This window comes from Hoplias malabaricus, chromosome 8 (genome assembly GCF_029633855.1).
Source record: "Hoplias malabaricus isolate fHopMal1 chromosome 8, fHopMal1.hap1, whole genome shotgun sequence".
In the NCBI taxonomy this organism is placed as follows: domain Eukaryota; kingdom Metazoa; phylum Chordata; class Actinopteri; order Characiformes; family Erythrinidae; genus Hoplias; species Hoplias malabaricus.
Window position 1 is genome coordinate 23,357,687 of NC_089807.1, and position 134,089 is coordinate 23,491,775.

At 37.8% G+C, this 134,089-nt stretch overlaps 3 protein-coding genes and 1 long non-coding RNA gene across 7 annotated transcripts; all 4 read right to left on the bottom strand.

Annotated features, from left to right (window-relative positions):
* Positions 1 to 5,272: 5,272 nt before the first annotated feature.
* disc1 (DISC1 scaffold protein) lies at positions 5,273 to 73,758 on the bottom strand. Of its 2 annotated transcripts, XM_066679710.1 has the most exons (14): positions 73,210 to 73,758; positions 63,306 to 64,234; positions 63,150 to 63,219; positions 58,061 to 58,214; positions 56,806 to 56,884; positions 56,329 to 56,561; positions 54,367 to 54,421; positions 52,464 to 52,566; positions 52,004 to 52,192; positions 22,561 to 22,621; positions 16,420 to 16,660; positions 13,607 to 13,651; positions 11,617 to 11,731; positions 5,273 to 7,405 (listed from the first exon to the last, which is right to left on the bottom strand). In XM_066679710.1, exons 1-14 carry the CDS (start codon positions 73,283 to 73,285, stop codon positions 7,287 to 7,289), a joined length of 2,469 nt encoding a protein of 822 aa, XP_066535807.1. In that variant the 5' UTR covers positions 73,286 to 73,758; the 3' UTR covers positions 5,273 to 7,286. The 2 variants fall into 2 exon arrangements, with proteins under 2 accessions (XP_066535807.1, XP_066535808.1); XM_066679711.1 differs by lacking the exons at positions 5,273 to 7,405; positions 11,617 to 11,731; positions 13,607 to 13,651 and adding an exon at positions 14,004 to 14,053.
* Positions 73,759 to 85,009: 11,251 nt separating this feature from the next.
* On the bottom strand, positions 85,010 to 86,317 carry LOC136705043 (uncharacterized protein F54H12.2-like). The gene has a single exon (XM_066678262.1). It carries the CDS (start codon positions 86,315 to 86,317, stop codon positions 85,010 to 85,012), a length of 1,308 nt encoding a protein of 435 aa, XP_066534359.1.
* A 12,253-nt stretch (positions 86,318 to 98,570) lies between these two features.
* LOC136705141 (uncharacterized) lies at positions 98,571 to 101,241 on the bottom strand. Its single transcript, XR_010804016.1, has 3 exons — positions 101,110 to 101,241; positions 100,451 to 100,493; positions 98,571 to 98,831 (listed from the first exon to the last, which is right to left on the bottom strand). It is a non-coding gene; the product is annotated as an uncharacterized lncRNA (long non-coding RNA).
* A 14,467-nt stretch (positions 101,242 to 115,708) lies between these two features.
* Positions 115,709 to 129,566, bottom strand: tsnax (translin-associated factor X). Of its 3 annotated transcripts, XM_066678210.1 has the most exons (7): positions 127,395 to 127,517; positions 127,170 to 127,276; positions 126,924 to 127,016; positions 125,953 to 126,067; positions 123,832 to 123,962; positions 122,188 to 122,309; positions 115,709 to 116,421 (listed from the first exon to the last, which is right to left on the bottom strand). In XM_066678210.1, exons 2-7 carry the CDS (start codon positions 127,183 to 127,185, stop codon positions 116,044 to 116,046), a joined length of 855 nt encoding a protein of 284 aa, XP_066534307.1. In that variant the 5' UTR covers positions 127,186 to 127,276; positions 127,395 to 127,517; the 3' UTR covers positions 115,709 to 116,043. The 3 variants fall into 3 exon arrangements, with proteins under 3 accessions (XP_066534307.1, XP_066534306.1, XP_066534305.1); XM_066678209.1 differs by lacking the exons at positions 127,170 to 127,276; positions 127,395 to 127,517 and adding an exon at positions 129,527 to 129,566; XM_066678208.1 differs by lacking the exon at positions 127,170 to 127,276 and having other exon boundaries at positions 127,395 to 127,514.
* Positions 129,567 to 134,089: the final 4,523 nt, after the last annotated feature.

Consider the following 134,089-nt stretch of genomic DNA (forward strand, 5'->3'; position numbering starts at 1 on the left):
GCACTGAATTGCAAGTTGAGTAGCAAAGGATGACTGCATAAATAATTCCATAATGCCTGAACTTCTTGTGTAAAACGTAATGGTGGTTCTTGGCATAATCTGTATAGAACTGTGTACCAGCCATAACTCTACAACACAACTGATGGAGTCAAACACATTAAGAGGCCAGCAGTTCTACAAATGAACTCTGGAGAAGAAACACATTGTTGTTTTGAAGCCCATTCCCAGTGAACACCTCATGAAGCTGATTGAGAGAATGCCAGGTATAGGCAAAGCGGTCATCAGAAAAAGCAAAAGGTTCTACTTTGAAATCCAAGACTTTGAAGGTATAAAACGTTTTTCTGGATTGTTTAATCCTTTAGGTTCACTACATAATTCCATATGTGAGGTGGTGTGTTACTGTTCTGTATGTATAAAAAAAACTCTTGGGGAGCTCATCCTTTTTCCATGGCCAGCAAAATTTTTATATTTTAGCAAGCTGAGTAGTCACTTTTGGGAGCCTGTAATAATCCCAAGAAGTCTGCGTCTTGATCCAGTCCATTATTTTTAAGATTGAGTATTTGTGAGAGAATTGCCACATGTTTGCGCAAGTGTGTTTTAATCTGAGGTGTTCTGGACTGTGAGCACCACACAGAACTGAATAGAGCCGCACACAGTCCTGCCCTCTGTAATGGCTTTGACAGCTGGGTCTGGCAAACAAGAAGCAGTTTGCATCTAGAAACCCACATAACTTCTATGTATTAACCAAAAGGGTCAGAGCATTAACAATGTCTGGTGTGAGAAGAACAGGGAATTTTGACCCCCTTTTTCCTTTGATCTCAGCTCTGCTAAAATGATTTCCGAGTTTCTGTTTAAAATCTGAAAGACCAACTGCAACATCTTCATGCAGAAGAGTTTTATCTCTTTCTTGAAAGCTATCAATATTAATTTTTGACACATCTCCAGCATGTCTTCAGTTAAAAACAATTATTCTTTCAAGTGTCATTTTGGCAAGCTCAGCATAGCTTTGTGGTGAGGGTGTCTTCTTCAAGTTTTCAGATGCTGCCTCTGCATCTCCAGGTGCTTGTAAAGAAACTTAACTTCATGAGTGAAAGGCAGTGTTAATGGATTGTTGAACTTTGCCTTTAGTGTGCTTAAAGCTGTGTGTGAGATTAGCTCCGACCATTTGGTGGTATAAAGCTTTTTGAAAATCTCTCTTAACTTGATTAAATCTTCATCTTCTGTCATAAGGGCCCTACAGTGAATGATCTCCCAAACCTTCTGCAATGTGTGCCCCAATTTCAGTGCTAGGCTTGGTGTTTGGTAGCAGTTCCTTTCTTCATCATAGCCTGAGACATGCTTAACATTATCAGCTTGAATAACATTAGAAAAGTCTGCAGGTTTTACAGCTTTTTCTAGCAAAAAAAAAAAAAAAACTATTTCATGGAGCTTTTGACGTATATACTCAAATTTGGTAGAGTCATTCCCATGTTTGTTAAAGAAACACTGTGCTAGTTGAAGAATGCAGAAGTCATTGCATACTACTGAGGCAACCTCATCTTGCTTCATTGCACTCAAGAGCTTCTAAACTCCTTGGGATATATGTTGTGAAAATGTGATTTGCCAGAGTTGCCAAACCCAAAATCTTGGTTTTTCCTTCCTGTTTGTTTAGTATTCCTGGCTTTGAGGAACATCTTCTTGCATGCCTCCACAGGTCTTTATGCACAAGCACCCCCTTAAGGAATCCACTTCCTTTCTGTAAAAATATCCTAATTATGCCGATAGTTACCCTTGTTCCTAATTTTTTCCATCAAACGTTTACATTCTTTAGAGCATTTTGGAAAAAACAATGCTTCTGCAACTTCCACTCCTGTCATGTGGTTTCTCAGAAATATAACAGAACAAGAAATTACAGATGACAAAATACATATTTCAGCAGCAGCCATAGCACCCTCCTGTCCTGTCACTGTGCATCTTGATCTTCATGCAAATCACTCTCACCAGCTACACCACTTACATCCAATAGCTTTACCCCTATAGGTGTTACAGTTACTGAGCTGGATAAACCCAAGTCATTTGTTACACTACTTAAAGCTGTAGCTATGCTGTACATAACAGCATAGTAACTAATACAACTACAGGAATGTCACCTCGCCAAATTAATAATATACTTTTAAGTTGTGATACAGGCTAATAATTTAGTAATTTTTGATAGAGGCTACACATAATCAACGAAGAAAATTGTTATGTCATTAAATACAGTACAGTAAATAATTAAATTAAATCCAGTAAATGGAAATCTCAGTCTATTTTAATAGCACAGGAAGAGCACAGAAATATCAGCAAAACAACATTTAAAGGAATACAATGAAAGAATTGGCTTTTTTGTCTCCTTAGCACCCACTACCTGCTGGTGAGTGTAATTCATGTTTGCAGTAGTGTCATGAAATCAAGTCTCATTCAGAAGATGCTTAGTGCAGTAAACTAGAAGAGGACCCAGCATAGCTGCAACAGAGGCTCTATTCTATCTGTTACATCTCCATAGAACATTACAATAATTCAGAAGCTGTAATTTTAAGGTAGAAATACTACATAGTGTTCCTTTAACACAGTGGTCGCCAACCAGTCTATCGCTGGTTGGTAAATCATGGCTGCTATATATATTTTTGGATATACTAAAAAAATCTGAATCCATAACCAATAAATGTAATTTTATAATTGAGAAAATTCTCATTAATATTGAGAGTTATAAAACAGGTTGGTAAATAGAATATTCATCATCATCATCATCTTCTTTTCCACTAGTCCATTTCAGGGTCGCGTTTAAATAGAATATTTCTGTATTTAATAGACTATTTTGAGTTTAATATTCTTGAAGAATCCATTTTTATTTTCATTCCGCCTTTTCTCAGTTGCGCTTCTCTTAGTCTTGCTTTCACCTACAGAAGTTTCTCGCTTTTGAATTTTGATGAGGGGGCGGGACCCCGGGACCCCGCCCAAAAATCAAAAGCGAGAAACTTCTGGAGGTGAAAGCGAGACTGAGAGAAGCGCAAGTGAGAAAAGGCGGAATGAAAATAAAAATGGATTTGTGATGATGTACAGTACCTGTGACACATCACCAAGAGAAACCATTATGTATACTTACCTGTACTTACTCACCTGCATACGGGTCATGTGAGAGGGAAAAGAGTACTATCTCTTGATGCTGAGTTTTACTTACCTGGTTGAATCCATTCTCCACAGAGGGAAGGGGGAACTAGCATCTAGAAGAGGGAAAATATATTATCTAATAAATATTGATATTATGAATGAACGTTAAACATGCCATGGCTGTAACTGAATCTTGGTACAGTTGTTAGTTCATTGTTAATTTTTATTGTGTATGAAACTTGTGTCCAAGATACTTTAACTTATACCTCTTAAGGGAATGGTATATTCTAAGGGGCGGGGCTACCTATATATATACCACACAAGGGTAAAAGAAAAAGACTCGGCTAGACCGTAGCGAGAGGAGCATAACCTAAGGGCATAATAAGACTCAATTGATTTAGTTGTCTTTATCCTTTTTGTCTCTGCTTATAGAGAATTTTGTTTTGTTAATTTTTTTGTTCACAAGGAGCGCGCGTGTATGTATATTGTAAATAGTAATTTAAAGTCTGGTGTGTAAATAAAGGTGGAAGGGAACCAAAAATCGAACCTCTCGGTGTCATTTCAAGTCGACCTTATAACATCTCAGGCCTCTCGCCCGACTCTACCCATAGAGAACACCTCCCACCATTTCACTTTGCGATGGTGTAGGGGTGAGCTTTATCACAGGATTCTTTAAGAATATTAAACTCCAATTAGACAATTATTTACAGAAATATTCTCGTACAAACCTGTTTTTATAACTTTCAATATTAATGAGAGTTTTCTCAATTACAAAATGTAATTCATTGGTTGTGAATTCAGTTTTTTGGTTCTCAGAACTTTAGAACCTATTTTGACGCCATTTTTGAAATATTTTGCTCCCAACAGAAATATGCACAGCCTAAATCATTTAATCCATTTATCATTTTTGAACTTTTGTTTCATTATGTACAGCTTTGGAAAACTGAAACAAACAACAGTAAGACTGTATAATGCACTCGAGGAAAACATTTCCCATGAAAAACACAAAAACATTCAAAATTGTGGGTCTGAGCATGCGCAGAGCTGCTGTAGGAGTTATTTTTAGCACTACATCACCTGTTTAGTTCTTAGTCAGCCTCATGCATTAAGTACCCTTCCAGCTAACACTCAACTGTACTTGGAATTAAACTGTTAGATTTTATGTTATTGGAGGCGATGGGGATGTACACAGCTTTGTTTTTAAGTAGCCTAAACTTGGCATTTACGCTGGTAGGTCTTTCATTTTTTTCAGATTTCAAAAGTTGATCTTGTATGTAAAAAGGATGGTGACCACTGATTTAGTGTGTCTGCCATTTTGTAGCATTGTCCAAATTCTCAGTGAGCGATCTGATTCCCTATATAGTACACTAGATTCAGATCCAGTGAACAACTGAGGTACGCTACGGACTAATATCCCTCAGTACATAGCGGTTTAATAAAATAAAATGAAATGATTTCCAGTTTGTCTGTCTTTCTGGTGGTACAGTGATATGAGGTTTGTTTCTAAAAGTTACAGTATGTCTACTGTTTTAGTAATAGCAAATGAGATTAAATCAGTTTGAGTATAAAACATTAGTTAATCATTTTTGCTTACTGTAAAATAAGTAATAAAAATGTTTTCAAGTTGTAGGGTTTTATAATAATTGAATCTAGTAGAGGTGGGCTGATCGATCCAAATATCGATAATATCGATACCAACGCTGGTATTGATATTCAGCAATACTCATGTAAAAAGATCGATACTCAAGCTTTTTTTCTCTTCTGCACTCAGTGACTGCTGTGCAAACAGATTCATGAAAGCCTACTCTCTGTCTGTATGTGACGTGCAGAGTACCACATCCCCCCTCTGTAATGACAAGCCCTGAGTAAGTCTCTGAATAAGAGCGTAGCCTTGTGGCCACAGCAGTAAGTTACAGCTCATCTCAGATCCCTAGTTTCTGTCAAAGCACATCTACATCGCTGTCTTAGGGCTAAAATCTTTACTAAAACCAACAGGACTGCAAGTATGATGGACATTTTGATTAATACTGAATACAAAAGTATGCGCGTGAAGATTATTGAGTAAATGGAGCTTGAATGCCGAAATAAGACATGTAAATTGTTTTTATTTATTACATATGTATTACATGTAAAAAAACCTACTAAAATACAAAATTAAATATTTTTAAAATGATTACAGAAAACATTAATAAAAACATTACCAAACTACATTTCTCTTGTGTCTCGTGATGAAAGGTCAAGAAAATTTCCTTAATAATTGTTGTCTGAATTCCCACTTATTTGTTGCTCACTGCTTCCCTATATAATGTTGTACAAAGTACAGTCAGTGATCAGTGACTGAAGAACAAGTGGATAATTTCAGACACAGCCAAGGTTTTGGCAGGGTTGCTGTTAGAATTATTTTTTTCTTTGCATTTGCTAAGGCTGTGAGATTAATAAAACAAAGCTTGTTCCTTTTAAAACTAATGTCTCTTATTTCTTTACACTTCAGTTTTTTCTGCTTGGTGCTCAAAAAATGGTCAATTGGAGTGAATGGTGTTGATGCAACTTTCTCTCTCTCTACAGGGCTCTGTTTCCAGTGTACTCTGGCTTTAAGTTCACCTCCTTGCCTTTCACGGATTAGAGGATTATAAACCCACATACCACAGGGCTGTTAAGCAGTGGAAATGACTGCTGTTAGTCACTGATACACACACAAAAAAAAAAAAACCCTGAAACAGCTAAAATAAGGGCATTATAATCATTTGTTACATTTACATTTAGGGATGAATTTCATCCCTTTAAGTGACTTTGTACATGATCTCATATATTTTTTGATCCTTCACAGAAAGATCTTGACATTGCAAACATATTCCATATTTTACATGAGCATTCTCCTGTGTGTGACATTGATAACTCTTATATAGTGGAAGGTTGAAGCCAAACCATGGACACAGATTCATGGAACAGTCAGGAACCCAAGACTGGATCTTAGAATAAATAGACAAGATAGAGACACAACAGAGGAACATAGCAGAATAGAGACACAACATTGAGAAACTTTCATGCCCATAACACCCCCTCCCACATCAGTGAACCAAGTAGCAATTAGTTTGCAATGAAAACACAAAAAAACAATAAATGAAAAAAAACCAAAACCTACTAACACCTAGACAGAGCATCCCAGTTAACAAGGAACGTCCCTGGACGTTCAAAATAGGTCTAAAAGTAGTCTGTCCGTCAAGAACATATTTTAAACGTCAATGGACGTCCAAAATCCATCTTTATATGTTAGTTAAGTGGTGCCCAATCGATAACGTCAGTGGACGTCCAAATTGCGTTTTCCATCCATCCATTATCTGTAACCGCTTATCCAATTTAGGGTCGTGGGGGGTCCAGAGCCTACCTGGAATCATTGGGCGCAAGGCGGGAATACACCCTGGAGGGGACGCCAGTCCTTCACAGGGCAACACAGACACACACACATTCACTCACACACTCACACCTACGGACACTTTCGAGTCACCAATCCACCTGCAACGTGTGTTTTTGGACTGTGGGAGGAAACCGGAGCCAAATTGCGTTTTATACAAGTAATTTATTTCGGGACCAATTAATAACGTCAATGGACGTCCAAAATACATCTAATAGTCGTCTTTTTATTCTCTGTGTTTGGACGTCTTTTGAATTTTCATTTTCAACCTTAAGAGAATGTTGATTAGACGGCAGTCATTACGTAATTTCAACGTTGAATCAACGGCTAAATGTTTACTGGGATTGGCCACAATATTTTCAAAACCCTTTTTGTGAATAATGTTGAGGATGAAGCCTTAACTGATTAGAGACCAGCACATTAAATGTTGGTTAGCGTTACACATGTGGTGCAAAAAAAGAAGGGGGTTATGATCGGTGTATACAGTGATGGGGTCAAAACTGCTACTGAGGTACACCTTGAAGTGCTGCAAGATGAGAAGGAGAGTCAGGGCTTTCTTTTCAATGGTACTGTAAGTTAACATGCTTGACAAACTTTTTTGAAACATTGACGTTCAACATTATTTATGTAATAATAACTGGTCTTATGTTGCTTTCATTTAGTATTAGCAAAATAAGCATAAATAATTTTTTTTAAAACCAGCGTTAAATATCCCAGTTGTCACTGAAATAATGATCTTCCTCTGCTATCTTCTGCCGTCATTTATATTTTGAATCTGTTCCTCAGCACTCTTCTTCAGCTGGGCCAACATGTCTTGAAGAGTAGCCTTCAATTCTTGGACCTCCTTCTCCAATGACAGTGCACGTAAGAAGTTAAGGAAGTTAAAAGTGCAACACAAATGTAAACAGGCTCACGTTGAACAATATCAGAAAAGCATTATTATGACTTAAGAGTAATCACCAGATTATTCAAGAAATGCCCAGCTTCTACTATTGTTTTGCTCAGTTATCAAATATCTACCCTCTAATAATATCATTAAGTTCAAACACCAATTTGCTTCTCATCAGGTCCAATTTAGATAGAAATTAAAATGTGTCCTAAATAACTCAGTGTCTTTCAGGATTTGCAATGGACTTTTCTCATTAATTTCAGACTGTTTAACTTGCTTAGAGATCCAAATTAATGGAAAGAGTTTCAAGCTTAAGTAGCAAATTAAAGGTACACCTCTCATGGCAGATGGAGCTTGATGCAGCCCATTTCCAAATGTACCCAGATTGTCCTCATTCATAATTAACCAGGCGTTAAAGAGTGCATCATGAATTATGGAGAGGGATCAGTGAGATCCCCCCTCTGGCTGAATGGACAAACGTAATGAAGTTCCTTTGGCAGAAATCCCTGTTATCTGCCTGCCTACTTAAGCTTTGCACAGAAGGAGTTTCTACTTCCGCTAGCTTCCAAGCAGCATTGGCTTTCCATTTTCTTGAAATCAGAGTGAATTTAATAAGGAACCATGGCTTTCTTAAAATCAGTTTCACCAAGCACTGCTCTAAATGACCTAATTTAAAAGAGTAGCATTCTAAGAATGCTTCACAACAAAGTGGCTATTACAGGAGTTTCCTCATATGGCATAAGCAATCTCTTCAAGCGTCACAGCACTTACCAGCCACTGCAAGGTTAATATATCAGCTCTTGTTCTGGACTGGAGCACCATTCTGGTCATAGTCATACTAAATGTAATATTAATGTTAAATCTAAATATTATGCTATGTGACATATACAAAAAAATCACATATTACACACAGTAAACAGTAGTGCCTTTATAGTTATATTATTTGCTTTGAATAAAAGAATTCTCTGAAATTAAACTGTAAATTAGGGTCATAGCAGTTATACCAAGATATGCTCTGTCTGAAACGGTGTCCTCTTTCTTATACAGTGCAAAAATTAGTGTTCAACCCACATGCACTAACAGATAGCACATTACCCATAATCCACCGTGTTGTTTAGTAAATACCTGCAAGAGGTAATGCCTGAAAATAAATAAAGTAATATTTATTTATTTATTTTTTACTAATAAAAGGGTAAATAGGGAGCCATTTCAGACACAGGGACAGATTGTTTACTGCCAGGTAAAGACTGAGAGGTGGGAAAAGAAAAAGGCTTTTACAAATACATTGCCAACATATCATCTACCATTAGCTGGTTGTGTCCTAAATCTTTAATAATAATAATTGTAGTGGAGTATGGATCGAATAAAGAAATGAAAAGTTCTGAATGAAAGACTCTCCACTCTGAATAAAGATTTCCTGGGACAGAACCCCACATTCCACAAAATTGTGTGTGTGCGTACAGACTCTGCACCCCCCCCCAAACACACACACACACACAAACTCACACACATCAAAGGCTAAGCAAGACACTTCCGTCGTCTTCAGAAATGGAAAGATAACAGACCCAGTTTATGACGCTTTTAGGCCGAAGGAGATCAAACAATGTTTTGGAGACCAGAATTAACGAACCTAGTTTATGGCCCTCGGCGTCAAGATGGCGACTCCTTATCGTATGCAAAATCACACAGATGGCCCACAGAGTTGACCTTGCGGTGAACTCCCATAGCCCGGCTCAAACCAAACAAATAGCATGGACTAACAGTGTCCCCAAGTGGACGTTTGCGAAATCATGTTTCGCCCTGCTGCCTTCTAAATGCATAACGAACGCAACGAGTGTTTATGAACATGTTTTATGCAAATATGTATTAATGTCACCCTCTGTTATTCTCAAGTGAATGTCTACTAACTAATGAAGTGATGTGTATTACTGTTTCAATCATGAAGGAAAATTTCTGTCTCTGATTAGGAAAACGAATTAGTTTCTAACATCTAGCATAATATTGTAATGGATGTAATTGTAACGTACTCAAGATATATAGATACATGGATATTTGATAAAAATAATCCAGGACACTCATTATGCTATACCCCAAGTATGTATAAGTATTTTACCCTAGTCATTATTCTATATTATTCAGTATATGTGACTCTTTTCTCTCTCTGAAACGTGAAACAAGTCACGTGAGCCTCAGACCCCGGATCCAATCAATTGACCTCCCAAATGGGCGTGACCGCGCCACATCTGAAAAGAGAGTGCCCAACTCTGTTCAGTTTTTCTGCTACTCTGTCTCAGCTCTCTTTCAAGCTTACACTCTTACGCTCCTCACGTCGCTCTTCACTTCGCTTGCGACGCTCTTCCTTCCTCTTTACGCCGACAAGACACTTCTTCAAAAGACTCTAACGAAGGACCTCACTCAACTTCCAAGGGACGCCTTGTGCTAGTTAGCAGTGTGATACAGAAACTACAGAGTAACGTCGAGCAATTTTCAGTAATCTTTTCTTTGTTTATTTGTGTTCATGTTTGTCGCCCAATCAAAGTTTTAATCTTAAGACTGATCAAAGCAGATGAAACTTATTCGTGGCCAGAGTAAGAAACACCACCGAGATAGAGAAAAATCCTAAAATAAGTATAAGCTTATTAATTAGATTTTTAGTTCTGGAGACTGCAAGGACAAGCAAATTTCTGTTCCAAAGCTTCCATATGGATGGAACTTCCCACTCAGGACAGTGAGCCAGAGGAAATCCTTTCATCTGCATCACCACGCTCTGAGTACGCCCGAGGCGGCCTGACTCGCGAGTGACCAAATCCACGCTGACCCAGCCTGAAAGCTCCCACGGAAGAACTGCGGGAACCAAGCGGGACTCCTCTCTCCCATAACCGCAAAGCGACTCTGTACCCATCGAGTGGTTAAAATCAACAGAAAAGTAAGCTAAAATTATGCACTTCCAGAGCTGAAAATTGAATTAAATCTCTTGGTAACATAATCTCTTAATCAGACCATAGCAACATATCTTTTCCAAGTCATATTGCCTAGCCTATCTCTAAATTCGAACTGGTTTGACCTGCGTTGATCCCGTGAGAATTTTTATGATTGTGCTATGTTTATTAAATATTCTTTTTTCTCTTAATAAAATATTCCCATTATTTGAATTAACAGTGTGTGGAGTTTGTTCATTAAGAGTCTGAAAATCCTGAAGAACATTACTTGTTAATGTTTTTGTCATTTAAGTCAATCATAACAATAACAATTATTATCATTAGTCAAAACGTCATTAATCAGAACGAGTTCAAATAAGGTCAAAACGCTACATAATAATAATAATAATAATAATAATAATCCATTTGTCTCTAAGCACCTTTCTGTTTTCTTCTGTTCCTTAATAGAATTCTTTATTTTTGTCACAGATTTATTGTAGCCTGTAAAGTGAAACTTCTCCAGATTAATCTGAATGCATATAAAACCCATATTAAATTGAGCTCTTACTACTATATATGACAATTTATACAATGCTGCTCCTGACTAATTAAGCACAGACATATTACAACAGCCTTAAATGCCTATGTCAGACTGTGAAAAAAATCTGCCATGTTTTATGATTGAAACTCTGATGTAGCTGTAGTCTGATCATTTCTTGTTTCCAGCCTTGTCCCAAATGTTTCTGGGTAAGCTCCAGGCTTGCAATTAATTTCATTCCTGGAGAACCTATTGTGAAATATTTAGTAAAGCTCAGTGAAGCTGAATTGATATTCTGCAATTAACAGTAGCTGTGTTTCTGTCTGTATAGTTTTATGAATATTTGTTATATTAAATGGAATATATAAATCAGTATGGATCAGTATTTAGAAGGTAAAAAGAAATGTTATAATTTGTAATTAATAAGTCATTTAACCAGTCATAGTCACATGATTAATCAGGTGTTAATATTTTTGCCCATTTGTTAATTTGTGAAACATTTCAAATAAATTAAATTTGAAAGTTTACAATAGTAAATGTTTTGTACAATTTAGAAGATACTTCATATTTTAATTATTGGATTAATATTTAGACAACCATGACCAGGAGGCTTTAATTCTGCAACACTGCTTTTGACAATGCTTTTGAATTCCACTGGATGCAAATGCAGCAAATATATTATGATCACAATTCCATACACACATAAAGTAACAGTGCACTGTGAGGATATTAGTGAAATCCTTGTCATTGTTCTGCATTGCAGTCTGTAGCTGCTCTTCCAAAGACTGCAGTCTTTCACTGATACGCTCACACTGTTCCAGTTTCACAGAACCACTCGAGAGGTCCTAGAAAGAACATGAATACAAATAACTGTTTATAAATGTTATGTAGATAGTTTAATGCTGTCACAAGTTAGAGTGGAAAATGTTGTCATCCTTTTCTGTGTTTGTATTTTAAGTGATATTTTATTGTTTGTGAGGGCAGCATGGACATGGCTGAGTTAAGATTAACCACACAGACAAGCTCTTTCTTAGTACTTTAACCACAGATCTGGTGTAATTTGGGTGGTGGATAATTCTCAGCTCTGCATTGACACTAACATGCCAGTGATGTGTTACTGTGTGTTGTGCTGGTATGTGTCACTTATTCTCACTGCTGGACTGAGAATAGACAGTGTTTTGAAACTCCAGCAGCACCAATATGTCTGTGGGGGTCCTGACCATTATACAGAGTAATATAAAGAGCAACAAGTGCTCCTTTATGGTCATTGGAATGGACAGTGAGGGTAGAAACAAGGAGGTTTTATATATATATATATATATATATATATATATATATATATATATATATATATATAGAGAGAGAGAGAGAGAGAGAGAGAGAGAGAGAAAGTAGGAGAGCGCAGTTCTACTGGAGCATTTCCCCTGATTTAAAATCGTTCATTTATGCTATTGCTTCAGGTCTATACTGATGTCTAAGCGCTGTTGTTAGACCATCACCATGCCTCCGAGTGCATTTTTTCATAGGCAGTCATATTGCAGTGTGAGCACAGCACTAAATGACACTGCTGTCCCCTAGAACATTCTTGAGAATACTCAGCCTGTTTTACTATTTAAAACAATGCACTGCCAAACATGAATGTACCAAGACAAAATTAGTGGCTTAGTTTTCTTAAGACAATAAAATGGAGCCCTTCGCAAACAAGCCTACTCTCAAGTTTCTCAGGAAAGAGGAAAATACTACACATTTATTTGTAGCTAACATTTGCTACAGAAAAGGCATATAGAAAATTACATACCCCTCTGCATTACAGTGGACATGTCCTTATTCCACTAATGCTGAATGCTGCGCAGAAGTACAATTAATTGAAATACACATGGAAAAGACAGGGGGAGTGTTGAATGGGGAGGGAAGGCATACACAGATTTCTTTTGTGTGAGTATGGCAGGCAGGTGGGCAGCAGAAGTGTGGAAATCTTTCGATTAAAGTCGAGAGAGAGAGAGAGAGAGAGAGAGACAGAGAGAGAGAGACAGAGTCCCTTCTTGTTTGTTGCTTGGTTATACCGAATTCATCTTCTCTTTATTCAGTTATTGCATTTGGAATTATCTTTCTTATCCATGTAGGGATGATTCTATCTAATATCTTTATCTAAAATCATAACCTTATGATGACAACTTAGTTGAAAATCAATATTTATTTTGTCAATATTTTTTATCTTTATTTTAGAAAATTCACTGGTGATAGTGCAATTTTCCTTTCCCTTCTGTTTAATACCATTTTATTTATTTTTAGTTCAGACGCAATATTGCCCCCCAGTGGATAAAATAAAAAAACATTTATGAGCCCATCTGCCTGGGTACATTATTCAAGTCTCAGTTGAAACCCAACCAAACCCTCTTTAACACTCTATTGTCAATACTGACAAGGATACAAGGATTTATGAGTTATTATTCAAACACAGTTTGAAATAAAAGTAAAATGATATCAGTTGATTGTTTACACTATCAGACCTTGGAGTTCATTATTGATTTTATTGGTCATAATCACTACAAGCTACAATGACCACTGACTCTACTACTACAGACAAGCTCCAATCATCAATCTTTCACACAGGTCTAAAACAGCAAGACCCTCTAAATATACATTAATCCAGCCAATTAACAACTCTACTAAATGACAATAAAGTGACAGTCTTTGTACAAAATGGCAAAGACAGATACCTCAGGATGGCAATCCTCCAAACAGAATAGAACCTCTTCTAATTCCTAGGAAAGAAGAGAGAATTTTTTTTTCAAACTGAATTAAAATTATACGTAATATAATAATAATAATAATAACAATAATAATAATAATAATAATAATAATAATAAGAAGAAGAAGAAGAAGAAGAAGAAGAAGAAGAACCATAGGACAGTTTATTTGCAAGGGGCACGCATTACAGGAAACATTTATTTTTTTGTTTCCTCTGCATTTAAATATAAATTACACAATTATGTTATTTCCCCAAGGATATAGTAAGGTTGTGATGCTCACACCACAGATATATAAAATATGAAATTGTACTAGAACTCTACTGAGTGTGAATGGGAGATGAAAAAAACAACAACACACTTCTCACCTTCTCTATTCTGTGTAGGAGTGGAGGAGGGTTAGTGGGAGTGGCCAGTCTTCAAGGAACAAAGCGAAAGAGAAGAAAGAAGGTGCATGTGTAAAGGAACAAAGAAGCTAATTAATCGATCAGGGTTAGAAAATAATAATCAGAATAGGACACAGGGTCAACGTGAGAGAGAAAATATTAGAGGGAGAAAGGACAGAGGCAAAAAGGAGTGAATTATATAAAAACACATTTGAAAGAAGTTGACTAATAAAATGTGAAACATCGTAAAAAATCCCTGAATAACAACAGGTCCTGATGTTTAAAAGAATACGTAAGATATTTACTTAGTCAAAAAATGTCCAGAGTGTGTTCATAGGTTAAGGAAACAGGCTAAGCTTAAGCATGGCATCCCTGATAGCACTACTGAAGCATTTACTGGACCCAAAAAGCCTGAGTTGTAAAAATCTCCCTGACCACAGACGGTGTAAAACGAGGGGAAATACTGGCCATGTCTTTGATAGAGCAACTTTAGAAACAGCAAAACTACCAAGACCTATCCAGAGTCTACCAAGAGTTTTCTATAATATATAAGTAATAACAAGTAATTTCTGAAAATATAGAAGTATAAACGCCTATAGAATAAAGAAGTCAATATAATAATTTGTGTGTTTTATATAAAAAGAGTGAGTGATAATGAGGAGTTAGAAAATAATAATCAAAATTAGAGACAGGGTCAAAGTGAGAGAGAAAATATTAGAGGGAAAAAGGACATAGGCAAAAAGGAGTGAATCAAATAAAAAACTGTTACATTTTGTTAAAACTGTTAACTGAAGTTGACTATTAGCCCTTAGCAGTCAAGGCTTATCTTGGCCGGTTTTGTATACTTTTGATTTTCCCTTAATACCAAAAAAAAATAAAAAATAAAAAAACATCAAATAATGTTTTCATGCCCATTTTTGGTATCTTTATTTTCGGAACAACCTGAACTTTATGATCTGAAAGTTATTCTTTCTCTTTGGCCCACTTTTTCAGCATATTTGACCCTAAAAACTGACAAAACATAAAATCGAAATTTTTAAAAATAATGAGGATTGAAATATCTAAGGACTGTGTTTTGTGTGTTTTATACAAATATGATACTAAGTTTTTTGTTTTAAAAATATCAGGCAGATTAATGTGTGTTTCTCCATTGTGTGTAATTTAAACAAATGAAGGAGTATGAGTTGTGTTTGAAAAGCATCGAATATTTGCCTATTTAAGGTAGAACGGAGATCTCGAGCTTGGAAATACATCGCAAATATAAGCATTTTAGGAAGATGTTTTAGTGACATGTCATGTTCTGCTCCTGCCCTGTGTGTGTTGTAACACCTTGTCTTATTTTGCTATTGTTTATCTTCCCTGTTTTGCTGTTGTCTCTCTTTTTCTTGCTGAACTTCCCACGTGTTCCTGACATTGACTTATTTTGCTCCTCCTTTGCTCCACCCTGGTCATGTGTTTCCCCTGGGAGTGGTCAGTAACTATGGTTATATATTATTCCCAGGTGTTATTCCCAGCATTTGCATCCTACCTTTTTGCCTGCTCCATCATTACAGAGAAAATCAGCAACAAACTCTTAAACAGCCATTTAAGGTGGATCTAAGCTCGAATAAGAAAATTGTGAATAAGAATCAAGGATTCAAGGACCAACCTTGTCTAGTCTAAACATTTAACATGGATTTAGACAACAAAGGCAAATAAATTTAGCTCTTTAAATTTTGCCTTTTACTTAAATAGGTAAATGTTTAGTGACATGTATAACTGATCTGTGTATTTTAAAGAGATAAATTGGAGTAACAGTTGCTACAAAAGTATCAAAAGTTAGCACTATATCTTCAGCTGTTAAGGTGGAACAGAGAATTCAAGAATCTTGTGAATAATGGCAATAAGACTCGTAAACTGACACATCTAATGTGGAATGAAATGTTTGAATACTGTGATTCAGCAAAAATCACTTATGCTGTTGTCGATAAGAAAATCGATAAGAAACCTTGTGTAGTCAAAATATTTAATGTGGTTTTGGACAATAAAAGCTTGAAAATTCTGGTGAAATGGCGGCTGCTCATTCACTCGTTTTGGGTTTTCTAGCATAGGTAGATGTTATAATAGAACAATAAACACTTTATGTGTAAATAGGTTGATTATGGCACATACGTTTTTAACCTTAAACTTGTCTCTTGCTTGTTTGTCTATGGCCGGTTTTCCTCAAACTGGAAACCTGATTGAGCTTTGCATCTGAGAAGGAGAGGGAGGAGGCAGACAGCATATCTCCACTATTTCGATTACCTATTGTAGTTCTCATTTTAAATTCTATGGTGTCAATATAGCAGATTGCTCCTTTACGTAATATAAAACCAAAGTCAATAAGCATCAGAAACTTATTGGAGGTAGTAAATTCACCTTAGTAAATTCAGAGTTTTGCAGGTTGGCCTCAGGACCCCAGCATCCCCCAAGTGCAGTGAGCATGGCACAGTCTGCTTCTGTCTTCGAAAATGGCTGAACATGTGGACATGGCTTCGGGGAAGGTGGGAGATCCTCTGGCTCAGAGTAAGTGGAATCATGGAGCTGGAAACTGCTTAGGAAAAGGTAACATGCCTCCAAATCAGCCTCCCATATGCGTTCCAGTACGGGGTTCCCACATCTGCATTAAATCAGATACAGTGACCAACATAACTGATGCAAACCAGTGAATAAAGTAATGAATATCGCCACTGTCCAATGAAAATGTAGAATCCCAAATCATGTATCTCCCAAAATAGTAACTTTACAGGAGAAAGATAAAACCTTCTGAGCTGTCAATGGATGTCAGTGTAAAAAAGGTTTTATTCAAGAAATTTGGAGTTTTTCTGTTGGTCCATTCATTATGACATTTGTGAACGACAGCTGATGTGCTCAAATGATGCAGTAAATTAAATTCCACAAAAATAGAGATACATGTTTTTATTGGACAGCGACCATCTATAAAGATTATTACACCAATTTAAGCTCAGTTTTATGAGGGTCTGAATTCAGGCCTGACTTAGACAGTTTAGTTTCTCTGTTATGGTACTAAACAGTACTTATACCCATAATTTAAACTTTAGTTTCAATTTTATGTAACAAATTAATATAGAAGTTAATTATTCCGGGTCTATTAAACTTTGATCCTGGTGCGCTGCAGTCCAACACAGACACATACAATAGCCAAGCCAACAAAAGTTGATTCATGAATGTTTTGAGCACTGACAGCATCAAACTGTGCTGGACACTGGTCTTCAGGATAAGAGTTAAATACCACACTTCTATGTTTCTATCATTCTTAGTGCTGCAGTGACACTGACATGATGGTGTTGGCTCCATTTATCAAAACTCTAAACACAAATTCAGAAGAGTTTATTACTTTGACAAATCTCTGGCAAAATGAAACACAACACTCAAAACCACGTTCTCTCTCCTCAAAACTGAGAAAAGATCACAGGGGTGACCATGCATAAAGCAGAGCACCCTGTTGCTTTCTCAGAGAGACTCATGGATGCTTTTGTAACCTATAGTGGTATTAGTGACATTACGACACAGGATCAGAGATTTAAGCCCGCTCTGATTGGCCAGAGCGACAGTTTTACCCGTGCTGCCCTAGCAATGCATGTAACACATACATCTACATATGATGAAATCATTACTAAAATGGTTCAACTTTACAATAGCAATGCTGATACCAGGAACTGCACTTCCATAGCAGCTATTAATCATAAAGCTTCCAATCAGAATACAGCTTGAAAAAACATTTTCCAGATTAATGAATGGCAGGTAGCTAGAATGACTCAGAAGAGACTACCACTCTACAATCCTAATGTGACCAAGGTGTGCTATTCATGTGATAAAGAGGGACATATTGCTAGAGAATGCAAATCTACTTTGAGGCATGGATCTCCAGAAATGTTCCCAAACTCCAAGGTGCATAAAAAGCTCAGGGAATTGCAAAAAGCAATGAAGACATTGAGCACAGAGAACAGTGAATTACGGGCTGCTCTAGGTGAATTGCAAGCAGTAATAGAGAAACTGAGCATAGACAACTGTGGAAGAGCAGACTATAAATCTGTGCACAGTTCTGCATAGGAATCACAGGACTCTGTGATACCTGTATCACTTATGCCATGAGACAGTATTGTAAGCCAATTTTAAATGTTGTTGGAGGTCAGTGCAATGATTGGCTATTGAAGATATTAAACACATAAAATAAAAATGATGCATTTGGGAAATCCGTAATAACCATTCATTAGTGGTTCTTGTGTTTACCATCTTTGCCAATGCAAGATGAAACAGTTTGGCCCATTGTTAGGTATTCACACCACAATCTGAATATTGGTGTTTGTGCTGCCATTTGGCACAAACCCCCCACTGACAGGTCTGACACTCAGCAGTTACAGCTGTGTGATAATGAGGGGAGGGACAAGGTATGCAGGCAGGTTTCATACAAAAATATAAACACTTATGCTTCACATCATTATTTAGTGCTACAACTAATATTAGGGAAAACATGAGTGACTCTAAAGAAGGGCTTTGAGCAGAACCACAATATTTAGAATGTGGGGATCAAACTCAAAGTGAAGACTCCCTATTCCCCCACAAAGCAGTTAGCGCTTTCATGGTTAGGGACAGTAGTAGCACTATTTAATATGTGAAAGTCCACAGTTATTTTAATAACAGATACCAACAAAACAGGATACTGCTGTTGCTTTGTTTATGCATTTCAGGAAATGTCAAGTGAGTGTTGGAGGATTTTCTGAAGCTATGGTGGATAAAGAGGTGCCAGCTGATAAGAACTTACTCTACTCAGCAACCTGAAACCAACAGAAATACAGATGACGACGGAAGATGCAACACTTAAAGAACTCATCTCTCCTACTGTCTTAAATGAAATGAACTCAAATGAAAACAAAAAGTGCTTTCTAAAAGGGAGAAATTTTAGGACTTCTATTATTATTTTTTTTAGATTTCTTTTATATACTTTCATTTCACATTCCCAATTTACAACCTTTCGTGAACTGATCAAGCTGACAAAGCTGAGGTTGGTGTCCAGTTGGATGTGATGGTTGGTGAGTGAGACTCCAAGAAGCCTCGATAATGATCATTAGTATTATTTTACTTTATTATTATTTTTATTTTTTTTCCCCTTCCTTTAGATGAACAGCTATGATCCTGCTGCTAGTTGAGAGAGTGGGTACTGGTGTGTTTTGAGACACTTCTCCAATGACGGGTAAGACTCCTCAGGGCCAGTGAGGGGCAACCTAAGGCAGGAAGGTGTCGGCCACTAGGTACCACTCTGTGAATGTATGTGTAGTTGAAATGATGCTTAAGGGCCAAAAGCATCAAAAGGGGGGACTGTAAGAAATTACATTGTGGACCCAGGAAATTGACTGATTTACCATGCTACACTCAACAGCATTATGGCAAATGGTTCAAACCAGCTTCCTTTTCGAGATGGGAAAGCCCTTTTTGTATTTTAGATTCCTTTCACTAAAACACTACACACAGCTATTATATGCTTATCCCTTACAGAGCAACAAATATAAACCTATATGACAAATTCAATACATTACCATCAAACGTGTATATTTATGCTTTTGCTTAATGAAGCCATGTTACATATTCAAATGCACGAGTGTGTGAAAAATCAAATTTTCTCATTTTGGTGAAGTGTAGGATTCTTTTCCCAAAACAGCATTTACAATACTACATGAATTTGAAGACAAATGTGACCCATTTGTAAGAAATTACAGTGTGGACAGTGTGAATAAACAGGAAGGGCCACGACAGCTCATTGTGACCAAAGGAGGTGACCAACATTTGGTGGACAATCAGGGGCCATCACAGCCAAAGGGACATAGTCTAGACATGAAGATGATAGAACTCAATACACATTAAGTTCCTCACAGATGACAGGGTTCCATGTGTATTGTGTTCCTTAGGAGAAGCTGAGATGGAAGGCGGTATTGTAAAACTATATACGCTGTATTTTTCTATTACTCAATGTTCAGTCCAGCTCCGCTGAACCCATGGTACATGTTTGAATCTTGCAACTGCTTGCTGTAATAAAGGTTTTCCATTTTTCATCAATTTTTGAGAGACGTCCCATTTTTTTTCAACAATTTTATGCAGTATGTTGCAATAAAATGAGAAATACTACAAGGGGAAAAAGGGCAGATACAAAAAGATCATCAAATGCATGAAACAGATTTCTTTATCCGGAATCCGGAAGATGAATTTTGAAGGCCAGTGTTTCCAGGTGACCAAAGTTTCCTAAATGATGCAGTGTGTGTTTAAAGATTTGTAAAATTGTGATTTGGTATGATATTTCAGGTAAAACAAATGGAATTGTGCTTGGAGCTTAGCAGTTTAGAGTCATGTGGTTGATACGTGAACTTAAAGTTTTCAGAATAGTTCAATTTATTTGTTTATGCAATGGAGAAAACCTGTAACACAATTTTAACACATTCAGGACATGGCATTTTAGACCATTCTAGACTCATTCTAACTCAATCTCTGTTTATAAACTGCCAAAATGTCACAGAAAGCATGGCCACCCACGGGTGCTTAAATAGATTTTCTTTCTTCTGTGCAGACAGAGCTGTGTTTTGTATTTGTTTGTGTAGTGTGTGGTGATTGCTGTGATATATTTATGCACTGACTAGATTTGTGTGTTGCAGTGGGTAGTATTGCAGTCACACAGCTCCAGGGACCTGGAGAATGTGGGATCAAGTCCTGTGTCGGGTGACTGTGAGGAGTTTGGTGTGTTCTCCCTGTGTCTGCATGGGTTTCCGGCGGATGCTCCGGTTGCTTCACACGGTCCAAAAAACACACACTGGTAGGTGGATAAGTGACTCAAAAAGTGTGTGTGTGTCTCACCCTGTCCAGGATGTGTTCCTACCTTGCGCCCAATGATTCCGGGTAGGCTCCGAACCCACTGCAACCCTGAACTGGATAAGCGGTTACAGACAATGAATCAGGACCGTCACTAGAGATTAATGATAAGGGGGGATAAGCTTTAACCGGGGGGGTCTGGGGTATTTGCCTCATAGTAGCAAATTTCTTTGATGACGTACAGATTAAACAAAGCCACAAGGAGCTAAGATAACATTAGTTCTATCTAAAGCAGAGCTGTAGTTCCACTGTTTCAGCTCTGGACTGCTGCTTTCAGTGCCACCACAAAACAAACCAGTGTAGGAGGTACTGTGAATTCCATTGGCTAAGATAAAAAAATTGACAAAGATAAAATATTTTTGAGTGTATTGTTTAATTTTGCAAAACCAGTCAAAGGTTTTGAGAATGAAGCTTGATATTTAGGTTTTGTGTTTTCTGTTTTGAGAAAAGGGAAGTAGATTTCAGGACAAGTGTTGCAGCAATTCTGAAAAAGTATAAATGCCTGGAATGCTCCATTCATCTGGCACCCATTATCATGCCTTGTTTGAACTCCAACAATTTACACTAATTTGGCATGAGCACATAGGTTATAACTCACAAGTTATACAGGTGTGGACATTCGCAAACCCTCCCCTGATATAACGCATCTACATACTGCTATCCCATGATTTTTACATGCCAGTGTATACTGTAAACTGTTTAAGTAAACCACTTTCCTGAGGGAAATACAATAAAGCATCCTGTGTTACAACGGCTTGCCTCGATTTTGACTCATCTTAGCTGTTTCCATGGCAAGTAACAATAAGAACAACAGCGGTGGCTGAAACTGAAATGGAGTAGGCAGAGAATAAGAAAGTATGTGTTCTTCAGATGGAACCATGGAGCACCCACCTTCGTCACATTATACAGTGATTGCCTTGGCAACATACAGAGCTTCAGGCTTAAAACTGTTGCAAGTGAACAAAGTGAACAGGGCTCCATATGAAAATGCCTCCCTCCAGACAGCAGCCTATGGTGCATCACTGAAACATAATGAATGCTGCATTTCCATTGCACTGCACTGCAATCACATCATATGAAATTACACCAATACCCTAACAATACTACCCACCAATACTTCTGACATTCAGAGAGATTCACCCTAACAACTGGTTAATATTACTGGACCTTGAAATAACACGGCAGTGCAGAGAAAATTGCTATATACCCCTAAGTCAGGGGTCGGCAACCTATAATAAAAATATTTTAGATGTTACAAGATCGCCATAATCTTCATAGAATTACATTTTGAAAATGAACGAACCAAAATAAAATACATTTTAATTAAATACTCGTTAATTATTTTCAAAGGCTGAGCCGCATCAAAGGGATCAAAGAGCCGCATGCGGCTCTGGAGCAGCGGGTTGCCGACCCATGCCCTAAGTGAATAAAATTAATTGGTTGATTCATTGCAAGGCTGATGACAAAAGATGGGACTAGTTTTGTAAAACTGCTCTGCAAAAACATTGGTTGTAAAAAAAACACTATATAAATAAATTCTGATTATTTGACAGAGTATAAATGCCTAATTGTCAAATGTCAAATTACCAAAGTCATAAAAATGTACAATAGTTGAAAAATATTTTATTGTAAACTTCTTACCTGTGAAGTCTGTTCTCCAGAAATTCAGTGTACTTAACAATGTTCTCTTTCAGATCCTGCTCTGATAGATAAAAAAGAAAATCTCTGTCAAAATACAGATGCCAGTATTTCCCTCTTATTATAAAACTCCCTAATTTTGTGTTTTGAATCCATCATCATTTTAGCAAGCAATTCAAGTGAGACCCTATAACAAAGCAAAGAGAAGTGACATTTGTTTTAAACTGAGTTGATACACAGGCAGATGTTCTGAACCACCTGGCTATGACTTTGTGTTGCTTTGTACCTCTCCACAACCACTGATAGATATCAAAGCATATTACCATTAATATATTTAAACTGTATTTTGCTAGCATGGACCACAACCATAAAGGCTGAAATGGGGAGGTGAACTCAGAAGTATTTGTGGTTCGGTTGCTAGAGGAGAGCTATGGATGAAGATCCTCAGTGGTACAAGCAGTTAGAAGTTAGAAGCTGGGAGTAGTATGGCTACTGAAAGGAGAAGATGGGAGGAAAATCCACAGCAATGGGACAGAGTTAGAGCTAAATAATTATAGGTTGGGAGTGGTGTAGCCAGAAATGACAGAGGTTGGGCCAAAGTTCAGTGGGAGGAGAATGTGTGAGATGCAAAGCTAGGATTGGGAGCAGTGTAGTTGTGAGCAGGGAGGCAAGATTTAAGATCCAGCAGGAGAGAGTGTGAGTCGTACAGTGGATGCAGGTAAACAGCAGATTCTGAGAGAGCACAAGCTGCAAAGTTGGAGGCTGGTGGTGGTGCAGCTGCAAAGCAAGGGGTCTGGATGAAGGTCCATTGCATGACATGAGGATAAGCTGTAAAGGAAGAGGCGGGTATAGAGAAACCACAAGGGAAAGGGGTTTAGGATGAAGATCAACATTAGGAGAGAGGGTGGGCTGTAAAGGAAGAGGTTGGATGTGGGACAGCCTCAAAGGGAAGGAGATTAGGACAAAGGTGCATGGTACCACCTGAAAAGAGGATGGGCTGGAAAGTTAGAGACTGTAAGTAGTGCAGCAGCAGCGCAAAAAAAAAAAAAAAGTGGGAGTGGGTACAGTTAGAGGCTGGGACGAATTTCTACAAAGCACACAAGATGTTGAGTTAGAGGCTGGAAGGATGCGGGTAGAGTGGGACGATGACGACGAGGAAGCTGTGCAGTAAGGAGACTGTGTGGAGTGCCCAGAGTGCTGGGCGAGAGGCAGGACCGCAGCAGCACCTGTGGAGGGTTGCAAGCTAGAAAGTTTGAGGCATGGAGCGGAGGCTGCCACAGGGGTGAAGGGTGGATGAGGAAGGGAGGGGATGGGATGAGGAGTAGTGGCGGAGCTAGACTTTTATCCTTGGGGTGGCCAAAGCAGTTTTAGGGGGTCCACAGACTATGACAATGAACATTCAAGTTGCAATCAAGGTGTGATAGATGTGAATTGTTTATTAATTGATAATTTTGTTTGCTTATTATTCTTATATTAATTATTAAAATATTCTAAAAATATAAATAGAGATCTAGGGAACATGACAATAATGCTGCCAATATTTTTGTGAAAGTAGTGAGTAAATAAATGGATGTCAGCTTTAGGTTGAATGTTGGATTGGATTTGCCATGGGGCTCATGGTGTATCACTAGTATGTTAGTGTCATTCCAGTGGCAATGGCAGTTCCTGGCCAATGATTAATTTTAACCTTATAACGAATGTAAATAAAACGCACCTAGTTAATATGACTAAAGAAAAAAAATTAACAGATAAAGCCAGCATCCAGAAGTGTTTACTGGATGATATAAAAAAAACTACCTTCCAGTGCAAATCACTGTGGGGTAATTCCAAGTACAATATTTATAATTGCTAGTTGCATGCCAATAAAAAAGGTATAAGAGTAAAAAGAAAATTTGTCCAAAATAAGTCGTTCTGGAAATGTATACATTTCTGACTAAAAGCATCCATCATTAAACAATTTCTGCAGATTTTTAATTTAGATTTTTAATATAAATTTTTAATATAATCTAGTATAAAAAAATTAAAACATTTAAAAATAAGGTGTACTACTTTTATTTAAATACAAAATGTGGTATAAATTATAGTTTCAAAATGTGTTAAATAAATTAGGTTATAGAATTGGCTAACGTAGTTAAGAATCAATAGGCATGTTTAAAATGAAAAACGAAAACACGAAAAACACATGAAAGCATAAAAGATTTTGGTCTGAGCATATGCAGAGCTGCTAAGTAGCACATTTTGACTTGGCGCAGCAAAAAAGGTGTTTTCTTGTTAGATGAGTGGGAAAATGGGATTCTGCAGTTCCAAAAGGCCTTCTGGAAGCCAGCCACGGTCCGTTCCATGAGTGTGAGCAGTGGGAGATGTTACTTTTTTCATAACCATATTTATTACTTTGAACAACTCCAACACCAACAGTGCTTAGCGCAGCTTAAAGCTCCACATTTTTCTCCTCTGTACCTGGTTAGTGCCTGCCTACAGCATCGAAGGACTTTGCCAGAGACTAAGGTGAGACAAAGCTGCAATAGCTCCACACATAACTCCTTTTGTGCTCTGCCATTTTGTCTGTCTACACATCTTGAGCCTCTTGAAATGGTGAAGTAATATGGAATCAAGCCCCAGGCTTGCAAGTATTTCAATTGGTTTTAATTATGCTAAATATTTATGTTCATATCTTATGATCTCTTGAACTGTGCAGATGCATATTCAATCAAACCTAATATGAATAAAAGAACTAATAATAAAAACAACTAATAATAAAAGGGCGGCACGGTGGCGCAGCAGGTAGTGTCGCAGTCACACAGCTCCAGGGGCCTGGAGGTTGTGGGTTCGATTCCCGCTCCGGGTGACTGTCTGTGAGGAGTTGGTGTGTTCTCCCCGTGTCCGCGTGGGTTTCCTCCGGGTGCTCCGGTTTCCTCCCACAGTCCAAAAACACACGTTGCAGGTGGATTGGCGACTCGAAAGTGTCCGTAGGTGTGAATGTGTCTGTGTTGCCCTGTGAGGGACTGGCGTCCCCTCCAGGGTGCATTCCCGCCTTGTGCCCAATGATTCCAGGTAGACTCTGGACCCCCCGCGACCCTAAACTGGATAAGCGGTTACAGATAATGGATGGACTAATAATAAAATAACTATTCCTGTAGTGCCATCTGGCTGGTAAGGAATGTATAATTTTCCCATTTAATTATTCATCCATGGCGCTTCGTTCATGGCGCTACAGCATAGATTATTATTTCATTCACTGGAACATTTCAAACAACTAGCCAATGAGAAAACACAATGCATTTTTGAAAAAACTTGCAATTACAAAGCTGGAATGCCCTATGCAGAATATACAGAGAATCAAATTGCATGTCGATACACTTAATTTACGCTGAGCTATACCATATTTTCTTGTTATTGTGCCCCCTAATGGCTATTGTTATGAAATGTTTTATCTATTTAGGAATTGCCCCCAGGTACATACTATTCAAATCTCATGATAATTAGACCTTGTTAAGGCTATCAAACAGCTGCTGACATTTAATTGGCCAATGACAGTCTCAAATTTGCCCATATTGTGTACTCCTTAATTTTCCAATTATTGCCTTGCCAAGAGAAAGCAGCATGCTAAACGTCAGTCTGATCCACCTTGCAGATGCTGAGATATAAACTTTTAGCATTTACCCTATATGAATTTTCATGCCATATTTGACATGCTACCTCAAAATCATGTCAGTAAGTAGAATCTGAAATTTGAACACATTTGAGTAAAGTATGAAACTATTACAGATTTTTAAATAAATCATGTAATAGGCAGAAGTGGTTCATTTGCATATGGCTGCCATCTTGAATCGAAATTTCAATATTTTTTGATAATTAAGCTACAGACTCCTGCAAATGTTTTGACAGCAAGCTCAAGAAAATTGTGGTCAGAGCTTAGTGGTTGTATTGACTTTTTTGGTTTAGCAGGACACAAGAAATCAGGGGAAAAACATTTCATCTCTACGACTCATGCGGTAGATTCTTTGTACCTTAATAGTGGGACCGGGTTCTCGCCTAAATATGCCTGTTTTGGAAGCAACAGACCTAATGCACATGCTTTCACACAGGCAAATTCTAAACCATTAATGTACCTAGAACAATGTTTACACCATAAGCATGAAGGTATTTATTTTCTTCTAACCATGTAGCAATCCATGCCATTTTTTTTTTTCATTTTCTGCCTGAAATTACATATGCAAATCTGAACCATTCCTGCTTAGGCAGTGAATAAACAGGACGCAGTACCATGACGTAATGTTATAGAAAACTCTTCAAAATTGTAAAAGATACCATTTAGAGATATTGGTCAAAATCTGATGAAAACCACAAAATCTAGATGGTTTTCTGATTTTTATATAATCTAAATGTGATTGATTCATGATTTTTTCTCTCCAGGGGTCTACTTTCACCATACAAAATTTGGATTTGAATACTTCTACTGATTGTAGTTATTCAAGCTGGAGTACACAGTGAGCAGGTGGCGTCTCTAACTGTCTCTTTGGAGTCTCTAAAGACGCCTAGCTCTCCATAAGGAAAATGGTTACATTTACTGCAGAAATACAGTGTATATATCTTGTTCAAATCTAATGCCAACATCTTAGTGTTTTTATGTACTTTCCTTGAGAAACTATTCTCATGCACTTCTCCAAGTGGCTTTTGTATCCTCAACAAACAAAAAAGCTTTTGTTATTCAGTATTTTATTTTGATTTACCTATTTCTAATATTTTTATACTTGTTTCTAATCCGGTACAGTGTCACTTTAAATTCCAGATGTGTTGGGAAGTGGGAGCTTCACCCTGAGTGAGGCAAGCTTCCCCACACCACCTTCTGTATTTAAATAGCTGCAGTAGGGAAAAGGCAGGTATTAAAAGAAATAAGCTCTGAAAACATGAGTATTGTTTGTGAAAACTTGTGGCTGCCAAATAAATTCATCTGAGACATCTCTTGCCATGTCAGGGTCTGTTAGTCACTGAAAATGAATGCGTTATTTTGAAGCATGTGTCTGTTTGTCCCTCCTCCTTGGACACACATCGCAATAACTTGGCTCCTGGTTGGTCTACAGACTGGATTGACTTAGAGCCTGAAAAGCTACATAAACTGAGAGCCTAATCTACTTAGTGGTCTCGATGTTCCCGAAGTTCCCATGAGAAGGTGAGAAGACCTAGAAGAATGTAGTGTCTTGTGTTAGTCCTAGGAAGAAGATGAAGTTTGAACCTCTCAATATACTGAGAATTGTGTCATTCGAGGCTACATTCATTGTGTAGCCCAGTGAAAATTTCAGCGAAAAATACGAAATATTTTCATTTCATACTTCAGACTGACAGAGACGAGTATCACCATGGCGTTACATTTGCACCCGAGAAAAAGGCAATGTTTACTGCAATATTCCAGAGGTCTCAAGGAACGGAACTGTGTAATGTGAGAAGTAAGTAAGTAGGGTGACCAGATCTGAAAAAGAGGACACGTCTCAGGCGGGGAGTTGGGGGGTGATGAGCTCTCGCCCCTCGCTACCGTAAGTATGCTTAGCTGAACCTATGTGTGCTTTTAAGTCCTTTACACCGTTATTTGCTACACATGGGAAAACATGGGAATTTCTTTTTTAATTCAACCAAGAACTTACATTTATGTTTTGGCATAGCTGCTCCAGATGAGGGTAGGTACACGAGCTTTGTCGTAAACAAGTACTAATGACGTGCAGACTGACCAATTACATGTTTACAGAGAAGGTTATTGACCGTAGCTCTACAGTCAGACCGTGCAATCCGAAGATTTTAGGCTACTTCACCACTCCCCCTTCTCACTCAAGCGAACCAAACAGAGTAGGGTAGGGCGGGACTAGTTTGTGAATGAAACGCTTCTCAAAATTCTATGTAAGCTATAGAAAAACAAAATCCCGGACGTTTGTGAAATTCCGCCCGGACATTTTTTTTAAGTCTAAAAAACAGGACATGTCCAGGTAAAAGACGACGTCTGGTCACCCTAGTTTCAGCATAGCTGCTTGAGATGAGGGTAGCTTTGCCTGACGATTACAAGGACTACTGACGTGCAGACTGACCAATTAAATGTTTACAGAGAAGGTTTCAGACCGTGCAATCAGAAGATTTTAGGCTACTTCACCACTCCCCCTTCTCACACAAGCGAACCAAACGGAGTAGGGGAGGGCGGGACTAGTTTGTGGACGAAACGCTTCTCGAAATTCTATGTAAGCTCTAGAAAAACAAAATCCTGGACGTTTGTGAAATTCAGCCCGGATATTTTTTCAAGCCTAAAAAAGAGGACATGTCCAGGTAAAAGAGGACGTCAGCTAAGATGTAATTGTTATGTATTTTAGGTTGATAAATGATGGCAAAAATGAACAAAATGCCTACCTTAGTTGCTGTTTTTGTGAAGGTGAATATTGAAGCTGATAAGTAATGAACTAATAGTTGTATTTTGTGTAAGAAGATGTTGTGGGGTTTTAATCTTGGTTTTGACAAGGCTGAAGTTAGCTTTTTGTTTGAATTTTGTGGCTCCACCTTAAATGGTCCAAAAGGCCTCTGACACCATATTGTATAACTTTTAAGGTGGAGTTAGTGTGTAAACGGAAACCCCAGCAGGAGCTGTAGTGGCTCCTGTGCCAGAGTTCACACAGAACAGCGGCTCTTGTGCTCTTAGGACGAGTTGTGCTTGTCAAAATGTGCTACTTTTTTACATTATATATATATATATATATAATTTTTTTGTTAACTTATTGATTTAAATGTTGCATGAAGTGGGTTATGTAATTTTCATTCAAATGTTATTAGGCTTAAATTTTATTAGGCTGTCTAAATTGAGAAATCCTTTTTTTTTAATACCACCATACTGCTGTTAAAAGTATATTGTTAGTTAGTAATCCCCCATCCAGAGCTAAAAGTTGAGCAGAGCAGGAAAACTCAAGGATGAAGTGCAGAATGTCATCTGCATGGTAGTGTTAAAATCTGCTTATTATAAATGTTGCTGTAAACGTCACCATAGCCAACTTATTTACATTGGATAAAAAATAAATTCTGTTCTGTTGGGTGTAACAACACAAGCCGCTGTTCTGTTGTGTGGACCGCTGTGTTGACATACTTCCGGTATTAGTGTGACAGGACAAAATGTGACAGCACAGTAACATCTCGGCTACAGCTGGCTCTCCAGAAACATGACCGTCCGTAGGTGTCAGTACATTTTTATGCCAGGTTGTGTCGTATATGTTTTAAAGAATTTTTGAGCTATTTGATATTGCTTTATATTCATTCATTCATTATCTGTAATTGCTTATCCAGTTCAGGGTCGTGGTGGGTCCAGAGCCTACAGGAAATCACTGGGTACAAGGCAGGAATACACCCTGGAGAGGGCCCCATTCCTTCACATGGCAACACACCCTCACATATTCACTCTCACACACACACACACACACAGTCATACCTACGGACACTTCTGAGTAGGCAATCCACGTACCAACGTGTCTGATTGGATTGTGGGAGAAAACTGGAGCACTCGGAGGAAACCCATGCAGACATGGGAGAACACACCAAAATCCTCACAGTTACCCAGAGTAGGACTTCCATGTCTACCCACAACTTCCATGTCTCTGGAGCTGTGTGACTGAAAAACTACCTGCTGTGCCACCATGCAGCAATTTGCCTTATACTTCACATTGTATTACAAATATATTTATACAATTCTAGTTAAAATGTTGATCAGTGTATTTTGTGATTGAAGATTGCTTAATACTAGGACATGGTATGGTAATAAGATTGTCCAAATTTAAGAATTAATGAACTAATAATAACAATTAGAGTTAGAGATGTCTCAATTGTTCAGTATGTTAATATTGTAAACAAATTGGCAACATTCCTATTTATTGGCATAACTTGCACATTTGCTGAAACATTGTATATATTATTTGCTCTTTTGCAAGTTGGAAGCGTTAAGGTAAAGGTGATGAAAATGAATTGCACTCCAGATGTTATCATGTAAGAAGTAATGTTGAAGTTCAAGAGTGTGCTGTGGCTGATGAAAGTGGGAAGAGTAAACTGGTTCTGTGGGACAGGCAAATTTCTCAAGTTTTGGAGAGTTGCTGCTACATATTTACTGAGCTTTCTACACGACAACGTAAAAGCCTGTATTTAACAACAACACGGAGTACACAGATTGGAGCAGTACAGGACTTTGATGTCCTAGTTACAGCAGCTGCAGATGATCCAAGGAGAAAATAGTGGTATTCAGGTGGTGGAGAAAAAGCGTTGTCGCTGCTGTCACAAAAACCAGGAGGATATTTTAATAGAGAAGGGCGTTGTGACTGATGCACCTTAAGTGGCACTGTGGTAGTGTCTTCACAGTCTGGGGAAACAAGATTGATTCTAACATCTTCTGTGTTGCTGAAATATTTGCATCAGAGCAAACTTGAACATTTGGCAAAAGATTCTTCTGCATTGGAGGAGCACCTATTAGGCCTTTTAATTTAAGTTATACTGAAGGCATGGTGGTGAGCTCCATAAACGTTTTTAAGCCAGAATGTGAGCCATCAATGTGGAGCAATAAGCAAGAGGATTCATCAGGAGAGGGATTCCAGCTAGCCTTCGAAAGTGAACCTTTTACTCTGAGCAACACAGAAGGAATGGTGGATGATTCAGTAAATGTTTGAGCCAAAATGTGAGCCATTATTTACACCTTCCTGCTCAGTACTCAGTCAACAATTTCTTTGGTAATGTATTATCACTAGCTTCTGATGAGAACATTGAAGTAGATGTCGATTAGAAATGTAATGTTTGAGTTAATATTGTTATGGTGTTCTTTGTGTAGTTTTTATTTTTGTACATGCTATGGACTTTTATTTTCTTTTAACCATGTAGCAATCCAGGCCTTTTTCCATTTTCTGCCTGAAATTACATATGAATAAATTTCAATGAATAAAAGTCAATAAAAAGTGAATAAACTACATGCAGTACCATGATGTAATGTTAGAGAAAACCTTCAAATTTGTAAAAGAAACTACTTAGTGATATTGAAATGTATCTGAAGTGGTCAAAATCTGATGAAAACCAAAAACTCTAGTTGATATTCAGAATGTATTTATTTATTTATTAATTATTTTTTGGCTCCTAAAAGGCTCTTTGTTTTACCACTTATTTCCACTGGTACAGAACAATATTACCTACATTTTACATGACTATATGGACAAAATATTATTGTTCAATATTAAAAATAATAAATAGTGTTGCAATGGCCAATTGTTTTATGGCTGTCTTGTAATAACTCACTGATTGCACTCACACATTCAATTGTATAAATAACTGGATTTTTATTTAAATACCTTAATAAAAAATCACTTGTAATCTCTGAAGTATAGCCAGTGGAACCCAAAAGGTAGGTATTAAAAAATAGCTTATTAAATTAAATAATCATCCATTTCTGGGTAATAAAATAAACAAATACTCTGCAAAGTGCAAAACAGCAGCATTCAACGGTAGTGATTAAAACAACCACAACTGTCAACAAACATTTAGCTTATTTAACATTTTCTTCAACTATTTTTGGAAGGCAGATTGGCATTCAGGAAAACCAAGTGTCTCAGCTTGGAGTGTTGGAGGGTTGGAGCTTGCTTGTTGTTCTCTGATTGGTTGAATGACAAGCCTTAGAAAAAATTGGCTCGGTCTTAGACGGGAACCGGCTCTCATCGTTCACTTACAAGAGACGGCTCTTTGAACCGGTTCGTTCGCGACCGACACAAATTTGTCCATTTCTGCTCATCCTGCGTGCAAGTGAGTCATGCAATTTGAGCAGACGGATATTTAGACTGAGTATCCGGTGTATTTTCATATCATTCAGCGAATTCAAAGTAAATATAGTAGGAGTTTGATTTGTGTGTTTCGAGGATGAACTTAGTTGGTATGTACATCGTTTTTAAGTGTTCTGAGCTGGTATGTGGTTTACAGCTACAGAGCACAAGGTAGCTCAAAATGGCGGTGCGTGATGTGGAGAATATAACACGTTTTCCATATTAAACCGATACAGGACACCTTTCGTTTCGTAATTTTGAGGTCAGACTGTTAAAACGGATGATTTTTGTGACAAATACGCCCTTCTCCCTAGTCGGAGGAAGTAGTATTTTTTAGTCATTACACCCCTGGTTATTGATATCCACAAAATGCAAAATGTCAGCTGGATACAAAATCGGGTAAAAGCTTAGTAGATTACTATGGTTACATACAAGTCTGTCCTAAACCACATAAGCAGACTAAGTTGACTAATGACAGTTACATTCAGAAGAACAGCAGTTTGAATTTACTGTTACTGGCAGTTAGCAGTTAGTGGTGGGGTGGTGGTTCTAAATGACAAAACATGTTGCAGGATGCCTGTGAAAGAAACAAGTCTGTTCCTGAAGTTTCAAAGATAAAAAATGTAAAAAATATGGGTGGAACAGATTTTAAAAAAGATTTAAACTTGCCATTTAACTACCTGTCTTCCATATAATGAATCTGTAAAAGGTAAATGCAAAAAGTTAAACCGTGAATATGAACTTAATACTAATAAACAAACTAAATATATAAATGCTATGCTATGATTTCTACTAGCGTACACGGAAATTTATCTGAAGCACTGCAATCAGTCCCATTATGAAGTGATTATATGTATTAAAATAAGTGACAGTGTTTGTTCTGGTCTGTGTTTTGCCCACTGTGAAAACATGCACTTGGAAGCTGCATCAAGTTGACGCAAAACAAAACAACAATACAGAGAGGAAAAAATTGAGAACATTATGAAAAGGTACCCTGATGACAAGTATTTAAAAAAAAATGTGACAAAAAGAGCTGCTGAAAATTCATTGAATGAGCAGTATAAACAGTACAGAAAGATTCAGTGTGTACTTAAATCCTGTAAAAATGCAGTTACGTCAAAGTAACTTAGACAGAACAAGACTACAGAGAATATAATATTTCAAGTGTGGCCAAATACAAAATAGATCAGAAACACAGAAAATTTTAAAATGGCGTATCAGATAAAGTATAAGATGGAGTATAAATACAGAGAAAAAGAAGAAACTTACAAGTGTATTCATATATAAGACAAACAACAAGCACAGAGAAAATTTTAAAATGCCAAGTCAGATTAAATATAAGACAGGATGAACACAGAGAAAGGGAGAAGTTTACAAGTGTATTGAAATATAAGACAAACCACAATCACCAAGAAAAACTGAAAAAAATTACTTGTGGAGAAGTATCAAACAGATCAAAATGCATAAAATATTTAAAACAAATTGGTATTTATAAACTCCCCGTGTCCGCGTGGGTTTCCTCCGGGTGCTCCGGTTTCCTCCCACAGTCCAAAAACACACGTTGCAGGTGGATTGGCGACTCAAAAGTGTCCGTAGGTGTGAGTGTGTGAGTGAATGTGTGTGTGTCTGTGTTGCCCTGTGAAGGACTGGCGTCCCCTCCTGGGTGTATTCCCGCCTTGCGCCCGATGATTCCAGGTAGGCTCTGGACCCCCCGCGACCCTAAAATTGGATAAGCGGTTACAGATAATGGATAATGGATGGTATTTATAAACAAAAAACTGACAAATCTTATGCTCAAGCAATTAAAACCAGAAATAGAGAAAGACGAATCTTAGAAAAAGAGAAAAGGTAGGAGATTGACTACATAATTGAATAGTTCAAACATCTAATAAAGACAGGTCCATTTGTGTGCTGTAGTTGCCATCGAACTCTATTTAAACACCAAGTAATAAAATGCAGAAAAAATTAATATTTCAAAATAGCTGTTGAAATAGTCTGTATAGCAGAAAAGTGTATGACCAACAATTATTTATATTCATGCAATCAGAGTTGTGTGGCAAACTGTTCCATTAAAGCTGGTTCTGCTGATCCTCTGTGGATTTGCTATGTGTGTCACAGAGAGAGAATTAATGGGAAAATGCCAGAACAGAGTGTTGCTAATAATTTTTCACTGGATCCAGTTCCTCGTGAATTGCAAACTTTAAATTCACTGGAAAACAATTTAATTGTGATGCATATACCCTTTATAAGGACTGCGCCTTTACCAAAATGAGGACAAAATGGTGTTCATGGACCAGTCACTTGAGTTCCATCTAACATAACAGAAGTAGAAGTTTACCAAGATCAGAAAATGCTCATCTGATGATTCATGTAAAATTGAAGAGAAAATTGACATACAAGGGGCATTATAAATATGAATTTGTCTACCGAGAGAAAATAAAAAATGCACTGACCTACCTTAAAGAGCACAACAAATTTTAATGTGATGTTAAGTTTAACAATGATTGGGTTAATCCACTGAGTAAAACAGAAGAGTCAGAGGAAGATGATGATCAATGTGAGCAATCAGTGGATAAGGAGAAAAGTGACAATAATTATGAAGATAACAACATTGATGAAACTCTTCATGACGGACAACAGCGTGGTATGTTTTTAAACAGCTGTTTCGTACCGGTAGACATTGCTCAGGAAGTGTTTGATCAGTATTTTAATGGGATAATGTCTGTTGCACCTGCTGAAGGAAACAATCCAGTCAGATTGTTAACTGCTAAATCAAATGAAGCCAAATGCTTTTCAGTTCTTTTTACTAAAGGCACAGGCACAGGCACTGTTCATGAAAATAGACCTCAAAGTCTGAAATTATGTCGATATCTGAATTTACGAATACTCAGTGCAGATGGAAGATTTGCAAAAAACTTGGGTTATATATTTTATGGACGACACTTCTGAATTAATTAATTAATTAATTACTTCTCAATAATCTGAACTAAACCAGATTGTATCAGACGTGTCTATAGCTGAGCAAAGGACATGGCAGCCAAAAAACATGTATTACTTCTGAGATGTTTGCAAATAAAGAGTCTTTACAAAAGATTTTTAATTACGATGAATGCCATACATTCCTGAAACCCATAAGAGGTACTCTTGTATTCTGGCAGTCTGTTTATAAAGATTTGTTTGCTATGGTTAGACAGCTGGGTATTCCCACGTGGTTTTGTTTATTTTATTCTGCTGATCTCCGTTGGTCAGTAATAATGCAAACAATCCTAAAACAAGAGGGGAAACATGTATTAGCTGAGGAGCTGGACTGGTCAAAAAGATATGCTCTGTTGAACATCAACCCTGTGACTGCTGCTAGAATGTTTGACAATCGATTCCACTGTTTTCTGAAGAATATCATAATGTCTGAAGCAAAACCAATTGGAGAAATAAGGGATTTTTTCATGAGAGTTGAGTTTCAAAACTGTGGCATACCTCACACTCACTGTTTGTTTTGGATAAAAGTTGCTCCTCAGATCGACAAAAATGATGATGAAGTTGTACAACTTATTGATTGCTATGTCGCATGTAAAATGCCATCAAGTGACGACAAAGTGATGCATGAAATTGTGTCACATGTTCAGCGACATAGCCAAAGACACTCTAAGACATGCAAGACAAAGGGTACAACCTGCAGATTCAACTTTCCATGTCCTCCAAGTAATAGGACATTTATAATAAAAATTAGTAACTTGCATAATTGATGAATTAAGGAATGTTTTATCGAATGCTGAAAACAACTTTGAATGTGCTGAGTTATTTGCATCACTTGATATATATGAAGAAATTTTTGAGGCTGCTTACCATTCATTCATTCATTCCAGGTAGGCTCTGGACTGTTCATAAATTCATTCATTATCTGTAACCGCTTATCCAGTTCAGGGTCGCAGTGGGTCCAGAGCCTACCTGGAATCATTGGGCGCAAGGTGGGAATACACCCTGGATGGGGGCGCCAGTCCTTCACAGGGCAACACATTCACACACACACACATTCACTTACACACTCACACCTACGGACACTTTTGAGTCGCCAATCCACCTACCAACGTGTGTTATTGGACTGTGGGAGGAAACCGGAGCACCCGGAGGAAACCCACGCAGACACGGGGAAAACAGGCTGCTTACCAAACAATGACAAAAAAACTGGTGTTATTTGGAAGAGGAAACCTTGTAATGTGTGGGTCCATCAGTATAACATACATCATCTTAATGCGTGGAATGCAAATATGCACATACAGTTTGTGGTTGATGCATATTCTTGTATTGTTTATATAATTTCATACATAGCCAAAGCAAAAAAAGAGACGGGGTTGCTGTTGTTACATGCTAAAAAGGAGGCTTCAGAGCAAGGCAATCTTGATGCAAAACGAACTGAAAGAGCCATCTCGTAATATGCAATTTGTTCCCATGGGTGATGCAGTCAGAATGAGTCTTCCACTAAATGCTATACAGAGGAAAGCTGAATGGGTAAATGAAGACAGTGAAACTATTTGAATGTACAGTATTAATGACAGATATATGCACAGACCTAGAAGCAAGGAACTTGAAAATAATGTGTTTGGCAAGATTTCCATCAGTACAGAGTATTGTCAAAATCTGAGAACTCATCAAGTGGCAGTGTCAAGCTACAAAAGGATTAGGATTAGTAAAGAAAAGGCCCTGAACAGAGGCTACCATTGTTCGATATCCTTGTTTTCACCAACAAACAGAAAAATAGAAAATATTAACAGAAAAATGGTATGAAATATAAACAGCTTTTTGGAGCTATTTTCCATTTGTGTTTTACTTCAAAACACAAATGAAACCATCCACTTTCCAAACATCTCAGGAGTTTTATGAAAAAAGGTTTGTGAAATATTCTGATAATGAACTTGTTTCAGTGAAAATCACATTGGACAAAAACATGGCAATGTTTGAAAAAAAGGATGATTCCATATGCAAAGCTCAAGAAGACTTGATGGAAGATGGTCCAATGGAAGATGCATGGGCACAAATATGTCCCAAGACTGAATCTGTACATTTAGAATGCCTTGACAACAAATGTAATGAAATCCTAGAAATAAGTGAAACAAGTGATGTCATACCAGACCTACTATCCAAGGAAATCTGTTCATTACAATCTAATTGTCATAACATGCCAAAGGAAAAAGCAATGGCTTTACTTCGTTCACTGAATGAAAAACAGTTAAGGATATTTTATAAAATTCGTCAGTGGTGTATATAAAAGGCATGTGGTAAAAATCCTGAACCATTTCGTTTGTTTGTGTCAGGCCCTGGGGGAGTAGGAAAATCTGTTGCTGATCAAGGCAATACATTATGAGGCACAAAGACTCCTTTGTCGCTTGTCAGATAACCCTGATGAGACACGCATGTTACTAACATCTCCAACTGGTGTTAGTGCTCATAACATTGATGTTGCAACAATACACATATCTTTGTCCATTAGTACAGATGTTAAGCTGCCATATCAGCCATTGGGATATTGGGAGAAAATAAAGTTGGAAAGCCTGGATATATTAATTATTGATGAAATTTCAATGGTTGATCATAAACTTTTTGTATATGTTAATGGCAGACTGAGTAGAGCACATCAGAGGATGGCCCCTGTGGCTATGGGTTAGAGCTAATGCTGCTTTTCTACTGAACAAAACCTACATAACTTGCTCTACATAAAGCTATTTTGCTTTTCCACAAGCCAAATCTGGTACCTGGAACCTGGGTACTTTTGTAGTCAGTGCTAGCACCTGGTATGAAAACAGCTGTGTAGGTACTAAATGTGATATGTAAACTTTGCAGAGCATTGATTAGCCAGTGAGATTTGTCAATCACCACAAAATGCAAACCCCAGCACAAACTCGCCGCTTGTAAAATCTCCCTCAAGTTAAAGCAGAAGTTACGCTTGATTTATCCGACTCAAAACTGCAGCCTGTAACATTATTCTGTCTTTTTTTTTTTTTTTTTAAGGGGTTGAAATACTCTTCAGCAAAAGCCAAAATCTCCAGCAAAAGCCAACTGTTCCACAAGGAAAACTGTGAATCCACAGCTCCCTTTAGAGATAGGGTTTTACAACATCACCAGCTCCATTCAGGTGGGCTCTGCTCTGGAAAATCAACCAGCTAAAAGCATGTCAAGCTGTGCTGAACCAAGTTGACTCGAGTCGAGCTCGAACTCACACCTACGGACACTTTTGAGTTACCAATCCACATACCAACGTGTGTTTTTGGACTGTGGGAGGACACTGAAGCACCTGGAGGAAACCCACGGGGAGAACACACCAACTCCTCACAGACAGTCACCTTAAGCAGGACTCAATCCCACCACCTCCAGGTCCCTGGAGCTGTGTGACTGTGACACGGTCACAGTCTGCTGCACCACCATGCAGCCTCAACTTTAAACTAACAGTTTATCAGATATGATTCACATTATAAGAGAAATGTACATTATTATAATTGTTGAATCAATAAAAGTTTCTTTTACACATATTCAGAATGTCTCTAAACAAACATTTAAAACAGCTATGTGCATGATATAGTCAGTGTTTAGCAAAAATATGCATTTCTTAAAGGAGCAATAGATAAGATTAGTTTTGGTTGCGCCCTGGGCTCAACCTAGTGTAATGCATTTTTATAGTACTGTACTGAAATCCATAAGGGTGTGGTTCCCTTCCCTCCTTCAAAAGTTAAATAGTGCAGTTTCTTTGGTGCTGAATCTCGAGTAGCTCTGTTCTTGATTTTACAGGTCAGTGAAGCATCACAATGATGTTGTAGTTGTAATTTTAAGACAAAAATATTAGTGTTCCTTTAATTGTGTGTTAAAAATCTATTTGTAAACATGTACGTGTATTTGTTACATATGTGTTAAAAAATCCCGCAAGATAGATTCTAATGCAACAAAGCAAGGCAGTAGCAAAAACAAAGCCATCCACTGACTCTATATATTAAAGATGTCATCTATGTACCTAATTATTCACAAAAGGTAATTAAAACAGTATATACACAATCCTTTTTTTCATAGAAAGATTTTTCATTTCACCTGGGTAGCAATTTCGATATTAGGGGCCTTGCTCAAGTGCACTACAGCCTTGGATGAAATTTCCCTGCTGAGAAATATATTTACCAGCTTACACTCTTTAAAGACTTAAAACGACCATCCAGGAGGCTAAAGAAGTTCTGTTATTGCACCATCCAAATAATCTGTATGGAAAGCATTACAGCCTGTTTTGGTAACAGTAGGGTCCAAAGGGTGGAGAGATCAACTATCAGCATCATCTGTCCCAACCTTACTGACGTACAGTACATCAACAGCAAGCAACATTGGACACAAGCCAGGAAGACGACAGACATCAGCCATCCACTGACTCTATATAACAAAGATGGCTGAATTATTCACAACAAGGTAATTAATGCTATAAACACTCTTTTTCATAGAAAGATTTTTCTTTTAATTTCACTGCATTTCATACTTCTGTATTTTTCTTTTGTCTTCTTATCCTCAGAGATGACAGCTTCAATTTGTGGAATAGAAACAAAGCCATGAAGATGCCACCATCAACACATACACACAGAGTAATGGGCTGCCAACTACCTTGGTACCAGAGAAGCAGTTTCGCTGTTAGGGGCCTTGCTCAAGTGCACTACAGCCATGGATGTAATTTCCCTACTGGGAAATATATTAACCACCTTGCACTCTTTAAAGACTTTAATGTACCATCCAGGAGGCAAAAGAATCAAGAGATCAACTGTCTGCATCCTATGTCCCAACCTACAGTACACTGACAGCAAGCAGTGCTGGACACAAGCCAGGAAAGTGACAGACCTAAGCCATCCACTGACTATGTACCAAAGATGTCATCTGTGTAACCGCTGAATTATTCACACAAGGTAATTAAAACTATATACACTCTTTTTTACTGTTCTCTCCGTTGTGATCTGGAAAATGTTTTAGCTCCCTGAAGGACAAGATATAAAGAGGAGAAGCTTATTTTGCAGGCCATAAACCAAGACAAACATTATGAATTCAGTACCTTAGAACTGGACTGACCATTGAAAACCAGACCGGAATACAGACATTTTTATATTCTGTTAATCTAGTGTCATAAAGAACTGAGAATGGGTATGCTGCCCCGATTAGCATTTCCTTCATTTTGGATTTTCAGTCTGTGCATGCCCATCCTCCTTGCTATTGGTTGATGTGCCTCCACGTCAGAGTCCATTGCAGCAAAATTTGAAATTTTTTGAGATTTTTTGATGCTTGATGGACTGTCAACAGCATTCCAGCACATTTGTAGTCCATCAGAGCCGACACAGTGTCCTAACTGAAATACATTTGAGGACTGTGTTTCTGACGCTCCATCAGACTCTAGTGTGTAGGCACATTATTGGGTAAGCCTTCATGTGAACAGAAAATACAGCTTTGGAGAAGAAGCAGAGGGGAGACAAAGAGGGGGAAAGGGGGATTCTTTCAGAACAGATTGTGTGCTTTGAATGTATTGGGGAGATATGTACATACTTCTTACATTTGCAAATATGAGGCCTAATACTTAACTGCAGTATTGGGTGTGTGTGCGTGTGTGTGTGTTTGGATATACACCGATCAGGCATAACATTATGACCACCTTTTTTCTATCACTTTCCATTCACTGAGTTCCACTAACCATACCAGAGCACTTTGTAGTTTTGTAATTAAAGAATCCAGACAATTTGTTGCTATGCGGTCTCAAATGGTCTGGAGGATCCCTTGTTGCAGTGAATAATGAACTTAAACACAAGGCAGGTGAACTAACTTTGATAGATTTTTTGCCACTTTATTATGCAAAAAGATTATATATATATATATATATATATATATATATATAAAACACAGCCAGGTGGAGTGCCTTTACACACTAGCAGTTTGTGAACAGAATGCAAGCTCATAGCAGCTCATTTGTTATCCCTCTGGGTCTAGTCTCACTCAAAGTTCCCTATACATTCCCCCCACAGAGCAAGTATGATTTGAGTGGTGGATCATTCTCAGCATAGCACTGCCATCTGGTGATAGTAGTGTGTGTGCGTGTGCGTGTATAATGTGCTGATACAGGTGGATCACATGCAGCAGTGCTGGTAACAGATATGTGGGCAACAAGTGAACCTTTGCAGTAGTGCCCTCTTGAGGCCAGTCGGACTGGGCTTGAGCGTCTGAGTAGCCCGAGTAGCCGGGGGAATACTACTTATTGACAAAGTATCAAGTCTCTATGTCGGTTTGGGTCGTGCGATTCTTTCTCACCACAAAACAGCTTATACGCAAGCACAAGGCCTAATATGCAAACTTTCAGGTGAAAAGAAAATACATCATGAGCCATGAGCTCATTTATTATTGCAAACTATTTATAAAAATTTACGATAGAAAATGCAATAAAATGTAGTAGATCACTAAAACAATAATTATTCTTGAAGTGACATATGTCGGTAAAAGTAATGTTTACGTTTATATTTATTTATTCAAAGTTGGTCTTGAATTAAGTCTGAAGCATTACATATTTCATAAACTAGCGAACATTTGGAACCATCTAGTTTAAAAATGCGCAATGCTTCCTTGGGCCACAAGATGAAGCCAAGAGCTTAATTATTAATGTTGATCATTAATAAATATACATGGTGGAAATGCATTGTGTAGTATCTCATTTGGCCAAAAGATGGTGACATATGCTTAAATATTTTGGCTGAACTATCAAACATTCAGGTTAAAAATGCCGGTACACATATATTTGTGCATGACCTTGTCCTTGAATATTCACCAAATATGGTATCAGTGGAATCCTAAGAACCAAACTTAGGCACACAGCTCCAGTCCCGGTGACTGTTTGTGAGGTGTTTGGTGTGTTCTCCCCGTGTCTGTGTGGGTTTCCTCTGGGTGCTCCGGTTCCCTCCCAACAACACACGTTGGTAGGTGGAGTGTCCGTAGGTGTGAGTGAATATGTGAGTGTGTGTGTTGCCCTGTGAAGGACTGGCGCCCCCTCCAGGCTGTATTCCTGCCTTGCGCCCAATGATTCCAGGTAGGCTCTGGACCCACCATGACCCTGAACTGGGTACGTGGTTACAGATAATGAATGAATGGACTTTGATCACAATGTGAAAAATGAACTTCCAGGCCTCTCCCAATATCAGACATCCAGCATGAATTTCACAAATCACAAATGCACCTATAACTCAAAAACGCTTTCCCTAGATATGTCACAACTTCACATGCTTGGTTAATATGAGAATCAGATGGCATGATTTAATTGTGGTGTCACTGCATTCCTAGATGGCACTATAACAAAACAAAACAAAAAAAAACATATACCAATTGTTATCCAATTGTAGCTCCCTCTTTGGTGGATTTTGGTCAAGTTTGACATGCTTCTTCAGAGTAAGGCCTGTCGTGGGAAACAATTTTATTACTTTGTGTTTGTGGACAAATATCCTTAAATGATGATTACTTAAATTAGCCTTTATAAACTACATACTCATTGTGTGAAATCTTGTACCTTATATGCATTTATATGAATGACTAACCAGCATTTACATTACTTACACATGCAGTTAAACATTTTTTAATCCTGCACGACTAAATATATGGCATGATAACTCACGTGATATTTACACATTCTTAATTCTTAACGTCTAACCTTGAACAGATGTGCACTCCATGCTTTTAGCACACTGACATTAATCATAGTGTTAGCCCAGGAGGGCTGAAGTGTAGGGGCATGCTGTTGACCTTGAAGTGCATTTATGACTCCCTAAATTTTGGTCTCTGGGGAGAGGAGTGTTGGGAAGAGAGGCCCATTGTCAGCCTGGTCGATAACAAATGTCTTCGGGGTCACGGAATGCACTTGAATCTTGCACGCGAAGAGCTGAGTACTAACACGTGAAATTATGCATATTAATATACGCTAATCAGCCAGAAAACGCCTCACCGGCAGGGTTTACTTCATATGGGGTATAACTGTCGGAGTCAGAACTTGAGAGGTCAGAGCTTTACTTGGGAGGGGTATTAAACTGTTCTCATGTATTGTTCTCCTGGATCCAGTATTGTTAAATAAATACTTTGATTTGCTTTGAAATTCACTCGACTGGTGTCTGCGACTCTTCCGGAACGAACACGCCTCCCCAAAGAGGGAGGGTGTATTTTGGACCTTTTTGATATTTTCTAAATTTTAATTACTCTGAGAACGGTCCAAAAGAACATTTTTATCTTCAATTGGTGACCCCGACATGCGGGAGGTCCAGACGGCGGACGACTTCGGACTCCGTTCCACTCGCGGCCGCAATATACTGAGGTGGGTGCGCAGACCCTGTTATATTCAAATTCTGCTTATTGAATTGTCTAAATTGGAGTGGTGCAGAGGCCCGATGGTGGTCCGGAGTGGGGTATAGAGCATATCAATTTATTTTATATATATTTTTATAATTGATTATCAGTCTATATATTTGGGGTTGCTTGTTTGAAACGAAAAAAAAAAAAAAAAAATATTGAGGTGGATGCTGTTCCCACCCTGGGACTGGGAGCTGGCGTGCCCCCCTCGGACCTGACAAGGTATCGAGATAACGGCCTGGTCGGAGTGGTCCGTCCGTGGGTTTGGTTCCCCCTAAAGTATAATCTACACGCGGAAGCTGTTCCCGCAATTAGGTGGATGCTGTTCCCACCAGGGTTTTGTTGTGTATTTCATTTACACTATATTGTGTATTTCATGTTTTGTCTGTTCTAAGAGGCTGTGCTATTCTTAGGGGCTGTTTACATGACTGTTGAGTACGTTTCTGCTCACTAGAGGGTGTTAGAGGATTGCATAAACTGGTCCATCTATTTGAACAAGAGTACCTGGTGTTTTATACACACATTTAATGTATTACATACCCAGCCATATTTTATTATATAACATATTCTGTGGTCCTTTGTGAAGCGCATTATACACGTAGATTAAAGCCTCACTTTAATTGTTCCTTTGTTCTTAGGGTTCACTTGGACTTTTGTGGATAAAATATATTTTGTACTTCGCTTATTTCTTACTGTACAAAGAAACTTATTGTTCCGGTTCAGTTTGCATTTTTTGTTGTTGTAGTTTGTGCTAACAATTTATTTTCTGCTTCGGTTTGTACATTTCGTTGATCATAACATATTTTGTAACTTGCTTGCTATTTCCGTAGTTCTCAAAATTTTGTTTTCACTTGCTATAATATATCTTGTAATTTGACTGCTTATTGACGGTGTGCTGATGATGTTTGTCCTGTTCGGTTGGAATTGTTCCTCCACATAATAGGTACTTTTGTGGCTTGCTGACTGTTAAGTGTGTCCGGTAATTAGAGTTTTCATACCTAAAATATAGTCTTTGGCTTCATTCTGTATTGTGAGATAATTGTCCTGCCTTTATAGCTTTTTCCACTTACTACAAATTCTATTTCATCTATTGGTGTGTTATTTGCTTCTGACTAATGAGCTTTCTCGGTCCGTGGGCCGGTTTGATACTTAATGTAAATTAGGCTTAGCTTGCTTCTAATTAAATACTGTGTTTGAAGACACGTACTACGTTTCGTATCAGCCTGTGAAATTCTTCACAGGGCTGAGGTGGTACTGCTTTTCTTGGCTGAGCTTAAACTTGACTCTAAACTTGGACTTTTTCTTTTTCCCGGAGAGCGCTAAGTGCAGCGGCTGCTGCCGTGGGCGCTGTGGGGTGAGACCCTGGGACGCTGTTCTAATAACTCTGAATTGCGATGAAACCTTGCGGTGTTAATTGATTCGCGCTTAGGGGTGAATTAGAACGAAGACCCATTCAGGTGAGATCCATTTTATAATCAGCACCTTACAGACAACATGGCTACTACTAGAGATTTGCATAATGAATTAAACGCCATTTACGGCGTGGGGAATTGGGAATGGAAACCGTTTGTTCAGCAAATTGAAAAGATAGCTGAGGGAGTGAAAGAGGGGGTGATAAATTTGAAAAAGCGGGATATCGTGCACAAAAGTGTGCTCAAGAGATTTGATAAATGGGCTAAAACACACACAGGGGATAGAATATCTCTGATCAACTGTTTTAACCAGATGAAGAGAGACCAGGAGGAAATATTAAGTCAGGCTGAAGCAGAGGTTAGTAGGGCTAGCCTTTTTAAAAGAGCTAAGGCAAAGAAAAGCTTAAATACAGCTAAGACGGACATTGCGGAGCTCACAGCTATTACAACGGCATTTCTTAGTATGATTCCGCAGCTTGTTACACTGAAAACACCAGGTCCGTCACAGCCGATGGCAGTTTCACCTACTGCTGAGAAGACGGAAGTGGAAAGTGAGTATACAAAACACAAGGGGGAGGGGCCTACAGCCCCGCCTCCGCCATACAACCTGGGCCACGTCCCACCAGCAGACACTATCCTGCCTGTCTTTAGCGTAGACTCAGGCAAAGTGAGCATACAGACAGACACAGAAGGGAGGGGCTCTGCTCGTGAGCAGGCAGCCCACAGCTTCACACACACGAACGCACACAAGCCTTATCTGCTGCAGTTGACTTAGCCAGACCTGACTATTCACTACCTTTTTACATGGATGTTTCTGAAACAGACACTGTGATTAATGGTGTACTGTTTTAGAAAAATGGGGAAGGTAGAGCAGTACTAATGTACTTAAGTGTCCCATTGGACCTTATAGAGAGGAGACAACCACAGTGAACAAGACATGTAGCAGGACTGACTAAATTAGTCCAGAAAACAGCACATCTGGTAGCAGGATACCCATTGCGCATTCTAACCACACACGGAGTAGTAGCGTACATAAACTCACAGATGTTCACACTCACTCCATTGCGACAGAGACGCATTCACAAAGCATTGACTGCACCCAACATCACCTACACACATGAAGGAGTTAATATGACAGATGGGATGCTGGAAGGCCCACCACATGAGTGTGAGGAACAGGTAGAAAGGCAAGGAAAAGTAAGACCAGACTTACAAGCCACACCCATTCCAGGGTCATGGAATTTATGGACAGATGGGTGTGGGTACAGGGCAGATACAGGTGAAGTCAGAGCAGGATATGCAGTAGTTCAGGAAGCAAAGGGGGAAACACGTGTTTCAAACAGTCATAGCAGAGGAAGTGAAAATCCATCAGCACAGAAGGCAGAACTACTAGCAGTAATTTCAGCACTAGAAGTGGCAGAAGGAAGGGACGTCACTATTTATAGTGACTCAGCGTACGTAGTGACAGCCGCACATGTAGACATTCCACACTGGAAGCAGGTTGGATATGTCACAAGCACAGGGAAACCAGTCAAACACAAGACAGAACTGATGCGATTAGAAGCAGCTATACATAAACCAAACAAGGTAGCAATTGTGAAGTGTAAAGGACACCAAAAGGGAGACACGATAATAATCAGAGGGAATGAAGCTGCAGATGAGGCAGCAAAAAGAGCAGCAGGATACATGGAACCCAACAACATGCTTGTGTTGGACTCCAGTGTACCCTGGGAACCGATTCCCACAGGACAAGAGCTTAGACACATACAGGATCAGGCAAGTCCAGAAGAAAAGTCAGTATGGCTAGCAAAGGGTGCTAGCCCAAACAGTCAGGTGTGGACGTCACAAGAAGGACAAGTAGTTTTACCAATGTCACTAGCAGAAGCAGTTTTAGAAGAAGCACACACAGTAGCGCACGTAGGAAGACAACAAACACTGGAAAATCTAAAACAATGGTGGCACCCATTCATGTCAGCAATAGTGGTTGATTACATCACTAAATGTCAGATTTGTAACACTCAGAACGTAGCAAAAGCATTTAAACTAGCTCCAGGAAGGTTTCCATTGCCAGATTCACATGGACACGAGATTCAAATGGATTACACAGATATGATTGACCCCATTAGGAGATATAGATATCTCCTGGTCGTTGTAGATCGATTCTCGGGGTGGGTAGAGGCAGTCCCCACTCTGAGGGAAGATGCAAAATCAGTCTGTAATTTTCTGATTAATTGTTGGATTCCGAACCATGAGTTTCCTAGGAAACTTTTCTCAGATAACGGGAGTCATTTCAAAACACTGCAGTGGGTGGAGCAGTCGTTGGGGCTGCGCCACAGCTATGGTTGTGTGTATCATCCTGCCTCACAAGGTCAGGTGGAGAGGATGAATCAAAATTTGAAATCCAAATTAGCTAAGATTACACTGACCACGGGCATGAATTGGCTAGATGCTCTACCAATTGCCCTGATCAGTATTCGGAGCTCTATTAATAGAAGCACAGGCTTCTCCCCATTTGAACTCGTCAGAGGCGTAGCGTTCCCAGGCCCAAAAACGAGTCCTGATGTGTGCTCGCCTGGGACGAACACAGATGAGTATCGTCAACTGTATTTGAAACTAAAATCAGTGTGTGAGGAACTATCTGTGCAGGTACGGAGAAACAGAGGAGGAGACGAGGAGCATGAGATACCTCCCGAGGTGGCCGTGTCTCCATGGGTGTATCTGAGTAAAGTGGTCAGAGCCTCGCTGGACAGGCCCATTCCGGGTGACAGAGAGAACCAGCCACGCGGTACGACTCCAGGGTAAAGGCAGCTCATGGTATCACCTGTCTCAGTGCAAGCCAGCACTGCCACCAGAGGAGCACCAGACGCAGAAGCAAGCATCTAATTAGTAACAAGTGCCAGCTGGACACTCTGCAAACGACCGGAGAGCTGTCTGAAGCTCTTGAAGACCCAGAACACATTATTATTTTCTTTACAGGTTGTCGTGGACTCTTCTTCTTTACAGGTTGCTTGGACTCTTAATTTTTTTTTCCTTTTTCTTTCCTTGCAGGTTGAACTTTCTAAACGAATTTGTAAAAAAAAAAAAAACGCACCCTGTAGCTTTAACACTTACACATATAGAGTATAGATAATACTTTATTAAATAGAAGGAAACTTAGTGGGGAAACACATTGATTGTTTAATAATGGCTTGGTATGGAAAAAGGGGGTGCGACAGGACAAAATACAGACACCATTACTGTTGTAGAACAAGTAGTCTGGGAGATAACAAACAGGGAAATAATGTTACTTCCTCCGGTTGACATGGTTAAAATTTTGGCCACCTGGGGGCAGAAGGGGCAGTGAGAGAATTTTTCCTGTTAAAAAATGGTTGGTTGGCTGCCAGACAGGTTTTCGCTCTCACAGGTTAAACACATGTCAAAAACATGTTTGGAGGACCTAGAGTGTGATGACGTGTCTTGGGGACACGTCATAAGAGGGAACTGTCGTGGGAAACAATTTTATTACTTTGTGTTTGTGGACAAATATCCTTAAATGATGATTACCTAAATTAGCCTTTATAAACTACATACTCATTGTGTGAAATCTTGTACCTTATATGCATTTATATGAATGACTAACCAGCATTTACATTACTTACACATGTAGTTAAACATTTTTTAATCCTGCACGACTATATGGCATGATAACTCACGTGATATTTACACATTCTTAATTCTTAACGTCTAACCTTGAACAGATGTGCACTCCAGGCTTTTAGCACACTGACATTAATCATAGTGTTAGCCCAGGAGGGCTGAAGTGTAGGGGCATGCTGTTGACCTTGAAGTGCATTTATGACTCCCTAAATTTTGGTCTCTGGGGAGAGGAGTGTTGGGAAGAGAGGCCCATTGTCAGCCTGGTCGATAACAAATGTCTTCGGGGTCACGGAATGCACTTGAATCTTGCACGCGGAGAGCTGAGTACTAACACGTGAAATTATGCATATTAATATACGCTAATCAGCCAGAAAACGTCATATGGGGTATAACTGTCGGAGTCAGAACTTGAGAGGTCAGAGCTTTACTTGGGAGGGGTATTAAACTGTTCTCATGTATTGTTCTCCTGAATCCAGTATTGTTAAATAAATAATTTGATTTGCTTTGAACTTCACTCGAATGGTGTCTGCGACTCTTCCGGAACGAACACGCCTCCCCGAAGATGGAGGGTGTATTTTGGACCTTTTTGATATTTTCTAAATTTTAATTACTCTGAGAACGGTCCAAAAGAACATTTTTATCTTCAGGCCCTTCATAAATTTGTAAAGGTTGGTCTCAATTGGGCTTAATTTGTTTGAGTTGAGCTGAAAGTGGTGAGGCCCTATGCTGAGTATACAGACAATCATATTGCTTGTCAATACACTTCATTTTCACTGAGATACACCATATGTTTCTGTTATTCTACCTCAAAATCATGTCAGTAAGTAGAATCTGAAACTTGAACACATCTGAGTAAAGTATGAAATTGTTACAGATTTTTAAGCAAAAATAAGCCAAACAGGTTCACTTGCATATGGTGGCCATCTTGAATGAAAATTTAAACTTTTTTTGATAATTGTTACGCTTCAGACTCAAACTTCAGAAAATCCACAGACTAGTATGCAAAAGTAGGTTTTGCAATTTATGCAAATTAGCAAAAAATCTAAATGGGTGGAGCTTACGGGTTCTTGAGGCTTTTTTGTGTGGTCTGACCCAAGGAATTTTGTCAACCTTTGCTGTAGCACCCCCTTGAGGCCAATCGGACTGAGACCCACAGCAGAGATGGATTCTGACCATGTACCAGCTCAGTTACCACAGCCTGGCCATAAAGAAGGGCAGGTATAAACAGTTGTGCCTGCCCAGAGAGAAAATGTGTGGTTTAAATCCCAAACAGACAGGTTTAAATCCCAAATTATCACACATTCAGAGACCTGGAGAAATTAGAGATAATCCCGGGAAGATGGGCACACAGCCCCCTTCACTGCACAGTGTGTATCAGCCTGTCACCGCCTGAGAGACAGTGGGTATGCTCACAGACACTCACATGATACCCAGTCACAGTCACATGACACTACCCCAGTCTAATTCACCTGAATTCTAATCCCGCACACTGGTTTATTTCCTATAAATTCACAGTCTCGTTCTTCGACCATTCTTCAACCATTGCCAAGGTTCATTCCTGAATACAAAATGTTCTCTCATTGTCTGATTATTGATTCCGTTACAAACCTTTAGCTGGCTTTTCTGATTTTCGTCTATCGTCTTGTCCCTTTGGTATTTATGCTTCTCTGGTTTTGGACTCTGCCTGTTTTTGATTCTCGATTTCTGTACATACCTCTATTTCTGTTTTTGCTCACTGTTACTGACCCCTGCATGTGTTTGACTACTCTTGTGGACTTATGTTTGAATTGACCTCTTAACTGTGATCTGTGTGTGTCTGCTCTCTGTCTGGCCATGACAGGGTGAGTCTCCTGTGAACGTTTTGGCACCAAGCTCAAGAGAATTGGATGGAAATTCATGGACTATTTTACAAAAGAATGTATTGCAAATTAGCTCAAAATATAAGTGGTTGGAGCTAAATTATCCAAACTGCAAATTAGTTTGTCTTGACCCAAGGAATCAGGGGAAACAAATTTTGTCTCTACGCCTCTTGGTGTTGCTCAGCCACTCATGTTAGGAATGCACATACAGAAATTGGTGGATCCCTTTTCTTGGATTTTGGTCATAATTGACATGCTCCTTTCAAGTAAGGCCCTGTGCAGAGAATATCATGAAACAAATTTTATGTCTTTGTGTTATTTTCACAGAGATATTTCATATTTTCCTATATGAATAGTATAGAATAATAGCGCAGATTGTTACAAAACTTGGTAGATACTTAGGAAGTGCCTCCATGGACATGCCAGTCAAGTATCAAGATGATTGACCTTTGTCAAGCTTGTCAAGGAGCTGCTGAGTTCTGATTGGCTGATGACATTACAATTTGTTGTTGGGGTTGTATTTTCTACGTCTCACATGGTAGGAGCCCCGTAAGAAAAAGCGTTGTCTTTCACTGTAGCCCCCCTATGAGGCCAATCAGGCTGATTTTTTGCACCTGATTAGCAGGAGGGTTTACTACCTACTGACCAAGCATGAAGTCTGTAGGCCTTATGGTTTTGTCTGGCCGATCGTTTGTAGTACAGAAAAAGAACCAGAATAATAATAAAAATGTTCAAAAAATCCTGCCAATTATAATTGGGTTTCTAGAACTTTTTTCTCGAACCACTAATATTAATACAAATCTGAGCAATTACAATAAGTTTCCTTGCACTGTAGTGCTCAGAACCCTAATAACAATAATAAGAAGAAAACCTAACAAAAACAATAGGCTTCAAACATTATATGCTTGAAGAAGAAGAAACAGAATAAACAGAACAAAAACAATAGGGCTCCAGCACCTTTAGTGCTTGGGCCCGTAATAAAAATCCTAACAATTATAATAGGGTTTCTAGCACTTTGTGCTCAAACCCTTAATAAAAATAAAAATCCTAATAATTACAAAATGGTTTATAGCACTTCAATAGGGTTCTATGCACTGAGTGCTTGAACCCTATAAATGAAGTGTTTTAAACCTATTTACTGGTATTGAATAAGACAATTACAGGTAAAATTTGCATGTGCTTGAGATAGATGAGAAAATCGATTGAATGATAAGGGGATTTATTTTTTCAGCATGACTACACAATTGTAAACTGCCCAGTCTGCAGACATTGAATGTACCTGTACCTGCTCCACCCCTGATTATGTATAGTCAGGCCTTATCATCAAGTCCATTATTGCTGGGTAACTTTGACTTACCATACTGGGCCTCTTTCATCTGTAATTCCTTTTTTAGCTGCCTGTGCTGCTCCTTCTTTCGTGCCAGTTCTTGTGCGCTTCCTGCACTCAGGATCTGTAGCCTCTTTAAAATACCCTCCAGATGTTCCCTCTCTCCATATACAGACTTCATTTCTGCCTTTATCTCCTTAGCAGCAATGAAATCATTCCCTGCACCACCAAAGACAAATGATGAAGAGTTGGGTAAGGCTAAAGAATACTTGTTGTATTTCTGCTAGAGAAGGGGTAAAAGGAATTGAAGAAATTCTCAGTACAAAGGTTAAAGTCATACGTGATGTCATTATCCAGCACTATCAGAATGAACAGAGTGAAAATTTAGAAAGCGGTGAAGTATCTGTCTGTATGTGAAATTTGTATGTGATTATTAAAATGTAGTGATCCCAAAAGGTACTGCAGCTGAATGTCTCAAATGGAATCATACCTGAAATGGCTGCTAACTTGGCCTCATGCAGGGCTAGCAACTGGGTCTCACTCTCACTAACTTTACGCCTAAGACTGCCACCCAACCTCTGGCTCATTACAACCTGAATAGGTAAGAGAGGGAGAGAGAGAGAGAGAGAGAGAGAGAGAGAGACAGAGAGAGAGAGAGAGGAAAAGAGAGAGAGAGACAGCACATGTTATCACATCTAAACATTTACATGAAAAAAAAACAGAGCTACAGTAAAGTAAGCTCTAGAAATAATAGCAAGGATGTTAACAAGGCATACAATTCTTTGTTTGAAAACTGCCTTACATTGTCATTCTCAGATATATATACAGGCATTGTTACAATGATCCTAGAGGTGATATTTTTCACTCTTTGTCTTTTATGTTCTTAATTTTATCTTTTTACCAGCTTCACTTCAAGCATTTTAAAGCACCTAGCACTCACAAATACCATGCCACACAGGGAACAGCTAAAATGACAAATTTCATTGGTTCTGAGTTGACAGACCATGAGCCACCATGACCTTAGGTGACATTCTACAACCACAAAGTACAGTGATAGAGTCTAGATGTAAAACCCTAGTGTATAATACAAAAATGTATTATAGAGCTTATATATATACCTTCTCTTATGGATTTACTCATTTTTGTTAGAAATTTTACATTACACAAATAAGTAGATAGCAAATTTACAGCTTATTTTTACACGATGTACTTTTAAATAAACCCACCTAGAATAAGTGCCTAATTCCGCTTTATAAACCAATAACGAATTAAGTTTTACAGAATCACACTGTTACACACAACCCTTTGTTTATGTGTACAATGTACATGAACATTATGATATAACACACATTTAAAAGCACTGAATGTCGGAAATGAAACCATAACAGATATTTTTACGTACTTAAATACTCAAAACCCTAAAATTAAGAACATATATAAAAAACACTGCAGGCCTGAGACGATGCTCAGGGATGTACAGGCCCAAAAAAAAGTGGTTGCTTCACTCAAAAGAGCAAAAAGAAACAGTGTACCTTTGTTTAACTACGTAGAAGGATGAGAGAACAATGTCCAGGCAGCAATGCCAAGGTCGAATGTACTTTCATGGTTGGCAGGCGCAGACTTTCTTCTGGAAACTCTTCACAGACTTGGCACAAGCACTCTTCAGTATAAACGTCAGTTTCAATATGATTACTGATTGGGCACTCCGTGTAATGACTGAACGAAAGATAGCTGTGTTTCCTAAGTAGGGAAACTTTTAGCTTATAGCTGTATAAATGTGGATCATGGAGATATTAAACTTTTGTCATTGTGTCATTGTCAGTACTCGTCTGCTTCTCTTTAGAGACCTCATGTTCGTGAGAGACCTGGGAAATTTGCACTTGGAGTGAAAGAAACATCCATCAAAAAAGGAGGTTTTGTGGCACAGCGCTGCACAGTCCATTCCCATTCCTTCATTTCAAAAATGAAAGTGCTTTGTATGAAACAGATGGACATGTCCTTCTGGTCAGCGCCTGAAGCATCATCCTTTGTGCATGTGGGTCAGTTAAGAGCATGATCTGTTCAGATTGATGCCAGATATAGGTGACATTATATAGAAAGTGTGAACAGCAGAACAAAAATATCTTATTTGGTCACGAAATTAGATTTGGGCCACTTTTACCTGCTGTGTGAATGTAACCATACTGACACCGCTGCGACATCTTCTCTGGACCAGCAGATGTCGTTGAGTGTTAGAATTGTTTGTCTCAAGGTTTCCATTTAGAAGCCTTGTAATCAAGTGTATTTGGGGCCTTTCTGGTTTTTGGGAATATTTATCACAGAATTAACACAGGACTTAGACAAAATCTTAGTTTTAGGGGCTCACAATATATGGTAATGTGATGAAAACTTACTTTAGCTGTTGCCTCCTTTATGGATAAAGTCAAGGCTTGCTGTTGGTCCTGAAGTCTACAAGAAAAACAGATGAAAGCTGACAGATATCACTTGTATCTGGTTAAATAATTTCTACTTCAATGCACATAGTTAAACCTTCTATAAGAGCCTTAGAATTCCTTGAAAATGACCATTTTTAATAAGTAACACATAAGTTCAAGGTTTTGGTTGCAGCTTATTAAAACAAAGACCAAAGATTTTATTTGTTTGAGGGATTTTCAATGTGATGAGTTGGGCAGTAGTGATGTGTCGGTCGCGAACGAACCGGTTCAAAGAGCCGGCTCTTGTAAGTGAACGATGAGAGCCGGTTCCCGTCTAAGACTGAGCCATTTTTTTCTAAGGCTTGTCATTCAACCAATCAGAGAACAACAAGCAAGCTCCAACCCTCCAACACTCCACGCTGAGACATTTGGTTTTCCTGAATGCCAATCTGCCTTCCAAAAAATTGTTGAAGAAAATGTTAAATCAGTTAAATGTTTGTTGACAGTTGTGGTAGTTTTAATCACTACCTTTGAATGCTGCTGTTTTGCACTTTGTATTTGTTTATTTTATTACCCAGAAATGGATGATTATTTAATTTAATAAGCTATTTTGTAATACCTACCTTTTGGGTGCCATTGGCTATACTTCAGAGTTTACAAGTGATTTTTTATTAAGGTGTTTAAATAAAAATCCAGTTATTTATACAATTGGATGTGTGAGTGCAATCAGTGAGTTATTACAAGACAGCCATAAAAGCAATTGGCCATTGCAACACTATTTATTATTTTTAATATTGAACATTAATATTTTGTCCATACAGTCATGTAAAATGTAGGTAATATTGTTCTGTACCAGTGGAAATAAGTGGTAAAACAAAGAGCCATTTAGGAGCCGAAAGAGCCAAAAGAGCCGGCTCCCCAAAAAGAGCCGAAATTCCCATCAATATTGGGCAGCAAAAGTGTTATAAGCTAAAGATAAAAACTGCAACAAGTGACGCAAATAAGGTGGGGTCAGACCAATAAACGTTTTGTAAATGAGCATGTACCGGTGGATAGTACAACGTGTGTGTAGCGGTGGCCAATTGACAGAGGAATAAAGTAAAATTCATATCAGTAAACAGAAAGCATTAACAATATTATCTCATGTAAATTCTAAAAACAACACTACGGATTTATTCTTAAAAAAGTAGTACCTTTTCATAGTGTCACTTGTGCAATTCAGGTACAAGATAGAAATGAGGTCAATTTGTTGGCTTTAAAAGTGGAGGCATTTTAATTTTTAATTATGTACTCGGCACATAATGTGTGAATGTGAATTTTGAATGAATACATTTTATTTGTCTGAATTTTGAATTTTTGAATTATATTTATCTGAATGTTGTATTTTTGAACTATATCTGAATAATTAATATTTTAATTATATTTTAATCATCTTTTTATACATTTTTTTCCTTTTCCTTTTTGGTCTAACTAATTTCATACAGCCAAGCTCATCTCAGATGATCCATAAGACACTGAAAATGTGTGCTGTGCTCAGATGAGTCCATGTTTCATCTTGTTTTAGGAAAAAACATACAATTAATGTGCCTAAGAAAGGGACCATCCAGACTGTTATAAGCAAAAGGGTCAATTAATCCAGTGGGCAGGACATTGAGATAGACTACAGATTAGTAAATGTGTGGCTGTACTTAATTTTAATCCTTATTTATTTTTTATAACCCAGTATGTGAAGTCAGAAGGGACTTTTCAGTCATAGACATGTACTTTGTTCACATAAAAAAGACCAACAAAGAAACAAGATCAAATGGTAATCCCAATGATCAGAAAAATATAATCACCTAATCAATTTCTAGCCAAAAAAAAGTGAATGCATATGATCCATCCTAACAGCAAGAATCTGGAAGTGTTAAAACAACACATTTAAGGAATGAATTACCTTACCTGTCAATACATGACAATGGAGACAGAGAAATCTTGACTCTGTGCTTTGAAGTGAGCAGGTCCTCCAGTACTTGGCCAGTCAAGTGCAGCTCACTGGGGCTGCAACCTCGCAACAGTGTTCGTTCCAGCTCCACTGTCTCCAGCCTGAGTTCCTTCTGGTTCAGGTGTGCCTCAAGAGCTAGATTCCATTTCTGTAGTTCCTCCAGCTTATGTTGAAGTGCTGCTATCTCCTTCTAAAAAAAAAATTAAACATTTATTTTACTTTTAAGCCAGCCTAACACAATCAGCTTTCGGGACAAACTGCATGGACAAGAATTTTACATTCAAGTTCATTAATAACACTCATCATACAATAAACGCATGGAGAATTGCTAGCTGGTCCTGTTTACAATGTTAAATTGTATCATAAAATATACATATTGTATATTTGTCTAGTTTCAATAACTATATTTTGCAGACACATGATTTTTGACCCACCTGAATATGCTCTTTCTCCTTTAGCAGCTGCTCTCGTGACTGCTCTGGCCCCATGTGACATTCTGAGGGTTCCTGTTGTCTGTTTGAATAAAATCTTTTTCATCAATATTTCAAATGATAAATATCCAATTTATTTTTAAAAGTAGTTTTCGCCATTTTTTTCAAATGCACAAATATGATGACAAAATTAAATAAAAACATCAAATTAAAAAAACTTTTTACATTTAGTTTTCAAAAGTATGCTGGTGTTTCGTGGTCAAATATAAATTAAAGCTAACACCACTTTGGCTTTGCTTTTACTTCATGAACTGCATAAGTGTCAGAATGAAAATTAAATATGCATTTAGCTTTTTATTTTAAACAGCAGTATGTAACAGATGGGACAAAAAGAAAAGAAAAGAAAAATGTAAACAATAAAAGTCAAAGTAACTGTTTAAGATTCAGTTTCCAGCTCTGTATGTGCTTTCACTGACAAAAAGATTAAAAGGAAACATTGCAGCTACTGGAGATTTCTTTTTCATTTTCCACTTTGCCTTTTCAACTTTTAATTTTCATTTTCTGACTGAATAACATGAAAATATATGTTGATTAGCAGTGGTTGAGGTGAGCGGGGCTGCCCTCCCTGATTCTCATCTCTGGTCATGGCACTAAAAGCCAAAGTCCCTTGCCGAGCTGCGAAGCCTCTGTGATAGTATAGCCTACAGAAAATCTCAGGGTCATAGCAGTCAGCCAGTGCGGTCTCCTTTACCCAGCAAGCCACAGGAATCTTACTCAATAAAATAAATAATTAATAAGTAAAAAATGACAGCTAACTGAGCTTATAGTAAACAATAAATGAAATATAAAATAAAATAAACATCTGAATGGAACTGCTGGGTTTTAGTCTCTTTTAAAAGTGCCTGAATTAATTAATCCTATTAGATCTAAGAAGGTTTATAATGTTTGGGTGCATATTTAAAATAAATAAATAAATAAAAATAAAACAACTTCGACACACACACTGGCCAAACTACAGGCTTTGTGCAAGAAGTGCCATCTAGTGAGCATTATGTGTCAGTATAAGCTTTCCATAATAGGCAGCCAATTGACCACTGAACCTCCTTGGATGTGACAACCTCATGGCGCTTCTAATGTACATTTACACTGTTTGTACCTTTAGTAAAATAATATAACTGTACAGTAAATTTTTTCTGAGAGTGAATAGATATATTATATATATATTTTTTGTAATATATAATGTTAATATTTTACAGACCTGGATTTGGAATCCATCCTCTGGAGGGTTTTCTGAACTGTTGTCCTGAGCTGCTCTAAAAAGCAGCTGATTTTGGGATGTTTGGAGGGTAGGCCAGGCCTCAGAGAAGCCTGCTCCTTCATCAGTTCATCTAACTTCTTGCTAATGCGCTCAGCTGTAAGCAAACACACAGTTTCCTTAATCAAGCTTCTTTGCACATTTGATGTGTGTGTGTGTGTGTGTGTGTGTTTATGTGTGTGAGAGTGAGTCTTCATGGTCAGATGTACAGTACTGTGCATCTTAGGTCTTAGGCACCTAAGATAATTATATATACATTTATATTAATGCCTTCTTAGTAAGGGTGGTGGTTATATAAAGTTATATATACAGTCACAGTAAATGCAAAAAATATAGATGTAAAACTAATGAGACATACAATTTTTTTCTATAAAGTCATAGGTGTGAGTGAGTTTGAAGAAAAATGTTTTGTTCAATGAGTTTCCTTGATTGCATGAATTTGTTTAATCAACAGTACACATGATTTAAAATCATTATTTATTAACCGCTAAACCTAGGCATTGGACGATAGCCTCAAATAATACTCCACAAGGACTCCACAAGGAGAGATTTAGAAAAAGCTAAACCAACACATTCACACACAGAATATCACACTTACTGGAATAATGTTATTTGTTTTTACTCTAATGTTGGGTGTTGTTTGTTTGTTTTTAGCAAACAAACACTTACTGCTTTAAATCTCATACTCTCTGGTGCCTAAAACTTTTGCACAGTACTGTATGTAAATACTTGATCATGACATCCAATGTTTTCCTATGGAAATGCAGGGGGGATATACTTTCATACATGAGCATTTGAGAGTTCAGGTACTGATGTTGAATCAGTGGGCCAGGTTTGACCAGATGTTTTAGAATTTGAACCCCTTATTCTATCCAAGCTTAAAACACAAAGAATCATATGAGAGTTTAGATTAGCGTTTAGAACATTTGGCAGATGCTCTTATGAAAGAAGCTAATGTATTCAGAGTTGGCGGCCAAGGCGAGAGAATACGGTTGGCAGGCACATGTATGGGTTAGGAGATTTGTAGCCAAGTCTGTCACATCCCTGCTTGTGCAGTTTAGCATCACAGGCTGGAAACTAAGGGCAGCTGTAAAGCAGCTATCAGAAACAGCTGAAAGGTCTAGTCGGTGGTTGTGGATGAGGAGAGCACAGATTACTTGGGGAAATGCACTGTAGAGGTGCTGTTGTGATTGTTGGTGATATAGCATGTAAAGTTCACATGGAACCGGTGGCACTGAGCACGTGCATTAATGATGCCAGTGGGGCTGGGTACAGCCTTAGTCATCAGTGGGGCCAGTGTGGATTTACGGTTGTTGATGGTAAATTGTAAGGTAGAACTGTAAAGCTGGCTTGGAATGAGGTGGGTCTGGGATGCCAGACTTCACTGTTGAGCCTTCTGGAGGTGTAGTGGCTTAATTCAGCGAAACACAGGAGATGCCTACCTGATGACCCCTGTGAAGAGCTAGTAATGCATTTAAGACCAGATGTGTAGGAGCATTCCACGATTGGCTCTAGAGTAAGGCCCCTCCCTCACTCCCCCTCTTGTGTTTAAATGATCTCAGCAGGGAAAGGACAGTGAATGGGATCTGAGCTTTTAAAATGTATTTCTTGTTTTGACTGTTGATTATTTGATTGCTATTGCCATATAAAACTGTCTGTATCTTCTCTCGTGGTGCACATCTGTTAAGCGCAGAAGCATGGTTGCTTCCCCTCCTCCTTGGTTGAGCATCTACCGGTCTACAGACTTGACTGACATGTCATTAAAGCTGAGAACCCAAGCTACACAGCCATAATGGAGATCCACGGGGAGCATATTTAAATAATTTTTTATTTGTTGTACTTTATATTGTTGTTTTTATTGCAAGTACTCTTTACACAAACATGAGGACTACTAACAAGTGGATTGACTGAAAGACTCAAATATGGTGTGTTTTGAACGGGACAACCTATGTAAGCACTGCTATGCTTTTGTGTGTGTGTGTGTGTGTGTGTTTGTGTGCGTGTGTGTGTGTGAATCACGTGTGGCCTCTTTAGGCTTTGTGGCGTTTGTGGTGTTTATTTTACTTTTTTTGTGAGGAAGAGATCTAATGTATGGAATAACGAATTATTTTGGTTTTAGTTCCATTCGACTGATGTTTAATATGTTTGCAGTATATAAATAACTTATAGGAACTGAAGCAGACTGAATGTGCATTAGCATGATCCAACGATCTCCCTTTGATGGTGTATACTTATCTCTCACGATCTGATATTGTCATATCGCACACACCCAGCTGCAAGTAGAAAGAGAGTGCGGTGGGTCCTATGTGAAGCTCTAATGGATCGGCAAAGAATATTTCACATCTTAATTATCGAATGATTTTATAATGCACGTTGCAAGACTCACCCATGTACTGGTATACTATGTTCCTACCAAAACTTGGGACTGTATCCTAGTCTGGATTCTGCAAAGCTGTAGTGCTGCTCACAACAAACAGTTACTGTCTAAAGAAAAACATTTATTCATAACTGCTTATCTAGTTCAGGGTCGCGGTGAGACTGGAGCCTACCCGGAATCACAGAGTGCAAGGAGGGAACACAGTCCTTCGCTGTGCGAAATAAACATACACATTCACTGACACACTCACTCAATCCTGAGGACACTTCTGAGTAGCCAATCTACCTACCAACGTGTGTTTTTGGACCGTGGGAAGAAACCAGAGCCCCCGGAGGAAACCAACGCAGACAACATACCAAATTCCACACATCACCCGGAGCAAGACTCAAACCCAGCAATATCACCTACAGCACCACTATGATGCCCCTAAAGAAAAACATGTATTTCCAAACTAGTAATTTTACAAGAGAAGAGGGGCCCTTCATCATTTTCAGTAGAAGTCAATGTAAAAATTTTAATTCCAATTCATTTTGAAGCATTTAAATTGGTCTATTCATCATGTAATTTAATACAAGGTGAAGGACAACTGTTGTTTTCAAATGTTACAGTAAACTAACAACCAATAAATATGAAGACGCATGTTTTTCTTTTGACAGTGACTAAGCACTACAAGCATGTTGCTTATATAAAAAGATAAATATATAAAAATTGAAAACATGTCTTTTTTCACTTCCTAGATAGCACTGGACCAAAAATATAGTATCAACAATTACCAGGTGATCTGTAATTATTTCTTACTACAGAAATCAGCTGACCATGACTGGAGTTTTCATGAAGTCATGAAATCTTAAATATGGTCATACTGGTCATGAGCCACATAGGTAACTTCTTACAAAGACAATGAAAGGAACCAACAGGTCAACATTCTATTCTTGTGTATATTCTGTTACCATTCATAAATAAATGGACAGAAATATTCAATGCATCCATTACCCTAGACGTTACAAAATTCATCATAAGGATAAGGATAAGGATTTAAGTCCAGGAGCAATTATCACTGGAAAACATAAATTGATGTGTTAAGCTTAGGGTACAGTGACGAAAGGACATGGTGGTGGATGCAGGTGCAAGATGGAGTTAAAGGAGATACACAATGTCAAAACATACTAAACAGAGATCAACAAAGAGCTAAACAGAAACAGAGGAGAACCTAGAAACTAATATGGGAATAAAACCTTTTCACACAGAGCGCTTGTTTTTCACACGTAAAAAATTTATGCAATTTTTAACGCAGTAGCAGTTTTACACCTTTTTTTTTGTCTCAGCACTCTGAAATCAGGAGAAGAGGAATAATAAATGGATTTATTGAGTAGGAACAATGATGAATTTATCATTTTAATTTCAACACCGCAAGTATACGACAATGAATTTCCCCCCAGTCTCCCAAAAAAAACCTGGGGAGTTCAGCAAGTGTTTCCAAAGGTTACTGGGATATTGTTTTTAAGCTTTTGTATTCTGCCGCTGTCTTCCTGCTCATTTGTTTATTCTGTAACCATGACAATGGTAAACTGATTGTTCTGCCTAATTTTTAAAGTATCCATCAATGCATAAAATAGAACAGGTTCTAATTCAAAATTTGATGCAGCGTCGCATTCCATTAGTATAGGACTCATTAGTATGAATGACACGATAAATATATGTATGTTTGTTTTCAAAAATTGACTTGCATTTTTTTTCGTGTGTAAAAATCGGCCTCGCTGTGAAAAGGCATTGAAGCAGAGAACAGACCAAGATCAAGATGAGTACATTAAATGACCCATAAATCAGAGACAAAGGAACAGGACTTATTACATTCAAGGAAAGGAGAGACACAACAGTCATGTGACACAAACGAGGGGGCATGGCTAGAGAACTGAAACTTATAAACAACTGTCACATTACACAAAAGGGGGTAGGGCAGGAGATCACATGAAGACTCATAAGCACTTGGTAAAGACATAAACATTGAGCTCATGGTGGGAAAATAACAAGACTGATGGTGCGTTCCGGTTGAACTTAATTTCCGACTTCCAAGTAGGATATTTTGACTAGGGCAATCCCACAATTTAGATGTCCTACTTGAAAAATCGGTGTAGCCTCACCAGCCCAGATTTGGCCTCCAAGATGGCATGTAAAAGCAGTAGTGTCATACAGTTTATTAGCGCTAATGTGTATTTGTGTGTCATTAAATCAGATGTAAACAGAATACTGTCCAACCTCTGTATGTTTCCATGGTGTTTAAATGCATATAAAATATTGCATAATGTGATGTTATCAACTAGCTAACCATGCTAACCAGGAACAAGCTAACTATTAGAACCTGGGTCATATGGTTTTTGAATGTTTAACTGAATCACGGTCATCTTGGATGCTCCCAGCTCTGATATCCGATTTCTGAGGATAAATGGAACAAAGCAAATGCACAGGACCAGGACAGAAAGCAAAGGATAGAGAGACAACATGTGACAGTATGATTATGCCCATGGGTATGACGTGACAACATGTGACAGTATGATTATTGTCCATGATAATCTACATCATCTATTGTTCCCTAGTAAACTACTTCCAGATAAAAGGCTGGGATTTTAATTCATGAACGTTAAAAAATTCTCTCACCTGTGTCATAATCATCGTCTAAAACTGCTTTCTGCTGCATCCTTTGAAGCTTGAACATCCTAGATTCAACCTAGAAAGACAACACATTCCATTGACTATCTTCTTGTTTCCCAGAACCTTTAAAGTCATTGCCTGAAAAAAAAGTGTATTACTAACCCTGGAATTAGTGTGGTTTTCATGCAAACACTCTTGCATGACTTCCTCACACTTATTCATAAAAACATCCCACTTCTGGTCTGAGGAAGGAGTGGTACTCTCGTAACCAGATGTCAATGATGAGGAAGAGTCCAAAGAGTCCAATGAGAGAAAAGAAGTGACTTCGGTGTCCAAGGAACCTCTGTCTTCATCTGGCATATTGTTTCTAGAGTGAGATGTCATGGAGAATGGACTGTCTCTGTTGCTGGTGTGCCAGGGCACATCCATTTCTACCCTTAATATCTCACTATTCTGTAAGAGATTCTCTCGCTTCCCTGACTGATCTGAAGTAAAAAAGATGTGATCGACAGAAAGATTATCAGACCCTACGGCACCAACAGTAAAAGAACCTTTTGATAGCTGCACATTTTCACTTAAACAAAGTACAGATTGTGGCCCTCCAGTGGATTTGAGCTTAGATTGATGAGAAAGAGTTTCTTTATTTATTTCGCTTGCACACAGGCCCCAAAACGAGCGCTCTGAATCCAATGATTCCTGAATAAAACTAAAGCTGGAGTTGAATATGTCTGTTGATGCAGTATCTTCAGAAGACCCCAGAACATTGGGAGATATGGGCTCACAACTGGGTTCCAGCTGATAGTTACCACAACACTGAGAACCAGAGATATTCTTGTATGGTAGACATGGTATACGTCTTACAGAATGTTCACCATGATGACCCTGCCTCTTGGGTAGTTTAACAGAGCTCTCCTTACTTGTATGCCAAGCAGATGGACAGGAGGCTTGATCTTCACAATTGCTGTAAAGCACATTGCCAGCCAAACCCGGAGCATAGTCCAGATGCTTGGCCAGCTTTACCAGCACATACTCTGACCTCCTGAGATTGTTCTTGCAAGAAACATCCACATCTGTTACTTTAAGAAGGCCACCTGTTGAAAAGAAGATTAAAATTAAGCACAAGAATCAGTGACTCATCAGTCAAGAAGGTTTCAAATGTTTATTTGTTTTTCTATATTGGCTTTGTTTTTTTTTAAACCAAGGGAAGTGCTGTGTGATAAAATCATTTGGTATGAGCTGCAAGAATTATCCAGCTGCAGCAACAGGCCTCATTTTATGGACAGAATGCTTTCAGTCGTTGATTATGGAGGGGGCACCAGTCCTTCACAGGGCGACACACACTCACACCTACTGACTCTTTTGAGTCACCAAATACACCAGAGGGTATTTTTGGACCGTGGGAGAAAACTGGAACTCCCGGAGGAAACCCACATGGACACAGGAAGAACACACCAAACTCCTCACAGTGTGACTCGAACCCACAAGCCCAGGATCCTGAAGCTTTGTGACTGCGACACTACCTGCTGCCCCACCATGGCCATAGAATGCATATATATAATAAAATTTATTATAATTTATATAATCTATTTTATATATATATATTTATATATATATAAAATCTATTATATATCAGAACAGAACACTAATTCTCTTTCACCCTCAAAAAACGTGCACATACGTGTACACACACATGTGCACACACACACACACACACACACACACACACACACACACGAGTGGCCATTTACATTCTTTGGCTTATAACACAGTTTGGCCATTCACATTCTTTGGCATCAACACTGAACGACACAGATAAGCAGGCACATGCACAGACAGACTCCTAATGGTGCACCTGCCATTTTTTGCCATGAAAAGTTTCTTTTCTGCTGGAGCCCAATTTTTTTCTTCATTCTTTTATATTTAAAAATAAAAATTACCCTTCATATCAAATTCCCCCCAAAAGTGTTTTGATATCTGATGCTCATTTATTTGAGTTCTTGTGAGAATTTTGCCCCGATCGGATCTGCAGCATGCACAAGCTCCCGCCTTGCCCCTCCCTACTCCTCCGGTTAGCTGAGAGCCAGACTAAACCGCTGCTACACACTTCTGCTCTGACCCGCAGCATCAGACAGACAGCTAATGACAGTGTTTGTGCAGTCCCTGACGTTGCTTGGTGCAAAATTAACTACAACAATTAATATTATAGCACAGCTGAAAACATTACGTGGTTACTGGCCCTACATTTCCTTACAAAAATGTGGGGGTGGCATTTTGGTGACATACCCACTGAAAATGCCTGCCTTTTCATAAAAAGAGCATCCATGCATAACACATAGCCTACACATTTTGCACATGTGATTTCAAAGCCTTGTCCAGTTGTTGAAAATAGATAAAAACGTATGCAGTTTTATAATTACAGTATCCTGTCTAAAACTCTGTATAGGAAAAGTCATCTTTAGTCAAGGAGTTATTTTCATGTCTGCATTTATACTTCAACAGTATAAAAGGGGAATAATGAGGAGTAAGTTTGCCAGGTAATTAATATTACAAACTAATATATGTAGAAGGATAAATATAATGCTCTATGATAGAGAACAGCATACAAAAAAATGATGAATAAATAGGAAAATGTTATTTAGTTGTCTATTTGATTTTATTGGCATAATAATAGGTCCATTGTTAACATTAACTACCCAGTGTTTTTTTTTTTTATAAATAATTTGATAATTGGTGCCTTTTTTTTTGGCTTGAGCACCTGCCCCAAAAATGTCTGTGCACGTGCTTGCAGAGAAGGAACCCGCAAAATTGGACAAGTAGTGTTCAGATATTTTAACACTCAAAACTGCAGGTTAATTGCTGCACTATATCCAGCAGCAAGCTGTGATTATTACTGCTAAGCCATCAGTTCAGACCTTAAATGCAGAAACTTAAAAAACTTTTTAAAAAAAGCTAAAAATTATTTTCATTATTTTTCTTTTGTTTGTTTACATTTAGAAGCTCTGCTTCATATAAAGTGCATCGGTATGTTTGATGAGATTAACAAATGTTGTACATGACTGAAGTCAAACTTTTCTGTTGGTTTTTTTCACTGATTGAATTACCATAAAAATCTCTTTTGTAACTCGAGCAGTTTAGTTTTGTAGCACTTTAGCTCTGTGTTTAGTTTCATGCAGTTTAAATCTCCCGAATTTAGAATTTTCAACATTTAGAGGTCCCTTTGCCATAAGCAGAGAGAGAAAACCTAGCATGTCTGACCTAGACACTTTATTTTTTCACTCATTTACTAACACTAGGGATTTGTAAACACATTTCACCAGTTTCCAGTGCCCAAACAGGCTGAAGAGTAAATGGTGAGGTAACATATGAATTTTATGAAAAGTATTTTTTTGGCTATTGTCGCCTTTAAAGCTTTTTTGGGATATCCAATCAAATATTAATGCTAAGCTACGTTTGGTGTACATAAGCCTTTTGACAGCTCTAAATTAAACCTAAACATTTTACACAATCAACATTTAATTACTATGTTTGTAAGACACATTAATATATATTTTACTGTAGTAACTGTACAATAATTCAATATCCGTTTATATCACAATATGATTTTTTTTTAATATTTAAATGCATCTTAAATATTTCAAAATACTTTATTTACAGTATCTCTCACTGTTATTCTTTAAAGGGTGCTGCTGTCAGTTTAATTCATTCATGGTCTGTAACCGCCTATCCAGGTTAGAGTTGCTGTGGGTCCGGGGCCTACCCAGAATTATTGGGCGCAAGGCAGGAACACACCCTGGAGGGGGTGCCAGTCCTTCACAGGACGATATACACACATATACATTCACTCACACCTATGGACACTTTTGAGTCGCTAATCCACCTACCAATGTGTGTTTTTGCACTGTGGGTCGAAACCGGAAACTCACACAGTGGGGGGACACTGTTATCACTCAGTTTTACTTTAAATATATTAATACTGACAACAGTGGCGGATGCTGGTCTTTCAAGGAGGGAAAGCTCAATTTCGGCCTACATCATAAAATGTGTTGGTTTATTTATACGTAAATTCTACCATCCGTTCCTTTTCAGGAAAATGATCTGTGACCCTGTCGTACCAACAAGGCATCTTTTCCAGTGTCCTCTCAATGGCCAGCAGAGCTAGGCTGCTTAAACGGCCTTGGCCCACGTGAAGTGTGTCCGCCTGTGAGTGCTTTGTGACGGTGGAGGGGCTCAGCAGCACCCGCTGCACAGAAACTGCGATAGAAATCAGAAAGAGAGATAGAAGTCAGTCTCCAAACACAAGCAGCTACAAAAAACCCCACCAGAAACAGAAGCTCGATTTGTCACTAGTCGTTTTTAACAAAGAAAATGCCGCTAAGAGGATTAAGAAAGTCTGGTTCAACTCAGAACAGAATGAAAATGTAATGCTCCCACGGATCTTTACACCAAAGGATCGCTCATTTCGCTGTCAATCAAAAAGGGATTCAACCTCAGACAGATCATCCAATCATCATACAGAAGCTGAGCGTCCAGGCCAGCCGAGGCCAGCCCACTGCGCCATAGACCCCCAGAGACGCTGAGCGTCCGATGGGTGGGACAAAGCCCATCATTTATCCAATGACTCGTCTCGTTTCGCTGCACTTCGCTGCTTCGCTATTGAACTCTGTGGAGCGTCCACACTGTTTAAAGGACCGCGAAGCTGCGGGAAAGCCGCGTCTTTATCAGTGATAAGAAGCTGATTCTGAACAAAAGTTGATCGCGTTGTAGTGCATGTTTATTCACTGACATGTACACACAACAGAATATATTTGATCACTTATTTTTTTGACATTTTAGGGGAAGCTGAGCTTCCTTTGCAGTCTTAGAGCAATTACATCTGACTGACAAAGCCTAGATGTTTAAGTCTGACAGTGATGTCATGTTTCTTGTTTGTTCTTGGCAGTTTTTCTGTGGCTGTACTGTTCATGTTGATATCATAATAATATAGACCAAAATTAAGATATATACATATGGTGATATAAATTTAAAATATTGAAATTAGCTGGTTCTATTATCACTTCTGATTTATGTTGGTAGATAAAGTACTTTGTAAGGCCACAGATCATAAACAATTGGATAGCTTTCTTTGCTTTTTTCCAAGAGCCACCTGACAAGCTTAACATAAAATAGTGATTATTTATGAAAAAATAGTCAGTGCATTTGAACATTCACTTGGAGATGCCCACAAACCCAAAAGCTGTAAAATGAAGGTAACTCAGTCGGCTGTGTATGGGCTGCCTAAATCAGAAGGCAGATGATATAATGAGCCATTGTGAGTTTGCTTCACTCCTGACATCAGGTGTGGGGAAATTAGATTCCATCTAAGTATCTCCATTCACTCTACTTGGGTTAAGTGATAAGGAGCAAACCATGCAAAACAGACATATTGAGAATGGAGAAATGAGAGAAATTAGCAAACATGAGAGCTGAGAAATGAGGGAACTGAGCAAAATGACAAAAAAGAGAGGAAGGAAGAGAGCCAAGCAACAACAGTGAAAACAAGCAGAGAAAGCAAAGAATCAAGCTGAAACAGCTTCTGTGAGCCTTGATGATGCTACTTGCATTCCAGTGAGCTGCGTGTTGTCATTTAATAAAACAGGAACTGAAATCAGCTGTTCTGAACAGGGCTGTTTAGACAGGGTTAGAATAGTGTTGTATTGCTTGGTCCTTGTGGTTCTCTGACCAAAGCATGTCCAAAGCATGACCAACCAAAACCACAGGAAACTGTGTTAAATTGTGGAAAAAATATAAATATATAAATATAAATTATGAATTTGGGAATGCAAAAGACCAATGGCATAAAAATACAAAGAGCATTTATTACACTGATGTTTTTGGGTACTTATTTGAACATGCTATATTGCCCTCCACTAATAAACATCTATATTCTAGCTGAAAAACTGTTATTTAATTAGCAGAGTTGCTGAAAGTGAAAAGGTATTAGTCAAATAAGTAGAAGGGTTCATTGGAAATCTTTTCCAATACATATGACTGCTGAATTGCAAACCAGTGAAAATTAACCTCCAGGCAGACAAAGACCTATACCTCAGTACAAAACAACGAGTTCCTTTCCCCATTCTGCCTAGGGTTGACAAGGAGCTTAAAGTGATGCAACCATTGAGCGTCATAGAAGATGTCACCAAGCCAATAGAAAATGGCAAGGTAAGAATATATATTATGGCCAGATTCCTTTCCATGGTCCTAAACAATAATAACAAGAAGGAGATCCTAATGTTATGGTTGATCTGTGTATATAACTATTGAATTCTCTGGTTAGGCTGAAAACTACATTGAATTATGTTTAAGCCGTGGCATTGTACACACATACATGAAGGTGAGCCAATCGGTTCTGCTAATTCTGCTCCCCTCTAACATTTGAACCTTGTACATTAAATTGCACACTTAAATAAAGGGTTTAGAGCTTAGGGCAAGTATTGGGACTGACTGCAGACAAAAGAATCCCAGACATTTTTGGCTATTTAAAAACCCCAGCTGGATGCATTTTTTAAATCCGAAAAAAGACGTTAGTCGAACAGAGGACTTCTGGTCACCCTAATTAAAACCATTGATCATATATTTTCAGATAACCCAGCAGAAAATTGCTAGTGATCTTTTTAAGCATGACACCATGTGATGGACTATTATTCCAGAACTAGCCCAACTATCAGAAGGTCGGAGTATTCTAAGTTTAATTTGTTACCAGGCAAAACCATCAGCGCTACCAGTGCCAGCTCCTCCGAATTGATTTTGAGATCAGATTCACACAGCTGTTCCAATGTGGAACAAAATAATAAGGCTTTTACCCACACACCTTTACGAAATGATTGTGCTAAAGTCAAAGGGGCATTAAGCCAAACAGTCTTATCAGTTTTTATACACCAGATGACATTCTGTCAATCTCCATCCAGAGTCAAGTGTTTGAGTCAAGATAAATAAAACAAAGCAGTTGAAAACACCTGCTAGGTCTGAGTTATGTTATGATGTTCAGACTGAGAATGGTACTTTTACCCAAAGGATTATGAGACCTCCAACCAGAACCAGTGATGGAACTGCAGAAAATTGTAACCAGCCTACAAACCGGATTCCAAAAATGTTGGTACACTAAACAAATTGTGAATAAAAGCTGAATGTAATAATGTGGAGATGGCAAATGTCAATATTTTATTTGTAATAGAACATAGATGACAGATCAAAAGTTTAATCTGAGTAAATGTAACATTTTAAAGGAAAAACAGGTTGATTCAAAATTTCACAGTGTCAACAAATCCCAAAAAAGTTGGGACAAGTAGCAGAAAGTGGTTTGTAAAATGAAATTGAGCATATAACGAACAGCTGGAAGACCAATTAACACTAATTAGGTCAATTGACAATATGATTGGGTATAAAAAGAGCTTCTCAGAGTGTCAGTGTCTCTCTGAAGCCAAGATGGTAAGAGGATCACCAATTCCACCATTGTTGTGCAGAAAGATAGTGCAGCAATACCAGAATGGTGTTACCCAGCATAAAATAGCAAAGACTTTTAAGTTATCATCATCAACCGTGCATAATATCATCAAAAGATTCAGAGAATCTGGAACAATTGCTGTGCGGAAGGGTCAAGGCCGTAAAACTCTACTGGATGCTCGTGATCTCCGGGCCCTTAAACGTCACTGCACCTCAAACAGGAATGCCACTGTCAAGGAAATAACAGAATGGGCTCAGGAATACTTCCAGAAAGCATTGTCAGTGAACACAATCCACCGTGCCATCTGCCGTTGCCAGCTGAAACTCTACAGTGCAAAGAGGAAGCCATTTCTAAGCAAGCTGCACAAGCTCAGACGTTTGCACTGGGCCAGGGGTCTTTTAAAATGGAGTGTGGCAAAATGGAAGACTGTTCTGAGGTCAGATGAGTCACGATTTGAAGTTCTTTATGGAATACTGGGATGCCATGTCATCCGGACCAGAGAGGACAAGTATAACCCAAGTTGTTATCAATGCTCCGTTCAGAAGCCTGCATCACTGATGGTATGGGGTTGCATGAGTGCTTGTGGCATGGAAAGGCACCATTAATGCAGAGAACTATGTTCAGGTTGTAGAACAACATATGCTTCCATCTAGATGTCATCTCTTTCAGGGAAGACCCTGCATTTTTCAACATGATAATGCCAGACAACATTTATGCAGCAATCACAACATCATGACTACGTAGAAGAAGGATCCGGGTACTGAAATGGCCAACCTGCAGTCCAGATCTTTCACCTATAGAGAACATTTGGCGCATCATAAAGAGGAAGGTGCAACAAAGAAGGCCCAAGACGATTGAACAGTTAGAGGCCTGTATTAGACATGAATGGGAGAACATTCGTATTTCTAAACTTGAGAAACTGGTCTCCTCTGTCCCCAGACGTCTGTTGAGTGTTGTAAGAAGAAGAGGGAATGCCACACAGTGGTAAAAAATTGCCTTGTCCCAACTTTTTGGGATTTGTTGACTCCATGAAATTTTGAAACAACATATTTTTCCCTTAAAATTAAACTTTTCAAGATGGGTAGTGTCCATTTTGGATCCAACTTTTGTTTTTTCAATGGGAAGAAGGTCATGTGACACATCAAACTTATTGGGAATTTCACAAGAAAAACAATGGTGCTTGGTTTTAACATAATTTTATTCTTTCATGGGTTATTTACAAGTTTCTCTTTGTTTACAGTCATTGACATGTCGCAGAGGTTAACACGTGAGGAGCGGATAGAAATTGTGTTGATCCAAGGTTTAAAGACCTCTGTCTTAGTCCATGGTTTAAAAGTCTTTTGATGATTCTACGTTTTAGTTATTTAATTTTTCATAAGCTAAGGTATATCTGACAGCAGCACAATAGTTTGAAGAAGTGAAAGTCTGAGTGATTTTTTTGCAACTTCTTTCTTTCACTGATGTCAGCTAAGTTTGACAGCATCAGAGGAGAGGACAGCTCAGCTGTGAAATGAAATATATTATTTAATTTATTTGTTAATCATCTGTGCATTCTTCATCCTGTTCAGGGTCATGGTGTTTCGGGAGCCTACACGAGGCACAAGGATCATACCTTGGACAGTGCACCAGTCAATGGCAAGGCAACACACAGTCACTCTCCCAGTCACTCACACACACATTTAAATGTTGCATATCCAGCTAACCTACCAAACTGTGTTTCTGGATATTGGGAGGAAACCCATGCAGACTCAAGGAGAATGCACTAAACTGTTCACAGACAGTGAGCAAAGCAAAGATTGAACCTATATATATATATATATATATATATATATATATATATATATATTTTTTTTTTTTGCCTTCAACCATTTTTAAGGGAATCCTTCAAATCATTCTGTTACAAATGCCTAAACGTCCTGTCATGTCACAAGAGAGACACAAGTAAGCTAAAATGAACTTAACACACAAGTCTGCTGAGATATTTGGCATCAGTGCATATATATATATATATATATATATATATATATATATATATATATATATATATATATATATATATATACACAAGTATATTATTTCTGAATATATTACAGCACATTAAAACAGCACTGTTATTGTCATGGTCTTACATGGATGCAAACAAAGAAGCACAATATTGCGACGAAGATCCATCACAAATATTGAACCACGCTACCATGGTCATATATGTTATAGTTGCAGAAAAATAACAACAAAAAAAACACAAAAAAGTTTTGTTTTTCCTGTCTTTCTTATTTATATAACAAAATAACAAAGACGTAATAACTCAATGGGCAGAAATGTAAATACAGTCGCATTTATTCCCTTTCTTGACAAAGGCTTCATAGATTAATGAATATAAATGTACTCTTCCGTGCCATCTTCTGGCCTCTTTTTGTCTTTTCCGAATCATTTAAGGTGGAACGGATAAACGAAATAGAAAACTCTGTAGTCCTATAGGAAATATTACTGCTTGATATGTGTTTTTTGAGCTAAACGGTTTAGGCAAACGTTAAAAAGGAGAAAAGTATATCTCGAGAGTCACTTTTTAAGGTAAAAAACACTTACCTTCCCGGAGCGCTGCGCATCTGCGATTATAATTATCAGTTGTCGCCTCCATCCTAATCATTCCAGCGAACATCATTTAATATCAGTGTTGAAAATCTGTGTTTTGGAAATCCTCAAGTTTATTCAGTTTTCACGCAAATAATAATAAAAAAAAACCCTCTTATTCTCCTTAAAAATACCGGGCAGTCCCTTGGCGCTTTGGGAATCCGCAATCTATTTCGTTTCTGTTTTCTTATCCTTATCCTCGGTTTCCAGTGTATGCGTTGTAACAACGAAGAATTTCCACAGATTGTGGGTTCTAAATACACGTTGTCTACTTAAATGTCCCAAAAACCAGAACTCCGGCTATTCAAGCTGAGAAAGTTTAACGGTCCTGCCATTTTACTTAGCCATTTCCTGGGCACGAAGAAATAACACAGCTGCAGTTAAAAAAAAACAACCAATTGCCTCACACCAAGGAATAATAACTTCATAAGTAGTCCCCCGTAAAAAGCATATGGGTGACCGTGTTAAATAAAATAAAAACACATTAAAACGCCGTGATGCGTCCGTTTTGTGTCGTGTTGTATAGCAGTTCCTCCCTCTTACGTGTGGTGGAATTTGACTCCAGATTCCATGAACCTCCTACTGGTTTGCGCTATACAGATAGCTGACAGACCAAGCGTCAGAACCCCATTCAAAATCATCAGTGTGCGAAGAGATATAAGGAATACAATGTTTTTAACACTTGTGCAGATCTAAACCTCTCCCTATAGGCTGGGCTGAATTTTTCGCACAAAAATGCTTCTATAGATAGAGTGTTGCCTGTGCACACAGAACAGACAGGTTACAGACTGTCACAAAACCCTGCTGTAGACTAAGTAGGATGATCCTTACAAACCAGCTGTCTGGTCATTGCACATTTCTAAAATCTTGCAACTGTTACAAGGTTACTTTTATTTTGTGATTTCCGTAACCATTATGAACGATTTTTTTTAAATACTGTATATGAAATTATGAGATGCTAAGTTGTAGTAAGTCATTATAATGGGCTAATAAAATTATGTTCTTAGAACATTGCCCTAATGTTCATTTTTGGGAATGTTCCCAAAATGTTAAATTAAATTTTGGTTGTTGGGAACATTGATTTGGAATGTTCCCTCAACAATAATCTGTCCAGTCTGCTTAATATTCAAGTTACGATAACATTCCCAGATTATGTCCCCAACCTCATTTGTACAGACAATTTAACTTTCTAGGAACTTTTTCTTCAAATGTTCTGAGTATGTGCAATGCAAAACCTTTTTCGTAATATTCAATTATGGCTGTGGAAATGTTGCTTTGGAAATGTTCCCTGAAAGTTTTCTTCATGTTTCCAGAACATCTTTCTTGATTGTTACCTTAGCATTATTTATACTGACAATTTAATGTTCTTTGAAGGTTTATAATTTAGGTTGCATGTTAGTATACACTATATATCTATACACTATAACATCTTTTGTGCACTGCAGTGGAGCATATATTTTTCTGGCTTTTGTTTTTGCACCTTGTGTCAGATACGAGGAACAGTCAGCAGTGCAGTGTCAAAAGTTGAGGTTTTTCAAATGATGGTCTTTTTAACATTTCATTAATGTTTCTCAGTATAAAGTTATTTTAATCCCCTGTAAAAGGGCCCAAACATACCAATTTATCAAATAATAAAAACCTTTCTCCAAATCACTCTAATTTGCTAAGGTGTTCTAATTCAATAAAAAAAATCAGTGCAAGCTTAACACATTTAAAATGTTAATTTTTATTATTATCATCATCAGCATCACATTCAAATTTTTGAAAAAAGAATACAATGAAAAAATGTCAAAAATCCATACATTTTAGGGGGTCTGTGTATGCTCCACCTACAAAGTAAACAAAAAGGTATATTAAAGAAGCAATCTGTAAGATATTTACTGTACTTGTAATGTCTAGGGTGTGTGATCATAGATTAAGGAAACAGTCAAAGCTAAAGCACCGCTGCCTCTCATAGCATTGCTGAAGCAGTATATTCTCTTTTAGAAGTGCCCAGTGGAGCTGCTGTAAACCCTGCCCTCACAAGGTCCTGCCTGTCATCCCGCCCTCTGTCCAATCATTTTACAGTCCAAACCCACCGCTGCCAGGTCTACATCAGTAGTATATATCCTACACCTTCTGTCAAACACCTCTGTGAATGATTTATGACCCCTTGATTTATGACCCCTGATTTATGACCCAGGTGACAGGTCAGTACAGGATGTCCTTATATGGGCTTCCCCTCACACCTACACCCCACCCCCTGACACCCTCACACCCCCCCAACATGTTTGGCGTGGGTTGTGCTTGCATATGTATTTAAAATGACCCTGGTGGATTTCTATGGCTAAACGCTTTTTAAAATGTCTACAGTGTGTGTAAATCAGTCTCTTTTAAGAGAATCTACAGTTACACCAACTATTAGTTCTGAAACCAATGTTGCTTTTGCGCCAGGAAGAAACGGCGTGGTAAAGCATTTGGTAGCAGCCCTCGCGAATATTTTAGGGGTGTTAAAATTAACCAGTTTGATTCTCGGACTTATGACTGACAGGTCAGTACAGGATGCCCTTATATGGGTTCCCCCTCACACCCACACCACACCCCTGACACACCCACAGCCCCCATGTATATATAGTTAGCTTGAATCCTGTGTTTGTGAGAAAGCCTATACCGACACTATTTGGAAGTCGCAATGGAGTCCTACATTTTCGGTAAGTGTTAAACTACAGATTTCTACCTAATTTTTTGTCAGAATTTCGGTGATATAATATTTTCTTACCCACTTAACAGGGTTTATCTTGTCTAGGTACATCTGAGTTAGAAACCATCTGTGCCATTAGGAGCATTGAAGGTTTATCACAACTTTGTGAAGGTATGACTCTGCTCTTTATTATTTTATGTGTCTTTTTTGATTTTAGTTGTTATTCATGAGATTATTTTTTCATTTCTTCAGAAACTGTGGATGCTACGGGGTATTTAAATCCTCTTGGTAGGTTGTCTGATACATCTTATAACTCATGGTGTTATATTTTGATTGTGTGTCGCAATAGTGTGTAATTTATATGTTCTCTGTAGTAGGGTTGACACGTTTGGTTGAAGAAACAAATCTCTTAACACCGCCAGGGTTTGAAGTTGTTCCCGGCACCTCTGCCGTTGTTGAACCATTGGATGCTACGTACGCCAACAACGACCAAGCGCCGCAAACATTTACGCCGTGTTTAACAAGCAGTCCTACCCGATCCAATCAAAGCGTCCCAAGGGACATCAGGGTGCCTGTTCCACAAGGAAAACGTGGTAGTTTTGGATCTGGTGGTGCTCAAACATCGCGCTCAAGTAGTGGTAAACGTCTTAGATTGGACGATATCCACAAAACAAACGGTAATAAAAACACAATTAAATATTATTTGTATTATTTATAACATGAGGTTTGTGTGTTAACGAGTGTTTCATTATTTGGTCTGTTCATAGATTTGGACATTTTCGATCTGTCGGTGTATGAGGACTGTGTTGATCCTGGTCTGTGCGCCGCTGGATGGTCTGATGAGTTATTTAAAACATGGAATGATAACAGCTTTACAGTAAAGGAGGACAACGGTGCTGCTGTTGTGCCGAATGATGTGTTAAATGATGCTCTGATCGAACCTGGGGACTCTGTTACGGATGAAATAAAATCCAATCAAGATCACGAACAACAACAACAACAACAACAACAAAACCAGGTGGGGGGTTGTAATTGTGCTAACAACCCTGTTGAGCTTATAACGTTGATGAGACAGATGTCACAGGAGATCGCTAAAATCTCTATTGAACAGCGTAGGCAGGCTGCTTTAAACCGCAGGCGTGACAATATTATTCAGAAACAGTTTGAATGTATTGAAGCCTTGTGTAAAGAACAAACAGCTAATGCCAATTTAGTTAAGGATATTCATGGTTTGTGTAAGGTTGCGCACAGTGAAACAGCGTTAGAATTGTTGTATAAATTAAACAGACTTTTGCAGTTAAAAAAATCAACACGGATCCCTGTTGCAGGACCGTCTTGTAGATGATAATAGTTAATATTATAATTGTTATTATTATTATTATTGTGTTAATAATATACTGTGGTTTTTTTTTTCAAGTATGTGTTAAATAAATCAAATCATTAACGTACATTCAAAAGTAATAGCATTATTTTAAACCATTGACATTTAAAAACCAACAATTTGTGTATCGAAAACCAAATAGGTCTAAACAGTCATGGCATCTACAGATTTTGCGCGTGATGACCCAATATATGAAGCGTGGAAACAGTTGTCTCCGAGTGAAAAAATGCTTTGTCTTATGGACGAATATGATATGGGTATTGAATCGCTTAGCAACCAGCAAGACGTAGACATACAAGACAGCGATAACAGTAACGCACATGGCTTATTACAAATTACACTGGACGAATGGTTAACAAACACAAGACAAGCATCACATACACAACCGGTTAAGCGTTGTAGATATGATAGTAGTGGCGAACAATCAACAGATTTTGCATGTGATGACGCAACATATGATGCTTGGGGGCGGTTGTCTCCAAGTGAAAAACTACACTGTCTTATCGAAGAATGTGACATGGCTATAGCAGACCTAGAAAATGATATTCAAAATAATACACAACACATAAACAATGAACAAACAGGTAGCGGTGTGACAACACCTGGACATTCAGCATTTGACCCAACAGCTCCTAACTTTGGTTTATCTGACGGTCATATAGCAGAATTGGTGAGAAATGGTGGTGTTGTAGACGATTATACCATAGTGTCTAGGAATCGGTTTAACAGCGTTGTGCTTCACCGGATGCTGAATTTACATGACGCGCAATCCACAGACATAGCTTCATACACGTCCTATATACACGATGTGTTGTCAGAAATTGTGTCATTCTCCAGGGCAGGGGTGGGCAATTATTTTTTCCATGGGGCCACACGAGAAACAGAAAATATTGTGGAGGGCCGGCCAAAAGGCTGATCTCAATTCTGCATAATATTAACTGTACTTCTTTGTAAAAAGCAGTAAATAGCATTGTTTTGACAAGCTGGTAAAAGTATATGTTATAATTAAGCAATGAAAACATGAGGTTGCCTTCCAAAAAATGTAATTTATTCAAGCAAATTTCACAAAACAATGGGAAAGGCAATTCATCACTAAAACGGCATCATAAAAACACGCTAAACATGCCAATAAAAATAACCACAATACAATTAAAAATCACAAAGCTGGTCTTGGTTGCTGCATCCCTGGATGTGTGAAGCTTGGTAAAAAAGCCTTGCTGCTTTTGCAGTTTAGCTAGCAAAGCTTCCGATGTCCGCGCCCTTTCAGCATCAGTCACGTTCTTCTATTTCTCCCCGTGTTTCGTCTCGTAATGCCGACTCAAATTGTAGTCCTTAAACACGACGATCTGCTCCCCGCAAACTAAACACACGGCTTTACCTCTCACTTCAGTAAATAAATACTTAGCAGTCCAATTTTTGTTGAAAACCCTGCATTCGGCATCTACCTTTCTTTTTTTAGCATGAGCAGACATTTCTGAGGGCTAAAGTCGTCTTGTGACTTAGTGACAACGATCAAATCACGCCCATGCCTCAATATACGTTTTGCGTCATCATGTACGTAAATAAAAATCAACTTCAAAATAAAAGCAATGCAGCTTCAGTCCATGCATCAGGTAAAATAAGAAAATATGTTTATTTTGTAATTTCCAATTAACGTTACACGGGCCGGTCAGAGTCAATCAAAGGGCCGTATGCGGCCCGGGGGCCGTACAATGCCCAGGTTTGCTCCAGGGTCTTGGCTGGTGATGGCGGTGTTATCGACATCACCCTAAGAGGTAGTAGTTTAACATCTGATGTAAACACGGTGTTGTCTTCAAGGGACGGTTACAGTGTGGACAGATTTTCAGACGCTATTGAAAGAGTTATGCAGAGCAATAACAGTATTAAAACGGATGAGAGTTTGGCTCTGACTGTCTCGATAGTCGTGGGTAAAAATGGTGGTGTTCGTCGTAAGGTGCGTGACCTAGCACACGATCAGGTGATCAAAAGGAACAGACTGAATCTTTTCTGCCCAACAAACATCTCAAACAATCTGTGTTTTGCAATCTGCATTGCTCTTTTTCTGAATCCGCATGTACCACATAACACATTAGAACCTATAGCCGAACAGATACAGATAAACATTGGCTACACACGTGACCATAGAGTAGGTTTTAATGATATTGGTCGTTTTGAATATAAGTATGGTATTAAAATAGTTGTGTTCCACAAGAGTCGTTCGGGTAAATTAGAAAAGTACCAAACCAAAGACAAACCACATACCAAGACTGCGTTTCTGTACCTCCATGACGGTCATTATTATTTGGTAAAAAATTTGAAAGCGTTCATGGGGGTGCCGCATGTTTGCACGTTTTGTTATACGGGCTACACTAACGCCAGAGATCATAGCTGTAAATATAGTTGCGATGTGTGTCAAGATGCGATGTGTCACAAACACCCCAGGCGTGTGAAATATTGTGATGACTGTTCGCGTTACTGCAAGTCTGTCTATTGCTATGAGCAGCATAAGAAACAAAAACAACAGTCTATTACAGGGGTGATAGCATCCTCATGCAATCTAAGTATTGCAAAAAATGTGGCCATCGTTATCACGTAAGTTTAATAAAACCAAAACCCCACAAGTGTGTGTCGGGTCGTTGTGTTCATTGTGGTGAAGATTTAATATCGGACACCACACATGAATGTTACATACAGCCGATCAAAATAAAAGAACCCAGTAATTCCTACATCTTTTTCGACTTTGAGACACGCTTTGAAAATGGAAAGCATGAAGCTAATTTTGTCTGCGCTATTACATATGATGGTACAGAATTCACTGCAGAAGGGTCTGACTGCATAGAAAGGCTTATAAGAAAGTTTAGACAGCTCAAATATCAAGGGTACACATGGTTAGCACACAATGCGGCCGGTTTTGACAATTTTCTATTATTGGAATATTTTTCTAGTGTGGGTGTCGCTGTCAAAATCACCATGATGGGGTGTAGACTGATCTCCATGTATGATGAAACATACAAACAACGTTACATAGACTCATATTCATTCATTCCAATGCGTTTGGCTAAAAGAACATCAGCCTTAAATCTAACATGCTCCGAGAAAGGACATTTCCCACACAAATTCAATTTAAAACAAAATGAGAACTATGTGGGGCCATACCCTGAAAAGGGTTTTTATGGTTATGACACTATGAACGACAAAGGCAAAAAAGAGTTTGACGAATGGTACGACACAGTCTCAAACGGTGTTTTTGACTTCCAAAAGGAGTTGTATGTTTACGGCAGGAACGACGTTGTTTTACTGCGCGAAGCATGTATCAAGTATCGCGAAGAATTCATTCAGTGCACAAAGCTAGACCCGTTTAATTATACGACATTAGCATCATGTTGTATGGCAGTATACAAAACACATTTTCTACCAAAAGACACGCTGGCGCTGACACACAACAACGCATACATTAACCAGCACAAGACATTCTCTAACGTCTCTATTGAATGGCTTGAGTATGTTAAGCATGTAAGAGATGTTGATGTGCACCACACTTTAACTCACGGGGAAATGAAGTTTGGCGCATATTATGTGGATGGTTATTATGAAAAAGATGGTGTGCGAAAAGCTTTAGAATTTAATGGTTGCATGCATCATGGTCATGAATGTCGTTACAACCCGAACCAGTGCCATCCTATGTCAAAGGTCTTGTATGGAGATTTGCGAATGCGGTTTGATACCAAGGTGGAGACGCTTGTTCGTGCATATGGTCTAGAAGTTGAAGTGATGTGGGAATGTCAGTGGGCATCTGCTAAGAGGGATGATTTGGATGTTGCCACGTTCATTTCTAATTACACAGCTCCTGAAAGGCTCGAACCAAGAGACGCACTTTTTGGTGGTCGAACAAATGCGTATAATTTGTATTACAAAGCAAAGGAGGGTGAGAAGATTAGATATTTGGACTTCACAAGCTTGTACCCATTCTGCCAGGCCCGGAAGAAATACCCGGTAGGGCACCCCCAAATATTTTTCAAAGACTTTCAACCTCTTGAGGAGTACTATGGTCTAGTCAAGGCAACAGTATATCCGCCAAGAAAACTCCTCCACCCTGTTTTACCATACCGTTGTAATGGAAAGTTAATGTTCCCGCTGTGCCGCACATGTGCCGAGCACGAAAACCAGTTGCGTCCGTGTATGCATAGTGATGAAGAGAGATCTATAACGGGGTCATGGGTCAGTATTGAACTAGTGAAGGCTGTTGAGAAAGGGTATGTAGTTGCAAAAATCCATGAAGTTTGGCATTTCCCAGACAGTTCAGAGACGATGTTCTGCGAGTATGTAAAGACGTTTTTACAGTACAAGCAGGAGGCCAGTGGTTATCCAGCACATGCTGTCACAGAGGAAGAGAGGGCCGAATACATCAGGGATTATTTTGAAAAGGAAAATATCCAACTGAATCCTGACAAGATATGCCTTAACCAGGCGCGTCGCTCTATTAACAAATTGTTGTTAAACAGCTTGTGGGGCCTTGTGGGGCAGGAAAACCTGCCCGTGTCTGAAGTGTTAACGGACCCTGAACAGTTTTCACAACACATCTTTGGTGACGGCTATGAGGTTAAACACTTTTCATTTGTGTCCGACACCGCAGCATTGATTCAGTGGTGCTATTCGGCTGGAGACAGCTGTCCAACACGTGATATTAATGTATTCCTCGGCGCATTTACAACAGCGCACGCTCGTTTAGAATTGTATAATCTAATGGATAAATTGGGAGACAGATTGTTGTATAGCGACACTGACAGTGTTATTTTTGTTTTTCGTGAAGGTGATTGGGAACCCCCTCTGGGGCCTTATTTAGGCGATTTGACAGACGAGATTGGTGGTGGTGATTACATTACAGAGTTCTGCTCGGGAGGTCCTAAGACGTACGGTTATCTTACAGCTGGCGGTAAAACATGCATGAAAGCAAAGGGCATTACGCTAAATTCTGAAAACTCAAAAGTTATTAGACTCGACACACTTATTGACCTTGTTGATAATTATGTGACGAATCGCGATACTAGCCGACACATACTTGCTCGCGCTGACGGCATTGTGAGAAATAAAAAGAACCTCATGCTGAAAAACAAATCAGTAGTGAAGCGGTTTAAAGTTGTGTACAACAAACGTGTCCTGTTGCCTGATTTTTCAACACTTCCTTATGGGTACTAAAGACGGTCGAGGTGTGATAGATGTTGACGGGTTTGATTTTAGATTACAACACCCATTTTCGTGTGTAATAAGCGGACCATCAAATTCCGGAAAAACTTTTTTTGTAAAACAGTTGATTGAGCGTTCTGATGAGTTGATTTCAAATAAAATAGAAAATATAGTATACATTTATGACTGCTGGCAACCCCTTTATGATGAAATGTTAAAGATAAGAAATATTATTTTTGTTCAAGGGATACCAACGTCGCTATGTGACGACACACTTTTACCGCCTAACAGAAATAATTTGTTAATAATTGATGATGTTATGAAAGATGCCAGCAATAATGCCGAAGTGGAAAAGGTGTTTACACAGTATGTACATCACAGAAATTTAAGCGCCATTTACTTAATGCAAAATTTGTTTTTTCAAGGAAAGTCTAGTAGGACAATTAGTTTGAATACAAACTATCTCATATTATTTAAAAATCCAAGAGACAACAATCAGGTTTGTGTATTAGGTAGACAGATGTACCCCGGCAACACCAAATTTTTCATGGAATGTTTTCAAAATGCTGTTAGCAAGCCGTTCGGTCACCTTTTAATTGATTATAAAGCTAAGACTCCTGAAAACTTTCGTCTCAGAACAGATCTGCTTTCAAACGCGCCTGTTGTTTACATTCCGAAAATACGCAGATAGATCAGCATGTCGGACAGACTATATAGAAACCTGCCGCTTCTTAAACTTTTATTTAAAGCCACACCAGCACAGAGACGTGTTATTTTACAAACGGCGTCTAATGAACTTATCTTAACTCTGTGTGAGGTTGCCCTTAATGTTCTTAATGGCACTGTACCTCTCACATCAACACAATATCGTGAGTTAAAGAAGAAGAAGTCTGAAATTAAATTTATCGCTGATAAAAAGGTTGGTGTTTCACGGAAAAAGAAAATAATTAATCAGAAAGGCGGCTTTCTTTTACCATTGTTAAGCGTTGCTTTACCATTTATAGCAAGCTTGATAGCGGGGAGATAAACTGAAGACATAGAGTATGCTGAAAAATTATTTTTGGTACCTCAGCACCAGTTGGATAAGTTAAAGAGTGATAACAGTCGGGGCGCTGTCCGACAAATTGTAGAAAATGATTTGGACGTGTCGATCAGAGATATTTTGGCCAGGAGGGATCTCGACCCCCACGAGAAGGCCAAACTTTATACATCCGTGTTACAGAGATATTTAACCATCGCTAAACATGGTGATATGGAGACCAATACTTTAACATTGTCATTGCCGCATGCGGATACTGTTAATAAGGAAATAAATGTTGTCGATCAGACTGGTAACAAACATTCCATAACCGATGATGTTCTTAGAAATGTATCTTCGCGAAGCAGACAGAATGTTCAGTATGTTTTAGATACAATGTCTAAATCAAAAGATGTGTCTTCCTGGAATGAATTAGGAGAATTTGTCTTAAATGGACGTACGATCCCAGGGTCACATATTCTGGACTTGGTGAAAAGCATCACCGCCGCACACCGTGTTAGCAATGATCGTAGACCTCAGGGGTGGAGCGAGTTTCTAGAGGCTTTTGCTGTTTTAAACATCCCTCTTTCTACCATACCAAATAAGTTTGTCAGACAAAAAATTAATTTGTTAAAAAATAAAAAGTCTGCTGATTATGCTACACCAGTGAAAGACACTTTGCAATCGCCTGTTAAGAGTGTTGAACACCCCAGATTTCACTCCCCCGTTTTAGACAGAAGTGTTTGGTTAAACTTCTAATTGTTATATATTTTATTTTTATTTTATTTGATCTGTGTGTGATTGTGTTGTTTAATTGATTGTTTTGAATATTTTTCACATTGTTTGAAAACTGTCATTTGTTGTTTTATTATTGTTACATGTATATTTGTAAATAAACGAACCAGAGTTGAAAATCTTTTTTGAAAATCAGTGTTTTTATTCGTCAGCTTTACACTACACAGGGTTATACAATAAACATCTCTCCTTTTTGAACATGTTGTATACAAATAAACGACCTGTTCTTACAAACACACGGATACAAATGTTTCACAAAGGCTGAAACCATATTGTCATTTTTAGTTAAATTAAAACCATATTTTGACATCACTTCTTCATAATTACAGTCTAACCATGTGGTATAGAAAAAACACACAATGTTGACCGCATGTAGTTGATGTAAAATCTTGAACTTGTCTGGTAGAATACCTCAAAGTCGTGCATGTTGTTTTAAGGAAATCACTAATAATTTTAGGGAACTTGTCATAGGTAGGTGCATTTCCAAAACTGTCAAAAAAACACCCGACACGGTCTTCACTTATGTAGATAGCAAGCCAATGTTCGCCAGGAAGATCAGATGAGTGTGTATTGACAATAGCCGTCACAGGTAATTTCCATATACCATTTGTTGGTAATTGGTCACATGCTAACACACCGAGAAAATGTGTGTTAACAGCCACTTTGTCCATTACAGCAGACAGCTCCAACGTATTCATTAGTAATAATCCACTAAAACTTGTCTTCGGTTAGAGATTTCAATGATGCTGTCAAAAACAGCATACACAACCAAATTTACAGTATGCGGGAGCGGCTGTCTGAAACGGACCTCCAGTCTAATATTACCTGATTTGACCAAAGACACGTGTTGACCGCATTCTTCATCAGGTGTGAGGTTAAACGCATACAGAGTGTAGCCCTGTAGGAAATCCTGCCTATCAATTGGCAATGCCTGGTTTTTCAGATGTCTTCCAGATGCAAGCGCTAACTGGAAGAATTCGCGCACGGCGGAACCAGTGTGGAAATCGGGTTGGTGTGGATTGGCTGGAAATTGTTGGCCGTCTAAATAGACCGCAAGAAACTCCAAGTTGTAATGTTTAAACGCGAAGGGGTTTTTATTATACGCGCCTGTGAATGCATCATTATCAACCATGGCTATTATCATAGACTTGGGTAGAGTCCCCAAGAACAAATTTTCTTGGTTAGAAACACGTGTTCCAGCGGGTATGGAAAAATTTTTTAGACACACTCTGTCAATGGGGTATTTAGCCGTTGTTGACAACAATGTCTGGGCATGACCCAACCTTACAGCTGGTGACACAGATACTTTTTTGACAAATAACGATGCAGAGAGAATATTCACTTTGTATGCTAACGCGTCATGCCGCATTAGACAGAAATCATCCTTATTACGTGTCATGCGAATTTTTATATCAACACCGTTAAGCATCAATTTCTCCTGAAAAAATATGTCGCTATGAATCGGGGTCAGCAGTTCTACCACATTACTAGCGTTTGTAAATGCGGCCCTCTTTGCCAAACCGCGATTGTTCCTTGCGGGGTTTGTTTCATCCATATGCCCTGCAGTGTCCAGATAAAAGAGGCCTGCAGAGAAGACAGTTTCCAGGGTGTCCCGACCATAGTTGGCAAGACATTCTATCATGCTACGGTATGGGTAGGTACTTGAACTCTGTGATACCAGCCTGTCTCCTAGGGACACGTCGACCTGTGAAAATATTGTGGCTCCAGGATAGTTTATCAACCCCACAGCGGCTCCGTCATCAATGTCGCTTCCGTCAGGTTTTGTGATTTTAAGACGAAGGTATAATAGTGTGTTATTTAGATCCATATAATCTTCACCATGGCCGGCTATGAAAAACTCTAGTGGGGCAGTGTCGGATATTGCTGACAGCGGCGGAATTTCGACATAAGTGTTTTTCTCAATAGCGGTTTGTGTTAAAGGTACTGTAAACAAGTCCAGTTCTGATTTAATACACTCCTCAGACATGCGATGAAGTAGAGCCATGATCAGAAAATGGTTTTAATAGGTTTCCTACAGGTCGAGGTTGTTGTCTGCTTCCCCTTACGCTTTCTTTTTGACACTGTGTTTTTTCATCTCAAGCTTGGTTTTCTTAGCAGGACGGCCACGCCTCTTACCAGGGGGTCGTTTCACAGATTTTCGAGCCATCACCAACATACCCGACCCATCTTGATTGTGTGCCATCATACGCGTCAGACCGTTACTGACAACATCGCTTACAATGTTTTTAGCAGCTGTTTTTAGATGTGGTTTGGCTATATTAAAACCCTTCTTGAACAACGGTATAGCCATTCTGAATAAATTTCTAAAAATCCCACCAAATCCCGCACCATACATTGTTGGGCTACCTGTATAGCCGGGCATGTGGCCTCCGGCCTGACTTTGATAGTAAGAAACGTAACGTTCAGGATCCATGGCCTGTCTGTTGAAAGATTCCATTTTCAAAACCTAATTCCTTGTTTTACAGGTCTAAAGTGTAGCTTTACAACCACTTTCCCATAAGAAAAATTTACGTGCTGGTTCTGATCGGTTTTCACTTCTATAGCGATATCGTTTATCTGTGATTTTGTTGTCGACACGTAGTGTGGCTTACTGTATCTAACTGTGACAATATCATGGTTGTTCCCTGATATATGTACACATCTTAACAGAGGTACAAAACTGTCACCAATTAATTGGTAATCAACAATGTCTGTGTAAACAAACATTGAGTAGAAACCACCATAGATGTCGACAGGGTGTGGCGCGTACTCTTTTTGTACGACATCCGGGTCATTTGTTTTAACTACACACTCTAGTATCACACCCGGTTTAAAACCCAAGATGATGGCTAGTTTACCATTAAATATCAAACCGATATCAGATAACGTCTTAATAAATAACCTGTGACTTATTTGGTCATAAACAAGACCTATTGAATGGTCTGCTAGATGGATATTAATCTCAGCAACTAATGCCGGTATATGGTTATAATACCCTGTAGGTAGTGTTATTTGTGTTGTTTTGCCAGATTTTTTATCAATTACGCTAAATGTGGCATCTAGCTCACAAAAGGTTGTCCACGTTCGTGGGTATTGAAACTCTATCACCCCTACTTCCCAGTCACCTTTTAGATCGATTGGTTTCGCTAGTTTTGTTCTATAATTAGAAATTTGATTATCGGGGTATACCGACATAGACGAATTGCTCGGCAGTGTGACGCAAAAACCATTGTCCCCCATATTTGTCCTTTGATGTAAATGAACTAGTTCACAAAGTACAACACCTTTTAAGGCCTTTGTATGTCCACAACATCATTTTCAGGAACCCAGCTGTTAAATTTTGACGGCCAACCTAACCATTTCACTAAAACCATTGTTTTTTTACCCTGTTTTTTTTTATCCAAAATCTTTTCAACTTTGAATGCTTTTTCTGTAGACATGCGTATTTTTTGCAACTCTTCTTCATAGAAACGGCCGTGTATAATGTCACCGTCATAATCTTTCAATTTATAAACGGGTGGTTGTCGTCGGATACATTCTGATATAGTGAAAAACTCCTGTGTATAGTTCTCCTCATACCCCTTTGTAAACGGACCCCTGACTTTAGAAATACGCACAACGTCACCAGTCTTGTACTTAAATATGGTTTTCTTGTCTAATTTGTTTCTCACACCATACAGCGTTTTAAACACGCTTTCGTCACATCAGCTGGCTTGGTTTTGATACTACGGTGGTAACTATTATTGTAACCGCTCATAATATCTTGTAAAACATCAATGTACCTTTTGGAGTTTACAGCTGTTAGATAACGCCACATACGACTTTTTAGCGTTCAATTAAACCGCTCTATGACACTGGCTTTTAGCTCACTACCTGTAGCAAAATGTGTGATTTTGTTTTTTGATACTAAATTTTGAAAATGTTTGTTGAAAAACTCTTTACCCCTGTCAGTCTGTAACTTTTGAGGAACTCTGCCTTCTTCTAATATGTTCGCAAATGCCTTTGAGACTTCTATACCAGACTTATTTTTTAACAGTCGAGCCCACGCATATTTGCTGAACACGTCAATACATGTCAACATATATTTATATCCGTCATTTTCCCTAGAATATGCACTCATATCAACAAGATCAGCTTGGAATTGAGCGTCAATGCCATATACTATAACCCGGTTTCTTTTGTAATTATGTCGTATGGGTTTGTGGAGTGTGTATGCATCCTCTTCAGATAACCAGTCTGAAACCTGTTGATCAGACAGACACAATCCTGTATTCTCTAAAACACCCCGTTTCAAACGATTTTTACCGCCTAATGAACCAGAATTAGACAGCGTGTAATATACCGTTCTCATAAGATTTGATGTGTCGATAGATGACATTGTTGAAAATAATGACCCCAGATTTGTTTATTTGACTGTTTTATTCACAATGCATCGATGAAATCTAAAAAGTTTGCACACACATCTACATTTTTCTCAACTAGATATTCAACAAATGTTTCAATCACTTTACAAACATCAATTGGTTTCTTTGTTGAAAGTTTTATCACAAAAATGTCTATTATATATGTACATAGACAAAGCACATAACCAATTTTTACCACATTTTCACTCTTAGGCATGAGAGACAGTAATTTACTAATAGTCACAAGGGTTGTTTCGTCAGAATCTATACATAACTGTGTCAAATGACACCAATCATGCGATGTTGATTTAACAATATTCATTTGGTTCTTGAAATTTTGTAAACGTTTAACATTGACATCATACACACTATTAATGAGTGTAAAATCATCCACACTATCGTCAATACATTTATACAACAAACGTGTCAATTCGCAGTTCACACGGTGTTTCAGCACACGCTTTGACAGACTTTGGTGTCCGCAAACTATCCCCATTTTCACTTAAACAGCTCTGCAAGTCTTTGAATCACCTTCCCAACAGTCAACGGCATCGCTGACAAACTGTTCAGAGGTTTGATCAATCAGACTTTCTCTTAGTTCCTGCAGCTTTTCCACAACGTACGGCTCGCATTGTAATTCACAGACGACTGTTTCAACACATCCTTGAATTTTTAGAAGGGGTAGTTCTATTCCAAAACACTTTAGAAGCCCAGCTATGGCATGTTTTAAGGCGGGCGTGAACAATGTCCTTGTTATATCTTTATAGTATTTTTCAAAAAAGAAGATATCAGGTTCAAACAGACACGAATGTCGAAGTTGACTAGGGTGATCCACTTCACAACCAAGACATGTTTCCTTCAGCTTGTTGTTTATGATGTGTTGTAGGATTACAACGACAGTGGACTTTATCAGTTTTAGCGCCGTAGAGCTTACTTGCCCGTCCACCACATCAATCGGAGCAGATATAGCGTTGTCTTCAGGAGCTTCAGCGATTGTCAGTTGTCTAGCCATCAACGTTGCCAAATCATCCACCGGGTCTTGTCGAAAAACATGCGGGTTCGCAATGTCCACACAACTGAGATCATCACCATATTGACCCAACAAACTGTTGTCTGATACCGCTTTGGCAATCGCCGTCGATTCACCATAGCTGTAGTTTACAACCCCATGACCCGTGTCAATCGGCGTATATTCAATGTCCGACAGTCGATAATTTTCACACCACATAGGTCCACGGGTGTCGGGATGGTCTGCTGGAAGAATGTCCTCAAACATGATGGCTTGCGTGTTGTTCGTGTCTTGACTTCGTGTGGTTTCAGTGTCGGCTTATGTTTCTTTTAACAGACATCACTGGAAGGCGTTGATCCACTTTTGACCATCCCACAAACGTCATAAGCCCGAGAATCAAACAGGTTAATTTTAACATCCCTAAAATATTCGCGAGGGCTGCTACCAAATGCTTTACCACGCCGTTTCTTCCTTGGCGCAAAAGCAACGTTGGTTTCAGAACTAATAGTTGGTGTAACTGTAGATTCTCTTAAAAGAGACTGATTTACACACACTGTAGACATTTTAAAAAGCGTTTAGCCATAGAAATCCACCAGGGTCATTTTAAATAACACATGCAAGCACAACCCACGCCAAACATGTTGGGGGGGTGTGAGGGTGTCAGGGGGTGGGGTGTAGGTGTGAGGGGAAGCCCATATAAGGACATCCTGTACTGACCTGTCACCTGGGTCATAAATCAGGGGTCATAAATCAAGGGGTCATAAATCATTCACAGAGGTGTTTGACAGAAGGTGTAGGATATATACTACTTACATCATAGTGTCTTGCAGCCATGAAATGACCAAGTGAACATAGTTAATGTTATAATTTACTGGACCAAAAAAGCTCAGCTGCCTTTCTAAAAATTTCCATGACCAGATACGGAGTAAAATGAGAGGAAATATTGGCCTTGTGTTTGAAAGGGGGAGGCAGTTTAGAAGCAGTTCACCTTGCAGCTCAGCAGTGGAGACACACAGGAGTTATTCATGTTATTCATTCATAAACATGAATACTCTCTGTATTTTCCTGTTTTAAAGTGCTGAAATAACGGCAAAGTCCAATGATATCAATGTAGATATTGAGGTAGATATAGTTCAGTCTTAAAAAAAAAAAAAGAAAAAAAATTTACTGAGAAAACAAACCTGTTTGTCTCTCGTAGATACTGATCTGAGGTAAATGCACCATGGTGTCCGTGCTTACTCAGGATGAAACAGAATAAATTAGCATCTATTTCAGTTTATTCGTAAATTTTTTTATGAGTGCTCGATCTTCTGTTCAGAAACCTGTGTAGTAATGTACTGAATCTATTTCACAATAGCAGTTATGATTTAAATGCTCAAATTTTATTTTGATGATCAGATTTAATCTGTTTTTAACAATTTTTATATTATATGTGCATTTTGTGTTACATGAGGTTGCAGAAAAGAGAAACATGACAGACAATAAGGAGTGTGTAGTGGAGTATGGATCGAATAAAGAAATGAAAAGTTCTGAATGAAAGACTCTCCACTCTGAATAAGATGAGTCAAGATGGCACTGATTATCGTCTGCAAATCACACAGATGTCACAAAGAAATGACCTTGCACTGAATTCCTGAAAACCCGATCCGAACCAAACGAATAACATGGACCAACAGCGACCCCAAGTGGACATTTGCGAAATCATGTTTTGCCCTGCTGCCATCTAAATACATAATGGACTTAATCGAGTATTTATAAATATGTTTATGCAATATGTATGAATGTTACTCTCTGTTGTTCTCAAGTGAATGTCTACTAACTAATGAAGTGATGTGTATTACTGTTTCAATCATGAAGGAAATTTTCTGTCTCTGATTAGGAAAACAAATTAGTTTCTAACTTCTAGCATAATATTGTAGTGGGATGTAACCGTAAAATACCCAAGATATATATACATAGATATTTGATATTAATAATCTAGGACACTCATTGTGCTATACCACAAGCATGTATAAGTAATTTTTAAGTTATTCAGTTTCATGTGTATACTTTTTTCACGTGATTCTTTTCTCTCTCTCTGAAACGTGAAACAAGTCACGTGAGCCTCAGACCCAGGATCCAATCAAAGGAAGGAGACTTCCCAAATGGGCGTGACCGCGCCACATCTGAAAAGGGAATGCCCTACTCCGCTCCCTCTTTTCCTGTGCTTCTTCTGCGACCCTCTTCTCTTTTCCGCTACGCTCCTCACGTCCCTCTCTTCACTTCAAGTGCGACGCTCTTCCTTCTTCCTTACACCGACGAAATGACTCGTCAAAGACTCTAACGAAGGACCTCACTCAACTTCCAAGGGACGCCTTGTGCTAGTTAGCAGTGTGATACAGAAACTACAAAGTAATGCCTAGTAATTCTCAGTGATCTTTTTCTTTGTTTATTTGTGTTCATGTTTTATCGCCCAATCCAAGTTTAATCTCACGACTGATCAAAGCAGGTGAAACTTATTTTGGCCAGAATAAGATATCACCCCTGAGATTAGTTGATAGCGGATATGTTAGCATTATACTCTGACTTCTGAGGGCATTGCTTCTGGGGACTTGAGTAACGAGCGAACGACTCTTAGACCCCCCCCTCACTCAGGGGACAATCCAGCCAGTCCAGCAGTTCTCCGTGAAGGGAATCCCCCGACTGACGTCACACCGTCTAAGGCCAAGAGTGTCTGACTCACCCTGGAAGGAATTCCCTCCCTAACGAGCCTACCTTCAGTGACACGGGGAGGACAAGAAGCAAAGACCCGGAGAACAGAGATTGAATTGTTGGACCCAACGGCTTGGTGATAACGGCAAAAAGAGTAAGCAAGCAAAATTTACTCACTTTTCAGAAGCTGATGCCTAATTATGTCTCTTGATAAATTTATACATTAATTAAATCCCATTTAGCAACACATTAGTCAAGTCATATCGCCTAGCCTATCTTTAAATTCGAACCGGTTTGACCTACGTTGATCCAGTGAGAATTTCTAGGATCGTGCTATGTTTAATAAATATTCTCTTTTATCTTAATAAAATATTTCCATTATTTGAAATAACAGTGTGTGGAGTCTGTTCATTAAGAGTCTGAAAATCCTGAAGAACTCACGTAGCGATGACAGTATTCACTCTCTAACTACTTGTTAATGTTTTTGTCATTTAAGTCAATTTTAACAATAACAATTATTATCATTAGTCAAAACGTCATTAATCAGAATGAGTTTGAATAAGGTCAAATGCTACAAATACAATATATAAATATATATATATATTATATATTTATATATAAACACTGCATACACTACAAGTGTGAGAGATGTTCCTGTTGCATTAATGAATTTAATAAATTTAAAAGTTAAAAGACTATATGTTTAAATATTAGGAAAGGGAACATTAATTAAATATGAGGGCTATTCAGCAACGTTCATATGCGTAGTATTCGGCACATGTGGAGTCCCAAAGCCGAATAACATACTCTAGCTGCATTTGAGTAGTGAACAACGTCCAGTGCACTGAGTTGTCACTCAAATACTCATTAGCCAATGGGAAGGTACCCCTGAGAAAACCCAACCACAGAACTTGTGCGGCTTTTAAACAAAACTCAGAGAACTCATGCACAAAACAGAGAGCATGCGCAGAACTCAGAGCTCATGCGCAAAAGTCATGGAACATAAACGTCAGAGCTGGATATTTTGTTTGCAAGTTATATGTTTTATGTTTGAGATGATTTTCTTTGATGCAATTCTTTTTGGCACAAATCTAATTCCATATCTCTCCACTGTTTTGAAACTGTATTATAGTTCCAATTTTAAATGATTGATGTCAATATTATAGATTGTTCCTTAATTATTTCTTTGTATTTATCAGTTCATATAAAGCATTGTTCCAGTCAATTTTTGACTTACAAGTAGTCAGTGTGCAAGGGGTGCCTGTAGCTTCTTATTCCTTCTTTATTAATGACTAAATTACTCGCTTGTGAAAAAGTTGCACTGTACAGCTGAAGTTTAAAGAGCAATGCCAATGAAATTACTGAAGAATCTGAAACTGTCACTAAAATTTTTAATAGCTTTCTTGGCAAGGAATATTTCAACCAAAAACACTTATTTATGTAGTGGATATATATATATATATATATATATATATATATATATATATATATATATATATATATATATATATATAGGCAAAATAAATAGATAAAACTATAAAAATGAAGCTTTAATTTGTTAACTTGACTGTTGATGTTGGACCTGTAACACATATATATGTGGGTATATGTGTTATGTACTGACGGATATAAACAAAAAGTGTTTTTTTTTTTTTTTGGATTTTTTGGAGTGCATAAAAACTAGTGATGCTTCATATATTGGTGGTATCATGCTCTGGCCCAGTCCTACCTGTTCCCACCATGTGCTTACTTAGCACATGGCTCTGTTTATTATTGTTCCTGTCTCCGCCCTTGTCCCACCTTAGCTCCACCCTCTCGTTGTCTGTCCCAGGTGTTCCTTGTCTGTGGTGTGCATTTAAGTTCCCTTGTCTCTGTGCCTGTTTGTTGGACATTCGGTTCACGCTCTCTAGTCTGTTTGTTTTGTCCTTGATTCGCGTCTCTTCCCTTTGTTTGTCAGTCTGTATGTTTGTCCCTTCCTTGTGCTTCTCTCATTGTCTGTCAGTACCATTTAGTCCATTTAGCTCTCTGTGTTCTCGTTTAGTCTGTTTAGCTCTTTGTTCTAGTTTAGCCTGTTTAGATCCCTTTGTCTAGGACTCGGGTTAGCTCCCCCTGTCTAGGTCTCTGTTAGCTCCCTGTGTATTGTCTTTCTGTCAAAGTCTCTCTGTCCATATTTCTCTGTTTTGTTATCTTTTGTTTCTATAAATAAAGTCACTGTGTTATAGCGTGTGCATCCGCCTCCTTCACTCAACCCATTCCTGACAGGTGGCCGATATATTATTTGCCAATATGTGGATTTGTTTAGTTATTGTTATTGTCGGTCTGATATTGAAATTTTAACCAATATTACAACCGATAACTTGGCGCCTTTACAAATACAAAACTATCTCTGCCATGTGGATGTTTTTCACAGTTTCTGCAGACAACAGTTTCTGGGATTAAATTTCTCTGTGGTGAAAAATTATTTCAAATATCAGCAATGCTCAATATCCACACACATATATTGTGTAAATACACAACACACACAGCAGGTTAAAAGACAGAAAGATACTCTCAACTTTTGTGTCTTTCCTTGGCGGTGGTGTGTCTCTCCGCAGACACATTTTAAATTGTAAATACATTTTTATTACAAAATACCCGGAGAGAGTTTTACCCAATTCTTGGTGTCTATTCTCTCTCCCCCAGCTCTTTTCTTTCTCCTTTATATATGGTTATTTTTCTTCCATTATTTCAGATTATTTCAAATATTCCATTATTTCTCTATCTTCCAATTATGGTAAAACATATGGTTTTTATTTATATTATCTAATGCTTTAGGACTGAGAGAGAAAGAGTGAGGGGTATTCTGACCTCTCACCTCTAGGAGAGAAACTTAAACCTTAACATTCCATTCCCATGGACAAAAAACCATATGGAGTTTCAGACATTCAGAAACTTATGCATATATGGACAATAAAATATACTTCACAACCACCACAGTGCAGGAGCCCTTCTGAAATAAAGCACGTGAAAGTAGATTATTAATAGTCATTCAACCTCTGAATTTATTCTCTTTCTCAACTGCTTTATACCGCACTCTCCCTCATAATCCAAAACAAATCCGGTGCTGCACTATAAACTTGATTCCAAAAGAGTTGGGACACTAAACAAATTGTGAATAAAAACTGAATGCAATGATGTGGAGGTGCCAACATCTAACATTTTATTCAGAATAGAACACAAATTACAGATCAAAAGTTTAAACTGAGAGAATGTATCATTTTAAGGGAAAAATGTTGTTTTAAAATTTCATGGCGTCAACAAATCCCAAAAAAGTTGGGACAAGGCCATTTTTTACCACTGTGTGGCATTCCCCCTTCTTCTTACAACACTCAACAGACGTCTGGGGACAGAGGAGACCACTTTCTCAAGTTTAGAAATAGGAATGCTCTCCCATTCATGTCTAATACAGGCCTCTAACTGTTCAATCGTCTTGGGCCTTCTTTGTCGCACCTTCCTCTTTATGATGCGCCAAATGTTCTCTGTAGGTGAAAGATCTGGACCGCAGGCTGGCCATTTCAGTACCCGAATCCTTCTCCTACGTAGGCATGATGTTGTGATTGCTGCAGAATTTAGTCTGACATTATCCTGTTGAAAAATGCAGGGTCTTCCCTGAAAGAGATGACGTCTAGATGGGAGCATATGTTGTTCTACAACCTGAACATAGTTCTCTGCATTAATGGTGCCTTTCCAGACATGCAAGCTGCCCATGGCACAAGCACTCATGCAACCCCATACCATCAGTGATGCAGGCTTCTGAACGGAGCGTTGATAACAACTTGGGTTATCCTTGTCCTCTCTGGTCCAGATGACATAGCGTCCATGGTGTTCCATAAAGAACTTAAAATCATGACTCATCTGACCTCAGAACAGTCTTCCATTTTGCCACACTCCATTTTAAAAGACCCCTGACCCAGTGCAAACGTCTGAGCTTGTGGAGCTTGCTTAGAAATGGCTTCCTCTTTGCACTGTAGAGTTTCAGCTGGCAACAGCGGATGGCACGGTGGATTGTGTTCACTGACAATGCTTTCTGGAAGTAATCCTGAGCCCATTCTGTTATTTCCTTGACAGTGGCATTCCTGTTTGAGGTGCTGTGACGTTTAAGGGCCCGGAGATCACGAGTATCCAGTAGAGTTTTACAGCATTGACCCTTACGCACAGCAATTGTTCCAGATTTTCTGAATCTTTTGATGATATTATGCACGGTTGATGATGATAACTTAAAAGTCTTTGCTATTTTACGCTGGGTAACACCATTCTGGCATTGCTGCACTATCTTTCTGCACAACAATGGTGGAATTGGTGATCCTCTTACCATCTTGGCTTCAGAGAGACACTGACACTCTGAGAAGCTCTTTTTATACCCAATCATATTGTCAATTGACCTAATTAGTGTTAATTGGTTTTCCAGCTGTTCGTTATATGCTCAATTTCATTTTTCCAGCCACTTATTGCTACTTGTCCCAACTTTTTTGGGATTTGTTGAGACTGTGAAATTTTGAATCAACATATTTTTCCTTTAAAATGTTACATTTACTCAGATTAAACTTTTTAATCTGTCATGTTCTATTACAAATAAAACATTGACATTTGCCATCTCCACATCATTGCATTCAGTTTTTATTCACAATTTGTTTAGTGTACCAACATTTTTGGAATCCCGTTTGTAATTAGTGCCCCTCTAGAAACCAATTATGCAGAACCAGCAGTAAATCTTTGATTAAAATATAAATAAACTGCAACTAATATACTTAAAAGATACAATTAAAAAAGTTCAGAAAAGTACAAATATTGAAGAAAAGGCTTGTCGTATTCCAACCTACGATAAAAATAATGTATTTTGCTTTAATCCAATGTGAATTTGCTTTCATCTGCAAAAAATAAAATAAAATAAAATAAAATTATCGGTATTGGCTACTCCAAAGTGCTAATTATCGTAAAAATTCAAAATCGGTGCATCCCTAATAAAAATAGTGCCACACCTCGCATAAACCTTATAACGAGTAATATCAAAACCATTATTTTATTGCTCACTTCTAACCTCAGTAGAGTGCCCCATCTAGAATAAACTGGACAAAACCCAATGGGCACACAACGTTGATGTGTCATCTTTTTAGGTTGGATTCTGGTTGTGAGGTCACATAACCCATTCATTAATTCTTTATCTGCATCTGCTTATCCAGTTCAGGGTCATGGTGGGTCTGGAGCCCACATGGAATCATTGGGCGCAAGGCAGGAATACACCCTGGAGGGGGCGCCAGTCCTTCACAGAGCAACACATACACATTCACTCACTCACTCACACACTCACACCTATGGACACTTTTGAGTAGCAATCCACCTACCAATGTGTGTTTTTGGACCAGAGCACCCGGAGGATGTTCTCTCAATGTGAATTTGTCAAGTTTTTCTAACGTTCTCAGAACGTTTTTTGAAGTTACAAAAATGTTCTGGGAACATTACCTCAAACTTATTTACACCAATAATTTAACGTTGTCTTGGAACAAGCTTAGAATGTTGCAAAATTGTGTTCTTAGAACATTCCAATAATTTTGTTTGTTGGAAAGGTTGCACTGGAATGTTCCCTCAAGGTGAATTTTTCCATTTTTTTTTTACATTCTCAGAATATTTTTCTTAAGTCTGCTTTGGAAATGTTCCCTGAAAGTGAAAAGTCAATTTTTCTTAATGTTTCCAGTACATCCTTCCCCTTTAGATTTATGTTTAGTTTATGACTGTACACAGGAGTAATGTCCGCTTGCCTGTGAATCTCAGAAAAATAATAACGTAATGTCAGTGTGAATCTGCACACCAGCATGTCAGATCTGTTTCTCCTCCAGCCCAGGTCTGCATGCTCTTCAGCAGTTTTACTCTTTCAGAAATGAAATGAAATTAATCTACATTATAACATAGAAATAATGAGACCTGTCCTATTTATTTTACTAACAAATTAAGGAAAGTTCTTTATTAGACTTTAATAGATTAAATTATTAACTGTTTTCCTGTATTTAAGTACACCACACATTCTCATTCTTAGCCCTGCAGTCCCCTTGTTCTGTATATTTTAGTATTTTCATTTTTTACTTTTGATTGTTAATTAAATGATTTGCACCAGGCATCAAGTATGTCAGAGAAAATACAAGAGTATGCATAGGAGATTGCTGGAAACCACATAAATACCAAAATACTTCACAAAGATATATTACTCTGACTGGAGAATTATTACAAAATGTTGTAAAACATGAAACTTTAAATTATTATTTAATTATGATTAACTTCAGTGACAATGCCATCCAGCACTGGAAAACTTGATTTAAATAAACACATTATTACATTACATCATCGTTGAGTGGTCTCTGTCCACTTATTCAGGCATGACGTGGCTTCAGCAAAAATACAAAAATAAATTGGTTAGTAACTTATTAATGTTTATTTAAATGTAATTCATTCAGTAAAGTTAATATGTAGCAAAAATTCTTTATTACACTTGAAACACACACAAAATCTCAAACATTCAAAATAATAAGCATTATTTGTATGATAAAATGACCCCTAAATCATCATTATCCTCATGAAAATTTAAATTCTTAAATCTTTCATAGCATCAAAAACACCACTGCAACATCCTTAGAAATAATTTAATCAATTAGGATGCAGCTTAACTGGTCAGTCACACTTACAACATTACAATGCCACAAATGCAACATTGCCACTTACATTTACATTTGCAAATGCTTCTTGGACTTTTTTTCCCAAATCAAATGAAAAATGTTTGAATTATAATTAGATCCTCCCTGCAAATGCAGGTATTTATGTAGTCTCGCCTTTCCAGATTCTCTAGGGAGAGTCTACTAACTTTCACTACTTAACATGGCCAAGGACCGCTCACTACTGCAGAAAAAGAAATTTCACTGACACACAAAAGGGCCAATCACAAGTCTGCTATTTTGGCATGATGTGTAGGAGGAGGCAGTCTTTATGATTCACATTGGGCGATTAGCACAGCAAATACAAAATGATACACGGAAGTTCATATACGCAGATTTAATAAGAGCCATTTAGAATGCAACTGGCAGAATCCTGACTGTGAGGCTAGATTAACGCACTGAAAGTATAAGACTTTATTTGTGTGCAGAGCTTCTGTGGCGGAGACTAAAATTGATTTAAAATACATGTATAACATCTCTTGAAAATGCCTAGCCTTGTTCCTTAGTTAAATCATTGACACCTATAAAATAAATGGTAAAATTCTCAAATAAAATGTTAAAATAAACTGCATGCAGAAGTATTTTTTTAATTATTAAAAAAACATTATATTTAAAACAGTTCTGTAGATTTTCTATTATTTCAATGGCCCTGGAAATTTTTATTTTACAATTTGAATGTTTTGAGACAACTGTCATAATATTGTCATTTTATTTAATAACTTACAAGTTATTAGACTGACATTCTGCCTGCTACATCAAAATGTATTTATTAGATGTACAAACGTTTTAAAGATTTTCTTGTGTAATGTATCATTGTAATTCAAAACTCAAACATTCTCCCTGGTTTTGGTTTAGACGATTTAATGATTGCAATATTAGCCACTGTTTCAGAATATGCCTTTTTAGACTGATTCATGTTTATCAACTAAATATAAGGATTATGTCTTATAATATTGCATTAATTACCTCAGCTTTGTCCTATATTGGAGAAGTAATGTCAACCCATAACCCAACCCCATAATCCAGCAGCAAGGCGAGAAATAGAACATTTGTTCATAAGACATTAAGACTGTTTATAATTAGAAGTTCTCTTAACCAGTACATTACAAAGTTACAACAACAAATAAGAACAACCCTTAGACTAGCAATAACTTGTAGTAACGTAATAAATAAATTAGTAACGTTTAGCCCTGTTAACTTGCTGTCTGTGCCCATTTATGTTTATTTATCATCATATAGTCTTGATCCCTTGTATATAAGGTGTCAGCATGTATATTTATTATAGTGCAACTAACCTTGAAAATGTGAAAGTCTGTTCTTCCAGTAAAGCAAGGAAATCTGGAAAAAAAAAAAAAAATATATATATATATATATATATATATATATATATATATATTGATGCAAAACACGTTAATGCTTGTAAAAGAACTCTCAGTACTGTTTTGACACTGTATACATACACTTTATATCAGAAACCCTTTTTACTCCACTTCTCTGGTGTACAGAGGGACTATAGCTCATCTGCTGATGCATGATAGTTTGTGATTGCCTTCTTCTAGTCACCTAGAATCAGTTTGTGATCACGCAGCTGCTACTATCCAGATGTTCTGGATTGAAAGAACGCTCTCAAACCAGCACTGACATTGATGTATTTAAAAAACCTCAGTAACCACTGTGTTACTACATTTCTTACTTAAAGAGGAAAAAGATCCTTATGTACAACTCACAGCAGTTAACTAATACATCTTTACTAACACATCTTTACTGCTTTTAACTACATTTAAATTAATAAACAAACCAATAAAGCTACTTTTGGAAAGCCTCTATAGCTAGCATGGTATTAAAAAGTGTCTCTGCCTCTTTATTTGATGAAATTGGGTCGTCCTTAAGCAGTTCATATGGTGAAGTGTGATTATAAACAGATAAAAGAACAATAATTCCAACTGTTGCTCACCAGAAGTGTCAGTAGCTGATGGAGAAACCGGCTGAAAGCGGCACCGGTCACAAATAGAACCCAGATTGGATCCGCTGGAGGAAAAACGGATAAAGACTGGCGTCGTCTGCTGTCTGGGTAATGGACCTGTAATCCTTGAGATATAAAGACAAGCAATGAGTGCTTTTTTGCCCGGCGGTGGGAACTGGTGGTGCCACCCCAGATATCAAGGTGATGTTGATAATATGTTGATTTTTAATCAGAACCATCATTATGGTTGAGGTTGAAATTTTGATATAAATACAATGTTGAATCAACGTTGGAGTTTCAACGGAATTTTGCCAGGCGCTAACGTTGGCAATACTGACATTGAATAAATCTTGAATAATAGTTGAGTGGGAGATTATTCTCTACAGTCAGAGCCGAGCTATCTAAGTGCGATGGTATTTATATGACACACAAGTCTAACTGTTCATCTGGTTGATAAAATATAAAGGTTCATGCAGGGTTTACAATGGATCATGAGTAGTTGCTTTTAGTGATGTGTCGGTCGTGAACGAACCGGTTCAAAGAGCCGGCTCTTGTAAGTGAACGATGAGAGCCGGTTCCCGTCCAAGTCCGAACCATTTTTTTCTAAGGCTTGTCATTCAACCAATCAGAGAACAGCAAGCAAGCTCCAACCCTCCAACACTCCAAGCTTGGTTTTCCTGAATGCCAATCTGCCTTCCAAAAAATAGTTGAAGAAAATGTTAAATCAGTTAAATGTTTGTTGACAGTTGTGGTAGTTTTAATCACTACCGTTGAATGCTGCTGTTTTGCACTTTGTATTTGTTTATTTTATTACCCAGAAATGGATGATTATTTAATTTAATAAGCTATTTTGTAATACCTACCTTTTGGGTGCCATTGGCTATACTTCAGAGTTTACAAGTGATTTTTTATTAAGGTGTTTAAATAAAAATCCAGTTATTTATACCATTGAATGTGTGAGTGCAATCAGTGAGCTATTACAAGACATAAAACCAATTGGCCATTGCAACACTATTTATTATTTTTAATATTTAATATTTTATTATATAATAAATATTAATATTTTGTCCATACAGTTATGTAAAATGTAGGTAATATTGTTTTGTACCAGTGGAAATATGAGGTAAAACAAAGAGCCATTTAGGAGCCAAAAGAGCCGGCTCCCCAAAAAGAGCCGAAATTCCCATCACTAGTTGCTTTATGAAAGTGTGTTCTGATGCAGAATTATGAGAGAGGCACATCAAATGTACATATGGTGCGCTCGTGAGAACACTTGTGGGAAATGAAAGAAACAGGACTAGGGATGGGCGGTATCCACATTTTTCATACCGTCTCAAAATATTACCACGGTATACGGTATTATACCTTATATCTGTGAGCACGAAGTAACATGAATTAAACCCAACAGTGCACACCGACACACATCTTGTTTCTGAGAGAGAGCAAATTTCAGCAACAGAAGAACAGAAGAGTTCGAAAACAAGCAATATAAGACGGTTCTACACTCCCACATTGCAGGCGACTCTGATCCAGATCCGTCTATCCTCCGGCAGATCCGCGTAACCATCGAGAAGGGTATCTCTGCAGGCCGGAGGCAGCTCACATATTATATATATATGCTTTCACTTAATATGTGAAATTCTTGCAATTAAAAAAAGAATAACCATTTAACTGAGACCATATGTGCTGAGAATGATAATGTTTGCTTACATATAGGCTACTACTCACTTCCTAACAAAAGACATGACAGTAAATATGGGTTCATCAGCACAGCTCAGTGCTGGGGTGCTATATATTCTTCGCCTGGCATTAGGTTCATGTTTCTCTGCTCCAGAGAATCCAATTCTATTGTCAGTATTTCTCTTCAGGTATTAGAGAGGTAGTGTGTGCACGTTTGCACATCTGTGTTAGTAATGGATGCAACTTAATGTAGAATACATTCATTACAAATTTGTCCTCAAATATTTGTACATATGGTGTATTTCTGAAATAAATTAAACTGAATAAATGAACTATATTAAAATAAATTGATAGCCCTTCGAGCGGCACGGTGGTGAGGCAGGAAGTGTTGCAGTCACACAGCTCCAGAGATCTGTGAGGAGTTGGTAGGTGGATTGGCGACTCAGTGTGAGTGAATGTGTGTGTGTGTGTGTGTGTCGCCCTGTGAGACACTGGTGTGTTCCTGCCTTGCACCCAATGGTTCTGGTTAGGCTCCTGACTGGGCCCACCACGACCCTGAATTGGATAAGCAGTTTCAGACAGTGAATGAATGAATGAATGATAGTCCTACAAATTCACATGCACAATCCAGGTAAGAAGAAAGGGAGGCTTTCTGACAGTCTAAGCCAGTGTTATCCAATTCTGATCCTATTCTACCTGTTCAAACAAACTTGATTCAACTAATTTTGTGGGTAGGGTGTTCCAGAACCTGGTTCTGATGCCAAATCAAAGAATGTGTGATCATCTGAACACAAAGAGTAATACATAATACTCTACAACAAGGACATGCTTCTATAAAGAATCATTTAAAACCATGCAAAGGAACTAGATTAAGTACAGTGAACCTCTCTGAATGTCTATTTACATTCTTAGTTTTAAGTTGAGCCAAATTTCCTGAAAGGTTGCACCACTATCTTGGAATTCATTATACCATAACTAAATTACAGTGAGTTTCCATCTTATTAAGTTCACCTAACTTGTAGATACATGCACTGACTATATTGTCATATACACCCACTATGACTGAGTGGTCACGGTAGGTTTGCTGAATATTATGATTATTTGCAAATTATTAGCACCATTTCTCCCATGTCCATTAATGGAAAGGAACTGCTTTAAATATTTATTTGAAAAGTGGGCCATTTTCTATAGTGTTACTTAAGGGTTTACACATTTAAACTGATTATAATCCAATACTATGCTGAGTACAAAACAAATAATACAGTCCTATAATTCTGTAATCAAATTAAAATAATGATTGTAGACATGAGAGACCTAATGGATTTCATATGTTTGCAGTTCACCCCATAATCAAATTAGCAAAATTATATAATAAAAATATCAGAAATGCTATGTATTTCGTTTTCACTGAAACCTAATATTTTAAACTATATAACTAGTAGAGGGTATCTAGTTCTGTTGCAAAGAAACTATGCCCTTTTTTCAAATCACAAAGGCTGCTTTTCCTACATTCGACATTTGCTGCGTACGCCGCACCCACTTGCTGGTTTCCGCCCACTTGTAGCGTACGCCCCTCCCACTCGCTGGCCTCCGCAGAGATCTGTAGTTGTGTAACAATCAGCTACGGTTAGCGGATCCAATTAGTGATGGGAATTTCGGCTCTTTTGGGGAGCCGGCTCTTTTGGCTCCTAAATGGCTCTTTGTTTTACCAATTATTTCCACTGGTACAGAACAATATTACCTACATTTTACATTTATATGGACAAAATATTATTGTTCAATATTAAAAATAATAAATAGTGTTGCAATGGCCAATTGTCTTGTAATAACTCACTGATTGCACTCACACATTCAATTGTATAAATAACTGGATTTTTATTTAAACACCTTAATAAAAAATCACTTGTAAACTGAAATATAGCCAATGGAACCCAGAAGGTAGGTATTACAAAATAGCTTATTAAATTAAATAATCATCCATTTCTGGGTAAGAAAATAAACAATTACAATGCAAAGTGCAAAACAGCAGCATTCAACGGTAGTGATTAAAACAACACAACTGTCAACAAACATTTAACTGATTTAACATTTTCTTCCAACTAATTTTTGGAACGCAGATTGGCATTCAGGAAAACCAAGTGTCTCAGCTTTGCTTGTTGTTCTCTGATTGGTTGAATGACAAGCCTTAGAAAAAAATGGCTCGGTCTTAGACGGGAACCGGCTCTCATCGTTCACTTTCACGAGCCGGCTCTTTGAACCGGTTCGTTCGCGACCGACACATCACTAGATCCAATCCAGATTGTTGCACAGCAGGTGCTAACAGGTACTTGTGGTTTAGCAAAGTACAGAAGATTTTTCAGCAAACTGAGGCTCAACACACACACACATTTAGAGGATAAAGCCATATACCTATGAGCAGTACAAAGTCGATAAATTTTACAACTTAGGTGGGTTACTGGGCTTGTGTTTTCCTCTACCCGTTTTCAGACAGTGACATCAGCAGTCATTGAGCTCTCACAGCGCCCCCTCCCTGTGGCTCTCTTAAATGCACATGAACATTTTAGTCGACTTTTAAAGACAACAGAAATTTGACACACCACACATGTCAAAAATACCGCCCTCTGTGGACAGAATCCCTACAGGGCAGGTAGATATGTTTTGGGTGGTGAATCATTAGAAGCACTGCAGTGAAACTGATGGGTTAAAAGGGGCTGAAAAAAGTATACAGAGAAACAGATGGATTAAAATGTGTAATTGTAGAAATACAAAGTGCTCCTGTATGGTCAATGAAAATGGTATTTGATAAACTTGAACTTGTGAGTCGGTAAAATATTCAGACTTTAACATTTCTGATAATATTTTAATTAATGGCAGTACATTTTAACAATACAGATCTCAAAAACAAAAATCTAAGCCAGAAGTCAACCTTCTGGGTTTCTTAGAAATAAACTTTCTCAGGGTGTTCAAATGCTCCATTTACCAATCAAAGAGACCTCTTCTCACTGCTGCCAATCACAGGACTGTCTCACCCCTGTCCCAATTAATGCCCTGAGACCTAAGGTCTTCCCTGAAATGTGCACTTTGATGTTGTGTTAGAGTGTATTAGAATGAGCAAAAGTGGCTCAAGTGTTTAAGGGGTCCTAGAGCTGAGAGCAATATGTCTTTCTTTGTGCCCATCAGTACAGCTTAAACATGATTCACGGCTCAACAGAGCTCTGATCAACATTACTCTTTTACTGGATGCTCGGACAGAAATGTGCTTAAAGTTTAGACAATTTATCATAATCTTTTAATAATGCGTGGAGGTGTTTCTGTGACCCACAACCTTTTCATTTTTTTATATTAAAAAAAAAAAAACTGGACATATGTGACTGTTACTGCCTTTCTGACCAGTTCACCACGGCTTTTCTGTTTATCTGTACATGAAAACAGACAAGTTCTCCAGATTATTAAAGTCACAACACCAGAGAGCAAGTGGTTTGATCAATATTTTAGGCTGTGGACCTCCATTATATTATAACAATGTTTTTGTCAATTAGAAGTTTATAGACATAGAAATGTATATCTACATAAATTCTATGTCGCCTGTTCATTATTTATTAACACTGGGTAGTAAAGGTGTGCTTAAAATGTTAAAAATGTCACAGTTAAAATGTAACCTTGTCACCTCCTGTGACCATGTCACCATGTTCACACAGGGTCACCATGATCACACAGGGTTTCTTGGGTAAACATGTTCCTTGAATATCATTTCAGTACAGTGTAGTCTTCAGTTTTGTAGTTTGTTATGAACATAACAGGCTTTCCCTGATATTATACTGTTTTGATCTGCATGGTGTTTATATATGCTTAAACAGGGCTTTTAACTTAAAGGCTAAGCACCACTTAATGGACCTCCATGAATATTTCACATTATTTTAGTTACTGACATATATAATTATGAATTAATATGAAAATAGCATGCTTAATTTGCTTTAAAACTGACAATTTTATTAAATTGACGGAAAAACCCGAGCTCGCTACGGAAATTCTTGAACACAACAGTTAAACAACAGAACAACGCCGCGGTAAAACACCGTTATGACTGACAGTTATGGACTCCGGTAAAGTTGGTTTCATATTCGCATATTCAGATTTCTTTCTTCAATAGCTCTCAAACGGTGCATGGAAGTGACTTAAAACTTGCAAAATATTGTTTTTGGGATCCAAGACAAGCAACTACAACTCAGTTTATGTCAGAAATGTTTGCCATTTAAAAAACACGAAATATATTGTTTTCTATGGGCTGCCGCCATCTCCGCGAGAGCTAAGGGACCGTTTACAAACTACACTACACAGTAAAAAAGGTGACGAACCTCACACATGATGTATGCTACATCTCCTACCTTGATAAATTTAACCCTTACTGGCCCGTGGTGATACATTTTTCATTACAAGTTTCAATAGATTTTGAACCTTTGATGATATTGTTTCAAAACAAACTGTATTTGATCAAGTGCCACCCACATGACGTACTACACCTGTTATTTTGGTAAATTTAACCCTTACTGGCCCGTGGTGATACATTTTTCATTATAAATTTCAATAGGTTTTGAACCTTTGATGATATTGTTTCAAAACAAGTTTTATTTGATCAAGTGCCACCCACATGATGTACTACACCTCTTATTTTGGCAAATTTAACCCTTGCTGGCCCGTGGTGATACATTTTTCATTATACATTTCAATAGCTTTTGAACCTTTGATGATATGGTTTCAAAACAAGTTGTATTTGATAAAATGCCACCCACATGACGTACTACACCTGTTATTTTGGTAAATTTAACCCTTACTGGCCCATGGTGATACATTTTTCATTATAAATTTCAATAGCTTTTGAGCCTTTGATGATATGGTTTTAAAACAAACTGTATTTGATCAAGTGCCACCCACATGACATACTACACCTCTTATTTTGGTAAATTTAACCCTTACTGGCCCGTGGTGATACATTTTTCATTACAAATTTCAAAAGCTTTTGAACCTTTTATGATATTGTTTCAAAACAAACTGTATTTGATCAAGTGCCACCCACATGACGTACTACACCTCTTATTTTGGCAAATTTAACCCTTACTGGCCCGTGGTGATACATTTTTCATTATAAATTTCAATAGCTTTTGAACCTTTGATGATATGGTTTCTAAACAAATTGTATTTGATCAAGTGCAACCCACATGACATACTACACCTGTTATTTTGGTCAATTTAACCCTTACTGGCCCGTGGTGATACATTTTTCATTATAAATTTCAATAGCTTTTGAACCTTTGATGATATGGTTTCTAAACAAATTGTATTTGATCAAGTGCCACCCACATGACATACTACACCTCTTATTTTGCCAAATTTAACTATTTCTGGCCCGTGGTGATGGGTTTTTGAAAATAAATTTCAATAGCTTTTGAAACTTTGATGATATGGTTTCTAAACAAATTGTATTTGATCAAGTGCAACCCACATGACATACTACACCTGTTATTTTGCTCAATTTAACCCTTACTGGCTCATGGTGATACATTTTTCATTATAAATTTCAATAGCTTTTGAACCTTTGATGATATGGTTTCAAAACAAATTTTATTTGATCAAGTGCCACCCACATGACATACTACACCTCTTATTTGGGCAAATTTAACTATTTCTGGCCCGTGGTGATGGGTTTTTGAAAATAAATTTCAATAGCTTTTGAAACTTTGATGATATGGTTTCTAAACAAATTGTATTTGATCAAGTGCAACCCACATGACATACTACACCTGTTATTTTGGTCAATTTAACCCTTACTGGGAATGTCAAAAGATATTGAAATTTGTAATGAAAAATGTATCACCATGAGCCAGTAAGGGTTAAATTGACCAAAATAACAGGTGTAGTATGTCATGTGGGTTGCACTTGATCAAATACAATTTGTTTAGAAACCATATCATCAAAGTTTCAAAAGCAACTAAGTACCTAAAATTATATTTTGAGATTAGATATTAAAATATATAGGTCTGAATTTTTAAAATCTAAATACTTAACCATCTCAAAACTATATATATATTGTTGTAGAAAACAATTTTATTACTTTGTGTTTGTTGACAAATATCCTTAAATGATGATTAGTTAAATTAGCATACTCATTGTGTGAAATCCTGTACCCTATATGCATGTATATGAATGACTAACCAGTATTTACATTATTAATTACTTACACACGTAGTTAAACATTTTTGCTTGATTCTGCACTACTAACTCATATGATAATTACTCCTCAAAACATATTATAAGCTAACTTCACTATATGGCATGATAACTTGATATTGACACACAGTTTTAATTCTTAACGTCTAACCTTGAACGGATGTGCACTCCAGAATTGTAACACACTGACATCATAGTGTTGGGCATGGAGGCGCTGATCTGTAGCTTCTGTTTGTGGCCTTGAAGTGTATTTCTAACTCCCTAAATTTTAGTCTCTAGGGAAAAAGTGCTGAGAAGAGAGGCCCATGGTCAGCCTGACCAGATAAAGAATGTCTTCAGGGTCACAACAGGCACCTGAATATTGCACGTGAAGAGCTGAGTACTAACATGTGAAATCATGCATATTAATATACGCTAATCAGCCAGAAACGCCTCACCACCAGGCTATACGTCATCATGGGTATAACTTTTTGAGTCAGATGATGGGAGGTCAGAATTTTCACTTGGGAGGGGTATTAGACTGTTCTCAATGTGTAAATTCTCCTGGATCCAGTATTTTGGTAAATAAATACTTTGATTTGCTTTGAACTTCACTCGACTGGTGTCTGCGACTCTCTCGTAACGGACATGCCTCCCCCGAAGAGGGAGAGTGTATTTTGGACCTTTTTGTTATTTTCTCATGAGTTGGTAAATTTTAAATACTTTGAGAACGGTCCAAAGAAACATTTTTATCTTCAATATATATATATATATATATATATATAAATATAGCATGGCAATTAATGTAGCTAATCATTTGAATGTGATTTTGATTATATTATTGCATTAATGGCGGCAGAGTGGCACAGCAGGTAGTATCACAGTCACACAGCTCCAGGAACCTGGAGGTTGTGGGTTCAAGTCTTGCTCTGAGTGACTGTTTGGTGTGTTCTCTTGCAGATTACTTTGTACATGCCTGACAAAGTGAAGTAGACCAAAAAAATCCTCAGAAGCTAGACATCATGCCAAGATCCAAAGATATTCAGGAACAAATGAGAAAGAAAGTAATTGAGATCTATCGGTCTGGAAAATGTTATAAAACCGTTTCTAAAGATTTGGGACTCCAGCGAACCACAGTGAGAGCCATAACCCACAAATGGCGAAAACATGAAACAGTGGTGAACATTCCCAGGAGTGGCCGGCCAACCAAAATTACCCTAAGAGCTCAGTGACGACTCATCCAAGAGGTCACAAAAGACCCCACAACAACATCCAAAGAACTGCAGGCCTCATTTGTCTCAGTTAATTTCAGCTTTCATGACTCCACCATAAAAAAAAAAGAGACTGGGCAAAAAAAGAGTGCTAAGACAAAAACCACTGCTGAGCAAAAACAACATTAACGCTCACCTCAATTTTGCTAGAAAGCATCTTGATGATCCACAAGATTTTTGGAAAATACTCTGTGGACTGATGAGACAAAACTTTTTGGAAGGTGTGTGTCCTATTACGCCCATCTAGCGTAAAAGTAACACTGCATTTCATAAAAAGAACATCAATACCTACAGTAAAATATGGTGGTGGTAGTGTAATGGTTTGGAGCTGTTTTGCCGCTTCAGGACTGGGAAGACTTGCTGTGATAAATGGAACCATGAATTCCACTGTCTACCAAAAGATCCTGAAGGAGATTATCTGGCCATCTGGTCATGACTTCAAGCTGAAACAAACTTGGGTTCTGCAGCAGGACAATGATACAAAACACACCAGCAAGTCCACCTCTGAATGGCTGAAGAAAAACAAAGAGACTTTGGAGTGGCATAGTCCAAGTCCTGACCTGAATCCTATTGAGATGCTGTGGCATGACCATAAAAAGGTGGTTCATGCTCAAACTCTCCAGTGTGGCTGAATTACAACAATTCTGCAAAGATGAGTGGGCCAAAATTCCTCCTCAGTGCTGTGAAAGACTCATTGCAAGTTACCACAAACGCCTGTTTGCTGTTGCTGCTGCTAAGGGTGGCCCAACAAGTTATTAGGTTTAGGGGGTAAACACTTTTTCACAAAGGGCCATATAGGTTTCGATTTTTTTTCTCAGTTAATAATATAAACTTTCATTAAAAAAACTGCATTTTGTGTTTACTTGTGTTGTCTTTGACAAATATTTAAATTTGTTTGATGATCTGAAACATTTAAGAGTCACAAACATGCAAAAAGAATAAGAAATCATGAAAGGGGCAAACACTTTCTCACACCATTTTACTCCTTTAGACTATATAAAAAAAAACATTAGAAGAACATTCATGGAATGATGACATGGAATGTTTCAGATTAACATTGGGAGAATTTTTATCAAGGTCGAGTAATGTTTATGGAACGTTCCATTGACGTTACTGTAAAAACGTTTGCCTCTAACATTAGGAGAACTTTTACATCAAGTGAGCCACAGTTGTGGGAACGTTTCCTGTTAGCTGGGATGTTGAATTTTGGATGGGGTTGCAACTAAAATTTTGCTTAAAATTTGGATCCAGTTCTTATGTACAGCATTTCCTTTAACAAATTCCTAAACATTTTATGGCTTTGCTATAGTTATTTTATTTATTGTTTGCCATTCATATTAAAATTCTCAAATGCCTCACTTAAAACCAAAATGGTAGATCTCCTGATCTGTAAATCATACACGGCTACAGCTGCGGAGTAAATTGAGTTGGAGATCAGTGGCTCACAGCTGTTCAGATAAAAAACCTTGGAGAGTTGTATACCGTTAATTTTACTCCAGACGCTGTTTAAAACAGTCGTGCTCAGAGACTTCATTTAGTCTCTTCTGGTAAGATCAAAATGTATAATATGTAATAAACAATATTATAAAAGACCTGGTGATTAAAATGGCGTTATGTTTTCAAGGAAACTCATGGTGTGCCCTGGAGAGATGCGGTGGAGGAGGAAGGCACAGATGATGAATATTGTGTGTAATGTTGTGTGTGTAAGCGAGTGAGAAACAAAGAAAGCGTTTACTTTTTTTAGTACATTATAAACAGATCAACCATAATATTAAAACCGCTCACAGGTGATATAAAAACACCTGATAACATCCACCAGACAGCAAATCTGATCAGCCTCATGATATAGCTAACTGTTCTTAAAACGGGCCGGGATGTTATTTGAAATATGTAAATGTTTCCACGTAATAAATGCAGTAATATTCTTTATTTATTATATGAAAACATTTGCCTCACACTGTGTATACGTATTTGTGCTGCACTTTCACATATTTGCTATGATTATGAATGAGTACATGTATTAAAAAAAAAAAAGTATAGATCTTATATATTTTGACATTTTTTATGTTATGTGATATCTTGTGAATACAGACTTCTGGTGTATTAGCTACACAGCAAAAATTATGAGTAAACTATAGTTTTAAAGAAAAGTTATTAAAATGACATAAATAAGACATCAAAATGACGTAAAAATAACATGGTAAACAACTAATGTGAGGATGTCCCATAAATGTCAGGAAAAATACGTCAAAAACTTTCCAAATTCAACCATATTTCAACTGTCAACTGTGAAAGATGTTGTCTCAAGAGTTTTTATTTAAACTTCCACATTAAATAAATGACCACTTCAATAAATATTGAAACCTTAAAAAAAATAAATAATTAGATAAAAGCCAGAGTATTTTAATTGACTGTCACATTAAAAAAAACTGACCTCTTATTTAGACATTACATAACCAACCGCTTCAAATGAATACAACCATAAAAAGACTGGCAATATATTTTGACTGCCACCTTATATATATATATATATATATATATATATATATATATATATATATATATATATATATATATATATATATATCCACTATAAGAAAGACACTATTTTCTTAGTACTTCTACCTTTAAAACTGACCATTCCAAATTAAGCTTAAAACGAATAAGAAACTAGCGAGTAAGTAGCCAACTTCAGCGTTGTGGTTGGATGTTGGTTTGATTGGAGACAGAATCGATTGCTTATCCTTTGTATCCCGGAAGTGTAGTCTGAATTTTTTAACTCGTATATTGGCATCTGAATTTGGTCTAGCGAATTTGATCAACTTCAATATATTGTTTGAATTTTTTTAAGCTTGAATTTTTTTTTTATCTGAATTTATTAAATACGTAAAAAACAGTTTATTAGTGAAAAAATGATTAAAAACAGTGAAAACGTGTTCTTGAAAATTCATGAGTTCAATTCAAGAGCAATTATATTCAGATGCATAATTGTGAAGCAAAATATTGAGAGGTGTAAATCTGAAGACTTAAATTCAAAAGCAACAAAATTGAGATGCATAATTTCAGTACAACAAAATTCAGTGCTACAAATTCAAAGATGGTAATATTTCAAAATCTGATGATAATCAACATATTTACAACACACGGCCATGTGTACATCATGTCCTTAAAACATCTACCTACTAGAGAAACGCTTATATTTGCTGTGTACTACCAAGCTTGATTTCTCCATTCCACCTTAAATATGTGAATACACAAGGCTTTTCAAACACAATTTTTACTCCTTAATTTTTTCAAACACACACAACGGAGAAACACACATAAATCTGCATAAATTTCTTTAAAATAATGGTATTTACACTTTTCAATCATGTTGTTATTCACCTTCTTTGTATAAAACACACAAAACACAGTTCTAACACCTTTCAAATGTTGCTATGCCTCATTTTCCTTGTATATATATATATATATATATATATATTCAAAAAAAACTATTGCCTTTACTCCTTTTAATCTATACATAGGCATCTGTACTTCTATTTTTTTTTTTTAGAAATTATTTGCTGTTACCTGTTCAGGACAAAAATAGCCATCTTTGGCTCTGTTCTGTAGTGTTGCTGCTTGTAAACTGCCTTCATATTTCAAACACAAGGCCAATATTACACATTTTAGTCCGTCTCTGGTCATGGAGATTTATAGAAGGGCAATGGAGCTTTTTGGGTGTGGTAAAATATCACATTAACTCTGTTCATTTGGTCATGTCATGGCTGCAAGACACTGTTTGTAGACCTGGCAGCGGGGGACTGTAAAATGATTGGACAGAGGGTGGGATCACAGGCAGGACCTCGGAGGGTGGGATAATAAAGGTTCTGCACTAGGCTGGCCAATTCTCAAGGAGAATATACTGCTTTAGCAATGCTGTGAGAGGCAGCAATGCTTCAGCTTTGACTGTTTCCTTAATCTATGATCACACACCCAGGACATTTTATGACTAAGTACAGTAAATATCCTACAGATTGCTCCTTTAAAAAGACTGCCAATATATTTTGATTGCCACCTTAAAATAAAAATTAAAATTAAGAACATTGCAATTTAGACTTCCATCTTAAAAAAAGACCTTTAAAATTTGGAAAGAGACTGCACATATATTTCTCTCTCCCTCACACCCCTCCCTCTCCTCCTCCTCTATCTCACACACACATGCAGCTCTGGCTCTGAGAGAAGTTCATTTCAATGCATTCCTATGGGAGTATGGGAGTAAAAATAATAAGTCGGATAACAATATTTACATTAATGCAATGCCCAATCATAATAAGAAGGAACTGACTTATGAAGAATATAGTTGTAAAGCTGCTAAAGCAGCAGGGCGTTACTATAAAAATTAGGAAAATGTAAAAGATAAAGTAAATACAAGATAAAAAGTAATATATTTTCTTGAATATATTACTAAAATATAATAAGACAAAAAAAAAGTCATGTAGCTGAACACAATGAATGGATCTTTCAATGATGTACCTTATCTCCCAAACACTGATGTACAACTATATATATATATATATCCATCCATTATCTGTAACCGCTTATCCAATTTTTAGGGTCGCGGGGGGTCCAGAGCCTACCTGGAATCATCGGGCGCAAGGCGGGAATATATATATATATATATATATATATATATATATATATATATAAAACATTAAAAGAATGTTCATTTAATGTTTATCTGGAATGTTTCAGACTAACATTGGGAGAACTTTTATCAAAGTCAAGTAACGTTTATGGAATGTTCCATTGACATTAATGTAAGAACGTTTATTTCTTAACATTAGGTTAGCATTAGGTAAGTTGTGGGAACATTCCATCTTAGCTGGGTAAGACTTAGCATTCCATAAATATCACTTGCCATCTCATAATTATAAGATACTCTGGCATTTTTTCCTCAGGTAGGTGATGGTGGGTCTTTTTTATTATTAATATTACAGATATACCAAAACCCAAGTAAATGTGTCCTAATTAAACAGAACGCATGTGAATTTGCAAACTTTAAATTAATAGTCAAAAATCACACCTTAAATTTGAAGTGTTTTTCTTACAGAATAAATTATCTTTTGATAAATATGACCGTGATGCTTCCCTTATGACATGTCAAGCACTTCGTAATTCTAGGTACAGACATTAGGTGTCAGGATTGCATAATGCCCTGAAAAGAAAGGAGTTGGGGGGGCCAAAAAAAAAAAAAAAAAAACAAAAAAAAAAACGAATAATAATAATTATGCAGTGCCCACACACAAGTACATTTTCAGCATGTTTTACACAATGCAGCAAAAGATTGTTGAGGACACTTTTATAAATCTGAGATCGCTAATTCAAAACAGAAATACACAAACAAGTTTATAAAGCATCAAAGAGAGTAAAAAATACAATAAAAAGTAGACTCATAATTTTTATTGTTTTCTTACAACACATTCTGCTTAAACTGAATGAAGTGTTACAAACTGCACCACGTTGCTTCTAATAATGAAAAAGCTTACACCTTTTCTGTGAGAGCAGAACTGAACAAAAAGAAAATCGGCTTCTCTCACTTTCTTTAGCAAATATTATGGTTAGGAACAAGGAGGAACCACACCCCACAATCAAGCAACTCAAATTGAATACTTTTTGAATACCATTAAATCACATTGTAACAACATAATATGTTGGACAAATTTTAAGTACAAATTCCAAAGACGACATATCAACATGCAGGTCTGTGAAGCAAAAAGCATAACTGCCTTTATGCAACTCCCTCATCTTGGTCCAATAATGCTGTCCTGCTAGAGAAAACATCAGCAAGCATGTGCTTGGGTATCTCTGAACCACGTACTCTGAGCATATAACAGGCATCTTCCACCTTGCCAAGGCTCTGCTTGAGCGTATGCAGCTTTTTGGAGACTTCATAAGGACCCATGTTACCAATATAAGAGAAGCCATCATAAATATCCCGTAGGAAGTTGCTGAGCTCAAAAGGAGTATCCACATCACCATTTCCAACACTGCTGATGCACATACGCATCAGCTCCCCTGTCAGATCAGCCACACCTAGCAAGTAGTCAGTAGGTGTCACTTGGAAAGTTAAGACACATGTTCTTGGGTTTAATTCCTCACCAGTTACCTAAAGAGAAAAGGTCAACCATATCAGAATTTTGACATGACATTTGACATCATGGTTTTATCCAGTAGGGCTATTCTATATGGTATTGTTCACAATGATAGAGATCATTTTAAGATGATAAAAAAAAAAAAATAAATTCCATAACATAATAATGACATTATGTAGTTAAGCAGGGCCGTCACTAAAGATGAATGATTAGGGGGCTGAGCTTAACCAATGGGGTTTGGGGTATTGCCTTATAGCACCAAATTTCTTTGACGAGGTAAAATTTGAATACACATCTACAGTTAGTAAAACAAAACAGAGTTGTGAACAACTGTTAACTCATTATATACAGGTATCTGTAAAATATACAGTCATAACATGAGGAAAGTACATAAGCATCAATTCAGTCTACCCTAAATACTGCAGTGTTTAATGCATGAACATTTTAACTGGCATTTACTTTACCTTCATCAATAATCAGGATTCCTCTGCTAACATCAGTGTTTTTTCAGTTTGCTTAATTAAAGATTGTAACAGGCATTAAATTCATGTGTTTTTGTCTTGAAATTACACTCGCCGCCCGAAACACACTACATCTTCTCCACGTATGTGTGTGCGCATAGGGTTGCCAACTTTCTGAAATCAAAACGCAGGGGCCGGGGACCAGTATGTACTTGTAAATCCTTCTCGACTGTAGTCAAATCAGAAAAAACATTTTTGTCATCTGACATTTATTAAACCAACTGCCATCAGGATGGTCAGTGCCTGTCAGTAGCCTTTTTGAAAAATGGCAAAGCAGAACCTGTCCATGTATTTATCAAATACTGTATTAACAGTTTAATATAATTATTATTTGAAGATGTTCCTTAATTACAATAAGATCTGAAGTGAAAGAATCCTATTGGTCTAAGAGTCTAAAAGACAGTTTTGTTCTCATTAAATCATATGTCCAGTCAAAATGACATTTAATCAATTGCTTAAGTCTCATGTTTGTCTTTCATTCTAATAATATGGAAATCATGTGATTTTTGTGTAATTCATCTGCTAAGTGTACAGGGAGAATGAAATGTAGTTTCTCCAGGACACGGTGCTAACATTAGTTCTATCTAAAAGCAAAGCTGTAGTTCATCGTTTTACAGCACTGACCTGCTGCTCTCAGTGACACCGCAAAACAACCCACTGTAGGAGAGACTGGGACTCCATTGGCTGCAGAATGATGGACATGTAACTCTGGCTTCTGATTGGCTAAATAAAGGTGGCAACCAATGAAAAGCGAGTTATCTGTTTAGGCATTAGTGTCCCTACAGCCCCCCTAAAACAGGTCTAATGACATCCATGCAGTTACAGGAGGCACAAGTGATTCTTATACGCATTCTTTTTGGCTAGTGGGACCTTAAATACACTGGGCTCCTCCAAGTGTAATTCATTTTCTTCAATGGGGAGGGGGAGGGAGTGGCATCCTCCAAAAATTACATAGTGCAGTTTCTGCAATACTGAGCCTGGAGTAGCAGTGACAGACGCTCTATTCTCCCTAGTACAGGTCAGTAAAGCATCGCAAAGATTTTGGAGTTAAAATATTACGTAGTGTTCCTTTAAATATCATAGCGACAGGTGTCATTCCTGCACAGACTGAATAAGATTCAACAAAAAAATTGTGTTTATCAAATCCAGAACAAAATATTTTCAGGTTGTTTGAAAACTAAAAAGGGTTCTCACAATGAGGGGCTATTTGTGTTTCCTTCCCATTATTGTGTTTAACCCTCTCATGGCAACTTTGGATTAGCATTCCTCAGTTTCTCTTCCACTTTATCCTTATATTCCTTTATCTGTAAAGTCCACAACACAGAGGTTTTACATAAGCATTAATAATGTAATTTATCAACTCTGGATTATTGCCATTATGAAAACCTAATCACCGAAGGACTAATTTCATTCAGTGGCATCAAAACAACCCTTCAGCTATTCAACTTTATTAGGTCTAGAAGCTTTGGACAGTGGGTTTCACTCTTAATTTCCTGCAATAATTTGGCCAAAGATGAATTACATCAGCCCCCTCCAGGGTGTAATCCCGCCTTGCGCCCAGTGATTCCAGGTAGGCTCTGGACCCACCGCAACCCTGAATTGGATAAGCGGTTACAGATAATGAATGAATGAATGAATTACATTATGTTCAGACAAACCTAATGGCAGATTACACCTAGACAAATAGGTGCCCCCCACATTGCAAAGCACTGATCAACAGGTGTATCTCAATAAATTAGAATATCATCGAAGTTAATTAACTTCAGTAATTCAATTCAAAAATTGAAAATCATTATATATATTCATTGCAAACAGAGTGATCTATTTCAAGCATTTATTACTTTTAATGATGATTACGGCTTATAGCCATTCAGAAAATTAGAATATTATATAAGACGTGAATTTTTGAATTTGCATGAATTACTGCATCGATGCGTGGCGTGGCATGTAGGCAATCAGCCTATGGCACTGCTGAGGTGTTATGGAAGCCCAGGTTGCTTTGATAGTGGCCTTCAGCTCGTCTGCATTGCTGGAATTGGTGTTTCTCACCTTCCTCTTGCAAATAGGTTAGGCGAGTTTGCTGGCCAATCAAGCACCGTGATACTGTGGATATTAAAGAATTTGGACCAATAAGCAATAGTCCAGTCCTTTTTCTCCTTGGCCCAGGTAAGACGATTCTGGTGTTGTCTCTGGGCCAAGAGTGGCTTGACACAAGGGATGCGACAGTAGATCACTTGAAGTAGATCACTGTGTTTGTAATGAATCTATATAATACACTGCTCAAAAATTAAGGGGAGCACTTAAACAACACAATGTAACTCCAAGTCAATCACACCTCTGTGAAATCAACCTGTCCGGTTAGGAATCAACATTGATTGTGAATCAGTTTCACCTGCTGTTGTGCAAATGGAACAGACAACAGGTAAAAATGAGAGGCAATTAGCAAAACAACCCCTATAAAGGAGGGGTTCTGCAGGGTGGTGACCAAAGATCATTTCTCTATTCTCATCTTTCTGACTGATGTTTTGGTCACTTTTGCATTTTGTCAGTGCTTTCACCCCTAGAGGTAGCATGAGGCTCAGGTAGTGAAGCTCATCCAGGAAGGCACATCAATGCGAACTGTGGCAAGAAGGTTGGCTGTGTCTGTCAGAGCATGGAGGAGATACCAAGACATGTGGAGGGGGCTATAGGAGGGTAAGAACCTAGCAGGACCGCTACCTCCTCCTTTGTGCAGAAACAGACTCCATGAGGTTTGTATTAGAGCCCAACGTCCAACCATGGGATTTGTGCTTACAGCCCAACACCGTGCAGGGCGATTGGCACTTGCCAGAGAACACCAAAATTGGAAGATTCGCCACTGGCGCACTGTGTCCTTCACAAATAAATGCAGGTTTATGAAGCGCTGTTTATAACAAAAGCTGTGTGAAAAAGTGTGAAAGTGAAAAAGTGAAAGTGTGAAGAAGTGTGAAAAGTGGAATACATGCGAGTGAAAGTGCTCGCAAGACCAAGTGGAATACACGCGAGTGAAAGTGCTCGCGAGACCAAGTGGAATGCGTTTTTATTAAAAACAAAATGTTTTAATTATACATTGAGTACAAAACCTCGAAGACGTACAGCAAACAGTGCAATGAAGGAAAATAAAAACACAAAAAGAATGTGACTTTAATTAATATTCAAACAGCAACGTAAGGGAAAAAAAAAAGGAATCTGGAAACATTGGGGGTTATTTTTTGGGCACATTCAGATTTAAGATGTCTCAGTGAGAAGTAATAAAGACCTGAATTAGTATTAAACATATCTCATATTCTAATTCAACTAGTCATAAAGATATCTACAATCACATACTAAGTCAGATATATTAGAAATATAAAAGGCGAATACGTTCAAGATATCTGTAATTTATTTCAATTCTTTAAAAGGAATTCTGAATAGTCAAAAATATAGTTTTGGAGATTTCCAACTTAGTTTTGACTAGTCATTACTTTAATTCAATATATCTAGAATATAATTTTAGATATCTACAATTTAGTAAATTTGACATCAATTACACCAGTTAAAATGTAATTAAATATATCTCAAATTGTTATTTCACCTAGTCAAAATACCATTAGAGGTATCTTAATTTACAATTTGGTCATATATTAATGGCAGATATCCGTAATGTAAATCTAGTCACACGATTAAATGATAAAACGGCTTGCTATAACAAATCTCACTACACCTCTTTGGGTTCAGCCATCATCTATGCTGTTTATTCAACAGTGACGCCCTGTGGTTTCCACATGAATTACATCAGAATTAGGATTCACACATATGATATCTCAGCTCGGTCTCACACGCACTTTCACTCTCTCGAGTCTTTTCACAGCTTTTGGTATAAACGGCGCTTCATACAGGTTCACACTGAGCACATGCGACAGACGTCAGAGTCTGGAGGCATAGTGGAGAACGTTCTGCTGCCTGCAAGATCCTCTAGCAGGACCAGTTTGGTCAGTAATGGTGTGGGGAGGCATTTCTTTGGAGGGCCGCACAGCCCTCCATGTGCTAGCCAGAGGTACCCTGACTGCCATTAGGTACCAGGATGAGCTCCTCAGTCCCATTGTGAGAACATATGCTGGTGCAGTTGGCCCTGGGTTCCTTCTGATGTATGACAATGTGGCTGAAGCGTGTCAGCAGTTCCTGCATGATGAAGGCATTGATGCTATGGACTGGCCTGCCCGTTCCCCAGACCTGAATCCAATCAAGCACATCTGGGACATCATGTCTCCTTCCATCCACAAACACCAAATTGCACCACAGACTGTCCAGCATTTGACTGAAGCTTTAATCCAGGTCTGGGAGGAGATCCCTCAGGAGAACATCCGCTGCACCTCATCAGGAGCATGCCCAGGCGTTGTAGGGAGGTCATACAGCACGTGGAGGCCACACACACTACTGAGCCTCATTTGAACTTGTTTTGAAGAATTTCCACTGAAGTTGGATAAACCTGTAATTTGATTTTGAGTATGGTTCCAAATCCAGACCTCCATGGGATAATAAAAATGATTGAAAAATTATTATCAAAATTATGTTATTTTGTTTTCAATAAATCCCTCTATGTAATGAATAAAGATTTTCAACTAGAATATTTAATTCATTGAGATCTAGGATGTGTGATTTTAATGTTGCCTTTATTTTTTTTGAGCAGTGTATGAGTTTCACTTTTTGAATTGAATTACTGAAATAAATTAACTTTTTGAATATGTTCCAATTTATTGAGATGTACCGGTAGAATCATATTTATTCTCATTGGATAAGATACATATTGATCCAGGTCTGGCCGTTGGGTGGAAGTAATCCATCTACTAAAATGCACTTTTCCACTGCATAATACCTAAGCTATCTGACTCAGGTTTTTTTGCTTTTCTGTTAGGCAAACCTAGTTCCTGGTACCTGAACCGTGTATTGTTTTGGTCCCTGCTCTCTTTTGGTTCCATGTCAGCCTAGTAGGGACCACACCATGATGAGTCTGACTGGCCAGAGAGACCTATTAACGATGATGAAATGCACAAACTAGGCATTTATAAAATCTCCAAGCTACAGTAGAGATCACATATATGATTACCTAAAGGGGTAGGAATGCTCCTTGGATAGGTGCTTGATGAAAGACTCCAGTGAGAACTTGACAGTTCACCAAGGAACCACACACACAATATATATATATATTATATGGAATTAAGAAATTAAGATGTAGCCAATATTTACATGCCGTGACTTTACCTTTGTTTCCATCTTCTCCTCTCTCATGAATACAAGACAGGCATTGATCTCCTCCAGACTGACCAAGGTGCGATGCCTGATGAAATGATTAAATGACACAGCTTCCACATACTCCTGAATCCCTAAAAAAAACAAACAGATATAATTTATTACTGTTAATAAAATGAAAGCGTGCACTGATTATTATCACTATAAAAAATAACCAAAGACAAGAATATAGGCCCACAAAGGTATTATAAGAGTAAACGCTGCAGCACATTCAATCAAAAAGGCTATGTATGTTTCAAATTATTATTTATTTATGATATCTTTTCAGTTCTACTATAATAAAACACTTTCATCTCCAGCTGTAGTAAGTTGAGAAAAATAAATAATGATAGTTTCTGGCTACGCCTTTAAGGTGCAGGAGCAAACACGAGCGGTGTTTAATGACCGTAACAACAGTCAAACAGGAAATCTGCCATAGAGTAGACTGTCCCATTTCTGTTTAGCCTTCAAAGGCTAAAACACTGCAAAATCAGTCACAACACAATGGAAGTTTTCTGGAGGAAAGCTGCTGCACTCCTAAAAATACAGAAAAAAGCCCTGTCAGAATTCAACTCTATTTGTGTGCATGCGTGTCACCAAGTTGCACTGGCACAACAGATTACACTCTCAATTCCTGTTGATTTTATACGTGTTAGGCTTGATTTCCTTCACATCAAACACCAGAACAGTACCTCAGCATTAGTTGTATTGCATTTAATGGTACAACTTTAAAATAAAACTACATTCATAAAGGTTTATAAATCGCTTAAAAAAACTGTTTACTACATGGCTATGAATTAGGTTGTAAACACCTTAAATGTCATTAATAATCATTTGTAGAAAGGGCAAACATTCTACAATGACAGACTGGAGGCCATACATTGCTCTCCACACTTTGTCTGACCCCTTTCAACCTGTTCTTCAATGATCAGGACACCCACATAACAGGTATAATTTGGGAGGTGGATCATTAATGTGTGCATTATTTTGTATTGTGCTGGTATGAGTGGATCAGATACAGCACCCCTGCTGAAATTTTAAACTCCTTAAATGTCACTGTTGGACCAAGTATAGTCTATCAACAGCATCCTAGGATCACTGATGGAGGACTAGAAGATGACTAACACTTTCTATTTAGGAACAAATAAGCTACTGTCCATGACTCAAGGTAGACCAATGAGAAAGGTGTGTTAAACAGAGTGGACAGCAATAATACATTTAGGACAAACAATAATTTAAAAACAATCAAACTCATATAAAAAGATATATAATTCATGGATCAATCTGCTTTATTGTGACTCTGAATAAAGTAATTATTAATATAGAATTTTATAGGTGTGATAATTAGGGTCTTATAATTACCTTTTAAGCAGAAATCCTGTGCATATACATATTTTACAAAATGTTTGAATAAAATTTTTTTTTATTAACGAATAACTATTGTCTGTCAGTGCATCTGAATTTGCACAGGATGCAGGAGCAATATAGCAATTAGGCTGTACAGCCATTCTAACATCAAACACTATTGACATATCAGCACTCAAACCAGCTGTAATGTTTAACATAGTTATTTCTTTGATTTCCAATCTAAAGCCAGATTATTTTATTAAGACTAACCTGATGTGAAGGCTTTGTGGAACTGATACAGATCATCTCCCCTCAGCTCTTCTGCTATCTGACCAATCTTCTGCCTCACGCCATCCAGTTTGATATCAGCTTCATTCAACACATCTTCCACACTGGGAACACTGTGGAGCAAACCAGTCACAGTTTTAAATACAAAAAAACACTCATGAACATATTTGAACAACTCAGCATGATTTTGTAATAGGACATTTAAATGAGTGGTGATTTAGCACAATTGTGTGTTCCAATTGTATTGGAATATACAGGGGTTGGACAATGAAACTGAAACACCTGGTTTTAGACCACAATAATTAGAATGGTGTAGGGCCTCCTTTTGCAGCCAATACAGCGTCAATTCGTCATGGGAATGACATATACAAGTCCTGCACAGTGGTCAGAGGGATTTTAAACCATTCTTCTTGCAGGATAGTGGCCAGGTCACTATGTGATGCTGGTGGAGGAAAACTTTTCCTGACTCGCTCCCCAATGTGGCTCAATAATATTTAGATCTGGTTACTGTGCAGGCCATGGGAGATGTTCAACTTCACTTTCATGTTCATCAAACCAATCTTTCACCAGTCTTGCTGTGTGTATTGGTGCATTGTCATCCTGATACACGGCACCGCCTTCAGGATACAATGTTTGAACCATTGGATGCACATGGTCCTCCAGAATGGTTCGGTAGTCCTTGGCAGTGACGCGCCCATCTAGCACAAGTATTGGGCCAAGGGAATGCCATAATATGACAGCCCAAACCATCACTGATCCACCCCCATGCTTCACTCTGGGCATGCAACAATCTGGGTGGTACGCTTCTTTGGGGCTTCTCCACACCGTAACTCTCCCGGATGTGGGTAAAGGTGGACTCATCAGAGAACAATACATGTTTCACATTGTCCACAGCCCAAGATTTGCGCTCCTTGCACCATTGAAACTGACTTTTGGCATTGGCATGAGTGACCAAAGGTTTGGCTATAGCTCCCCGGCCGTGTATATTGACCCTGTGGAGCTCCCGACAGACAGTTCTGGTGGAAACAGGAGAGCTGAGGTGCACATTTAATTCTGTCGTGATTTGGGCAGCCGTGGTTTTATGTTTTGTGGATACAATCCGGGTTAGCACCCGAACATCCCTTTCACACAGCTTCCTCTTGCGTCCACAGTTAATCCTGTTGGATGTGTTTTGTCCATATTGGTGGTATGCTGACATTACGCTGGATACCGTGACTCTTGATACATCACAAAGACTTGCTGCCTTGGTCACAGTTGCGCCAGCAAGACATGCACCAACAATTTGTCCTCTGTTGAACTCTTTGAACTTTTGGTATGTAACCCATAATGTTGTGTGCATTGCAATATTTTGAGCAAAACTGTGCTCTTACCCTGCTAATTGAACCTTCACACTCTGCTCTTACTGGTGCAATGTGCAATTATTGAAGTTTCATTGTCCAACCCCTGTAAATAAAAAACACATTTCTGGAAGAGTTGTGAATTACTGTAAAATGCAATATAGATCAGAATCTGTTATATTTTCCTGAACATTTATTTTTACTAAAGTAAAGAGAAAATATTTCTAAAGTTTTGGCTAGCAGTGTTTTTTAAATATTAAAACATGTAGAAAGTAGTGACTGAAAGGTATATAAAATAGTCAAGTAACACCATTTCAAAATATTTCACTATAATCTAAAAAAGCTACAATTTTTGTATAAGGATTTGTATCGGCATAATGTAATAATATTCTATTGAAATGTAATAATTTATTTCATCTTAAAATTATTCAAATTCACATTCCGAAATGTTGGTGCACGGCATAATTTTGGAACTTACCAAATTTTGTTAAAAAGATTAATTGTACCTACAACATTTAGTGTACATGACAGATATAAATAATATAGTGCAAATGACAGGATGATATTATGTATTTTATACAAATATTAATCAGGTGAAAAATCAGAAATCCAATATAAATATATCTTATAGAAATTCATAAAATTCTTTTATTACATTTTTCTGCTTACTTTTTGTTGGTAAGAATAAAAGTGATATTTAACATTAGATGGCTCAATATGAATATCTAGTGGTTTTGCTACATAATTTAAACTAGTCTCCTGTTACCTAGTTACTCTGTGCAGCAGGAAAATTGTCCTCTTGCTCTCAATTGTGATGTCTCGACTTAATTTGACCAGACGCTCGTATTTGTCATGTCTGGTGTCAAGCTCTTGTTGAAACACTGTGGAATCAAACATTGATAGATGCAAATAAAAATTAATGGATATTTAGATAAACAAATTACATTTTTTATACTGTTGCAATCCCATTATTTTTCAACACTAAGTAATATTAACTTATTATTTATAACTTATTAGCTTCAGAATCGTTGTGATGTTCCAGTAAGCTCTAATAGGGAGAACAGATCCTCTGTCACTGATGCTCCAGGCTCAGCACTGCAGTAACTGAACTATGTAACTTTTGAAGGATGGGAAGAAAACCACTCCCTCCCTTCCCCTCACTGCTGATTTCAGGACAGTGATGGAAACGTGAATTACATTCTGCAAAAGTTTGGGAGCCCAGGAGCAAAAATATTCAATCTTACCTAGTGTTACTTTAACTGAGATTTAGTAAACTGAGATTAAGACTCTGAAGTGTACATAATTAGTAATTTCTTGACTTAACAATTTATCCCATGTACAAATTATGTATACAGTATGTTTACAACATACTAGGAAAATATGTTAATAATACTATGTACGTTTTAAGCACATTATTGTTGTGCTAAATGTGAGCAAATATGTATATATTACAATGCATTTTTACCTCAGTAGTACTTCTGTGTACTTGATATAGATAAGTAAATTGCACTAAGATTTTAATTGATCTTTAGAGTATCTAGACAAAGTAAAAATATCTTATAAATTATTTTTTTAAAGTTCTTCTCCTGGTGCATGACCTCTTGACAGATAAACCAGGTGATATTTATTTCCATTTCAAAACATCCTTAAATCATGCAAAGGATGAGTGTTCAGGGTTGTATTTAGAAGCATTTGGATATTTTGCTCTACTAAAAAAAATCGTTTTATAGGATTTACCTTTGAAGGCGGCAATCACCTGAGGTGAAGTAATTACAGGGTCGTCCGTTTTCTGAAATGAATCAGTCTTCCGTTTTCGGGAACTTCCATTACCTAATACAAAACAAAAAGCACCCTTATTACGAAAAGGTTATTTTATTAATCCGTGTTCGGCGCGGAATCATATGCCTATATAACAGAGCAAAAGGACTTAAAACTAGCTAGGTAGCCAAGTGATACAAAAATAAGCCACAGCGCTAGAGTTACCTTCTTTTTTACTCATTTTCTCACGTTAGAAGAATAAATACACTACTTAAACCGGGAGCGTCTCTGTATAACAATAACGTTATGTTACACTCGCAGGGAGATGAAAACTGAAAAAATAGGTAAATGAACGTTTGATAAGACCTTAACCAATTAGTTATCACTCGTTAATCTATTGGTCTCACATAGGTTTTTATATTTGTTATGAGTAGGAAAACGTCAAATTACAAGAATACCACCATGTGCCAGACCAAATTTTAAAAAAAAAGAATCTGGCTAAGGCTTTGTAGTCCTCTTCTTCTTCTTCTGAATTTGGTCGTAATGTATTTAAGTCATGTTGCATTCGCGCCATCCTCTGGCGGTTGGAAACAATACACAGAGGATTCCCTGCGTTTAAGATTTCTGTCAAATGAAAAAAAAATACATATTTATGAAGCCATAATGAGAACTTTTCCCTTAAGGCTATCATTACATGCTAAGCGATAATTATGATTTCAAAATTATATCCTAGCAAATCATTATAAGAATTTTGCAATAAATGTAATGTCTATTCTGATTCTGAGTAAGCTCTGGTCCCACCTGAACCCTGAACTGAACTGGCCAGATAAGAGGTCGCAAACAATGAATGAATGAATGAATGAATTAAGCATTTTGCAAGGCATTTCAACACTCAATGAGTCTTTTTTAGAATTACAGACACTTTCACCAACAGCCCATAACAGAATACAAAACAACAGCCATTGAATACCACATGCACAACACTCAGAAACCATCACCCTCACACACAGTATAAAACAAGAAAAATATATACATATTAAAAATGATATAAACAATACTACAAGTCTCTCTTCTAGTAAACTGTACTGAATACAATTTTGCATGGCTGTACCCCTTCTCCATCTTTACTGTTGGGGCTGTTGCAAACACTCCCCAACCCCAAGATCCAAAATAGATTAGTGGTCAAACATTCTGCTGTCTCTGCTTATTCTGCCATCCCTGGGGTGCATTCTGTCTGCTTCTAGGACTTCCTCTGCTACATGTGGCATAATGTGACTTCGCCTTGGCTAGTGACCTTGTCCACCAGTGACAGACAACCAGTGTGGTAGTGTGGTATTTCGGAAAACCCTGACAGCGCAGGCAAGCCATAAACCACTGAGAGAGCCCACACTTCCTATTGAACCCCTTAGTGAGGGAGAGAAAAGTTAATGGCCACTCACCTCTCACTGGGTAGCAATGCTCACTTAGCCAATGATTTGCTTAGATTTGACATCCCTAATTTACAGATGCGAGTGCAGTTTAAATCAGCCTCTATCCACTTATCTATTTTGTCATTATCTTGGCATCTATCTGAATCTGAAACTATCTGAAAACAGACAGGATTACTTCTTGCAAAATTTCATGAAAATGCAGATGAAGGCACCCATGTAAGAAACTCTGAGAATTTTGACCTTACTGTGGTGAAAGATCCGAAATTGTTCCAAACCTTAGGGCATATTTGTGTGAAGGCATCTTAAAAGGTGTAATCATACAAGTACAGTGTGCAAATTTGTTACCATATTTAAGTAATATGAATGCCCTTGATAAAAAAATACACACAAATATCTGCATTAGAAGGCATCCATCTAGGCTTACATTTTCTCTTATTTTAAACATCCTACATGTTTCCTTTTTCCGTGATCTTTTAGACAGACACACAGATTTTTTACTGAAACGTTTTCATTATAATAAGATACAAAGATAATTTTGGAAATATATCTTTGCTTTGTTCTAATACTGTCACTATGGCAAGCCATACATTTAAACATAACATTAAATCATTTGACTGGATTTATATTACAGATATCTGCAATTCATTTATGACTAAACATAATTCTAAATTGAGATATCTTTAATTATATATTGACTAGGTGAAATAACAATATGAGAGACCTTTAATTATATTTTGATTAACTATATTTTATATTTTAATTATACTTTAAACTGAAATTAATTATTGAATATCTTAAACTTACATTTCAGATATCTAAAATTAAATTATGACTTGTCAAACAGTAAATTAGATATTGCCTTATGTTCTGACTCATCATAATTCCAATAGATGTCCTAAATTCCCTCATTATAAATATATTTTAAGATATCTAAAACTAAATGGTAGATATCTGAAATTAAATTCTAGACATCTTGGATGAAAGTAATGGCTAGTCAAAACTAAGATAAGAGATATCCAAAATTGTATTTTTGAGTCAGAATTCCTTTTAAGATATCTTCAAATAAATTACATATATCTTGAACCTATTCGTCTTTTGTACTTCGGATATCTTAAATTATTATTCTGACTAGTCAAAACGTAGCTGACTTACATAGCCCAAGTTGCCAGGTCTGCATATTATAGTGGACTTTAGTTTTACATTTTCAGTAAAGTCATTTACAAATATTTGTAGTTGTGGGTTGTATTTTTGAGTTTGTTTCTAAAATGTTATTGCCTTTTTGGGCTTGCTTCATAGAGATAATGTCCACGAAAATAAGCCAAACTTGTAATAATGCCACAGTATTGAAGTCATGTTCATATGTTGCCATCTATTGGCGACAGAATGCAATTACTGCACCATTTAAGGTGGAACAGAATATTTGTTATATAACTTCAGCGTTGTAGCTTTTTTCTGTATTTCCCCCAGTCCCTGACATGTAAATAAACTTATGAACCTTTCTCATTGATGGAGCATCAGCTGGTGTAATTACGATTAGTTTTCATGTATGTGGGGAAGGGTAGGAGGGAAAACGCAACCTGCAACTAATATTTCCACTCTGTGTCACAGTAGTGGATGCTGGCCATGCAGGGGTGTGCCGCCCACTTCTGACAAGTTATGCTTTTCTAAATACGCCGCTGCTGACTCTCCACTGCACCAGTAATATTTGCTAAGCACTGCTGACATCACCTCCTGCAATGCTCTGCCACTGGAGCCAACTGCTCATGCTGCTTTTTTCTACTCTCTGGAAAGAGTATGCTCTTGACCTTTCAGATGTTGTTCACAGGAGGAAATTGGAAGAACACCAGCCAGAATCATGTTTGAAGGACTGGATCCCCACAGGCACCTACAGCCACTTTTCCTCCACTGATTAATTTCGAGAGGCAGTTATAACATGAAATGGCATAGGCATCTTATGTTTGGGTGCAGTGGCATCGACATCTTACGCACGGGTTGTGTTGTAAAATTTTCAAAGTTGGGACATTTACCTTGGGAATTAATGGGAATTTACAGGTAATTATGGGAATTAATGGGATTTAATGGGAATAAACAAATATTCCAAATTAGGTGAGAAACATACATTTTGTTGGTAAAAATTATATACTGAAGCATAACATTGCCTAAAATAATTAGATATAATATTAAAACACCTGAAGAGCAAAGCTTCTCCTCAATCCCAGGCACATGTCACATGGCTATTGAGACCACACACCCTGTATGCACTGTTCATTCCTCCATAACATGTACAGCATATATCCAGATGATTTCTAGAAACCTGACACTCACTGCAAGTGAAAGCACTCATTTGGACCAAAGGACTACCTAAAGTCAGGTAAGTTTTGAAGAGGTTCATATATTTATTGACAGTAATAGCATTGAAACATTTAAGCAACTATTAAATCAAGGTGTAATCTCACAGTTGCTTGCTATCTGATAAATCAGAAAAGCTTAATGAGCAATTTCATTTAAAAGACACAGTTTACTAAGGCTAGCAGGCTAGCAAGAGGTTAGCTTTCCAAGACTAGCGCAGGCTAACCACCTATATTTTTGCCTCAACAGGTTTCTGTAACCAAGAAAGAATATTTATTATATATTTGCACATGGAGGTTACAAAGGTTCAAGAAGATGCCTGGAACTATTTAGCAAAAATGCAGAACATGCAGAGGCCAGACTTGTGAAGCTTGTAGGAAAATACCTTAACTTGATGTTACATTTTTTTTTAAGAAGAAGGAAAGCTGCTGAATTTTTTGTTTGTTTTTTGATTGAACTTTTGATTGTTAAATGAAAGAATTAAGATGTTAAACAATTTAGTTGTTAGTTCTGCTTGCAACTAACTGTGTCATAGTTATTATTTGTATTATTGTGCCTTAATGTCTGCTGTTGACAAAAAACAGTACATTGATGACAGTGTATGATATAGTTCCTTTAAATTGTCCAGTATTTCTAATTAATTCCAATAAATTCCCAAAGTTCCCAAAATTTCCATGGAAAGTTTACATTTTAGAATATTTCCAAAGTTTCCATGGAAAATTACCGGTAATTTACTGGAAATTGATGTGACATTTTCCAACTCTTTGCAGCCCTACCAATGCTATTGAATTTTTTTTTTTCTTTTTCTTTTTGTGAAGGTGGCATATGTTGATGTCACTGACATTTGTTTTATGACATTGGCATATATTCCATTGTAAAACATCTGCCAATAGCCTACATTTAACAAGCACTTGGATGTTTAGGCAGCTAAAAGTAGCTAGCTAAACATAGGTGCCTTGCATGCTAGTAAATGGACCATAAATCAAAACAAGTGGCATGTTACAAATATAGCATCCCATATTGTCACTGTGTTCATGGACCACTGAACTACAAGCTGTTCCCATGCTAATATCACGATAAATGTCTGTGTTAGCACAAAAAGCCGATAATTTAGAGTCATTTATGGGTGCCAGTATCAACTGGCAAGGTTAGTGGTACATCGCATTAGCACAATTTACAACACTGCATGTCTGGTATTTCAACCAAGACAATTTTGACTTTTTGAATTATCTTAGCTGCTTACCATACGGAGCTCTAACCATACATAATCCAGATTTCCCTTAAATATTTTTATTTGTCAGTCTTATGCAAAGTTTGGACACCCCTGAATAAGATGTCTTATTGATTTTCTAAGTGTATAAATAAATATAAATAGATCACTAAACCCTTTAATAAACATTATATTTATTAATATTAAGTTTTTTCTCTGTATATGTGGTGTTTTTTTAAATCGTCCTTTTAATAATTAACTACATTTGGAATTAAGATTGACACTTTCAAGTGGTGTACTATCATTTGTACATGAAACTGGTAAAGCATTCCTTTTTAATAAATTTAGTTAAAAAAAATAAAAAGATAGAAATTTCATAATTTAAGAGCATTTATTTTGAAATTACACTGTGTCTTGATACCTTCATAACTTGTAGCTTTTCTTTGACTTGTAGCTTTTCTCCTACACGCTCTTACCCTAATGTTTAGGTACATAAGATGTCGATGTCACTGTCTCCCAAACGTAAGATGCCAATACTATTGGCATGTGCCTGTGTAATCCGAATGTAAGGTGCCAAAATCTTTCCATGTTATTTTCACTACTGCTAATTTCAGCTGTCTGTTGTTGAGCTCCCACTCCTCTTACATGCCCACAGCTTAAGAACTGAACTGAGAACGCATAATACATGCCCTGGCAATGCTGACATCAGACATATGTTTTCCCTGTAGATGTGGGGAATGCAAGAACAGCAAAGCAGGTAAAAAGATGATAGAGTGAAAGTGTTGTGTGCACTTTTCAATATGAGCCAAGGCTTTATTCACAATATATATTAAGGTAGGGGGTAGATATACTCAAAATACTCCCCCCACTCTCCACCACCTCCACTGAGGTAAAAATAAAAATAGTTCACTCACTAAACTTGACTGTGGAGCTGACAGAACACTACCAGTAGCCAATCAGGGCGCAAAATATTTCAGTCCCCTAAGTTTCTTTTTTGTTCAAATTTACTCTTCCACCTTAAATAGTGCCACAGTTACATTCGCAAGCTTGAATAATTTAAGGGGGACGAGACAACCAGAATGAAATCTGATGAGGTCCTCCCATCTTTTGGTCTGCCCAAGTTTTTACCTTAAGTGACAACTTTTCATTATTTCTCAGCTTCGTGTTCAGATTTTCCCATTCCACATTAAAAGGTGCAGTCATTATGTTCTGGCACCTGCACCATTTAAGGTAGAATGGAAATATTTGAACAAATAGAGGAATAAGAGGCTGAACATCTTTGTAATGTTAAGAAACATACAACAGATCTTTTAGAGGTGCTTTCTGACATAATGCCGCAGGGATTAAATAATAGGAAAGTCCTCTTTAATGTGCCTAAATAAAGAACCCAAAGCCGAAACCATGGTTGGATTGACTAAGAGAAACAGAAGGCACTTGAATATTTTGCTCCTTATTTAAAATACAATTTCCTAAAACTTGACCACAATATCTGGAATTGTTGTCATATAATAATGTCTACATTTCTGTTTGACAATGGTTATATTTTATCTGTCATTTATACTACCACTATTGCTGCTACTACTAATAATAATTATTAAAGTGGGTGGCACGGTGGTGCAGCAGGTAATTTTGCTGTCACACAGCTCCAGGGTCATGGAGTTGTGGGTTCAATCTCTGCTCTGTGTGACTGACTGTAAGGAGTTTGGTGTGTTCTCCCCATTTGTGTGTGTGGGTTTCCTCCACATGCTCTGTTTTCCTCCCATGTTCCAAAAAAACACATGTTGGTAGGTGGATTGGTGACTCAAAAGTGTCCATAGGTGTGAGTGTATGTGTGTGTTTCACCCTGTGAAGGACTGGTGCCCCCTCCATGTTGTGTTCCCACCTTGTGCCCAGTGATTCCAGGTAGGCTCTGGACCCACCGTCATCCTGAATTGGATAAGCGGTTGCAGAAAATGAATGAAAAAATGAATAATAATAGTTATAAAAGTTAATCTCTTAAGTTAGTGAATTCCCTGCACCTAAATAGGTTTGTTTTAATGTTCAGTACATGGCTTATGGCCTTGCTATGAGCTATGAAGTTAGATATGTGGTTTATGGCCAGTTCACCCACAAAGGACAATCTTAGACACAGTTACCAATTAATTTGTTTTAGATTC

Bases quoted from the DNA above. Each gene is read 5' to 3' on its own strand.
- disc1 (XM_066679710.1), bottom strand. From the start codon at position 73,285: ATGATGTTCGCTGGAATGATTAGGATGGAGGCGACAACTGATAATTAT. The intron at 52,193-52,463 runs GTATGATTCCAT...TTGGTGGTGCAG, and splicing joins CAAGTTAGCAGCCATTTCAG to GGAATGATTTCATTGCTGCT. The intron at 22,622-52,003 runs GTAAGTCAAAGT...TTTATCTATCAG, and splicing joins GATGAAAGAGGCCCAGTATG to AGCAGGATCTGAAAGAGAAC.
- LOC136705043 (XM_066678262.1), bottom strand. From the start codon at position 86,317: ATGGCTCTACTTCATCGCATGTCTGAGGAGTGTATTAAATCAGAACTG.
- tsnax (XM_066678208.1), bottom strand. From the start codon at position 127,509: ATGCAACATGACTTAAATACATTACGACCAAATTCAGAAGAAGAAGAA. The intron at 123,963-125,952 runs GTAACAGGAGAC...TTTGCTCCACAG, and splicing joins CTGCTGCACAGAGTAACTAG to TGTTCCCAGTGTGGAAGATG. The intron at 116,422-122,187 runs GTAAAGTCACGG...TTTTCTCTTTAG, and splicing joins AGGAGAAGATGGAAACAAAG to GTAACTGGTGAGGAATTAAA.